This window comes from Bufo gargarizans, chromosome 1 (genome assembly GCF_014858855.1).
Source record: "Bufo gargarizans isolate SCDJY-AF-19 chromosome 1, ASM1485885v1, whole genome shotgun sequence".
Classification (NCBI taxonomy): domain Eukaryota; kingdom Metazoa; phylum Chordata; class Amphibia; order Anura; family Bufonidae; genus Bufo; species Bufo gargarizans.
The window spans coordinates 539,206,497-539,350,675 of record NC_058080.1 but is presented as its reverse complement, the minus strand read 5'-3'; the positions used below and the strand labels follow the sequence as shown (position 1 = coordinate 539,350,675).

Sequence of the window (144,179 nt, the reverse complement as noted above, 5' to 3'; positions counted from 1 at the left end):
ACAGTTGATGATAGATGCAAAGTCTTTGCAATTTTTCGCTGGGCAACACCTTTCTGATATTGCTCCACTATCTTTCTGCGCAACATTGTGGGAATTGGTGATTCTCTAGCCACTCTGAGAAGCTCTTTTTATACCCAATCATGTTGCTAATTGACCTAATTAGTGTTAATTGGTCTTCCAGCTCTTCGTTAGGCTCAAATTTACTTTTTCCAGCCTCTTATTGCTTCTTGTCCCAACTTTTTTGGGATTTGTTGACACCGTGAAAATTTGAATCAACGTATTTTTCCTTTAAAATGATACATTTGCTCGGATTAAACGTTTGATCTGTCATCTACGTTCTATTACAAATAAAATATTGACATTTGCCATCTCCACATCATTGCATTCAGTTTTAATTCACAATTTGTTTAGTGTCCCAACTTTTTGGGAATCCGGTTTGTACTTAAAAAATTGGTTTCGGCATTCTTGATGCAAGTGTTTCCATGAGGTAAGTGGGAACATTTCTCCAAGTGGTGAAGATGGCCGCACGAAGGCCATCTACTGTTTGGAACTGTTGTCCATTTTTGTAAACTTCCCTTGCCATCCATCCCCAAAGGTTCTCAATTGGATTTAGATCAGAGGAACACGCAGGATGTGCCAAAAGAGTGATGTTATTCTCCTGGAAGAAGTCCCTTGTCCTATGGGCATTGTGTACTGTAGCGTTGTCCTGTTGAAAAACCCAGTCGTTACAACACAGACGAGGGCCCTCAGTCATGAGGAATGCTCTCTGCAACATCTGGACATAGCCAGCGGCTGTTTGACGCCCCTGCACTTCCTGAAGCTCCATTGTTCCACTGAAGGAAAAAGCACCCTAAACCATTATGGCGCCCCCTCCACTGTGGCGCGTAGAAAACATCTCAGGTAGGATCATTCATCTAGATCTGGGTACGTCCCGACACATCCCACTCGGGAACAACTCAGACTCAATAACTGTAAGAGTCCTTTAATAATAAAAAAGAAAAGTGGAGGAGATACTACTAAAACAGACACAGTCATCCTTCACAAAGTTACTGGGGGGAACCATATTGTACAGCAGATGACACTTGAACAGATAGGGACAAAGGATGGTAAAGAAAAGCTATTGGCTAAGGCCCCATGCACACGGCCGTTGTTCACGACCGTGTGCGGGCCGTGGAACCGCGGCCTGGATCCCTCCTGAGAGCAGGAGCGCGCGGCGTCACTGGTTGCTATGACGCCGTGCGCTCCCTGCTGCCGGCACAGTACAGTAATACACTGGTATAGATCATACCAGTGTATTACTGTATTGCGGCGGCAGCAGGGAGCGCACGGCGTCATAGCAACCAGCTATCAGAATTTTCCCCATCAAAGTATGCGGGGGGTACAGAGGGACCCCCCCAGGAAAGGACAACCCTAGAGACAACAAGAACGCCCCAAAAAAGAGGCTACATCGAGGACATAGAGGTGGGGGATGGAAACCCAACCCCGGGGGGGAAGAAAAGCAAGGGGAGTTAATAGGAATCTTCAACCTAAGCAGACACTCGCTATCCAAAGAAGAAAAATTGGTTCTTCAGAAGGGATTAAAATTCGCACCCAGTAGTGGTATAAATAAATTTAGCTTATTTCTTGATATTCACAGATATATCAGAAAATTAAATATAGCCAAGTACTATTCGAACACGCAACCATCCTTGCCGGCTAATACTGTAACCACCACGGGGTCTTACATACTGATCTCCGAAATAGATCTAAATTCTGTCCAAAAAACAAAAATAATGAATGTATTGATGCTTTTAAAAGGAGCCTCCTAAATGAATTAGAGAAGATGGCTCATAACCCCAAAAAACTGAATCTTTCTAAAGGGGAAAAGGAGGCACTTAAACAATTGGAAAAAAATGACAGGATAGTGATAAAACCAGCCGACAAGAGGGGAGGAGTTGTTATAATGGATGTCGAACAATACACTATGGAAATGGATAGGCTGCTTTCGGACAAAGATACCTACTTAGTTCTAAAGAACAATCCACTTGTTGCCTACAAGGGACAATTGGAGACTATTCTGAAGAAGGGCTTGGAGAAGGAGGTGTTAAACAGAAAAGAATTTGATTACATTTTTTTTAAATGCCCGGTTACCCCTGTCATATACTTTCTGCCAAAGATTCATAAGGATCCGATCAATCCACCAGGGAGACCTATTGTATCAGGGATTAATTCCCTGAACAGTAGAGTCTCTGAATACATCGATTTCTTCCAGTGGCCCCCTCCTATCTCAAGAATTCCACCAGTGTCATTGATTTAGTCAATGACATAGGAGAAATCCATGGATCCCTGTGGTTAGCCACTGTTGACGTTTCCTCCCTCTACACCTGCATTCCCCAGAATTTAGGTATCAGGGGGGTTCAGGAAGCGTTAGACACCGATCCAAACATGGGGTCAGATCAAAAAACCTTTATTCTGGAATGTGTTGCTTTCTGCCTTACTCATAATTATTTTCTTTATAAAGATAATTTTTATCTTCAGCATTCTGGCGTGGCGATGGGGGCGAAATTCGCCCCAAGCCTCGACAATCTTTTTATGACAATGTGGGAGAGGGAGAATATTGACCAGATCCTTAAAAAAGATTTGGGAGGGGGACAGCTATTAGTGTGGAGAAGGTATCACGATCGGCGTGACTATCACATACGTGACACAGAGGGAGGGAAAGAGGAAGGCCCTGCCCAAGTGAGAGGGAAGGTGGTGACCCCTGACTCACCTTGCGGCTGGCACCTGGCTGCCCTGACGTCCCTAGATGGGTTCCTCACCCGTACGCCGATCACGTGCCTAAAACCCTGGCTTTCCCTAAGATGAGCCCTAGATAGTGAACAGGGCGGTGGGAACACTAGTCCGCACCACTAGCTCTAAAGGAAAACACCAAGGGGAGGACAGACGATACAGACTAAACATATAATCCCAGGTGGGCGACAACAGGAGACAACAAAAAGCCCAACAGGGATCCGGAGGGTAGCACTCTGGAACAACAACCAGGATTCACAGCTCCAGTGGGTCAGTATAGAAGTCCAGGCAGGAAGCTCTATAACTGGCAACTAGAGAAGTGTGAGAGGAGAATATAAGGAGGTTGGGAGTGGCAGACAAGAAACAGCTGAGGAGGAGAAGCTACGGATCCCTGAGTGAGACAAAAAGGATTGCAAGGCAAACACAGAAAACAATCACTAAGAAATAACGTGATCTTTAGACATAGAGCGCGCAGCCATCCGCTGCGACTTCCTGACCCCGGGTATAACGGAGTCAGACGTGGCTCTTGACACCCTCGTGACAGTACCCCCCCCTTTCACGAGGGGCCTCCGGACACTCAGGACCAGGTCTCTCAGGATGAGAGGCATGGAAAGCCTGAATTAACCTGTTGGCGTTTACCTCTGACGCTGGAACCCACATTCTTTCCTCGGGACCGTAACCCCTCCAATGCACCAGATACTGAAGAGAGCGGCGGACCCGACGAGAATCAACAATTCTGGATATTTGAAACTCCAGATTACCATCCACAATAACAGGAGGAGGTGGCAGCGGTGATGGTTCTAGAGGTGGAACATACTTCTTGAGTAACGACTTATGGAAGACGTTATGGATCTTAAAAGTCTGAGGTAGCTCCAGGGGAAAAGCCACAGGGTTAATGACGGCTACTATTTTATAAGGACCAATGAACCTAGGGCCCAGTTTCCAAGAGGGAACCTTCAACTTAATATTCCTAGTAGACAACCACACATAGTCATTCACTCCTAGGTCCGGACCTGGCGACCGTTTCTTATCGGCCATGCATTTATATTTACCACTATTTTTCAAGTTAGCTTGCACCTTCTGCCATACCGATGAAAGAGATGAAGAAAACCGTTCCTCTTCGGGAACCCCAGAAGACCCCCCCTCTTTGAAAGTACAAAATTGGGGATGAAAACCGTATGCACCAAGAAATGGTGACTTGCCAGTGGATTCCTGACAGCGATTATTTATGGCAAACTCGGCTAACGGTAAATATGATGACCACACCTCTTGGTTTTCAGACACAAAACACCTTAAATATGTTTCTAGGTTTTGGTTGGTACGCTCAGTCTGTCCATTCGACTGAGGATGGAAAGCTGAGGAAAAGGACAAGTGTACCCCCAAACGGGAACAAAAAGCTTTCCAAAACTTAGAAATAAACTGGGTTCCCCGATCCGAAACCACATCGGAAGGGACCCCGTGAAGCTTCACGATTTCACTGATAAACACCTGAGCAAGAGTCTTAGCATTAGGAAGTGCGGGTAGCGCAATAAAGTGTACCATTTTGCTAAACCTGTCTACTACTACCAAGATAACTGTTTTACCCGCAGACAACGGTAAGTCAGTGATGAAATCCATTGACAGATGTGTCCATGGCCTATTGGGGATGAAAAGTGGCAATAAAGACCCTGCTGGACGTGTATGAGAGACTTTCGCGCGTGCACAAGTAGAACAAGTAGACACGAAATCCATTACATCCTGACGCAACCTTGGCCACCAAAAACGACGAGACAATAGCTCCAAGGTTGCTTTACTACCCGGGTGCCCAGCAAGTGCCGAATTATGATGTTCCTTTAATAATTCAAGACGCAGGTTTAACGGTACAAACAATTTCTCTGAGGGGCAAGAGGCCGGGGCGTCCCCCTGGGCCTCTAACACCTTTCCCTCTAGAACAGAGTGTACAGCAGAGACAACCACTCCTCTTTGTAAAATAGGTACCGGATCACTAACATTACCCCCTCCAGGGAAACTACGAGATAATGCGTCTGCCTTGGTATTTTTTGCCCCAGGACGATAGGTGATTACAAAGTTAAATCTGGTAAAGAATAGCGGCCACCTAGCTTGTCTAGGGGTGAGACGCTTAGCCGATTCTAGGTACAGAAGGTTTTTATGATCCGTAATCACCGTGACGGGGTGGATTGCTCCCTCTAAGAAGTGACGCCACTCTTCAAACGCCAGTTTAATCGCCAACAGTTCCCTATTTCCAATATCATAGTTCTTTTCTGCTGTAGATAACTTTTTGGAAAAGAAAGCGCAAGGACGCCATTTGCCAGGAGACGGACCCTGAGATAATACCGCCCCCACTTCCACCTCTGACGCATCTACTTCAACAATAAAAGGCTGGGAGACATCAGGTTGAATTAGGACAGGTGCCGAGGTAAATCTCTCTTTTAGAGAGGAAAATGCAATTTTAGCGGCGTCAGACCATTTAGAAAAATCAGTCCCCTTCCTAGTCATGTCAGTAAGGGGTTTAACGATCACTGAATAATTTTTAATTAACTTTCTATAGAAATTTGCGAAACCCAAAAACCGTTGTAGAGCTTTAAGGTTCTCAGGAAGATCCCAATCTAAAATTGCCTGGACCTTCCAAGGATCCATACAGAAACCTGAAGCAGATAATAGATATCCCAGGAACTGTATTTCCTGAACGGCGAAGACACATTTTTCAATTTTCGCATATAATTTATTCGTCCGTAGGACCTGCAGTACTTGCCTGACATGTACTTCATGTGTTTTCAGATCAGCCGAATAAATTAAGATATCCTCTAGGTATATGACTACAAACCTGCCGATGAGATGACTAAAAATATCATTAACGAAATGTTGGAAGACAGCAGGGGCATTGGTCAGACCGAAAGGCATGACTAAATTTTCATAATGCCCCTCGGGGGTGTTAAAAGCTGTCTTCCACTCATCCCCTTCCTTGATACGAATCAGATTGTAGGCCCCCCTAAGATCAAGTTTGGAGAACCACCTAGCACCCGCAATCTGATTAAAAAGGTCAGGAATGAGAGGAAGAGGGTATGGGTCTCGGATGGTTATCCGGTTTAGCTCACGGAAATCTAGGCAAGGACGCAGGCCCCCATCTTTCTTTTTAACAAAGAAAAACCCTGCAGCCACGGGTGAAGAAGAGGGTCTGATGTGTCCCTTAGCCAGACTCTCGGAGATATAATCTTTCATGGCTTGTCTCTCGGGACCCGAAAGATTATACAACCTGGACTTGGGTAATTTTGCACCGGGAATCAGGTTAACCGGGCAATCATAAGGACGATGAGGTGGTAGCTTCTGACAACCCTTTTCAGAAAAAACGTCCTCAAAGTCCGAAATAAATGTAGGTAGGGAAGCTATGGAGGCGATTAAGCAATTGTTATTTAAGCAATTCTCTTTGCAATGCTCACTCCACTCCAATATCTCCCTGGCCTGCCAATCCACCACTGGATTGTGCGCTACCAACCAGGGAAGACCCAATACCACAGGAGAGGGAAGGCCCTCCAGAACGTAACATGAAAGACACTCATTATGGTGGTCCCCTACCCGAAGGTGTAAGTTATGGACAATGTGAGTGAGGTTTCTCTGAGACAGAGGAGCAGAATCAATAGCGAATATGGGAATAGGTCTCTGCAGCGTACAGAGAGACAAACCCATAGTGCGGGCAAAATGGGCATCTATCAAATTTACCCCTGCTCCACTGTCTAGAAAAAAAGAAATAGACTCCGTCTTAACACCAAAAACAATAACCGCTGGCAACACAAATTGAGATGTTCGTATGGAGGAAACGTATACCCCCCGGCTGACATCCTCCGCACAGCCTGGGGTTAGTAGTTTTCCGACGGTCTTTTGTTTTTGAGAAAGGAGGGACAGACATTAATGAAATGACCCCTCCCCCCACAGAAAAAACAAGCCCCCCACCTACGGCGAACCTCAGGAGGACGGACCTGACGAGAAGTTCCTCCTAGCTGCATGGGCTCATCTAAGTCCGTACAGACTAACTGCTGCTTGGGAGGGGTTACCAATTGCTCAGGAATTTTCGATCTCTCCCTAAGACGTCTATCTATTCTGATAGAGAGGGACATAACAGCATCAAGGGAAAGGGGGGTCTCATACAGCGCCAGCGCATCCTTAACCCTTTCAGATAACCCAGAGCAGAACTGACTCCTGAGAGCCGGGTCGTTCCACTGAGTATCCGTAGCCCACCTACGGAACTCTGAGCAATATTCCTCTGCTGGCCGATCTCCCTGTAGGAGTCTCCGTAACTTCGACTCAGCCAGGGCGACTCGGTCAGGGTCATCATATATGAGACCCAAAGCCCCAAAAAATCCCTCCACTGACCGGAGAGCCTGGGAACCAGGGGGTAACGAGAACGCCCAGGATTGCGGGTCCCCCTGAAGCAGGGAAATAACAATCCCCACCCGCTGTTCTTCATTACCTGAGGAGTAAGGGCGCAGCTTAAAATATAATTTGCAGGCCTCACGGAACGTCACAAATTTGTCCATTCCCCCAGAAAATCTGTCAGGAAGAACAACCTTGGGTTCTGTAACAACCTGGTTACCCATAGCAACCGCTGGGCTTGCGGTCTGCTGCATTTGCTGCTGTTGTTGGAGGACAGACGCCTTCAATCCTGCCACCTCCAAAGATAGGCCTTGAAGCTGTTTTGCCAAAGCAGCAATAGGATCCATATTGGATTCTAAGTAGAGAGAAAAAATTTTTTTATTTTTTTTCTCCCCAAAAATAAGGGCCAGTTATAATATCACGATCGGCGTGACTATCACATACGTGACACAGAGGGAGGGAAAGAGGAAGGCCCTGCCCAAGTGAGAGGGAAGGTGGTGACCCCTGACTCACCTTGCGACTGGCACCTGGCTGCCCTGACGTCCCTAGACGGGTTCCTCACCCGTACGCCGATCACGTGCCTAAAACCCTGGCTTTCCCTAAGATGAGCCCTAGATAGTGAACAGGGCGGTGGGAACACTAGTCCGCACCACTAGCTCTAAAGGAAAACACCAAGGGGAGGACAGACAATACAGACTAAACATATAATCCCAGGTGGGCGACAACAGGAGACAACAAAAAGCCCAACAGGGATCCGGAGGGTAGCACTCTGGAACAACAACCAGGATTCACAGCTCCAGTGGGTCAGTATAGAAGTCCAGGCAGGAAGCTCTATAACTGGCAACTAGAGAAGTGTGAGGAGAATATAAGGAGGTTGGGAGTGGCAGACAAGAAACAGCTGAGGAGGAGAAGCTACGGATCCCTGAGTGAGACAAAAAGGATTGCAAGGCAAACACAGAAAACAATCACTAAGAAACAACGTGATCTTTAGACATAGAGCGCGCAGCCACCCGCTGCGACTTCCTGAACCCGGGTATAACGGAGTCAGACGTGGCTCTTGACACCCTCGTGACAGAAGGTATATAGACGACTGCCTTCTCATCTGGTTAGGTGAGAGGGAGGGTCTAGATACCTTCATAGCGGGCATTAACATAAATAATTTTAATCTAAAATTCACTAGTCATATCAGTGCGGTTTCTGTAGATTTCCTTGATTTGGTTGTATTTGTGGAAGATGGGAGACTAAGAACCAAGACCTTCTTCAAAACGGTTGATGTGAATACGTATATTGAGCTAAATAGTTGTCATCATCCATCATGGCTCAAAAACATCCCTAAAAACCAATTCCAACGTATCTCAAAAAATTGTAGTAAGCTAGAAGACTATAGAGAACAAGGACAAATGGTCAAAAATAGATTCTTGGAAAAGGGATATGAGAATGAATTTTTAGATCATTGTAAGGAGGAAATAGAACAAAAACGCACTGATATTACATCTCAGACAACTAATAATAATAAAGAACATAAGAAGGATTTCAGATACACATTCTTGACTCGATATAATAGCAAGATGGGTTGTATCAAAAATATGATCAGTAAAAATTGGCATATCCTTCAGAACGATCCTGTACTTAGCAAAGATTTACCAGCTAGGCCTCCTGTAGTCTTCACAAGAGCCGACAATCTTACCAATAAATTGGTCCGGAGTGCAAGTCTCGCTATTAGTAAAAAACGCATTAGCACACATAAAGGCAGTTTTACATGGTGCGGCTTTTGCCTAACTTGCAAAAACCGTATCCAAAAAGACCGAGAAAGGTTTGTGGATACTATCACAACCAATAAAACTAAGGATATCACCTTGAAAATTAGGGGCCAATTTTCCTGCAATAATGTTGGCGTAATTTATCTTTTGGAGTGCCCCTGTGGCCTCCAATATGTCGGCAGGACTACACGTAGTCTGAAAACTCGGGTGCAGGAACACATACGTAATATTAAAAAAGGTCTCGAGACCCATAGTGTCTCGTTACATTTTAAAATCTGTCACAATAAAAATCCTAGAGGTCTGCGCTTTTTCGGATTGGAACTTGTGCACACACCTACCCATGGAGGGGACTTTATCTCCTTATTAAACAAAAAAGAGGTTGAATGGATGTTCCTTTTGGGAACCATTCAGCCCCAAGGATTAAATATTGAGTGTGACGTTAATGCCTGTCTATTTTAATATATTTGCCACTAGTGTATTGCCCTTATATATTCTTTTGTCTATTTCTATCTGCTTGTATACATTTGTTCTTACCTTGTATTCTTGTGGATGTGTTCATGACGTGGTACAGGGGAGGTTCTCCTGCCAATTTAAACTCTGTGGAATCCAATCACTAATCAACGCCCCAGACGAAGCATCACGGCGAAACCCGGGTCGGGCATATCAGAGACTTTTAATATATGTTTTTAGCTGTAATTTCTGTTTTTATTAAACAACATTTATCTGACCCTTTGGTGCGCATCCATCCTACTTGCCAGTCTTTTTGGGAAGCTGTGGTTCACTGCCATCCAGGTGTAGAAGTGTTTCATCTGTCGGATCGATATTTGGGATTTCTCCTGCCGAAGTGTCTTGATCCTTGCCCGTTCCACCTGCCCAGCCGTCTGTGAAGACTCCGCAGGGAAATTTTCCCATGTACCTTACGAGGGATATTCTAGTTCTATTGAAGATACCATGCAGTTTTTTACACGCATCCACTAACAAGAAATCCTGTGAGTACAATCCATTCACATTGTGCGTCAAGTACTTGGAATTTGCTACACCATAGTGCGCTTTTTCATTTCACAACAGGTTTCCATACCGGTGTTAGATTGTGAGGTTGGCATATGACCACATTGGTTGAGGATCTACAAAAGGAACCTTTATTCATGTAAAAGATTTCTCTCCTGCAGCGCAATCCTTCCATATAACTTTATTCAGTGGACTTTTCCCACATTGTCTTTGGATTTGCAGCGCTAGAGAGGACAAGTATTTTCAACAGAGACTTCATTTTATTTTATTTCACCAGTAAGGGCCTTAACTTGGGTCGATGATCCAGTGTCTTGACGGAGAGCCAATTGGATCCTCCGGCTCAGTGCTGGTGACATTTTTTTCTGTCTTCCACTTGACTTTTTTGTTCCATAACCCTCAGGATCATTTAAGAAATTCCAAATGACTGTCTTACTGCGTCCCACCTCAGCAGCGATGGCGCGCTGTGAGAGACCCTGCTTATGCAGTTCAACAACCCGACCACGTTAAAAAAGGGAGAGTTTTTTTGCCTTTGCCATCACAACGTGTGACTACCTGACAGAAAATGACAATGAATCCACATCTTTGCACAGATTTGGCCTTTTAAAGGCATGTGGTCCTAAAATTTGGATCAGCTGAAAAACAGCCTGTTTCAGTTTAATCGTTATTTTCAATTAATTGAATGCTCAAAAAATATTTTGTCTCACTCTCATTTCTTCTTGTTGCATGTTGAAGCTCTACTTGGAACCTTGTTAAGATCCAACAATGTAAAATATGATTTTTTGCCATTTTTCTAAGTGGTCTTAAACTTTTGATCAGGACTGTATAATGGCGACTGACGAGCTGCTCTGAACTAGATATGTAAACAGGGGCAGACATACCGCCTATGCAGCACAGAGGCCCAGTGCGGGAGGGAGGCCCTTTCCAGTTGGTGATACAGATAGATGTGCAGCAAGTCTGGGTTGAGGCGTCTTCCTTCCCAGTTGCTCGGATAGGCTGCAGGCCTAGTGCACTATGGGGGGCTTTATATACTGGGACACAATGGGGGCACTCTGGAGAAGGGGTGGAGAGGAGCACTATGGTGGCATCTATATATACTGGCACTTATGGGGGACTATGGAAAAGTGTGTGGGGGGGTACTATTGGGGCATTATACTGGCACACATTATGGGGGCACTATGGAGAATGGGGGGGGGGAGCATTATAGGGGCATTATACTGGCACATTATGTCAGGCACCATGGGGATGAGGGGAGGAGCACTATAGGAGTATTTTATACTGGCGCAAATTATAGGACACTATAGGGGCCTTAACTCAACTGGTTGCACTAAGAGGGGTTATTATTATACTGCCACACAACAGGGCATTTTTATGTACTGGCGCACATTATAAGAGGCATTTTTCTGCTGTCACACATTATAAAGAGAATTATTACTACCAGGGGCATTATGGTGGGCTTTGTTACAATTGGGGGACTATGAGGATCATGAATACTAGTATGAGCACTTAGGGAGCATTATTACTTCTGGTTCACAGTGGAGACATGTTGGGGGAACTGTAGGGGCAGTTTTACTACTACGTGCCTCTGGCAGATAATTATTTTCATTGGTGGGACTACTGTTATTGTGGGGGGCATCCTGGCACAGTACCAGCTTAGCACAATTATTTTTGGGGGACATTATGTTTACACTATTAGTGTCAGGGACACTGTTTCCTGGGTGCAGTTATTTTTTAGAGCACTGTGTGCCAATAATTACTGAACAAGGTACTTTCTGTGTTTTACTAGTATTTTCAGGTGGACTGTTTCTGCAGTATACAGGGTGGGCCATTTATATGGATACACCTTAATAAAATGGGAATGGTTGGTGATATTAACTTCCTGTTTGTGGCGCATTAGTATATGTGAGGGGGGAAACTTTTCAAGATGGGTGGTGACCATGGCAGCCATTTTGAATCCAACTTTTGTTTTTTAAATAGGAAGAGGGTCATGTGACACATCAAACTTATTGGGAATTTCACAAGAAAAACAATGGTGTGCTTGGTTTTAACGTAACTTTATTCTTTCATGAGTTATTTACAAGTTTCTGACCACTTATAAAATGTGTTCAATGTGCTGCCCATTGTGTTGGATTGTCAATGCAACCCTCTTCTCCCACTCTTCACACACTGATAGCAACACCGCAGGAGAAATGCTAGCACAGGCTTCCAGTATCCATAGTTTCAGGTGCTGCACATCTCGTATCTTCACAGCATATGCAAAATTCCCAATAAGTTTGATGTGTCACATGACCCTCTTCCTATTGAAAAAACAAAAGTTGGATTCAAAATGTCCGACTTCAAAATGGCCACCATGGTCACCACCCATCTTGAAAAGTTTCCCCCCTCACATATACTAATGTGCCACAAACAGGAAGTTAATATCACCAACCATTCCCATTTTATTAAGGTGTATCCATATAAATGGCCCACCCTTTAGTATTGGGGAGCATAGCAGACACAATATTGGAGGTGGCAGGATAAGTTGTTCAATAGGTTGGAGGATAATGGAAAACTAGGAAACTAAGATGTCTGTCAAACTCTGCAGAGAGAAGAGATGGCTGAAAGAAATTACCATGGCGGTCTGATCTCAATGGAGAAGATGAGAACAGAGAACATCTAATTTAAAGGAGACGTCACTGGATGTAAGAGTTGTATGGTGCTGTATTAGGCTACTTTCACATCTGAGTTAGTGATTCTGGCAGGCTGTTCCACCTGAGAATTCACCGGCTCCGGCACTGCTGGATGCAGATGGAATGCCCGCCGGCCCCATTAACTTCAATGGGGTCCAGCAGATATCCGGCCACAATCCGGCAAAAATGCAGAGAATCGTCGGGAAACAAACTGCTGCATGCTGCAGTTTGTGTATGGCCAATTTGTTGCATTCTCATTTGGATCAGGTGGCCGGGTCCTAGTGCCGCAGGTGTAAAAGTAGCCTTACCCTGTATGTTTTGCAAGTTGTGTATTGCTGTATGTAATGTTAGGACGGAATACGTTAGGTTGAGAATTTGGCTTTGTGGGAGGGCCCAGGCACATTCTTTGCACAGGGGCCCGCTGCTGTCTGTGTCTGCCCCTGTATGTAACTTTTATCTCTAATTCTCTCACAGCTCATAAGTTCTTATCAGTTACATAAGAATTTAGCTTAAAGGGAATCTGTGCCCTAATAAGCTGAATTTCTCTCATGTCATCTGGTTTTATTGAGAGGTACTTAAAGAGATTCTCTTTAACCCCTTCAGGACCCTGCCATTTTTCACCTTAAGGACCAGGTCATTTTTTGCAAATCTGACATGTGTCACTTTATGTGGTGATAACTTTAAAATGCTTTTACTTATTATGGCCATTCTGAGTTTTTCTCGTCACATATTGTTCTTCGTGACAGTGGTAAAATTGAGTCAAAAATGTATTTTTATTTATAAAAAAAAATCCAAATTTACCCAAAATTTTGAAAAATTCGCTAATTAGCAAATTTCCATTTCTCTACTTTTATAATAGATAGTAATACCTCCAAAAATAGTTATTACTTTACATTCCCCATATGTCTACTTCATGTTTGGATCATTTTGTGAATGCCATTTTATTTTTGAGGGACGTTAGAAGGCTTAGAAGTTTAGAAGCAAATTTCGAAATTGTATAGAAAATTTCTAAAACCCACTTTTTCAGGACCAGTTCAGGTCTGAAGTCACTTTGTGAGGCTTACATAATAGAAACCACCCAAAAATGACCCAATTTTACAAACTACACCCCTCAAGGTATACAAAACTGATTTTACAAACTTTGTTAACCCTTAAGGTGTTCCACAAGAATTAATGGAAAATAGAGATGAAATTTCAGAATTTCACTTTTTTGGAGTAAATAATTTTTATTGGTGTTTCATAAAACAGCAAATAATAGCTATATTAGCAGTATCGTATCACAGTAGGTGTTACATCACAAGCCTATGCAATAGGCCTGTATACAAAGCGATGATATACAGAAGTAGTTTTGCATAGTTGACAGGGTCTATAACAAAAAGACCATAACTTTGAAGGATAGAGGGGGTGGGAAAAAAGGGGGGGGGGAGGGTGGGAGGTAAGAACTGTCAGCTTCTACTCTAGAATGAGAGAACCATTCCCGCTGGATGTCTGTCACCCGACTCACAACCCGAGTGCGTGGAACAATCAGCGATTCAGGGGGAATAATTGGGGTTACGGAACCAAGGATCCCACGTGAGTAGCTTAGATTTAAGGGAAATAATCGTGGGTGGCAATGAACTCTCGTATCTACAGGACGTGTTGACCTCTTGTATGACCTCAGCTAAGGTTGGTGAAGCTAATTGCTTCCATTGACGTGTAATTATCAATTTAGCGCTAAGTAAAATATGTCCCACAATATTCCTGCCCTCAGGGGGAACATCTTGAATACCCAAGAATAAGAGAGCCAGTTCTGGGAGAGGCTTCACAGTCTGGGCTAATACCTCAGAAATCAAGCCAAAAACACTGTGCCAGTAAGGGATGATTATAGGGCATGCCCACAAAATGTGAAGTAGAGAACCCATGGCGCCACATCCTCTCCAGCAATGAGGGGAGGCTGAGGGGTAAATTGTGTGTAGTCTCTGCGGGGTAAAGTACCAGTGCAGGAGGGTTTTCAATCCCGCTTCGTAGTGGGTAGTACATTTGAAGTTAGAGACCAGGAATTTAATAGCAAGAACCCAGCTTTCCTTCGTAAAGGACTTCCCCAATGCCAGCTCCCATTTCACAATGGGTAGGGTCTTGGTGAAGGTAGCTTTGTCCCCCAACGCATCATACACATATCGCGTAGTGTGTTTTTTGAAGAGGAACGGAAATTGGAACAGTCTCAATACGTCAGAATTTATTGAGGGTGGATCCTGCGTAACTTTTGCAACAAAGTGTCTAATTCTTAGATAATTATAAAATTCTGCATGTGGTAATGCGAATAGGCTGCGGAGAGAGTCAAAGGAGAGGAGAGCGCCGTCTGGCATGAGTTGGGATATGGAAGTGATCCCTTTTCCTCGCCAGTGTGTCAAGTTAATGTCAGGGATAGTTAGCTCCAGCGTTCTAGTCGTAGCGTGCTGTAGGAGAGTGGATTTCGCATCTCCCTGTACCTTGTGAATCGTGGACCATAGGTTACTAACATGTTTCACTGTCAACAGGTCGGTGTGTGGGTGGGATGAGTTCCAAAGCAAGTGGATCAGATAGTCTTTTAAAGAAGCGTGTTGTACTGCGTGTGATTCAATCTGAATCCAGGCTTTTGTATCATCTGGGGTCCACCACTCACGGGCAAAGGAAAGTGCTATTGCTCGGTAATAGTCTCTGATATCAGGAAGACCAAGTCCACCAGCATGTTTTTTCTTAGATAATAGAGTCCGTGCCACCCTAGGAGTGGTCGGTCCCCAGATGTATTTACCCAGAAACATCTGTGCCTTCTTGAAAAATGCGGCAGGGATTGGAATTGGGAGGGCCCTAAATATATAGATAAGCTTGGGAAGGGTCATCATTTGAAAAGATGCCACTCTACCCACCCAGGATATTGTTTTCATAGAAAAACTGCTAAAATCTTTCAACATAGTGTCCAGAAGGGGGTGGTAGTTTCTACTGTAAAGTAAGGAGCAGGGCGAAGTAATCTTAACTCCTAGGTATGGGAGTTCCGATGATTGCCAATCCAGGTCATGGGAGGATTTCAGAGAGGTTACTACTGCCTGTGGGATATTAATGGGGAGAGCTTGGGATTTGGTATTATTGATTTTATAGTAGGAGAGGGAACCGTAATGCGAAATAATTGTAAAGGCGGCGTCTAGAGAGTTGCAGGGGTCAGTTAGTGTGAGAATGATGTCATCCGCGTAGAGTGCGATCTTGTGGGATCTTCCTCCTATTTCCACTCCCTTTAGCAAAGGTGAATTCCTTATGGTTTGTGCCAAGGGTTCCAGAGCCAAAACAAATACACTACGTGCAGAATTATTAGGCAAATGAGTATTTTGACCACATCATCCTCTTTATGCATGTTGTCTTACTCCAAGCTGTATAGGCTCGAAAGCCTACTACCAATTAAGCATATTAGGTGATGTGCATCTCTGTAATGAGAAGGGGTGTGGTCTAATGACATCAACACCCTATATCAGGTGTGCATAATTATTAGGCAACTTCCTTTCCTTTGGCAAAATGGGTCAAAAGAAGGACTTGACAGGCTCAGAAAAGTAAAAAATAGTGAGATATCTTGCAGAGGGATGCAGCACTCTTAAAATCGCAAAGCTTCTGAAGCGTGATCATCGAACAATCAAGCGTTTTATTCAAAATAGTCAACGGGGTCGCAAGAAGCGTGTGGAAAAACCAAGGCGCAAAATAACTGCCCATGAACTGAGAAAAGTCAAGCGTGCAGCTGCCAAGATGCCACTTGCCACCAGTTTGGCCATATTTCAGAGCTGCAACATCACTGGAGTGCCCAAAAGCACAAGGTGTGCAATACTCAGAGACATGGCCAAGGTAAGAAAGGCTGAAAGACAACCACCACTGAACAAGACACACAAGCTGAAACGTCAAGACTGGGCCAAGAAATATCTCAAGACTGATTTTTCTAAGGTTTTATGGACTGATGAAATGAGAGTGAGTCTTGATGGGCCAGATGGCTGGATTGGTAAAGGGCAGAGAGCTCCAGTCCGACTCAGACGCCAGCAAGGTGGAGGTGGAGTACTGGTTTGGGCTGGTATCATCAAAGATGAGCTTGTGGGGCCTTTTTGGGTTGAGGATGGAGTCAAGCTCAACTCCCAGTCCTACTGCCAGTTTCTGGAAGACACCTTCTTCAAGCAGTGGTACAGGAAGAAGTCTGCAAGGTAAGAAAAACATGATTTTCATGCAGGACAATGCTCCATCACACGCGTCCAAGTACTCCACAACGTGGCTGGCAAGAAAGGGTATAAAAGAAGAAAATCTAATGACATGGCCTCCTTGTTCACCTGATCTGAACCCCATTGAGAACCTGTGGTCCATCATCAAATGTGAGATTTACAAGGATGGAAAACAGTACACCTCTCTGAACAGTGTCTGGGAGGCTGTGGTTGCTGCTGCACGCAATGTTGATGGTGAACAGATGAAAACACTGACAGAATCCATGGATGGCAGGCTTTTGAGTGTCCTTGCAAAGAAAGGTGGCTATATTGGTCACTGGTTTGTTTTTGTTTTGTTTTTGAATGTCAGAAATGTATATTTGTGAATGTTGAGATGTTATATTGGTTTCACTGGTAAAAATAAATAATTGAAATGGGTATATATTTGTTTTTTGTTAAGTTGCCTAATAATTATGCACAGTAATAGTCACCTGCACACACAGATATCCCCCTAAAATAGCTAAAACTAAAAACAAACTAAAAACTACTTCCAAAAATATTCAGCTTTGATATTAATGAGTTTTTTGGGTTCATTGAGAACATGGTTGTTGTTCAATAATAAAATTAATCCTCAAAAATACAACTTGCCTAATAATTCTGCACTCCCTGTAATAACGGTGATAAGGGGCAACCTTGCCTGGAACCGTTGGTAATTTCAAAGGAATCCGACACTACGCCATTAACCCAGACCTTCGCCGAAGGAGAGGAGTATAAACTATTGATAGCCTGCAGTATTTGACCCGAGAAGCCCATGTGGCGGAGAGCAGAGAATGCATAATCCCAATGCAAGCGATCAAACGCTTTTTCGGCATCCAGTGTAATCGCCAGCATTGGGAATTCATGCACTTCAGCGTAGTTAAATAAGTCTACAATCCGCCTAGCGTTATCAGAAGCTTGTCGGCCAGTTACAAAACCAGTCTGGTCAGGATGGATCAGTGAGGGGAGAAGTGGAGTTAATCTGTTGGCAACAATCTTGGCAAAAAAATTTATGTCAGAATTAAGCAATGAAATAGGGCGGAAATTCTGGGGAGTATCTGGCGCCTTACCTGGTTTCGGAATGGTGACTATCAATGCTTCCAACATGTCCGGGGGGAAAGAGTGCCCCTCCTGCACTGCATTAAACAGCTCGAGCATGTAGGGAGCAAGAACGGGATGAAATTGGCGGAAATATTCATTAGAAAGCCCATCAGGGCCTGGGGATTTGCCCAGAGGTAGAGACGCAATTACCTTTTTAATTTCTGTGAGTGAAATCGGCGTATTAAGAGACTGTAATTGTGGCTGAGTGAGAGTGGGGAGAGACGCCTGTGAAAGGAAGTCTGCCACTAAGGCAGAGTAATTATCTGGTAGAGGAGTGTCATCTTTCAAGTTATAAAGCGATTGGTAATATAGTTTAAATTGGTTGGCTATATCCCGGGGGTCTGTCAGTTCCGCCTTAGTCGAGGAGTGAATCAAATGGGGTATTTTAGATTTTGATTGCTGAGCTTTCAGTTGTTGTGCTAGGAGTCTGCCTGCCTTGTTACCCTGAGAGTAGTACTTAGAGCGCAGCCTTAGGAGGGATCTGTGGTAGTTTTGGAGAAGTAAGCCACTTAGCTTATTCCGTGCCACTCTAAGTTCATTGGAACACTGAGGGGTCGGGGCGGGTTTGTTTATGGCCTCTAGCTCAGCAATGTGCTCCAGTGTTTGTGTAATATCTCTCTCCCTGAGTTTCTTAACCGTGGAGTTCAGTTTAATCAAAGAGCCCCTCATAAACGCTTTGTGGGCTTGCCACAGGATAAATTTGTTCGAAACTGAGCCGTTATTAAATAGAAAGTATTCATTCAATTGTGCAGTCAGTTCCAACACATGCTTTGAATTATTATAGAGAAATGTATTATTCCTCCATATAGGGGGTCTTGATGATTGAAACTGCTCTTCAAGGGTGATGGTAATCGGAGCGTGGTCTGACCATTTAATAAGGCCTATGTCCGTAGAAAGTGTATGAAGCAGAGTGAAGTGATCCACCATAAACATGTCTATTCAGAATTTCACTTTTTTGACAGATTTTCCATTTGAATCCATTTTTTCCAGTTACAAACCAAATGTTAACAGCCAAACAAAACTCAATTTTTATGGCCCTGATTCTGTAGTTTACAGAAACACCCCATATGTGGTCGTAAACTGTTGTACCGGTACACGGCATTGCGCAGAAGGAAAGGAACGCCATATGGATTTTGGAAGGCAGATATTGCTGGACTGGTTTTTTGACACCATGTCCCATTTGAAGTCCCCATGATGCACCCCTAGAGTTGAAACTCCAAAAAAGTTACCCTATTTTGGAAACTACGAGATAAGGTGGCAGTTTTGTTGGTACTATTTTAGGGTACATATGATTTTTGGTTGCTCTATATTACACTTTTAGTGAGGCAAGGTAACAAGAAATAGCTATTTTGGCACCGTTTTTATTTTTTGTTATTTACAACATTCATCTGACAGGTTAGATCATGTGGTATTTTTATAGAGCAGGTTGTCACGGACACTACAATACCAAATATGCCAGCTTTTTTTGGTTGTTTGTTTCAGTTTTACATAACAAAACAGTAGTTTTATTTATTTTTAGGGCCACTGTCTTGTGTAGGGGCTAATTTGTTTCGGGATGAGATGACTGTTTGATTGGTACTATTATAGGGTGCATATGACTTTTTGATCGCTTGCTATTAAACTTTTTGTGATGTAAGGTGACAAAAAATAGATTTTTTTCTCATTTTTTTTTTTTACGGTATTCACCTGAGGGGTTAGATCATGTGATATTTTTATAGAGTAGGTTTTTACGGATGCGGAGATACCTAATATATCTACTTTTTTTTATTTATGTAAGTTTTACACAATGATTTCATAAAAAAAAACAACAACAACATGTTTTAGTGTCTCATAGAATCATAGAAACATAAAATGTGTCGGCAGATAAGAACCGTTTGGCCCATCTAGTCTGCCCAATATACTGAATACTATGGATAGCCCCTGGCCCTATCTTATATGAAGGATGGCCTTATGCCTATCCCATGCATGCTTAAACTCATTCACTGTATTTGCAGCTGCCACTTCTGCAGGAAGGCTATTCCATGCATCCACTACTCTCTCAGTAAAGTAATACTTCCTGATATTACTTTTAAACCTTTGCCCCTCTAATTTAAAACTATGTCCTCTTGTAGCAGTTTTTCTTCTTTTAAATATTCTCTCCTCTTTTACCTTGTTGATTCCCTTTATGTAGTTAAGAGTTTCTATCATATCCCCTCTGTCTCGTCTTTCTTCCAAGCTATACATGTTAAGTTCCTTTAATCTTTCCTGGTAAGTTTTATCCTGCAATCCATGTACCAGTTTAGTAGCTCTTCTCTGAACTCTCTCCAAAGTATCAATATCCTTCTGGAGATATGGTCTCCAGTACCGAGCACAATACTCCAAATGAGGTCTCACTAGTGCTCTGTAGAGCGGCATGAGCACCTCCCTCTTTCTACTGGTAATTCCTCTTGCTATACACCCAAGCATTCTGTTAGCATTTCCTGCTGCTCTATGACATTGTCTGCCTACCTTTAAGTCTTCTGAAATAATGACCCCTAAATCCCTTTCCTCAGAAACTGAGGTTAGGACTGTATCATTGATTTTATATTCTGCTCTTGGGTTTTTACGCCCCAGATGCATTATCTTGCACTTATCAACATTAAATTTTAGTTGCCAGATTTTTGACCATTCCTCTAGTTTTCCAAAGTATTTTTCCATTTGGTGTATCCCTCCAGGAACATCAACCCTGTTACAAATCTTTGTGTCATCAGCAAAAAGACACACCTTACCATCGAGACCTTCTGCAATTTCTCTGATAAAGATATTAAACAATATGGGTCCCAGAACAGATCCCTGAGGTACCCCACTGGTAACAAGACCATGGTCTGAATATACTCCATTGACTACAACCCTCTGTTGTCTGTCCCTCAGCCACTGCCTAATCCATTCAACAATATGGGAGTCCAAGCACAAAGACTGCAATTTATTGATAAGCTTTATTTGTGGGACAGTATCAAAAGCCATACTAAAGTCTAGATAAGCAATGTCTACTGCACCTCCGCCATCTATTATTTTAGTCACCCAATCCAAAAAATCAATAAGATTAGTTTGACATGATCTCCCTGAAGTAAACCTATGCTGTTTTTCATCTTTCAATCCATGGGATTTTAGATGTTCCACAATCCTCTCCTTAAGTATGGTTTCAATTAATTTCCCCACTATTGATGTCAGGCTTACTGGCCTATAGTTGCCCGATTCCTCCCTACTACCTTTCTTGTGAATGGGAACAACATATGCTAACTTCCAATCTTTTGGAACGACTCCTGTTACCAGTGATTGGTTAAATAAATCTGTTAATGGTTTTGCTAGTTCACCGCTAAGCTCTTTTAATAGCTTTGGTGTATCTCATCATGTCTCCATAGTCTAAGAGCAATAATTTTTTCAGTGACGCGGCAATACCTAATATGTATACTTTTTTTATTTACTTATCCTTTACATAATAACATCATTTTTAAAACAATGTTTATAGAGCCGGGCGATACGGACGTGGCAATACCCAATATGTATACTTTTCTTTTTTTCCCTATTTTTTACAAAAAATTTTTAATTTATTTGGGGAAAATGATGTTTTGTTTTTTTTACTTGAAACTTTAAATTTTTGGGGGGAAAACTTTATTTTTTCAACTTTTTTTCACTTAATTTTTTTGTCCCACTTTGGGAATTCAACTTTTGTGGGGGTCTGATCCCCTTTACAATGCATTCCAATACTTCTGTATTGGAATGCATTGGCTCTATGTGTAATACAGTGTGTATTACACATACAGCTTGCTGCCTAAGAGATCCAGGGGGCTGGATCTCACAGGCTCTCCACCGGAAGGCAGCCCTGATGCCTAAGGAAGGCATTGCGCTGCCTTCCATGCCATCGGGTCCCCGTCACAGCAGCATGGGGACCCAATGGCAGCTCTGATCCCTGATCGACATCGCATGTGCCGCGTTCATTGCTGAACGAAGCACATGAAGAGTTAATGCTCTGGCATCGGTGATTTCACCGATGCTGGCGCATGCAGCAGGGGTCCGGCTATCAGTGACTGCCGGACCCCTGCCGCTGATGGGGCGGGCGCAGCTCCTGCACCCGCCCGATCACCATGAAGTACATGTACATCACTGGTATTTATGTTCCGGACAGAAATGACGTACATGTACGTCATGGGTCCTTAAGGGGTTAAATGAGTGTTGCAGTGTGTTGTAGCCACAAAAACTGTGTGCAAAAGCTTCTTTATGGTTTTTTTTCATGGCAAAAAAGTCAGACTTAGGGCTTATGCACACGACCGTTTTTGTTTTGCGGTTCGTTTTTCACTGATCCTTTGTTTTTCTTATCTGAGTTTTTTTTTGTGTCAGATTTAAGTCTGCCTCAGTTGCGATATTCCACAAAGCATATCCATATAGTTTCCGTATGCGATCAATTTTTTGCGGATCGGAAACGGAAACAGTAACTTATTAATCACCAAACACATGAGCAATATGGGCTTCCCCTTATATGGCTTGTGGCATTTCTACAGTATAGATCCGCAAAATACGGATGACATACGGATGTGTTCCATGTGAGTTCCGTATTTTTTGCGGACCCATTGACTTGAATGGGGCCTCGAACTATGATTTGCGGACAATAATAGGACATGCACTACTTTTTTGCGGAACAGAAATACGGAAAGCACACGGAGTACCTTCTTTTTTTTTGCGGACCCTTTGAAGTGAATGGTTTTGCATACGGTCCGCAAAAAAAACGTAATGGAAGCGGAAAGAAAATACGTTTGTGTGCATGAGCCCTTACAGTGCTTTGAAAAAGTATTCATACCCCTTAAACTTTTACACATTTTTTCAAGTTACACAAATTTAAATGTATTTTATTAGGATTTTATGTGATAGACCAACACAAAGTAGCAAGTATGTGTAAAGTGAAAAGAACCTTTTACATGGAAGAAATCTGGAAAGTGTGGCATGCCTTTATATTATTAAAGGGATTCTGTTACCTCTTTTTACTCTATAGAGATGCGGACATGCAGGGATAGATCTCCGCTAGCATGTCCGCAATATACCTGTCCCATATCTCTGAGTATTTTTATTGAGTGTAAAAAATGATGTTATATATATGTAAATCAGCCTAGTAAGGAGCCCAAGGGGCTGTACTAACCTTTCTGGAGCCCAGCCACGCCCCCCTGTGAAGGAGCCCAGCACCGCCTGTATCCAGGAATCTCCTCCTTGCTCACGAAGTCAGATCGCGGTAATCTCGCGATGCACGAGCTCGCGCATGCGCAGTGCCGGCATAGTATTTCTTCCCTGTGCTGGCATCAGCCTCAGGGAAGAAACTGCGCATTTGCGAGCTCACACACCACGATATTACGGCGATCTGACTTCATGAGCAAGGAGGAGATTCCTGGATACAGGCGGTGCTGGGCTCCTTCACATGGGGCATGGCTGGGCTCCAGAATGGTTAGTGCAGGCCCTTGGGCTCCTTACCAGGCTGATTTACATATATATATATAAAATAATTTTTTACACTCAATAAAACCATTTAGAGATATGGGACAGGCATATTGCGGACATGCTAGCGGCGATCTAGCCGTGCATGTCTGCATCTGTATAGGGTAAAAAGAGGTGACAGAATCCCTTTAAGCTCTCCTGAGTAAATACTTTGTAGGACCAACTTTTGCTACAAATACAGTTGCATGTCTTTTGAGGTATGTCTCTACCAGCTTTGCACATCTAGAGACTGAAATTTTTGCCCATTCTTCTTAGGCCAAAAAGTTCAAGTTTGGTCTCATCTGACCAGAGCAGCTTCTTCCACATGTTTGCTGTGTCCCTTATATGGCTTGTGGCAAACTGCAAGTGGGACTTCTTAAGGCTTCCTTTCAAAAATGTCTTTCTTCTTGCCACTCTTCCATAAAGACCAGGTTTGTGGAGTGTATAAATAACATTTGTCCTGTGGACCGATTCTCTCACCTGAGCTATGGATCTCTTCAGAGTGACCATGGGCCTCTTGGTTGCTTCTCTAATTAGTGTTCTTCTTGCCTGTGCTGACAAATTAGGTGGACTACCAAGTCCTGGTAGGTTTGAAGTTGTGCCATACTCCTTCCATTTTCGGATGATGGATTGAACAGTGTTCCATGAGATGTTAAGTTCTTGGAATATTTTTTTTATAACCTAACCCTGCTTTACACTTCTCCACACCTTTATCCCTGACCTGTCTGGTGTGTTTCTTGGTTTTCATGATGCTGTTTGATCACTAATGTTCTCTAACAAACCTCTGAGGCCTTCACACAACAGCTGTGGTTATACTGAGAATACATTATACACAGGTGGACTCTATTTACTAAGGCCTAGTTCACATGAACGTATGGCTTTTATAGTTTTTTGCGGTCCGTTTTTCACAGATCCATTGTTCCATTTTTGAGTTCCGTTGTGTTTCCGTTTCTGTTCTGTTTTTCTGTTCTGTTTTTCCATATGGCATATACAGTATACAGTAATTACATAGAAAAAATTGGGCTGGGCATAACATTTTCAATAGATGGTTCAGCAAAAACGGAACAGATACGGAAGTCATACGGATGCATTTCCGTATGTGTTCCGTTTTTTTGGCGGACCTATTGATTTTAATGGAGCCACGAAACGTGATATGCCGCCAAATATAGGACATGTTCTATCTTTTAACGGAATGGAAAAACTGAAATACGGAAACGGAATGCATACGGAACACATTCCGTTTTTTGCGGAACCATTGAAATGAATGGTTCCGTATACGGACCATATACGGGACACAAAAAAACGGCCCCTACACTCGCAAAAAAAATCTTTGTGTGAACTAGGCCTAAGTAGGTGACTTCTGAAGGTAGTTTGGTCACACTAGATCTTATTTAGGGGTATTAGAGTACCGGGGGCTGAATACAAATGCACAAAACACTTTTCCAATTTTTATTTATTAAACATTTTGAAAACCATGTATCACATAACATCCCAAGAAAATACATTTAAGTTTTGGATGTAACGTAAAAATATGTGGAAAAGTTCAAGGGGTATGAGTACTTTTTAAGACACTGTATCTATGTAGGTGTGTAGATGACAAAAATCAACTAAAAGTTATTACTGTGTCTTGCATCTAGTGCAAGCAACCAAGCATCTGGTTCTGCTTTCTGATTCTCTGGTGTTAAGTGAAATAGATCATTCTCTCGGGCCAAACTTTGTGTGTAGTGGGGGGTGCTAGAGCAGTTGTTAAAGGGGGGAGGGATTTGGAGGTTTTTCATCCTGTTTATTCCAGGGTCAGTGAGTAAAGTGAAAGGATATAGAAAAGCAAGAGAGGATTTATAAGGAAAGCGTGTAGCAACGAGTGAGGAATTCCGAGGAATTTTTATTTTTTTTGCAAAGAGTGTTTAGAGCTCCGTGACAAATAAGAAAATCCTGGTACAATGGCTTTATCTAAGAGGTTATGTTATTCTCTCATCATTTTGTTCTTTGTGGCTATTGTGATCATTATCCCCACAGTAATTTTACTTAGAAATTCCGGCTGTGAAGAAGGATTTGTTAATGGTGCGGTAGCTGCAGACTCTGAGATCTGCTCAAATATTGGCAGGTAGGTGGCATTTATACAGAATGACTCCTATTGAGAAGTATAATCTGTTTTCCGAGATAGAATGAATGAAAAAGGTTTCCTTGAATAAAATTATCTGTCTGTAACTTTATTCTGCAAAAGTGTAATATGTTTTTAAAGGAAATTTCAAGGCAGATATTTATTTATTCATATAAAGCTTACCGACTCCACTGCCATTTCCGTTTCGATGTTGCTTCAGTCCCGGCTTTTCTCTACTTCTCGACACGCAGGGGGAGATTTATCAAAACTGGTGCAAAGGAAAACTGGCTTAGTTGCCCAAAGCAGCCAATCAGATTCCACCTTTCATTTTTCAATGCTCCTTTGGAAAAATGAAATGGGAAACTAAGACAGTTTTCTTTTACACCAGTTTTGATAAATCCCCCCTATAGTGTGTCAATATCGGACCAGAAAGTGGAGAGTAGCGAGGAATGAAGCAGAGGCAGGGATCAATGAGTAATGCTTATTTTTTAAAGGGAACCTATCACCGGGATTTTGTGTATAGAGCTGAGGACATGGGTTGCTAGATGGTCGCTAGCACATCTGCAATACCCAGTCCCCATAGCTCTGTGTGCTTTTATTGTGTAAAAACAACGATTTGATACATATGCAAATTAACCTGAGATGAGTCCTGTCCCTGACTCATCTCACGTACAGGACTCATCTCAGGTTAATTTGCATATGTATCAAATCGTTATCCCCCCCCCCCCCCCAATAAAAGCACACAGAGCTATGGGGACTGGGTATTGTGGATGTGCTAGCAGCCATCTAGCAACCCGTATCCTCAGCTCTATACACAAAATCCCAATAACAGGTTCCCTTTAATAAAAAAAAACAAAAAACTGGTTTTCCAGTCTGTAGACATTGATTGCCTATCCTCAGGATTAGTTATTAATATTATGTCTGTGGGGGTTCAACCCTGACCTCCATCCTCACCGATCAGCTGTTGTCAAAATAGTGGACAGAGCCAGTTGCAGAGGTCTGTATCCATTCTGTAGTGGCAATGTGAATAGGAGCTGAGCGGCAGTATACTGGCACAGCCGCTACTTCCCACTAAGACACACCCCCTTGTTGAGATATGTGCAAAATGTATCTAAGGGTGCATTTACCCATCCGTATGTTTTTTGCAGTCCGCAAAATGCGGATCCGCAAAAAATACAGATGACGTCCGTGTTGCATCCATTTTTTTTTTTTTAACATTGCCTATCCGTGTCTGCAAAATAGACAATAATAGGACAGATTCTATCTTTTTTGCGGGACTGCCGAATGGACATACGGATACGGACATCACACAGTGTGCTGTCCGCATTTTTTGGGGACCCATTGAAATGAATTGGTCCGCATCCTAAAGTTTATGCTCTGGCCACTAAGCCTAAATAATAGGTGTCATTTATTGGTCTGTACAGATCACTTTACTGCAGTTACCTGCCTATCTGTCAGCTTTATCCCCATTCACTTCTAATGGACGGCTCTGTAGCAATCACTTGAACAGACGGAGCTGTCCTATAGAAGTGAATGAGGACACCATACTTATAATCTGCTCACTGCTGCGTATGAGCGCTGCCTTCTCTTCAAACATCTGATCGATGGGAGTGTCAGGAATCGGACCCCTGCCGATCTGATATTGATGACATATCCTCAACGATAGGTCATCCATAGTAAAAAGCAGACAACCCCTTTAAGAGCAACTTAGCCAAGATGGCCGCCCCCATAATCATGCTCAGAAAATCCTCAATCAGAAAAAAACTGATTAGAAAAAAAGATATGTTTTGCTATCTGGTATTAGCAGGCAGAAAACATTTTTGGCAATGCCTTTCCTTTAGGCCAGAATTCTAGTGTTCTTAGCTATCTTGTCCGGGGGAGTGAAGCATGACTAAGGTTACACATGTTGCTGCATAGCATTGAGCTGTGTGTTTTTGTGTTACATGCTAATATAATAAGGATAGGCTTAAACACAGACCAATCAGACTGATCTTAGTGCTTTTACATGGGTTGATGGTCAGGAACATATGTTTGTATGAATGTTTATTTGACCACTTATTGCCCTGTGCAAACATGCCACCAAAAACTTGTCATCATATGCTGCTGACAACTGAACACTGTAGGAATGAATGATCGTAATATTATTATTATTTATTATTTAAGCGCCATTCATTCCATAGCGCTGTACATATGATAAGCGGTGCACATACATAACAGACAATTGTACTAATCATAAACAAGATGAGTTACAAACTGGTACAGAAGGAGAGAGGGCCCTGCCCGTGAGAGCTTACAATCTACATGGTATGGGAGAAGGACACAGTAGGTGCGGGTTAAGTTGGTCATGGCGGTATAGAGGCAGCAGGGTCATTGGTTGTAGGCTTGTCTGAAGAGGTGGGTTTTCAGGTTTCTTTTGAAGGATTCCACTGTAGGTGAGAGTCTGATATGTTGGGGTAGCGAGTTCCAGAGTATGGGGGGATGCACAGGAGAAATCTTGGAGTCGATTGTGGGAAGAGGCGATAAGAGGAGAGGAGAGAAGGAGGTCTTGTGAGGATCGGAGAGTGCGTGTGGGGATGTATCGGGAAAGTAGCTCAGAGATGTAGGGAGGGGACAGGTTATGGACGGCCTTGTATGTGTTTGTCAGTACTTTGAAGTGGATTCGTTGGGCAATGGGGAGCCAGTGAAGGGATTGGCAGAGGGGAGAGGCAGAGGAGTAATAAGGTGAGAGGTGGATTAGTCGGGCAGCGGAGTTGAGGATAGATTGGAGGGGTGCGAGGGTGCTAGATGGAAGGCCACAGAGGAGAATGTTGCAGTAGTCTAGGCGGGAGATAATGAGGGCATGTACGAGCATTTTCGCAGATTCGAAGTTAAGGAAAGCACGGATGCGGGAGATGTTTTTGAGTTGGAGGCGGCAGGTGGTGGAAAGGGCTTGGATGTGCGGTCGGAAGGAAAGAGCAGAATCTAAGGTCACTCCAAGGCAGCGGGCTTTTTTGACTGGGGATAATGTGCAGCCATTGATCGTGATAGATAGGTCTGTTGGGGGGGGGGGTTGAACAAGATGGGGGAAAGATTATGAATTCTGTCTTATCCATATTAAGTTTAAGAAAGAGAGAGGCGAAGAAGGATGATATAGAAGATAGACATTGTGGGATTCTTGATAGTAAGGTGGTGATGTCTGGACCAGAGAGGTAGATTTGTGTGTCATCAGCATAGGAGTGATACTGAAAGCCATGGGACTCTATGAGCTGTCCCAGGCCAAAAGTGTAGATTGAGAAGAGCAGGGGTCCTAGGACAGAGCCTTGCGGGACACCAACAGAGAGGGCATGAGATGAGGAGGTGGTGCGGGAGTGGGAGACGCTAAACGTCCGGTCTGTGAGGTATGATGTGATCCAGGAGAGAGCCAGGTCAGTGATGCCAAGAGATGAGAGAGTTTGCAACAGAAGGGTGTGGTCAACAGTGTCGAAGGCAGAGGACAGGTCAAGGAGAAGGAGGACAGAGTATTGTTTCTTGGTTTTGGCTGTCAGTAGGTCATTGGTGACTTTGGTAAGGGCAGTCTCGGTCGAGTGGTGGGTTCGGAAGTCGGATTGTAGGCGGTCAAAGAGGGAGCAGGAGGAGAGGTGGGAGGACAGTTCAGAATGGACATGTTGTTCAAGTAGCTTTGAGGCATACGGAAGAAGTGATATGGGGCGATAACTGGACAAGGAAGATGGGTCAAGTGAAGGCTTTTTGAGGATGGGTGTAATGGTAGCATGTTTAAAAGCAGAAGGGAAGACACCAGAGTTTAGTGATAGATTGAACAGATGAGTTAGGGCTGGGATAAACACTGGGGTGAGGTTAGGGATGAGGTGGGATGGGATCGGGTTAAGTGCACAGGTGGTGAGATGTGATCTGGAGAGTAGAGTGGAGAGTTTTTCTTCTGTAATGGTGGAGAAGCGGGTTTTAGGGGGAGAGGACGGAGCAGTTGTGTAGAGGGTCTGTGGGGACTGTGTAGTAAAGCTTTCTCTGATGTGGACTATCTTTTGTTTGAAATATTTGGCAAAGTCCTCAGCTGAGAAGAGAGGAGAGGGTGGGGGCGCTGGGGGGCGTAGAAGGGAGTTAAAAGTGCTAAAAAGTTGTTTAGGGCTGTGTGACAGGGAAGATATGAGAGATGAGAAGTAGGCCTGTTTTGCATCAGCGAGTGAGGATTTGAATATGAGAAGGGATTGCTTGTATGCAGTGAGATGATCTATCTTCTTTTCCTAGAACCTTTACATTGTGCTGTTCCTCTGTTATTCCTCCTAAAAAAACTGACACATGGGCGTTACCAGTTGGGGTGTGCGCTAGAATTTTCATATTTTATTGGGAATAGAATTATTTACTGAAACAGACAAATTTAATCAGAGGTGCAATGTCCTCTTTAAATGTGATCATAGGGTATCAGCACAACACTAGTGTGGACATAATAACGGGTTACAGCACTCACTCCAGGATAAAATTTAAAGGGAATCTGTCACCTGTACTCACAGGGCAGCATAGTAGTGCCAGATCTGCTGATATTAGCGGGTTGTCTTCTGGACTAGAATCCAGTACTTTTACTGTACTGAGAGGGGGAACCCCACAGCGCTGTGAGACAGATGAGTTTGATGGGACTCATGGCCCCTGCCTCCTGCCCATAACTGTCAGGTTTCTTTAATGTTGCTGTCAGTAATGCAAAAGTACTGAGCACTAGCCCAGAAGTGACAGCGCACTGAATTCTGCAGGTCTGTCACTACACAGTGCTGCCATCAGCAGAGCGACTGATGTACAGATTCCCATAGGGCTCACTTGGAGACATATCACTATGACATGTCAGAAGTTTGTGAAAATGGTCAGTTCAGCATTGGAATTGCCATTCTTGTGAGGTATAATAATGAGAATTTGTGTTGCGACACTCCCGTTGGAAGAGTATCGCTCCTGTACACCCTTCTCCGGTAATTGCGGCTGCATTTTTATTCTTACTGTAGACCAGTGAACTGTTTGTTACCAGCAGGACATAGTTTGCTGCTCTGACCAACCCAACACATTGTATCAGGTTAAGGTGGAATGTCCTCTACAAATGACACTCAGGGCAGTTGTAGCTCCTCTGCTTCCTGGAATCCATTGTGCAAGAAACACGCCTGATTTATTTAAAAGACACTTAGAATGTTGTAGGAAGTTGAAGAAAAAACAGGAAAGTCCACACTTCCTCCATGGCAATTATAGTAATTAAGAGTTACAGAGAAACTACTAATTAAGAGGATAGACTGATAGACCCATGGTGTCTGCTGTTTTATACAGCAGACACTGGTGGTAGAGTCCATGATCAGTGATAATGCAGATCATTGACTTTTAACCCCTCAGATGTTATGGTCAATTGCAACCATGGCATCTGAGCAGTTTTTCCTGGGAGCGTTGCTCTCCTGGAGACTAAACAGTGTCCTATAGTGTGCAAGCATGGCCACCGCTGCTGGATTACAGGGTGGTCATAACCATGGAAACGAGCAGTGTATAGTGCGACTGAAAAATGAATTAGGCCAACAATTATAGTTTTGGACGGACTAGAGGCAGGACGGGTCCGACAGGCTGTTCACCCGATGAAACAGCTTGCCAGAGGTCCGTGCCTCTAGTGTGGCAACTAGAATTTAATGTTGATAAGTGCAAGATAATGCACCTGGGACGTAAAAACCCAAGAGCAGAATATAAAATCAGTGATACAGTCCTAACCTCAGTATCTGAGGAAAGGGATTTAGGGGTCATTATTTCAGAAGACTTAAAGGTAGGCAGACAATGTCATAGAGCAGCAGGAAATGCTAGCAGAATGCTTGGGTGTATAGGGAGAGGCATTACTAGTAGAAAGAGGGAGGTGCTCATGCCGCTCTACAGAGCACTAGTAAGACCTCATTTGGAGTATTGTGCTCAGTACTGGAGACCATATCTCCAGAAGGATATTGATACTTTGGAGAGAGTTCAGAGAAGAGCTACTAAACTGGTACAGGGATTGCAGGATAAAACTTACCAGGAAAGATTAAAGGACCTTAACATGTACAGCTTGGAAGAAAGACGAGACAGAGGGGATATGATAGAAACTTTTAAATACATAAAGGGAATCAACAAGGTAAAAGAGGAGAGAATATTTAAAAGAAGAAAAACTGCTACAAGAGGACATAGTTTTAAATTAGAGGGGCAAAGGTTTAAAAGTAATATCAGGAAGTATTACTTTACTGAGAGAGTAGTGGATGCATGGAATAGCCTTCCTGCAGAAGTGGTAGCTGCAAATACAGTGAAGGAGTTTAAGCATGCATGGGATAGGCATAAGGCCATCCTTTATATAAGATAGGGCCAGGGGCTATCCATAGTATTTAGTATATTGGGCAGACTAGATGGGCCAAATGGTTCTTATCTGCCGACACATTCTATGTTTCTATGTTTCTAGTGTGAAATGAGCCTTACCTAGCAAAGTATTTAATAAAAAGCGATCAAAAAGTCCCCACAAAAAGTATCCCTAATACAGCTCCATAGATATACATATTACAAAATTTAATATGGTGATGCAAAGTTTTCAATTTTTTTTGACTTTTTTATTAGTATTAAAACACAGGAAAAACTATAATTGTGGTATTGCTGTAATTATACTGACCTGCAGAATGAACATAACATGTCAGTTTTACCACATCGGAAACGCTGTAAAAATGAAGCTGTTACAGGAAAATATGGCATTTAGCCAGAACCTCAGCCTGATGACCACACAAATATGCCTAATAATTGGATATAGTGTATATTGATATCCAGTGGTATTCATCCATTGAGTGATATCAGTATGGCCAGTAGCCATTTGGTCATTGTGTCCCTTGTTAGCATATCAAATGCAGGAAAGGCACATTGTAAAAGCAGTTGGACAACATTCTTGTGGCCAACAGCAATCTGGAAGATATTTGGGTGGTCACAGGGTGGAGTCAGGAGGCCACAGAGTGGGACAATGATAGAGTATGGAGGTGGCAGCAGCAGCATCGGGAGGCCACAGAGTGGCACAATGACAGTGTGGAGGTGGCAGCAGCATCAGCAGGCCACAGAGTGAAAAGGTGTCATAGTGTGAAGGTGACAGCAGAATCAGGAGACCACAGAGTGGCAAGGTGACATAGTGTGGAGGTGGAGGCAGCATCAGGAGACCATAGAGTGGCAAGGTAACATGGTGTGGAGGTGGCAGCAGCATCAGGAGACCACAGAGTGACCCGGTGACAGAATGGGGAGGTGGGTGGCAATACCAGTACCAGCTGAAGATAGCAGGTGAAAGAAGGAGCACTTGGCATCAGATGTGTGGCATCAGGCGGGTGGCAGCATCAGCTGAGGCAGGTAGCCAGAAGAAACCGGTCTCTTTTGTCAATGTGTTGGTGTGGCACCATGGATGATCTTGTCTGATGCATCAGGCATTGGTGGGTGGAAATCCTGGCTAATCCATGCCTGATTCATCTTGACAAAGGTCAGTCTCTCCACATTTTGGGTAGATAGACAAGTTCTTCTTGGGGTAACTATGGCCCCCGCCGCACTAAACACCCGCTCTGATGCCACACTACTGGCCGGGCAGGACAGATTTTCCAGGGCAAACTCTGCCAGTTTCGGCCACAAATCCAGTTTGGCTGCGGATCTTCAATGTGGGGTGGCAGGGTGCTGTTCAAGTATGCCACCACCTGCTGGTTCAGGTCCTGCTTCAGGTCTAGCTGCTGCTGGTGAGTAGTTTCACTAGGCTGGTGAAGAAAGCTGCTCATCAGCGACTCTAGACTCAAGATGGTGCTGCTGATGGAGCTGGAACTGCTCCTATCACCCCACCCACCACAGCAGCCATGGCAGAGGAACGTGAGGGCAGAGGGCCCCCTGGTCAGACCTGCAAGAGGATGGACCATGGTGCAGATAGGCAGCGGTCAGTTGACTACATAGGATGTCTCTATAGTAGTTCAGTTTTTCCTCCCTCTCAGCGGGTGTAAAAAAAAGGCCCCCATTTTGGACCGGTAGTGAGGGTCCAACAAGGTGGAGAGCCAGAAGTCATCCCTCTGCCGAATGGTGAAAATTCAGCTGTCACTACGCAAGTAAGTGAGCATGCATCGGTCCATTTGTGCAAGTGACTCGGAGGCACTCCCTGCCTCCACCTCCACTGCATACTGCCACAGTGTGTCTGGATCCTCTGCCTCGTCTTCCTCATTACCCTGTAGCTCCTCTGGCTTCTCCTGCTCCTCCTCTCCTGTCACCTGTGTTAAACCACACATTTTGCCACACATTGCTTGTGCTCCAATGTCCTCCTCCTCCAGTTCAGCCCCCACAGGGCTCATGCGGCCATGAGATCTAGGCGCCACGTCTCCAGTCCCCTGACCAGACAAATTTGCTAGCATCTGTTCCAGGACATCAAGCAGTGGAATGACGTAGTTCATCCTGTAGTCCTGGCGACTGACAAATAACGTGGCCTTCTCAAAGAGCCTGATAAAACGGCAGGTGTCACATATGAGCTGCCACTGGCTGACAACGAAGTTACACAGGGCAGTACTCCTGTCCGCTTGGATCATCAAGAAATCATTAATGGTCTTTCTCTGTTCGCATAGTCGGTTCAACATATGGAGGGTGGAATTCCAACGGGTGGAAACGTCGCATATCAGCCTATGTTGGGGGATGCTGTTCTGCCGCTGCAGCTCAAGGAGGGTGTGCTTTGCGGTGTACGAGTGGCTGAAGTGCATGCAAAGTTTCCTGCCCATTTTTAGGATGTCTTCCAGATGGGTGGAAGACTTCAGGACCCGCTTGACAACCAAATTGAAAACGTGTGCCATGGTTCAGCCCTCCTTGACGCAGCACCGACACCGTGTTTTTCCCGTCGTCGGTCACCATGGTTCCAATTTTCAGTTGTCGCGGAGAAAGCCAGGATTCAATTTCTTGATAAAGGACATGGAGCAGTTCCTCCCCTGTGTGACTCAGTTCGCCCAGGCAAACAAGGTGCAAAACAGCGTGACACATGTGGTATGCTGGAGGGGCACTGTGAATTGTCCCTGCAGGCTGAAGACACGGTGGAGGAAGAGGAGGCAGAGGTGGACATTGTTGCAGGACCAACGGCATGAGAACATGGAGGCAGAAGCGGTGTCACCTGGCCAAGTTGCTGGTGTGGCTGTGCAGGAACCACATTCACCCAGCGGGCCGTAAAGGACATGTACTGTCACTGACCGTAGTTACAGCTCCACACTTTGGCGCTGCCGTGCACTTTTGCAGACACCGACAGGCTCAAGGACTGTCCCACATTCTGTTCTACATACGTGCGCAGGGCTGGTACTTCCTTTTTGGCAAAGAAATGACGACGTGGGACTCTCCACCTCGGCTCGCTACAAGCCATCAATTCTCTGAAAGGTGCAGGGTCTACCACTTGGAAAGGGAGGGACTGCAGCACCAGCAACTTGGCCAGGAGCACATTCAGCTTCTGCGCCGTTGGATGAGTGCACGCAAACTGTTGTCTCCTGGCAATCGCTTTGGTGATCGATTGCTGACGGAATGACTGACGAAGAGGAGGGAAGGACACACAGCTCCCTTCGGCTGAGGTGGTGGAGCCTTGACTGCCTGAAATCAGGTGCGTGCCACTGCGTGATGCAGCTGTTGCTGTGAACCAACATAAGCACCCTGGCCACACTTTACCTTCTGCCCACAGATTCTACAAATGGCCATGTTCACCTCCTCTGCCAGCTTAACAAAAAACTGCCACACCGTGGGAGTACAGAGCCTTCACTGCTTCCCGGTCCTCCGGTACTAATGAGCGCTTCAATAACAGGAGCGCTCATTAGTATTCGCCCCGTAAGATGCAGGGGCATTTTCCCCCAATTTTTTTGGGGGGAAAAATGAGTCTTATGGGGTGAAAAATAAGGTATATATTTTTTTGCAGCTAATACACACCAAAAAAGGCTGTAATTTTCTCACTTCACCACACAACGGCAAATACTTTTTTTTGTGCCACTAATACACGCCAAAAAGGGCTTTAGAACATATAACTGCACCGCTGAACGGCAAATAATATATGTTTTTTTGCCAGTAGTACACAAATATATATATATTTTTGCCACTAATATACGCCAAAAAGGGCTGTCGTTTTCTCACTTCACCACACAACAGCAAATACTTTTTTTTGTGCCACTAATACACTCCAAAAAGGGCTTTAGAACATATAACTGCACCGTTGAAAGACAAATATATATTTTTTTGCCACTAATACATGCCAAAAAGGGCAGTCATTTTCTCACTTCACCACACAATGGCTAATAAGCCCTTTTTTCCCCCCACTAATACAAGCCAAAAAATGCTTTAGAACATATACAGTCATGTGAAAAAATTAGGACACCCTTTGAAAGCATGTGGTTTTTTGTAACATTTTTAATAAAAGGTTATTTCATCTCCGTTTCAACAATACAGAGAGATTAAAGTAATCCAACTAAACAAAGAAAACTGAAGAAAAGTCTTTTCAAGATCTTCTGTAAATGTCATTCTACAAAAATTCCTATTCTAACTGAGGAAAAAGATAGGACACCCTTGCCCCTAATAGCGAGTGTTACCTCCTTTGGCTGAAATAACTGCAGTGAGACGGTTCTTGTAGCCATCTACCAGTCTTCGACATCGGTCTGAGGAAATTTTACCCCACTCCTCAATGCAGAACTTTTTCAGCTGTGAGATGTTTGAGGGGTTTCTTGCACTACAGCCCTTTTCAAGTCACCCCACAGCATCTCAATGGGATTCAAATCTGGACTTTGACTTGGCCATTCCAGGACTCTCCATTTCTTCTTTTTCAGCCAATCTTTGGTTGATTTACTAGTATGTTTTGGGTCATTGTCATGTTGCATGGTCCAGTTCCGCTTCAGCTTTAATTTTCTAACTGATAGTCTCACATGTTCTTCAAGCACCTTCTGATACACAGTAGAATTCATCGTGGATTCTATGATGGTGAGCTGACCAGGTCCTGCTGCAGCAAAGCAGCCCCAAACCATGACACTTCCACCTCCATGCTTCACAGTTGGTATGAGGTTCTTTTCTTGGAATGCTGTGTTTGGTTTACGCCAAACATGTCCTCTGCTGTTGTGTCCAAATAATTCAATTTTGGACTCATCTGTCCAAAGAACATTATTCCAGAAGTCCTGGTCTTTGTCAACTTTATCTCTGGCAAATGTCAGTCTGGCCTCGATGTTTCTCTTGGAAAGCAAAGGTTTCCTCCTTGCACACCTCCCATGCAAGTTAAACTTGTACAGTCTCTTTCTGATTGTAGAGGCATGTACTTCTACATCAACAGTAGCCAGAGCCTGCTGTAGTTCTCGAGATGACACTTTAGGGTTTTTGGAGACCTCTTTTAGCATCTTGCGGTCTGCTCTTGGGGTGAACTTGCTGGGGCGACCAGTCCTGGGCATGTTGGCAGTTGTTTTGAAAGCCCTCCACTTGTAGACTATCTTCCGGACAGTGGAATGGCTGATTTCAAAATCTTTTGAGATCTTTTTAAATCCCTTCCCAGACTCATAGGCTGCTACAATCTTTTTTCTGAAGTCCTCTGACAGCTCTTTTGCTCTCACCATGGTGCTCACTCTCACTTCAACAGTCAGGAGCACACCAAACTAAATGTCTGAGGTTTAAATAGGGCAAGCCTCATTCAACATGCAGAGTAACGATCTACTAATTATGTGCACCTGGTGTGATATACCTGTGTGAGATCTGAGCCAATTTAAGAGGGAATACATGTGAGGGTGTCCTATCTTTTTCCTCAGTTAGAATAGGCATTTTTGTAGAATGACATTTACAGAAGATCTTGAAAAGACTTTTCTTCAGTTTTCTTTGTTTAGTTGGATTACTTTAATCTCTCTGTATTGTTGAAACGGAGATGAAATAACCTTTTATTAAAAATGTTACAAAAAAACACATGCTTTCAAAGGGTGTCCTAATTTTTTCACATGACTGTAACTGCACTGCACAAGGGCAAATAAGACGTAGAAATATTTCCTTGTATTAAACCCTGTTAATGGCTGTATCAAACAACACTTGCACCCCAATAACAAGAAAAATTTGCTGGAATTACAGAGCTGTATAATGGCAATTTGGATCTCTAGTCAGTGCAGAAAGGTGTAATAGGATTGTTCCTATTACCCAGACTGTAAACTCCCCTACTGAACCCTGTTCTGCTTCAATATTGTGGAATGATTCCTCCCTATCCTTTCCCTGAACTTCTATACAGCAAAATAAAAGTTTTAAAGTCTTTTCTACCACTGTCGCCTACTGACATCTCTCCCTGCACTAAGTACACTGGAAAATGGCTGATTCCAAGATGGCTGAGGCTGTTTATAGGGCTGTGACATCACAGGGGCTGGCTGGCTGCTGATTGGCTTTATGCATGACATTATGGGTGATACCTTGTTCCCAAAGTTCCTTGCTCCATGTCCTAACATGTGCAGCAGCCATTTTAGGAAAAAATTCGATTCGTTACCATGAAGCATGAGGAAATTAGAATTTCTCACAAATCAAATTTTTCCTGAAATTCCTCTCAAATTCCACTTCGTCAACTTCGATTCACTGATTTTTATTTATGACCTTAAATGTGTTCTCCTTGCTTTTAAAGGAGTTGTCCCACAAGAAATATTCAGCAGTTTTCAAACCAGCACATGGATAGGAATTATTTTGTAATTGCATGCAATTAAAAATTTAGCATTGCTGCTGAGTTATTCAATAAAATGCATCTATATAGCGCCACCTGTTTGTTTTTTTCTTATTTCTTAGTCCTGCTTAGGCCTCTTTCACACTTGCGTTGTCCGGATCCGGCGTGTACTCCACTTGCCGGAATTACACGCCGGATCCGGAAAAACGCAAGTGTACTGAAAGCATTTGAAGACGGATACGTCTTCAAAATGCTTTCAGTGTTACTATGGCACCCAGGACGCTATTAAAGTCCTGGTTGCCATAGTAGGAGTGGGGAGCGGGGGAGCGGTATACTTATAGTCCGCGTGGCTCCCGGGGCGCTCCAGAATGACGTCAGAGCACCCCATGCGCATGGATGACATGCCATGCGATCACGTGATCCATGCGCTTGGGGGCGCCCTGACGTCACTCTGGAGCGCACCGGGAGCCGCACGGACGGTAAGTATACTGCTCCACCGCTCCCCACTACACTTTACCATGGCTGCCACGACTTTAGCGTCCCGGCTAAAGCCATGGTAACCATTGAGAAAAAGCTAAACGTCGCATCCGGCAATGCGCCGAAACGACGTTTAGCTTAAGGCCGGATCAATGCCTTTCAATGGACATTCATTCCGGATCCGGCCTTGCGGCAAGTCTTCAGGATTTTTGGCCGGAGCAAAAAGCGCAGCATGCTGCGGTATTTTCTCCGGCCAAAAAACGTTCCGTTACGGAACTGAAGACATCCTGATGCATCCTGAACGGATTTCTCTCCATTCAGAATGCATTGGGATAAAAGTGATCAGGATTCTTCCGGCATAGAGCCCTGACGACGAAACTCTATGCCGGAAGAAAAGAACGCAAGTGTGAAAGAGCCCTAACTGAGATGGCCGCACATGCTCAGTTTCATCCTTCATCTGCCTATTGAGTTGGGAGAGCTGAGACACGCCCCCTGAGCTGTGATAGGGAGAGCATGGGCACGCCCCCTGAGCTGCAGCACAGAAGACACTCCCCCTGAACTGTCAGCTTGATATAAATCTAGCAGAGCAATGAATGGGGAGATCTCTGGATCCATGTGAGGTACAGGGCTGCTTCTAGCTATGTTAGAAAGAGATTGTCATGTCCTATATAATATCTGATTTTTCATTTTTCACATTAGTCATGGGATAAACCCTTTAATAAAAACGGTTCTATCTTCTAACCTGTGGAAGAAAGATCATTAGGTTAATACTCACCCCTTACTTGCTCCGGTGATGCAGATGTCCTCTGGCTCTTCTGCTCGGGTACCAGCTGGATTGTGAATATAGTAGTGAATGCAGCTAAACAAGAAAAGAAGCATGCGTATCCGGTCAGGGCGGTGGCACCCGCACAGCAAGGAATGGGTAAGTATTAACCTAACAATATTTCTTCCACAAAGCCCAGAGAACCCCTTTAAACCAATAGATATGTTGTGGAAGGATGTGAATTGAGCAGTTCATGGGAGGAAACCCACCAACAAAACAGAGTTGAAGCTGTTTTGTATGGAGGAATGGGGTAAAATTTCTCCAAGCCAATGTGCAGGACTAATCCACAATTACTGGACATGTTTAGCTGTAGGTATTTGCCACTCACGGACATGTGATATTGGATCATTTTCCTCAATAAATAAATGACCAAGTGTAATATTTATGACTTATTTGTTTGATTATCTACCTACTTTTAGTGTGAAAATCTGATTAGTAGTTTTAGGCCAAATGTAGCCAGAAATATAGAAAATTCTCGAGTATTCACAAACTTTCAAGCACTACTATTGATAGATAGATAGATAGTTAGCCCAGTTTTGATTTGTCTGTTTTGCTACTGGATGGCAAGAAACTATGCAGGACTCTATTAAGAGCAGGAGTCGGCAACCAGTCATTCTTGATAAATCAATTGTCAACAGTCGCAAAGTAGATTGGGGGTGGTATTTCAATCACTGCTGCAGAATATGGTTTATTCCATAGTATTTTTTTTTTTTTTTAGCACTTATATAGCGCTACTCTGTACTCTATAGTATTTTTTTATTTTATGCACTTATATAACGCTACTCTGTAAAGCGCTACTCCACATCGCTTTACAGACATTAGCATCAAGCTGTCCCCAATGGGGCTTGCAATCTAGGGTGGTTAAATTGTATCCATCTTGCCTGGTCTTCATGGAACCAGGTACTGCCCGTAACACGCTGAGACATGGACACTAGTTTGGGAAGGGGGTGGGCTCCACTATCTAGTGTATTATTGTGTTAGTGTGCATCCTGCAGCTCCATAGGCTCTCTTTAACCAATGATATAATGCTGAATAGAATCTGTTAGACAGATTCTAAGGGGCCGAGTGATGCACACTGACGCGCAGCCACATAACATGTATAAAGGCAGAGGGGTAATCGACTTGAGATGAAGGTGCAACGGCCGGGTTATCTAAACTCTGCTTTGGTGCCTAAACACTGTTAGCGTGCAGGGCTGTCTATGGGAAGGAGTCACAATTCAAGTGTGGTAGAGTTTAGTCAAGTGTAGGATAAATCCTCAATATCAGATTGGTGGGGACATACACCGTTTACCACCACGGCTTTGCCACCTGTTTTGGTTACCCGCTGGCTGTGTCCACAGTGTAGTTTGAGTTGCTGGCGACTGGATTGCATGGGAGCTGAGCTGCAGTGCCCCAGCAAGTCCACCAACCAGTGGATGGAAGCTTGTGCTGATCAAAGGGGTTGCGGGTGTTGGATACCCACTGATTCTATATTACAGTATAAAATGTTTTTAAGTCATGTTAAAAAAAAGAAAAAAATGTGTTGCAATAACTAAGCAGGCTTTTTATGACCCCTTGAAGTTCCAGCAGTAGATTTTCACCCTTGCTCTAGTCTAGAATAACTGAATTCTGCCGACAAGTAGTAAAGGAATTGGCCCAAGAGTCATAGGAATGGCATAGCTGGATAACCAACACCAGGCCCTTCAGTGCGGAGTTGCATAAACAACACAATAATCAAGGGTTCAGTTGAATTTTTGCTATGGGGACTGCCAAGCGAATGGAAAGTGTAGTCACATGTCCATAATAGAGACATTAGGACCCCAGCTTATGAAATGTCTCATTATGAATGGTAAAAAATGCATCAATTGACCAAAATAAGTTTCTTAGTATTGATGCCAGAAAATGTTCAGCAGACCATAGTTGTTTGTCAATCCATCAAAGTAAAGATAGAAAACAATATTTTAATTCATTGACTCAATAAAGCTCCCAGAAAACCTACAGATAAATACTATTCCTATTTATCTGTGGTCCTAAGTACCCAATGCTTGGCCACCTTGTGGCCTATCATCCAGTACTTTGCCCAGTATCCGGCTCTTAACAATCCAGCTACAGAGCATCAAGAACCTATTGATCAAGTATGACATGGTTTAGTTCCTATTGATATAGTTGGAAATCGATCAGTAGTATCTTGCAACCAAATGGCATCTTGACGCCAAATGTTAGTCTATGACATTATCACATTTGAAGAGGTATGCCAGTAACAAGTCATCCCCTACATAAGGGATAACAGCTGGATTATTGGGGGTCCTGTTTCCCATATATGGAGTGGCAGTCGTTAATGTGTGCAGCCATATCCAATCCTCTCTATGGGATGACCAGACATAGATGAGTACTTTGTGGTCCAGCATTTTGCCTGCTTGACTATTCCATTAGGGGACACATAGCCCCCATTCTCATGATCAATAGGATTCCCAGCAGTCAAAGCAATTGTTAGGGGGCAACATGTTTAACCAGGAATCCCGCTTTAACTTCTAGAGCCTGCACCTTTATTAGATTGCAGTGCTTCTTTCCCTAAAATTTTAAGAATCCCCAGTAAATGTTAATTTTAAGGGTTGTTTAAATGTTTTTTCTCTTTAGGCACAGAAAGGTAGGGGAAAAATTCCATGATGTTCACCATTTCAACAGCTTTTTTCTTAAATTTGTTATCCACTCTAGTGGGAGCCCTCAGTCGTTTCTAGATCACACTTATCAAGGGCTCCCATCCTCACTAGCCAGTGCTGACTGCACGACCTTCCCCACATCTGCCTGCAGCTAGTTAGTTAAGCCTCATGCAGACGTCCGTGGAACACGATCCGTGAGATACCGGACAGGCATTGCAGGAGCGCACGGTGTCATTGGTTGCTATGACGCCGTGCGCTTCTGCAATGCCAGTCCCAGGGCCGTCTTTAATATTGATTGGACCCTGGGCATAAATTTACTTGGGCCCCCTGGATCCCACCTTCCCACACCTTCCACCACAACACACACACAAAAAATCCACACATCTGGTAGAGTACAGTGAATGACTGTAAATACTTCCAGTTCTGAAGACTCCAGCGGCTCAAGATCAGTGCTCTGGGCTGGATGTGGGCACCGCTCTGCAGGAAGGAGACCAGGGCTCGGCTCACCCTAGTGTTACAGTGCACCCCAGCACCCCACAGTATGCAGTATAGCACCCTATAGTATACAGCACCACACAGTATGCAGTTTAGCACCCCACACTATACAGTACCCCACAGTATATAGTAGAGCAGTATAGCAGCCCACAGTATACAGCACCCCAAACTATACACGATACAGCCCCCCACACTATACAGTATAGCACTCCACACTATACAGTATAGCACTCCACACTATACCACACCCACAGTATACAGTATACAGACCCCCACAGTATACAGTACAGCAGTATAGCCCCCCCTACTATACAGGCCCTCCCACACCGTATACAGGCCCTCCCACACAGTATACAGGCCCTCCCACACAGTATACAGGGCCTCCCACACAGTATACAGGCCCCCCCACACAGTATACAGGCCCTCCCACACAGTATACAGGCCCTCCTCACAGTATACAGCCCCCTCCCACAGTATACATCCCACCACACAGTATACAGCCCACCACACAGTATACAGTCCCACACAGTATACAGTCCCACACAGTATACATGCCCCCACACAGTATACAGCACCCCACTATACAGTAGTTTACAGTATATTAACATAACAGCCCCTGTCACCTTTTTCTGATGTAATCTTCACACAAAAAAGCTCCACAGTTAAGGGCTCTTTCACACTTGCGTTCTTTTCTTCCGGCATAGAGTTCCGTCGTTGGGGCTCTATGCCGGAAGAATCCTGATCAGTTTTATCCTAGGCATTCTGAATGGAGAGAAATCCGTTCAGGATGCATCAGGATGTCTTCAGTTCCGGACCGGAATGTTTTTTGGCCGGAGAAAATACCGCAGCGTGCTGCGCTTTTTGCTCCGGCCAAAAATCCTGAAGACTTGCCGCAAGGCCGGATCCGGAATTAATGCCCATTGAAAGGCATTGATCCGGATCCGGCCTTAAGCTAAACATCGTTTCGGCGCATTGCCGGATCCGACGTTTAGCTTTTTCTGAATGGTTACCATGGCTGTCGGGACGCTAAAGTCCTGGCAGCCATGGTAAAGTGTAGTGGGGAGCGGGGGAGCAGCATACTTACCGTCCGTGCGGCTCCCGGGGCGCTCCAGAGTGACGTCAGGGCGCCCCAAGCGCATGGATCACGTGATCGCATGGCACGTCATCCATGCGCATGGGGTGCTCTGACGTCATTCTGGAGCGCCCCGGGAGTCGCATGGACTGTAAGTATACCGCTCCCCCGCTCCCCACTACTCCTATGGCAACCAGGACTTTAATAGCGTCCTGGCTGCCATAGTAACACTGAAAGCATTTTGAAGACGGATCCGTCTTCAAATGCTTTCAGTTTACTTGCGTTTTTCCGGATCCGGCGTGTAATTCCGGCAAGTGGAGTACACGCCGGATCCGGACAACGCAAGTGTGAAAGAGGCCTTACTTCTGCAACACTCCTGGTAGGACCTGTGATGACCTCATAGCCATGTGACCAGCAATTGCTAGGTTACTGGTCACATGGTGATGATGTCATTAAGGTCCTAGATCACAAGTTTAACACAGTACGATCATGATGCCTGGACTCACCCGGGACTCACCCCTGTGTAGCTGACAGCTTGACACCCGGGGCAGTAGCTTGCAGGGCTCAAGAGGCAGCTGCCTTGGGCCCCCAGGAGCAACTGGGCCCGGGGCAGCTGCCCCTTTTGCCCCTTGGTAAAGACGGCCCTGGCCAGTCCGGTATCTCATGGACCGTGTTCCACAGACGTCTGCATGAGGCTTTACTCTGTGTCGGGGATACAGAACAATTATTCAAAGTCAGCACTGGCCACGCCGATCACAGTCAATATAACACCCCAATTGAAAAGCAGATTACAACACAATCACAGTCAATATAGCATGAGGAGGGGAGAGAAAATATATATATGCGTAGTACAGATGTTAATTTCTAAAAATATAGAGGAGCAAGCAGGGAGGGAAAAAGAATTAACCCCAGCCATCTACACAGTGAGCACTGCTGAAGGACATTTTGGTTTTCTCATATTAATGTTCTCTAAATAGTGTATTAGAAAAATGTTCACTATCACTGTCCCTAAGCTTTAGAAGAAAATAAATAAATAAATGGCAGTTACACTTTAAGAAAATTTTGGGTCAGTTCCTGTCAGGCATGTCAGGTTAGGGCCACACAGGACCAGTGCTAGGTCAGTGCAACTAAGGCTACTTTCACACTGGCGTTTTGAATTCCGTTTGTGAGATCCGTTTCAGGAATCTCACAAACTGTTCAAAATGGATCAGTTCAGCCCCAATGCATTCTGAATGGATAAGGATCCGTTCAGAATGCATCAGCTTGGCTCTGTTCTGCCTCCATTCCGCTCTGGATGCGGACACCAAAACGCTGCCTGGCGATGCAGAGCCAAACGGATCCGTCCTGACTTACAATGTAAGTCAATGGGGACGGATCCGTTTTCACTGACACAATATGGTGCAATTGAAAACGGATCTGTCCCCCATTGACTTTCAATGTAAGTCAGGATGGATCCGTTTTGACTTAGACTTTTTTTTTAACAGAATAATGCAAACGGATCAGTTCTGAACGGATACAAGCGTTTGCATTATAGGTGCGGATCCGTCTGTGCAGATACCAAACGGATCCGCACCTAACGCAGGTGTGAAAGTAGCCTAAGATTATTATAGAATGTGTCTGATGCAATAAATGAATTACACGCTATGTACTCAAATGGAAACAGTGTTATAGATAACCTCTTATTGCTTTATTACAGACATCAGCCAGCCACATGTTCCCATTGTGTTAAACAATTCTGTCTTTTTTCACATTTGAAGTTTCTAAGAATTATGATTCTCCCAAATTTCACAATGACGTCAATAAAGCTCTTAGAAGCATGATTCAGCTTGGCCAGACTCTAAACTCTGAAGCGAAAAATTACAAATATAAGCAAATCATTGGGCAGGCTGCCATGAGGTTTCTGGAAGGTATTGGTCTTACTTTACCAGTTTTTATAAATCTCCCCTATGTTTTTAGCCTGATTGAGCTGACTGACCATGGATTAAGAAGGATCTTGCACAGAAAAAAATAACCATGGTGGAATTCATGAAGAATGGGGGATGATTATTTGAACCCATTTAGAAATAAACAGGAGGATCCACTAACAAAAGAACAAAACCCCATGAATATTCAGCAGAAAATAATCTGCACAAATTTAAGGGCATGATGGGGGATATGGCATATGGCCTAAGGCCTCTTTCACATTTGCGTTGTCCGGATCCGGCGTGTACTCCACTTGCCGGAATTACACGCCGGATCCAGAAAAACGCAAGTGAACTGAAAGCATTTGAAGACGGATCCGTCTTCAAAATGCTTTCAGTGTTACTATGGCAGCCAGGACGCTATTAAAGTCCTGGTTGCCATAGTAGGAGCGGGGAGCGGGGGAGCGGTATACTTACAGTCCGCACGGCTCCCGGGGCGCTCCAGAGTGACGTCAGAGCGCCCCATGCGCATGGATGACGTGCCATGCGATCACGTCATCCATGCACGTGGGGCGCCCTGACGTCACTCTGGAGCGCCCCGGGAGCCGCACGGACGGTAAGTATACTGCTCCCCCGCTCCCCACTACACTTTACCATGGCTGCCAGGACTTTAGCGTCCCGGCAGCCATGGTAACCATTGAGAAAAAGCTAAACGTCGTATCCGGCAATGCGCCGAAACGACGTTTAGCTTAAAGCCGGATCCGGATCAATGCCTTTCAATGGGCATTAATTCCGGATCCGGCCTTGCGGCAAGTCTTCAGGATTTTTGGCCGGAGCAAAAAGCGCAGCATGCTGCAGTATTTTCTCCGGCCAAAAAACGTTCCGTTCCGGAACTGAAGACATCCTGATGCATCCTGAACGGATTTCACTCCATTCAGAATGCATTAGGATAAAACTGATCAGGATTCTTCCGGCATAGAGCCCCGACGACGGAACTCTATGCCGGAAGACAAGAACGCAGGTGTGAAAGAGCCCTAAGAGACAGTAAATCTTCTTTTATTTTTCAAAACTCTTAGCAGAAAAAGTTCCTGATAAATTGTTGCAGCTAATTGTGGTGAAGCATACATTCTGTAACCAAATCAAGATTTCAAAAACACAGTTAAAAGGGTTATCTTGGAAAAGATAATGATGACTTATCCTCAGGTCACATTATCACATTAATGGAGGTCCGAGTCCCGACACCCCTGCCCATCAGCTATTTCAGGAAGCTGTAGTGCTCACTGAGCTCTGGTGAGTGGTGTGACCTCCTGGCGGCTTAACAAACACAGCTCTGTACATTGTTTAGTGGCTGTCCTTGGTATTACAGCTCAGCCCCATTGCCTTGAAAAGGTCTGAACTGCAACTAGGCCACGTGACAGATATACACTCACCTAAAGAATTATTAGGAACACCATACTAATACGGTGTTGGACCCCCTTTTGCCTTCAGAACTGCCTTAATTCTACGTGGCATTGATTCAACAAGGTGCTGATAGCATTCTTTAGAAATGTTGGCCCATATTGATAGGATAGCATCTTGCAGTTGATGGAGATTGCACATCCAGGGCAAGAAGCTCCCGTTCCACCACATCCCAAAGATGCTCTATTGGGTTGAGATCTGGTGACTGTGGGGGCTATTTTAGTACAGTGAACTCATTGTCATGTTCAAGAAACCAATTTGAAATGATTCGAGCTTTGTGACATGGTGCATTATCCTGCTGGAAGTAGCCATCAGAGGATGGGTACATGGTGGTCATGAAGGGATGGACATGGTCAGAAACAATGCTCAGGTAGCCTGTGGCATTTAAACGATGGCCAATTGGCACTAAGGGGCCTAAAGTGTGCCCAGAAAACATCCCCCACACCATTACACCACCACCAGCCTGCCCAGTGGTAACAAGGCATGATGGATACATGTTCTCATTCTGTTTACACCAAATTCGGACTCTACCATTTGAATGTCTCAACAGAAATCGAGACTCATCAGACCAGGCAACATTTTTCCAGTCTTCAACAGTCCAATTTTGGTGAGCTCGTGCAAATTGTAGCCTCTTTTTCCTATTTGTAGTGGAGATGAGTGGTACCCAGTGGGGTCTTCTGCTGTTGTAGCCCACCTTTCTTTTCCATTCTGACATTCAGTTTGGAGTTCAGGAGATTGTCTTGACCAGGACCACAACCCTACATGCATTGAAGCAACTGCCATGTGATTGGATGACTAGATAATCGCATTAATGAGAAATTGAACAGGTGTTCCTAATAATTCTTTAGGTGAGTGTATAGGGATGTCACTGGCTTAGGAAGAGGATGTAGCATTTATGGACCACCTGGCCTCTTCTAATAGCTGATCAGCGGAGGTCCCCAGGGTCAGACCCCCGCTGATCTGATATTGATGACCTAATCTGAGGATAAGTCATCAATATCTTTTCCTAGATAAAACCTTTAATAGACTTTATACAATGCAGATTGGTTTTAAAAATATCCCATCTCCAATAACCTTTCTAATCTCTAATTGTGAGAGTTACATACCTTTTGGGAATAAGGTAGGCAAGTTCTAGACTTGATCGGGGTGAGTTAATGGATGTCCTATATCTTGACTTCCCCAAAGCATTTGATACTGTGCCACATAAAAGGTTAGTATATAAAACGAGAATGCTTGGACTGGGGGAAAATGTCTGTATGTGGGTAAGTAACTCACTCAGTGATAGAAAACAGAGGGTGGTTATTAACGGTACATACTCAGATTGGGTCACCGTCACTGGTGGAGTACCTCATGGGTCAGTAATGGGCCCTATTCTCTTACAATATTTTATTAATGATCTTGTAGAAGGCTTGCACAGTATATTTTTTACAGATGACACTAAAGTGTGTAAATGAATTAACACAGAAGAGGACAGTATACTACTACAGAGGGATCTGGATAGATTGGAGGCTTGGGAAGAGAAGTGACAGATGAGGTTTAACACTGACAAATATAAGGTTATGCACATGGGGAGTAATAATGCAAGTCACCCGTACATACTAAATAGTAAAACACTGGGTAACACTGACATAGAAAGGGAATTTTAATGAATAGCAAACTAAACTGTGGAAACCAGTGTCAGGCAGCTACTGCCAAGGCAAATATGATAATGGTTTGCATCAAAAAGGGCATAAATGCACATGATGAGAACATAGTCCTGCCAATTTACGAATCACTAGTCAGACCACACATGGAATACTGTATACAGTTCTGGGCTCCTGTGAACAAGACAGAAATAGCAGAGCTGGAGAGGGTTCAGAGGAGGGCAACTAAAGTGATAACTGGAATGGGGCAACTACAGTACCCTGAAAGATTATCAAAGTTAGGGTTAATCAGTTTAGAAAAAAGACGACTAGAGGAGATCTAATAGCTACGTATAAATATATCAGGTGGTCAGTACAGAGATCTCTCCCATCATCTACTTATTCCCAGGACTGTGACAAGGGGACATCATCTGCCTGTCTAGAGGAAAGAAGGTTTGTACAGAAACATAGAAGAGGATTCTTTACAGTAAGAGCAGTGAGACTATGGAACTCTCTGCCTAAGGAGGTGGTGATGGTGAGTACAATAAAGGAATTCAAGAGGGGCCTGGATGTATTTCTGGAGTATAATAATATTACAGGTTATAGTTACTAGAGATGGATCGTTGATCCAGGGAGTTATTTTGATTTCCTGATTGGAGTCGCGAAGGAATTTTCTTCCCCTAAAATGAGGAAAATTGGCTTCTACCTCACAGTTTTTTTTTTTTGCCTTCCTCTGGATCAACTTGCAGGATAACAGGATGACCTGGATGGATAGATGTATTTTTTTGTATTTTTGTCAGCCTTACAAACTATGTTACTATGTTTCAGACAGTTAAGTCTACTATAATAAAATATTTGATAAACTGGGTAGCACATTCCAGAAATCATCTGTCAATCTTACTATTACAGTAGAGTCGGGGAAGGACATGGGCACCAACTCTAAGGGTAGGACCATATGATGCAGTTAAACATTTATGGCCAAGATCTTCCCTTTTGCAGCAGTCAGTGGTTGCACAATCTTGCAACTAAAGACAGAGGTTGCCCTAAGCGGGTGTAATTCGGGTGACAGCTATAGCATCCAGCCAGAAAAGCACTGCAGCTGTCAGAGGAGAGGTGGAGAGTAGAGGGGCTGTTATGTAGCTTAATGCAGCCAGCACTTCCCAAGGAAGCTCTGCCTTCTGAACACTTGAAGAACAGAATCTGGCAGAATAAAACTTCATATTCACACTACTCAGAAACAAAAGCCTTGATATTCGATGTCAACAAAGCCTAGCAGAGACCGTTCCATTTGATCAGTTTGATTGTTTTTTTATATTACTCTGCTATTTATGAAGAAGAGTTAGTATTATAAATGGGAATGGCTATCACAGCTATTCTGTTTGCACATATCAGTGAAGTATCTACTGAAGAAATGCAGACAGCATATGCCTTGCCTCCAACATACTTCAGGTCAGATGTCAGACAAACACAATAAGCCTAGTTTAAACAAATCAGAGGCAATACATCATTTCCATATCGTTTTTAGGCAGCGCATTAAAAGGGGTTAATAACCTCTTTCCCCCAGCAAGAAAGAAGAAATAAAGACAGCATTAGGCCTCTTTCACATGAGCGTGATGGATTGGCTCTGGATGTGTTCAGTGAAACTCGCACCATTTTGCAAGCAAGTTCAGTCAGTTTTATCTGTGATTGCGTTCAGTTATTTTCACACGGGTGCAATGCTTTTTGATGCATTTTTCACGCACGTGATAAAAAACTGAAGGTTTACAAACATCTAGCAACCATCAGTTAAAAACGCATCGGCACTTGCTTCTGGATTCAATGCGTTTTTCACTGAAGCCCCATTTACTTCTATGAGGCCAGGACTGCGTGAAAAACGCAGAATATGGCCTCATGCACACGACTGTAGTTATGGTCCGCATCCGAGCCGCAGTTTTTGCGGCCCGTGTGTGGACCCATTCACTTCAATGAGGCCGCAAAAGTTGTGGACAACACTCTGTGTGCTGTCCGCATCCGTTGCTCCGTTCTGTGGCCCCGCAAAAAAAATATAGCATGTCCTATTCCTGTCCGTTTTGCGGACAAGATTAGGCATATCTATAAAGGCACGCAGACGGCTTCCTTTTTTTGTGGATCCGCGTTTTGTGGACCGCAAAAAACTGCACAGTCGTGTGCATGAGGCCTATAGAACATGCTGCGATTTTCACGCAACGCAGAACTGATGCGTGAAAAACAACGCTCATGTACACAGCCCCATTGAAATGAATGGGTAAGGATTCAGTGCGGGTGCTATGCGTTCACATCACGCATTGCACCCGCGTGGAAAACTCACTCGTGTGAAAGGGACCTAAAGCCCTATTCACTTTATTGGGGCCAGGGCTGCGTAATAAACAAAGAATATAGAACATGCTCCGTTTTTCACGCAATGCAGAACTGATGTACACAGACCCATTGAAATAACTGGGTCAGGATTCAGAGCGGGTGCTATGCGTTCTCGTCACGCATTGCACCTGCGCGGAAAACTCGCTCGTGTGAGAGGGGCCTTAATCTTTAATTAAATAGCAGAGTAATTTGCCAATCATGCATCAGCATCCATACTATAAAAAGTCCCTGAGACAATACCCAGGTTTTCTTATGTTATGCTGTCCGGTCATCTAAGTGTAAACCTGGGAGAATTCCTGGTGTGTCCACTTTCTCTTCCTCTGCTTCTTTGTCTAGGCAAGCTATCAGAATTAGTGGAGAGCCGTTTGCAACCTTGTGCTGAGACTATGTCTATGCATCCTACTGAAGCGCCTGGCTTTAATGAAGCACCTTCTTCCAAGGGAGTGAGTTTTCTGAATGGTGGTGGACATCATGGGGGTTCTCATAACAAGGCTTGGATTTTAAATAAAGCACCTTTCATTTGTTGAGTTCCAGTACACTCCCAGGCTGCATCTCCTCTCAGAGTGTATGTTGCATTGCTTTTCCTTATGTTAAGGAAATTATCTAGAGAATGGCGCAACATCAGTTCAGAATCCTGGGACTGTACAACACTATCAGGGGCTACTATACAGAATTAAAGTTCCTTCCAATTCTTTGCTCTTAAATTCAAGAAAAAGTCCAGTAGTCCTTTTACAGGAATTTGTGAAAAAAAAATGCATTAGAAGATCTGTTTCATCAAAGAGGCTCAGGAGTTTATTCAAGAGTCTTCTCAGTCCCCAAACAAGACTAAGGCAGGAGATTTGTCATAAATATTACTTTTTTTAAATCATAAAAAAGACTGGATTCAAAGTGGAATCCATAAGATCAGCCATCCCTATTCTACAGGAGGGGGACAGGATAGTGACAATGGACATCAGAGATGCTTATTTTCATGTTGCAGTATCACAGAAGATTCCCAGGGTGACAGTCTGCAGAGGGAACTCAACCAGACATCTCCAGTTTACCTGCCTGCAAGATTGTAGTGGTGATTGCTGTATTTTGGAAGGGGTGTATATAATTCCATAACTGAATAACTGAGAGCACCCTCTAAGAGCATCTTGCTGGATCACCTGATCCTTAATGTTCAGACTCTGGCCTAACTGGGGTTCATCCTGAATTACAATAAATCTCATATTTTGCCAAAGAGGAAGTATGTCTCCTGGAGGTTAATTCTAGATTCCATCAGCATGTCCATCAGTCACTCTCTTCAGAGAATCTGTAACTTGAAAAACAATGTGCGTTGATTGAGTATGGCATGCAAAATGATGATTCTCCTAGGTCTGCTAACTTCTACAATAGATATGGTTCCTTGGTTACAATTAAGACCAGCTGCAAAAAACACAGCGTAGCATCATTTAAGAGTCTCAACACAGCAATCCAAAGTGCAAAGCTCCCTTAGAAAAAGTAATATGCATAATAACCATGAAGTCCCAGTTATGGGTCTTCAACACAGTAAAAGCCAGATATCCCTCCAGGGAAGGAAAACCAAGCAAACATGTGCCCCCATTTAAGAGATCACCAGATTTTCTCAGGGAGCTAGTTTCCAAGGTATTGCTCCCGGTTAGCCAGAATTCTACTCCACACTGATGACGGGTAACACCCCGAAACAGCTGTCAGTGGATGGTATAACTATTTTAGGTTTTCCCCTGTGACATCCTTAAGGCTTGTAACACAGCTGGATTTTGACATAGTGGCCACTTAATAAGGTTGGATCTGGTGATCTGTTAAATGTGGACTCCCCTTTGCTTGTTTTTTTTTTCCCCAGGGAGCTTTGCACTTTGGATTGCTGTGTTGAGACTCTTAAGGGAGGCTCCACTGTGTTTTTTTTTTGTTTTTTTTGTAGCTGGTCTCCCTAACATCAGCTATTGTTTTGTTTGAGTAGTCTCCAAGGCATTGCTCCCGGTTAGCCAGAATCCTACTCCACACTGTTGAGGGGCAAAACCCCAAAACAGCTGTCTGTGGATGGATAACTGGCTTAGGTTTTCCCCTGTCACATCCTTAAGGTTTTAACAAAGCTGGATTTTGACATAGGGGCCACTTAATATGGTAGATCTGGTGATCTCTGAAATGGGGACACCCCTTTGCTTGGTTTTCCTTTCCATGGAGGGATATCTGGCTTTCACTGTATTGAAGACCCATAACTGGGGCTCCACGATTATTTTGCATATTTCAGATCCATGAAGTAGTGACTTAATGCAGGTTGTCTTTGGTGGGAGATCCCTGAAGCTATCTCCACAAGTTATTTCAACAGTAGATATCTGTAAAGAATAAATCAAGGCAACTGGACGTACTGTAGATCTCTTGAAAACGTTTCACTCGTTCTTCCAACAAGCTTTCTCAATTCTGAGTGATTGTACAAAAATTCTGGGAATAAATATGTAACTGAATCCACATCTGGTATTTATACCCAGCATGGGGTCAGAGGTCATTATACCCAGCATTGGGTCAAAGGTGTTGATTCCATTATCCTAATTGGAGTCAGTAGGTGATAAAGACTTCCCAGAAAAAGGTGTCAAGACAGCATTATACAGTCCAGTTGCCTTGAATTATTCTTTACAGGTATATACCATGACCTGGATAAATGAGAACCTTCACAGACACACTTCAACAGTAGATGTCATATGAAAGTAGAATTGGGTCAAGTGCAAGTGGCCTAAAGAGAAGATAAAGATGCCCTCCAACTGGAAAGAGTTAAAAGCTTGTCTATCTGGCCCTTGTTCATTTTGCTTTGGATCTCCAGGGTCACAAGGTGCTCATACGGTCAGACAATCCAGTCACGGCTCATTACCTGAACAAACAGTATACTAGCAGTCTCCTTCTTATGTCTCTTTCCCACTCTATAAAATCCTGGTCCGAGAGCTATGCTCCAGCCCTGTCAGCCATACACATGAAAGTTCGGCAAAATGTCCAGGCAGATTGGCTCAGCTGCAAATCTCAAGCTAGAGAAGTGCAGCCTCTTCAGCCGAATAACAACCAGGTTTACAGCACAAAACGTCAATTCCCAGAGATCTGCTCTCTGTCCCCACAAGGGCACATGGAAACTCTAGATGACGTTCCATCAGTTGGAATTCTCTTCTGATCTACTACATGTATTTCCCCTCTACCTCTTATTCCTAGAGTTCTGCAAAAAAAATAAAAAATCTGCTGGAGACGGAGTCGGCTATAGTGATTATTTTGTTTTGGCCTTGCAGAAGCGGGTTTCCTCTTGTGCTACAACTCTCAAGAGGTCAATATAGGAAGCTGTCAGTGAGTCAAGCCTTATCGCAACAAGGGGGGTGTTGCTATCCAGACCCACAGAAACTTCATCTGCCTGCCTGCTTGTTTCCTGATGAGGAATCATTGTGTTCAATGTTCATTGTGTGTTCGCAGCATCATTACACAGGGCAGTTATACCTGATAATTGCCCTGATCATTGACCTGTGTAAAAGTGCCTTCAGGTTTTTGGAAGGGTTTGGAGAAAGTTTTCTACATGATCTAATCATGAAGGTCTTTCTTCATTGGAGTTGACATTCCTTCTTCAGTTTCTGGAAGACAGTTTTGACAAAAGCTTGAATGATAACACTTCAGAGCTATTAGGAACTTAAGACCTCGATTCAGATGTCAAGTATCTTCCTGGGACTTTTTAGGGAGTTCCAGAGATGCCTTAATGGAATTGTCTCACTTCAGCAAATAATACTTATTTATGTACATGCAGAGACAGTTAATACAAACCACTTACTAAATGTGTTGTGACTGTCCAGACTGCCTCCTTTGCTGAGTTGATTCATTTTTCCATCGTATTATACACTGCTGCGCATTTCCAGGGGTTACAGCCACCACTGCATGCAGATATGAGGTGGCTGGGACGTGAGCTGCTGCGCATGCATGCCTACGTCCACTCCCACGGTCCCGGCCAGTGGATAGTCTAGTGCTTTTTCCTATAGTATGCAAGCACGGCCACCATTGCTAATTTGCAGAGTGGTCGTAACACTGGAAACACAAGCAGTGTTCAAAAATGAATCAAGCCAACGAAGGAGGCAATATGGATAATCACAATATATTAGTAAGTGCCTTGCATTAACTTTGTCTACATGATAATTGCCATTTACTGAAGTGAGACAACCCCTTTAAGAATCCTCCATTTGAACTGATCCAAGAGGCTAGTCTATGGTTTATTTAATGGAAAACCCTGCTCCTAGTAGCCATCTCTATAACAAAGAGAGTGAGTTGCAGGTGCTGTCTACTAAAGACCATACCTAAAGCTGGACTGTCTTATCCTCAGGATGATATAATTTTTTTTTGCATTTTTAAAGGTCTGCAGGAACACTTAATGCCGGATCCGGCACTAATACACTTCAATGTAAATTAATGCCAGATCCGGCATTCTGGCAAGTGATCAGTATTTTTGGCCAAATTGAAAATTTTCTCAGTCCAAAAAACGTAAGAGGGACTGAACTGATGCATCCTGAACGGAATGCTCTCCATTCAGAATGCATTAGGATAAATCCTTTTTGTCCTGCTTGACGGTCTGCCCAACGGTGACAAAGCTTCTTAAAGTCTTCCTTAACTAATTAGGGTAGAGATACTATTTCCTTTTGTTATGACCCAGTCCCTGCCAATCTAAAAGCACACTCTACAAGGGCAGTTTCCACATCTTGAGCAGAAAGGAGATGTGTTACGTTGGACCACATCAGTCAAGCACTGACTTGGTATTCATCTAGTGCGTTTGTGAAACATTATTGCCAAGATAAGTTGTCTGAGATGGAGGAGTCCTTTGACAGAAAAGTACTGGAACCTGGTGATGTTTAAGTTTTTACTTTATTTCCCTCGCTTATCATTCTGTAATGTTTGCTGTGCCTTCATGTGCCACACAGTTTCCCTTCCTTATTAAACTTGGTTATTGCTGCATATATACAGATCTGGTTATTGTCTCAGGGGCGTTTTATAACATGGATGTTGGTACATGGTTGGCTAATAACTCTGCCTCATGCACACGACCGTATGTGTTTTGCGGTCCGCAAATTGTGGATCCGCAAAAAAAACGTTCCGTATGACATCCGTTATTTTTGCGGATCCGTTATTTTGGCAGATCCATTGTAATAATGCCTATCCTTGTTCGCAAACTAGAAAAAAATAGGACATGCACAATTTTTTTGGCGGGGCTACGGAACGGACATACTGATGCGGACAGCACAAGGTGTGCTGTCCGCATTTTTTGCGGACCCATTGAAATGAATGGGTCCGCATCCTATCCGCAAAAAAAACAGAACGAACACAGAAACGAACAATGTTAATTATTAACCCCTTTGTGTGCTGCCTTCGGACTCAAGCAAAGACATTTCGGTGAATGCATTTAAACTATATGTTCTATTTACTGGATCATTGGAACATTTTTTTTCTCTTAGAGACATCTTGAAGCAAGGAGGTTCTGCTGTGGATGGTGCAATCGCTGCTCTGCTTTGTACATCTGTGATACATCCGCAGAGTATGGGCCTTGGAGGAGGAGTCATTTTTACTATTTATGATGCCTCTACAAGTAAGTCGTTTTATTCTAAGTCTTTTAGTGTGTTGGATATAAATAAAAGTGAAAGCATTATAAAGATATCAATCATTTAAACATGCAACCAATATATAACATCCATATGATATTTTATTTTGCAATAATAAATAAATACCTGTGCATTTTACTTGCAGTAGCATCATCTTTGTACAAACCGGATTCCAAAAAAGTTGGGACACTAAACAAATTGTGAATAAAAACTGAATGCAATGATGTGGAGATGGCAAATGTCAATATTTTATTTGTAATAGAACGTAGATGACAGATCAAACGTTTAATCAGAGTAAATGTATAATTTTAAAGGAAAAAAACCTTGATTCAAATTTTCATGGTGTCAACAAATCCCCAAAAAGTTGGGACAAGTAGCAAAAAGAGGCTGGAAAAAGTAAATTTGAGCATAACGAAGAGCTGGAAGACCAATTAATACTAATTAGGTCAATTGGCAACATGATTGGGTATAAAAAGAGCTTCTCAGAGTGGCAGTGTCTCTCAGAAGCCAAGATGGGTAGAGGATCACCAATTCCCACAATGTTGCACAGAAAGATAGTGGAGCAATATCAGAAAGATGTTACCCAGTGAAAAATTGCAAAGACTTTGCATCTATCATCATCAACTGTGCATAACATCATCCGAAGATTCAGAGAATCTGGAACAATCTCTGTGCGTAAGGGTCAAGGCCGTAAAACCATACTGGATGCCCGTGATCTCCGGGCCCATAAACGACACTGCACCACAAACAGGAATGCTACTGTAAAGGAAATCACAGAATGGGCTCAGGAATACTTCCAGAAACCATTGTCAGTGAACACAATCCACCGTGCCATCCGCCGTTGCCAGCTGAAACTCTACAGTGCAAAGAAGAAGCCATTTCTAAGCAAGATCCACAAGCTCAGGCGTTTTCACTGGGCCAGGGATCATTTAAAATGGAGTGTGGCAAAATGGAAGACTGTTCTGTGGTCAGACGAGTCACGATTCAAAGTTCTTTTTGGAAATCTGGGACTCCCTTGTCATCCGGACCAAAGAGGACAAGGACAACCCAAGTTGTTATCAACGCTCAGTTCAGAAGCCTGCATCTCTGATGGTATGGGGTTGCATGAGTGCGTGTGGCATGGGTAGCTTGCATGTCTGGAAAGGCACCATCAATGCAGAAAAATATATTCAGGTTCTAGAACAACATATGCTCCCATCCAGACGTCATCTCTTTCAGGGAAGACCCTGCATTTTTCAACAAGATAATGCCAGACCACATTCTGCATCAATCACAACATCATTGTCACGGAAGGTGTACAGGAAACAAGACAATACAAAATGAATATATGACTCACTGGATCCAAAACTAAGGAACAAAAAGGGAGACCCCTGCATAAGACCTGGCACTCTCCCTGACTGCTCAGCCTATGCAAACATCCCAATGGTAGATGATCGCATATCCTCGTACCTCAACTGTATAACACCTGAACACCCTACAATAGTGAGGGGACACGACCACCGGCTCCCTACACTAGACACAGAGGGAGTCAGGGTCACCTGGGATCCAGTAAACAGATAATCACAAATGAATGTACAACACTTATCTTGTAGAAGACTGGGAAATAGGATCAGCATGCACACACACTCCAGGAAGTTGTATAAACCGCACACTAATGCATTATGGGGAGGAATTTAAAGGGATGCAATCAGTCCAACTACAAGACAGCTGAGAGAGGCTAACGAGATGAGGAACTGAAAACCAAAACAAAGGAAGCTCAAGGAGGAGGTTCTGAAAGGCATCTGTCAGAGCTTCTCAGATGTCTGGTGGTGACAATCATGGCTGCGTATGAGAAGGATCCGGGTACTGAAATGGCCAGTCTGCAGTCCAGATCTTTCACCTATAGAGAACATTTGGCGCATCATAAAGAGGAAGGTGCAACAAAGAAGGCCCAAGACGATTGAACAGTTAGAGGCCTGTATTAGACAAGAATGGGAGAGCATTCCTATTTCTAAACTTGAGAAACTGGTCTCCTCGGTCCCCAGACGTCTGTTGAGTGTTGTAAGAAGAAGGGGAGATGCCACACAGTGGTGAAAATGGCCTTGTCCCAACTTTTTGGGGATTTGTTGACACCATGAAATTCTGATTCAACATATTTTTCCCTTAAAATGGTACATTTTCTCAGTTTAAACTTTTGTTCCGTGATTTATGTTCTATTCTGAATAAAATATTAGAAGTTGGCACCTCCACATCATTGCATTCAGTTTTTATTCACGATTTGTATAGTGTCCCAACTTTTTTGGAATCCGGTTTGTACATCGGGACTGTACAATTATATCCTACTCTTTGTAGAATAATATTAAAGTTCCATCAAACTGAGGCAGAAACTCCTGTGTGTGGCGCTTGGTTTGCTATGGGACATCTAGGCTTCTTCATTGAAGACTTTGATCTTGTTATTTCTGGAACTATTATATATATATATATATATATATATATATATACACACCACCTTTAGCTTTGATTACGGCACGCATTCGCTGTGGCATTGTTTCGATAAGCTTCTGCAATGTCACAAGATTTATTTCCATTCAGTGTTACATTCATTTTTCACCAAGATCTTGCATTGATGATGGTAGAGTCTGCCTTCTCCAGCACATCCCAAAGATTCTCAATAGGGTTAAGGTCTGGACACTGTGGTGGCCAATCCATGTGTGAAAATGATGTCTCATGCTCCCTGAACCACTCTTGCACAATTTGAGCTCGATGAATCCTGGCATTGTCATCTTGGAATATGCCCGTGCCATCAGGGAAGAAAAATTTCATTGATGGAGAAACCTGGACATTCAGTATGTTCAGGTAGTCAGCTGACCTCATTCTTGGAGCACATACTGTTGCTGAACCTAGACCTGACCAACTGCAGCATCCTCAGATCATAGCACTGCCCCCACAGGCTTGTACAGTAGGCACTAGGCATGATGGGTGCATCACTTAATCTGCCTCTTTTCTTACCCTGATGCGCCCATCACTCTGGAACTGGGGTAAATCTGGACTCATCAGACCACATGACCTTCTTACATTGCTCCAGAGTCCAATCTTTATGATCCCTAGCAAATTGAAGCCTTTTTTTCTGGTTTGCCTCACTGATTAGTGGTTTTCTTACGGCTACACAGCTGTCCCTTCGCATTGTGCGTATAGAAATGCTCTTACTTTCACTATTAAACATTAGGGATGAGCGTGAATATTCAAATAGAAAAATATTCGTACCAATATTTCAACTTTATAAATTCGCGAATATTTAGAATATATTAAGATATATTCGTTATAACGAATATTAGTTTTTTTCTCCATCTGAACCCATTAGTCATATTAGAAATTTACTTTAATATCACTAAATTAGTAAAAATTACTACTATCACTAATGGGTTGGCTTGGAAGAATTGTCGAATATAGCGCCCAATAGCATACAGCCCTTATGCGACCCGATTCACTCGCATATTTAATTGCCGATTTATCGCATGACATAAACTATGCTACATAAAGAGGAAAATTATAAATCAGTAACGATTCTCATTACTGATTTATAATTTTCCTCTTTATGTAAGATAGTTTATGTCATGCGATAAATCGGCAATTACACAACTTTCCTATTGGTTGGCTATGGCTAATATGTGTATTTTACGAATATTCGCTATATTGCTATAACTTCGTTTTTTAGAATATTCGTAATATTCTAAAAAACGAAGTTATAGCAATATAGAGAATATTCGTAAAATACACATATTAGCCTAGCCATAGCCATAGGAAAGTTGCCTTATACAGTTAAAAGAAAATTCACAATACGCGAATAATTAAATCGCATATTATTCGCGATAAATAGAATAATGACGAATATTCGATTTCGACGAATATAAGACAAATATTCAATCAAATATTCGCAAAATATCGCGAAATCGAATATGGCAGCTCCTGCTCATCACTATTAAACATAGACCTGAGTTCTACTGTTGTTTTTCTTCGATTTCTCCAAATGTTTAAGTGATCGCCTATCACGATCATTCAGGATTTTTTCCCGCCACATTTCTTCCTCGAATACGATGGGTCCCCACTGTCCTTCCAATTTTTAATAATGCGTTGGACAGTTCTTAATCCAATTTTACTAGTTCCTGCAATCTCCTTAGATGTTTTCTCTGCTTGATGCATGCCAATGATTTGACCCTTCTCAAACAGACTAACATATTTTCCACAACCACGAGATGTGTCTTTCGTCATGGTTGTTTAAGAAATGAGAAGCAACTCATTGCACCAACAGGGGTTAAATAACTTGTTGCCAGCTAAAAAATAATCGCATATGCAGTAATTATCCAATAGGAGGCTCATAACTATTTGCTTAGTTAAATCCAGGTGGCAACTTTTTTTTGGGACAGGCAGTGTGTGTATATATATATATATATTTATGGGCAGGGCTGAACACGTATTGGTCGTGGGTAAGGCATGCCAAACCTGAACTATATGGCTGAGTTGTGCCTGGAGCCACGGGCGTGGGTAGGCCTGGAGAGGGCGTACCCTATTGGAGTGTATGAAAAAAGGGATGGGAGGGAGGGGTAAGTGAGACACACCACCGGTGGATAGGAGTGGCGGGCATATATAGGAAACTTACGCCCTGCCCACAAATACAGGGAGTGCAGAATTATTAGGCAAGTTGTATTTTTGAGGATTCATTTTATTATTGAACAACAACCATGTTCTCAATGAACCCAAAAAACTCATTAATATCAAAGCTGAATATTTTTGGAAGTAGTTTTTAGTTTGTTTTTAGTTTTAGCTATTTTAGGGGGATATCTGTGTGTGCAGGTGACTATTACTGTGCATAATTATTAGGCAACTTAACAAAAACCAAATATATACCCATTTCAATTATTTATTTTTACCAGTGAAACCAATATAACATCTCAACATTCACAAATATACATTTCTGACATTCAAAAACAAAACAAAAACAAATCAGTGACCAATATAGCCACCTTTCTTTGCAAGGACACTCAAAAGCCTGCCATCCATGGATTCTGTCAGTGTTTTGATCTGTTCACCATCAACATTGCGTGCAGCAGCAACCACAGCCTCCCAGACACTGTTCAGAGAGGTGTACTGTTTTCCCTCCTTGTAAATCTCACATTTGATGATGGACCACAGGTTCTCAATGGGGTTCAGATCAGGTGAACAAGGAGGCCATGTCATTAGATTTTCTTCTTTTATACCCTTTCTTGCCAGCCACGCTGTGGAGTACTTGGACGCGTGTGATGGAGCATTGTCCTGCATGAAAATCATGTTTTTCTTGAAGGATGCAGACTTCTTCCTGTACCACTGCTTGAAGAAGGTGTCTTCCAGAAACTGGCAGTAGGGCTGGGAGTTGAGCTTGACTCCATCCTCAACCCGAAAAGGCCCCACAAGCTCATCTTTGATGATACCAGCCCAAACCAGTACTCCACCTCCACCTTGCTGGCGTCTGAGTCGGACTGGAGCTCTCTGCCCTTTATCAATCTAACCACGGGCCCATCCATCTGGCCCATCAAGACTCACTCTCATTTCATCAGTCCATAAAACCTTAGAAAAATCAGTCTTGAGATATTTCTTGGCCCAGTCTTGACGTTTCAGCTTGTGTGTCTTGTTCAGTGGTGGTCGTCTTTCAGCCTTTCTTACCTTGGCCATGTCTCTGAGTATTGCACACCTTGTGCTTTTGGGCACTCCAGTGATGTTGCAGCTCTGAAATATGGCCAAACTGGTGGCAAGTGGCATCTTGGCAGCTGCACGCTTGACTTTTCTCAGTTCATGGGCAGTTATTTTGCGCCTTGGTTTTTCCACACGCTTCTTGCGACCCTGTTGACTATTTTGAATGAAACGCTTGATTGTACGATGATCACGCTTCAGAAGCTTTGCAATTTTAAGAGTGCTGCATCCCTCTGCAAGATATCTCACTATTTTTAACTTTTCTGAGCCTGTCAAGTCCTTCTTTTGACCCATTTTGCCAAAGGAAAGATGCCTAATAATTATGCACACCTGATATAGGGTGTTGATGTCATTAGACCACACCCCTTCTCATTACAGAGATGCACATCACCTAATATGCTTAATTGGTAGTAGGCTTTCGAGCCTATACAGCTTGGAGTAAGACAACATGCATAAAGAGGATGATGTGGTCAAAATACTCATTTGCCTAATAATTCTGCACTCCCTGTACAGGCTGACATCAGCCTTAATACTTATGGGCAGGGCTGAACACGTATTGGTCGTGGGTAAGGCATGCCAAACCTGAACTATATGGCTGAGTTGTGCCTGGAGCCACGGGCGTGGGTAGGCCTGGAGAGGGCAAAAAGTCAAGGACACTATGTTGACTAGACAAATTTATTCGTATTTTTCCAACACGCATGACCTATAGCGCCAATAACTGAAAAGCCTGGGAGATCTCCCTGTGTGGACTGGGAACGTACTTGCCGAATCGAGACTATCTCCAGCGCCCCATTGATCGGATAACATGAGCAGGGACCTGGTGTTTTGAAGCTGACGATGCTGCCCCGATGTGGAATGAATGGCCCGAAATGACTCTTGGGTCGTACCCAAGACCTGCTGCCAGGGAGCAGATATGGGACGTGAATTGGTTTAAAGAGAATGGCTTGTTCTTGAAGGGCAGGAGAGGACCGTCAGGAGGTGCTGTTTGCAACAGGGACATACATTTATTGAGGATCTGGACTGGGCACCAGTTATTCTGGGTGGGGAAATATTCTATTTCCGTGGGCAGCCCCGTCTGGCTTGTCTTGGTCAACGGGATACTGAGTATGTAGTAGTTATTATGCCAAGACAGCTGTTCTATGCGGAGACAGCCATGTCCCAGAGAGCTGCTAGTGAACTCTCCTAGCCGGAGGAAGCCATAGGAACATGGCCGCTTGAATTTACCGCTGGTAAAGGGCCCAAAAGGGTTGCCGTCCAGTGCAGAAGACAATTCCCTGAACGACTTTTTTTGATTCCCCTGAGAGCCGCCTTGATGGCCTAGTTGGACAAAATGGAAGAGCGACCTGGGTTACTAAGTATGAAGTGGTGTTGGAGGCCTGCTAGGCACAATCCGATGGCATTGTACGAAAGCTTCTGTTGGGAGAGACAGAAAGCTATGAATGCCAATATGTAAGATATTTCGTCCCAGCCGCCCTGAGTATAGAGAAGTCTGAACTATTGAATGCTTTCAACCCAGCACTGTAATTCCTGGTCGTATTTGGAGCTAACGACTGTCTTATGAGGTGTTTCGCTGCTGAAACTGCCTCTACCCTTGTTGCGCATTTCTTAGCTTGTGGAGGCTTTGTCTGATTTGAGAACGATAGTGGCCGGAAGACACTTCTAGGAATCTGAGGGGAACATTAAGGAGACTGAATAACGTAACCGTGGAAATCGGATGAGGACCACGAGACCCCTTGACCGTCCAGGAGCCCCCTAACTAAAGGCAGAGCCTGGATAGACTGAAGTGGGGTGTGGCAGCTTTAACATGACATATAGCGTGGTAACAGCAGCGGCTGGGCCTGACGGTCCAGTTGTCACCCAAACATTTAGCTTGTCCTGGGTGATCCAGGAGACAAGACAAATGGCATGGCATGATATCAGCAGTAGCTGAACCTGGGCGGTCCTGGTGACATACCACATTTAGCACGGCCTGGACGATCCAGGTAACAGACAAAGACATAGCTGGTAACGGCAGCGGCTGAACCTGGGCGATCCAGGTGACATGCAACATTTTAGGCTCCTTTCACACTAGCGTTCGTTGGTCCGCTCGTGAGCTCCGTTTGAAGGAGCTCACGAGCGGACCCGAACGCCTCCGTCCAGCCCTGATGCAGTCTGAATGGAGCGGATCCGCTCAGACTGCATCAGTCTGGCGGCGTTCAGCCTCCGCTCCGCTCGCCTCCGCACGGACCGGCGGACAGCTGAACGCTGCTTGCAGCGTTCAGCTGTCCGCCTGGCCGTGCGGAGGCGAGTGGATCCGTTCAGACTTACAATGTAAGTCAATGGGAACGGATCCGCTTGAAGATGTCACCCTGTGGCTCAATCTTCAAGCGGATCCGTCCCCCATTGACTTTACATTGAAAGTCTGAACGGATCCGCTCAGGCTGCTTTCACACTTAGAATTTTTTCTAAGTTATTAATGCAGACGGATCCGTACTGAACGGAGCCTCCGTCTGCATTAATATGATCGGATCCGTTCAGAACGGATCCGATCGAACGCTAGTGTGAAAGTAGCCTAACATGGCCTGGACGATCCAGATGACATGCAACATTAAACTCGGCCTGGACGATCCAGGTGACGTACAACATTAAACTCGGCCTGGACGATCCAGGTGACATATGACATTTAATCAGGCCTGGGCGATCCAGGCAACAGACAAAGACATAGCTGGTAACGGCAGCGGCTGAACCTGGGCGATCCAGGTGACATGCAACATTTAACATGGCCTGGACGATCCAGGTGACGTACAACATTGAACTCGGCCTGGATGATCCAGGTGACATATGACATTGAACTCGGCCTGGACGATCCAGGTGACGTACAACATTAAACTCGGCCTGGACGATCCAGGTGACATGCAACATTGAACTCGGCCTGGACGATCCAGGTGACGTACAACATTAAACTCGGCCTGGACGATCCAGGTGACGTACAACATTAAACTCGGCCTGGACGATCCAGGTGACATATGACATTTAATCCGGCCTGGGCGATCCAGGCAACAGACAAAGACATAGCTGGTAACGGCAGCGGCTGAACCTGGGCGATCCAGGTGACATGCAACATTTAACATGGCCTGGACGATCCAGGTGACGTACAACATTGAACTCGGCCTGGATGATCCAGGTGACATATGACATTGAACTCGGCCTGGACGATCCAGGTGACGTACAACATTAAACTCGGCCTGGACGATCCAGGTGACATACAACATTGAACTCGGCCTGGACGATCCAGGTGACATATGACATTTAATCCGGCCTGGGCGATCCAGGCAACAGACAAAGACATAGCTGGTAACGGCAGCGGCTGAACCTGGGCGATCCAGGTGACATGCAACATTTAACATGGCCTGGACAATCCAGGTGACGTACAACATTGAACTCGGCCTGGATGATCCAGGTGACATATGACATTTAATCCGGCCTGGGCGATCCAGGCAACAGACAAAGACATAGCTGGTAACGGCAGCAGCTGAACCTGGGCGATCCAGGTGACATGCAACATTTAATATGGCCTGGACGATCCAGGTGACGTACAACATTAAACTCGGCCTGGACGATCCAGGTGACATACAACATTGAACTCGGCCTGGACGATCCAGGTGACATATGACATTTAATCCGGTCTGGGCGATCCAGGCAACAGACAAAGACATAGCTGGTAACGGCAGCGGCTGAACCTGGGCGATCCAGGTGACATGCAACATTCACCATGGCCTGGACGATCCAGGTGACGTACAACATTGAACTCGGCCTGGATGATCCAGGTGACATATGACATTTAATCCGGCCTGGGCGATTCAGGCAACAGACAAAGACATAGCTGGTAACGGCAGCAGCTGAACCTGGGCGATCCAGGTGACATGCAACATTTAACATGGCCTGGACGATCCAGGTGACGTACAACATTAAACTCGGCCTGGACGATCCAGGTGACGTACAACATTAAACTCGGCCTGGACGATCCAGGTGACATACAACATTGAACTCGGCCTGGACGATCCAGGTGACGTGCAACATTAAACTCGGCCTGGACGATCCAGGTGACATACAACATTGAACTCGGCCTGGACGATCCAGGTGACATATGACATTTAATCCGGCCTGGGCGATCCAGGCAACAGACAAAGACATAGCTGGTAACGGCAGCGGCTGAACCTGGGCGATCCAGGTGACATGCAACATTTAACATGGCCTGGACGATCCAGGTGACGTACAACATTGAACTCGGCCTGGATGATCCAGGTGACATATGACATTGAACTCGGCCTGGACGATCCAGGTGACGTACAACATTAAACTCGGCCTGGACGATCCAGGTGACATACAACATTGAACTCGGCCTGGGCGATCCAGGTGACATGCAACATTCACCATGGCCTGGACGATCCAGGTGACGTACAACATTGAACTCGGCCTGGATGATCCAGGTGACATATGACATTTAATCCGGCCTGGGCGATTCAGGCAACAGACAAAGACATAGCTGGTAACGGCAGCAGCTGAACCTGGGCGATCCAGGTGACATGCAACATTTAACATGGCCTGGACGATCCAGGTGACGTACAACATTAAACTCGGCCTGGACGATCCAGGTGACATACAACATTGAACTCGGCCTGGACGATCCAGGTGACGTACAACATTAAACTCGGCCTGGACGATCCAGGTGACATACAACATTGAACTCGGCCTGGACGATCCAGGTGACATATGACATTTATTCCGGCCTGGGCGATCCAGGCAACAGACAAAGACATAGCTGGTAACGGCAGCGGCTGAACCTGGGCGATCCAGGTGACATGCAACATTTAACATGGCCTGGACGATCCAGGTGACGTACAACATTGAACTCGGCCTGGATGATCCAGGTGACATATGACATTGAACTCGGCCTGGACGATCCAGGTGACGTACAACATTAAACTCGGCCTGGACGATCCAGGTGACATACAACATTGAACTCGGCCTGGACGATCCAGGTGACATATGACATTTAATCCGGCCTGGGCGATCCAGGCAACAGACAAAGACATAGCTGGTAACGGCAGCGGCTGAACCTGGGCGATCCAGGTGACATACAACATTTTAACATGGCCTGGACGATCCAGGTAACATACAACATTGAACTCGGCCTGGACGATCCAGGTGACATACAACATTAAACTCTGCCTGGACGATCCAGGTGACATACAACATTGAACTCGGCCTGGACGATCCAGGTGACATATGACATTTAATCCGGCCTGGGCGATCCAGGCAACAGACAAAGACATAGCTGGTAACGGCAGCGGCTGAACCTGGGCGATCCAGGTGACATGCAACATTTAACATGGCCTGGACGATCCAGGTGACGTACAACATTGAACTCGGCCTGGATGATCCAGGTGACATATGACATTGAACTCGGCCTGGACGATCCAGGTGACGTACAACATTAAACTCGGCCTGGACGATCCAGGTGACATACAACATTGAACTCGGCCTGGACGATCCAGGTGACATATGACATTTAATCCGGCCTGGGCGATCCAGGCAACAGACAAAGACATAGCTGGTAACGGCAGCGGCTGAACCTGGGCGATCCAGGTGACATACAACATTTTAACATGGCCTGGACGATCCAGGTAACATACAACATTGAACTCGGCCTGGACGATCCAGGTGACATACAACATTAAACTCTGCCTGGACGATCCAGGTGACATACAACATTAAACTCGGCCTGGACGATCCAGGCGACAGACAAATGACAGAGCCGGTATTTGCAGCTGCTGAACTTGGACGGACCGGATAACATACGGGCCTGTTTGAGACTGTTCGCTCGTCACTGTCAAATCCTCCCGGCTAGGACATGTGTTGGAAAGCGATGAGCTTATTACGCACAATTGTGGACCCCTGGTACCTGCTGGCATTGTGAGGCCCCGCCTCCATATTATGAAGCAACCCCGGCCTGCATGGTCCAAATAAACCTTAACTGACCCGTTGTGTTTGTCAAGTTAATATGTATATATTTAGCAATATTGCCCCCGACACAGACTGGGTGCCGTCTGCCAGTGCCCGACTTGCTGCTGGCACCCGATGTGCCCACTGCTTCTTACCTGTGCCGCCTCTGCTGCATTGCGCATCTCTGCTGTTTTTTTTTTTTTTTTTTTTAAGTAGACTCAATATTGTAACCGTGGAGATAGGATGAGGACCGCGAGATCTCCTGACGATCCAGGAGACTCCTAACTAAAGACTGAGCCTGAATAAACTGAAGGGACGTGTGAAAAGACTTAGCCTAGATAAACCTGATAACAAACCATGACATATAGCGTAGAATGAGCAGCGGCTGAACCTGGGCGATCCAGGTGACACATAACATTTGACTCGTCCTGGGCGATCCAGGTAACATACAACATTCAATTCGACCTGGGCGATCCAGGTAACGAGACAAATGACATATTGCATGGTGACTGAAATGGCTGAACCTGGGCGATCCAGGTGATGTACAACATTTAACTCGTCCTGGGCGATCCAGGTAACACACAAACATGTAACTTGGCCTGGACGATCCAGGTAACACACAACATTTAATTCGGCCTGGGCGATCCAGGTGACATACGATACTTTACTCGGCCTGGGCGATCCAGGTCACAATACAAATGGCATATAGCAATTTAACTGCCTTCACTCTTCACTGTTGACTCATGTTTAGGCAAGCCACACGCCGCAAAAAACGCTGGAGCAAGTCACGTGTAAGTGGAGCCCTGAACCTGTTGACACTGCGACCCCCCTAACAACCACCAGATCCAGCGTGGCACAGCCTCCATGTCACAGCGCAGCCCCAGCCCAAAAACAACCCGAATGAGCCCTTAATTCTTGCCACCAACACAGGCTGAGCTCCAGGCTGCAACCGCACGACTCGCTGCTGGCACCCGGCGCACACCCTGCTTCCCCTGTGACGCCTTTGTTAAAAAAAATATATATATATTTTTTTTTGGGGTGAGTGTGGAGTGGCATGTGGGGCGTTCTGGCCACCTGCAGGGAGGGGGGGGGGGGGACCCAGTGCTTGGGATCTTGCTGGTGACAGAAACTCCTCCGAGGCCTCATCTATTTGAACCAAAAAGCAAGCGACGCAGCCTGTGAGGTTCCATATAAATGAGTGTCCACAGGCTTGCAACGACACAGCACAAGTAAAACAGTCACCACATATGATATTTATAACCCATCCTCTGGATGTCTGCCAGATCCGCATGATGCGAGCAACAGATAAAACGCATCATGGTGTGGCAGAGCAGTCATACAGCCACCCACTTCAGTCGAACCACGATACCACATTCGACTGAAGTGCGGTCTCCAGATGCGGCTCTGGAGGGAACGGCGGACATGTGTGGGAGAGAAACACGATCGGTGCTCTACTGGAAGTGCCTGAGGGAGACGGGCGGAAGTGGGTGCGTTCCACCTTGGACCGCAGGACATTCGTGAGGGGAGCGCTGCTGCCGGCCGTGAATATGCGGGAGCACCGTGCTCCAGGAACTTATTTGAGAACGAAGACTTCTCTCAGAAATGAAGCGCTGTGCAGCGAATCGCACTGAAGAGAAAACAGACGTGAAGCTTGCTGGGCAGCTAGATGTGGCTCCTCCTACAAACGTAAGTGAGACACACCACCAGTGGATAGGAGTGGCAGGTATATATAGGGAACTTACGCCCTGCCCACAAATACAGGCTGACATCAGCCTTAATACATATATATAGACAAACAAAAAACAAAGTGGCAGCACAGTCACTGGTGTAGACAAAAGGGTGCAGCTGGCCCAATATGGATATAAGCCAATCCAAATAGATAAAAATTTTAAAAAAGGGCAGCACTCCAGAGAGTAAAAATGCAAAAAATTACTTTATTTACCCAAATGGGACATGCGACGTTTCGGCTCTATGCAGGAGCCTTCCTCAAGCAGTGTGTACAGACAAAATGCTGAGTATATAGAGCATTGTGCTAAATCATATCAATTTACAAAACATATGTGTTCAATTCATAACAATTAAAAATCTATTTGATAAAAAATACAATACATATACAGTACATGATAATAAAGTGTGACACAAACAATCACTAATTCATGATCATATTATAAATATCCAAATGACAAAGTGTACTTATAATTCTGCCGTGTATAGAAACTCATACATAAATCCATAATTACTATTCATATCATTAACGGTGCCAGCTGTGATCAATAATAAAGTGCTGAGTGCTTACTAAATGGTATTGCAGACGGAGGGTGAAGGAGGAGACAAAGCATGGATGGCTACCATTCATGGTAACTCGTGCGATCCGGCGTGCCTAAAGCGCAACTGCGCATGTCTGAATGACGTATACTTCATGCTTCCGCGGCATGAAGTACTGCAGCCCCGATGTCCAATCTGCCATTCTTAATGTGGGAATAGTGCCTTTGCTGACAAGTGCATGAGTAGATGGCAGCATAGTCCGATGCACACAGGATCAAGGTGGTAATTGCACATATTCGTGCCATATAACTGTATGAGTGGCCAAGCGGGGTCTGATGAGGGCCACCACAAGCCAAGAAGTGGAGCCGCCATCCGGGACCTCAGACCAACTGTGCATCCGCACGTTAGTGCAGAGTCGCACTGTGTCCGTGATCAAAACCCACCTATCACCACCTTTTTAAGAGGGTTCTCCTCACAACCACCTGCCATGTGAATAACGGACTGTAACTGCAAAAATCCCAAATATGAACAAAAATAAATCAAACATCCTCTGCACATTACAGCAGCACGCCGTTCACAAATGCAGCCTCAGGTTTCCTCACTCCATACTCTGTGGCATACCATCTGTAATGGAAGTAGTGAAAAATAGAAAATGATTAAAAACATGAAAATTCATAGAGAACATGTATTTTGTCCAGTACAAATAATCACAAAAAATACACAGGTGCGGTCGACATCACAATATGCAGCAAAAGGGCAAGCCACAGCCCTAGCCAACCCCAACTTTGTAGTCTACATTCAGACCATGCGGTTAAAGGGAATTCAGTGTATGGATCCACTTCAACTCCCTTTTTTTTTTAACAAATTAGTTCTGTTGCCACCTCTCCTAGGCATTGGTATAAAATCGATGATACAGCACCTCAAATCCCTTTCTGTGTGTTTAAAGTCAACAAAATGTTTTGACACTGGCAGATGAAGCCGTTTTTTCCTTGTACTTAGCCGGTGATTATTAAGACGTGACTTGAAGTCAGTGGTTGTCTCACCGACATAAATCAGATTGCACGGACACATAAGTGCATAGATAATATAGCTCGAATCGCAGGTCAGATAATGTCGCATCATATATGCGATCCCAGTTTGAGGATGCACAAAATTTCTACCTTTTAGAATATATTTACAATTAACGCATGATAGACATGGGAAACATCCAACACTGCTTGTTGTCAGTGTTGTCTGCCTGGCCGTTTTTAGTGTACCTACATCGGCCTTGACCAACTGGTCTTTAATGCTCTTGGATCTGCGATAGGGCATTAAAGGCGGAGAATGAAATTCCTCAATTGTACTATGGCAACCCCCCAGTATATTCCAATGACGTCGAATGATGTTCCATATCTCTGTACTTTGTTCAGAGTGCGTCGAGATGAAAGGGATCCTAACCAACTTAGTTTGTTGTATTTTCCTTTTAAGAGTATCCTCCCTATTTAGTCTCCTAGCCATTTCTTTTTTCTCATAAAGAAATTTGGATGGATAACCCTGCTTCTTGAACTTATTTATCAGTATATCCAAAGTGTGATCAAACACCTCTGGATCTGAGACTATACGTCTAGCCCTTAAAAACTGAGAATAAGGTAGGGACCTGACCATAGACCTAGGGTGATTGCTACTATACGTCAATAGTGTGCTCCTGTCAGTCGGCTTGGTAAACAGTTGAGTCTGCAACCTGCCATCCGCCAGGATCACACGTGTGTCTAGAAACTGCATTTCAGTGTGGGAGTGCACTAAAGTGAATTGAAGGGCACTGTCGATTCCATTAAGGAATCTGTGAAACTCACAAAGCTGTTCCACAGTGCCAGTCCAGATGAGGAAGATGTCGTCTATGTACCGCCACCACGCCCTAACATGTTGGAAGTGGAGGCTTCCATAGACGACATCCTCCTCAAATCGACGCATGAATATGTTGGAGTAGGTTGGGGCATTTTTCTGCTGAAAACGTTTACTTGCCTATTTCAGTCCAAAAACAATATAATAAATAGTACAAATAATATATTCTCAGTTCAAGTCGGCGGTTATACAGTCAGGTCCATAAATATTGGGACATCGACACAATTCTAACATTTTTGGCTCTATACACCACCACAATGGATTTGAAATGAAACAAACAAAATGTGCTTTAACTGCAGACCCGTCAGCTTTAATTTGAGGGTATTTACATCCTAATCAGGTGAACGGTGCAGGAATTACAACAGATTGCATATGTGCCTCCCACTTGTTAAGGGACCAAAAGTAATGGGACAATTGGCTTCTCAGCTGTTCCATGGCCAGATGTGTGTTATTCCCTCATTATCCCAATTACAATGAGCAGATAAAAGGTCCAGCGTTCATTTCAGGTGTGCTATTTGCATTTGGAATCTGTTGCTGTCAACTCTCAAGAGGAGATCCAAAGAGCTGTCACTATCAGTGAAGCAAGCCATCAGTAGGCTGAAAAAACAAAACAAACACATCAGGGGCGTAGCTAGAAATGACTGGGGCTAATAGCAAAAAATAATTATGGGCCCCCCCCTCCCGTCTCTCCCACCCCCACATACCTCTCGACCTCGCCGCCACATCCGCAGCTCCTCATGTTGGTCACTGGCAACGCATTTGTGCCTGTGTAGGAAATGTATGACTCTAAATGTCTGTGTATTAAAGAAGATTGTTAAATTGTACAGGGGTCTGTAACACAAGAAGGTGAAAGTACATATCGTGGGCTGTGTATGTGTATTAGACAGAAGGTAAGGATATGTATCTTGTGTAGTTTGGGTATTAGGGAGAGTAAGGGGTATATATCTAGTGCTGATACACATGTATATATATTTCGCAGTAAATTAAGTGCAACATAAAACGTAAACAAAAACTGGAATTTGCTTGGCGTCAGGGGTGCTGGCAGGCTTGGCCTCAGGGGTGCTGGCAGGCTTAACCTCAGGGGTGCTGGCAGGCTTGGCCTCAGGGGTGCTGGCTCGCTTGGCCGGGCAGAAGGAGTGTAGGAGACCGTGAGGCATTTTCTCTCCAAGCTGCTCGAAAAAAAAAAAATTCATTACACCTCAGGTCAGACCACCAATCAGACCCCCAATGTTAATCAGACCTCAGCTAACAGCCCCAATAAGATCCCCAATGTTAATAAGACCTAAGATAACACCTTAGCTCAGACCCCAATATTAATGACCCCCAATCAGACCTCAGCTAAGAGCCCCATGCCTCATAGCAGCCCCCAGTAGCCTCATAGCAGCCCCCAGTAGTTTTATAGCAGCCCCCAGTAGCCTTATAGCAGCCCCCAGTAGCCTCTCCATCAGCCCCCAGTAGCCTCTCCACAGTAACTCACAGGTCTGTGCGGCGCATTGCTATAAGCACAATTTATTCTTAGTTGCCGCTGAAAAAACTTAATAACAAGCAATCAAAAAGCGCCATTTACTCCAAAATGATACCAATGAAAAATACAAGTTGTCCCCCAAAAATTAAGCCCTCACACAACTCCATATAAAGAAAAATAAAAAAGTTATGGTTCTTGGGAGGTGGCAATGCAAAAACATTTTATTCTACGAAAAAGCAGTAAAACAACTATATGTATTTGGTATCACTGTAATCGTACTGACACAGAGAATAAGCATATTTATACCGAAAAATGTACATTGTTAAATTTATAACGTAAAAACGCATTGGCAGTATTGCTGTTTTTCCCCATTTCCCTCTCAGAAAGAGTTAATAAAAGTTAATCAGAAAGGTATGTGCATCGTCCCACTCAGGACACGTGGGAACTGCAAAATTACTGTGAAACGGCATTATCACATTACATGTCATTTTGTATTACAACACCTGTTGTATCCCTGTTCATAGGCTGGTCTGGTGTAATTTATACATGCCACCACTAGAGGGGGATAGTACTTAGGTCCTATAAATACTTAGGTCAGGCCTAGTGTAAATGAGAGAGAGTGAGGAGATGAGAAGAGCAGAGTGAGTTGTTAAGCTGAGGCTACACACCACAGATCAGTGGATGAAGCCAGCTGCAGAAATTAGGTAGAGCCAAGGTATGAGGCGCAGGAGAGCGTTTTCCTCCTGTGGTCCTCTTAGTTCCTGCATCATACAACCAGAGGATAGTGTTTTCGTCCCTGGAAGAAACCAAATCTAAAGAGAGACATTGATGATAACAGCCATTACCTAAGGCTTAATGGGCACCTTTTCACATGGTGGAGGACAATATAACTACAGGCGGCCTCACCATATATTGAAGAATACAGATTAGCTACCTGTTCAAGGGCTTGGAAGAAACAGAAAGAATAGGACTAAGCATACCAATAAGAATTACAGGCAACGTCACCAAATAACCAAGGGACCTGAAGCAAAGTCACCTACCAGAAATACTTATACAGAACCACAAGCTAAGTCTAAACCTAGCCAAACCTATTAACAGTGGATCAACAGAATTCCTCTAAATTGCAAGAGACTGTATTCTGTCCGGATGTATATGCTGCAACTGGAACCAACATCAGTAAAAGTTGTGAGTTGTATCCTACCACTGTCTACTTCATTCTTACAATTGGTTGTACCACTATTAATGGTACTGGCGTCACGACAAATAACACCAAGGGACCCAGCCGCCACAAGCACCCTAAACACCACTGCCATCAAGTGCACCTCGACCTCCATCTAGGCTGGTGCTTCCCTACCACAGAGTGTGCCCCGGAGGATTTTGTACTGTCTTCCTCAACACTGTGCTGCCAGCCCAGGGAGGCTTTCTGCTAACCGTGAGTAAACCGATGAACTGTGTTATTATTTGGCCCCTCATCGGCCCACCGTAAACCTCACGTGTTGCCCCTGCGGTTCTGGCTGGCTGCATATGTGTACCCCAAAATGGCGCCATTAAAAACTACAACTTCTCCTGCAATAAACAAGCCCTCATAAAGCTATATAGATGGAAAAATAAAAAAGTTATAGCTCTTGGAACGCGACGATGAAAAAAGGAAGAAAAAGGAAGTAAGGCCCAAAACAGGCTGGTCACTAAAGGGTTAAGGCTAAATGCACACGATCAGGATTGCATGCAGATTTTCCGGACGGATTTGTTTGCGTAAAATCTGCACCGTAGGTCATGTATAGGGATGAGCGAACTCGAACTGTATAGTTCGGGTTCGTACCGAATTTTGGGGTGTCCGTGACACGGACCCGAACCCGGACATTTTCGTAAAAGTCCGGGTTCGGGTTCGGTGTTCGTCGCTTTCTTGGCGCTTTTGTGACGCTTTCTTGGCGCTTTTTGAAAGGCTGCAAAGCAGCCAATCAACAAGCGTCATACTACTTGCCCCAAGAGGCCATCACAGCCATGCCTACTATTGGCATGGCTGTGATTGGCCAGAGCACCATGTGACCCAGCCTCTATTTAAGCTGGAGTCACATAGCGCCGCCCGTCACTCTGCTCTGATTAGCGTAGGGAGAGGTTGCGGCTGCGACAGTAGGGCGAGATTAGGCAGATTAACTCCTCCAAAGGACTTGATTAACTGATCGATCTGCAGCTGTGGATCATTGAGCTGCTGATCCTCAATTGCTCACTGTTTTTAGGCTGCACAGACCGTTTGTCAGTCTCATTTTTCTGGGGTGATCGGCGGCCATTTTGTGTCTTGTGGTGCGCCAGCACAAGCTGCGACCAAGTGCATTTAACCCTCAATGGTGTGGTTGTTTTTTGGCTAAAGCCTACATCAGGGTGAAGCTGTCACACCAAGTGCATTTAACCAGCAATAGTCTGTTCATTTTTTGGCCATATACAAAATCAGGGGCAAGCTGCGCCTGTCACCAAGTGCATTTAACCCTCAATGGTGTGGTTGTTTTTTGGCTAAAGCCTACATCAGGGTGAAGCTGTCACACCAAGTGCATTTAACCAGCAATAGTCTGTTCATTTTTTGGCCATATACAAAATCAGGGGCAAGCTGCGCCTGTCACCAAGTGCATTTAACCCTCAATGGTGTGGTTGTTTTTTGGCTAAAGCCTACATCAGGGTGAAGCTGTCACACCAAGTGCATTTAACCAGCAATAGTCTGTTCATTTTTTGGCCATATACAAAATCAGGGGCAAGCTGCGCCTGTCACCAAGTGCATTTAACCCTCAATGGTGTGGTTGTTTTTTGGCTAAAGCCTACATCAGGGTGAAGCTGTCACACCAAGTGCATTTAACCAGCAATAGTCTGTTCATTTTTTGGCCATATCCCAGTCTAATTCTGTCACTAAATCCATACCGGTCACCCAGCGCCTAAATACTAGGCCTCAAATTTATATCCAGCTAAATCTGTCCCTAGTGCTGTAGCTGGGCGAGTTATTTAGTGTCCGTTCAAGCACATTTCTTGTTCTGGGTTGAAATACAATTCTCAATTTAGCAATTTCATAATTTAGTGGTTCCTGCTATATCAGAGCTCTTTGAAATCTATCCCAAAAAGGGTATATAATATTGAAGGTGCACATAGGGTCATTCAGAGTAACTTCACACACACCCGCTACTGTGTATTTCCAAGTCTAATTCTGTCACTAAATCCATACCGGTGACCCAGCGCCTAAATACTAGGCCTCAAATTTAATTCCCTCTAAATCTCTCGTTACCCACCGGTGTACTGTTGTTGCTGGGCAAGATATTTAGTGTCCGTCAAAGCACATTTTTTGTTCTGGGTTGAAGTACAATTCCCAATTTAGCAATTTCATAATTTAGTGGTTTCTGCTATATCAGAGCTATTTGAAATCTATCCCTAAAAGGGTATATAATATTGAAGGTGCACATAGGGTCATTCAGAATAACTTCACACACACGCTTCTGTGCATTTCCAAGTCTAATTCTGTCACTAAATCCATACCGGTGACCCAGCGCCTAAATACTAGGCCTCAAATTTAAATCCCTCTAAATCTCTCGTTACCCACCACTGTACTGTTGTTGCTGGGCAAGATATTTAGTGTCCGTCAAAGCACATTTTTTGTTCTGGGTTGAAGTACAATTCCCAATTTAGCAATTTCATAATTTAGTGGTTTCTGCTATATCAGAGCTATTTGAAATCTATCCCTAAAAGGGTATATAATATTGAAGGTGCACATAGGGTCATTCAGAATAACTTCACACACACGCTTCTGTGCATTTCCAAGTCTAATTCTGTCACTAAATCCATACCGGTCACCCAGCGCCTAAATACTAGGCCTCAAATTTAAATCCCTCTAAATCTCTCGTTACCCACCACTGTACTGTTGTTGCTGGGCAAGATATTTAGTGTCCGTCAAAGCACATTTTTTGTTCTGGGTTGAAGTACAATTCCCAATTTAGCAATTTCATAATTTAGTGGTTTCTGCTATATCAGAGCTATTTGAAATCTATCCCTAAAAGGGTATATAATATTGAAGGTGCACATAGGGTCATTCAGAATAACTTCACACACACGCTTCTGTGCATTTCCAAGTCTAATTCTGTCACTAAATCCATACCGGTGACCCAGCGCCTAAATACTAGGCCTCAAATTTAAATCCCTCTAAATCTCTCGTTACCCACCGCTGTACTGTTGTTGCTGGGCAAGATATTTAGTGTCCGTCAAAGCACATTTTTTGTTCTGGGTTGAAGTACAATTCCCAATTTAGCAATTTCATAATTTAGTGGTTTCTGCTATATCAGAGCTATTTGAAATCTATCCCTAAAAGGGTATATAATATTGAAGGTGCACATAGGGTCATTCAGAATAACTTCACACACACCCGCTACTGTGTATTTCCAAGTCTAATTCTGTCACTAAATCCATACCGGTGACCCAGCGCCTAAATACTAGGCCTCAAATTTAATTCCCTCTAAATCTCTCGTTACCCACCGGTGTACTGTTGTTGCTGGGCAAGATATTTAGTGTCCGTCAAAGCACATTTTTTGTTCTGGGTTGAAGTACAATTCCCAATTTAGCAATTTCATAATTTAGTGGTTTCTGCTATATCAGAGCTATTTGAAATCTATCCCTAAAAGGGTATATAATATTGAAGGTGCACATAGGGTCATTCAGAATAACTTCACACACACGCTTCTGTGCATTTCCAAGTCTAATTCTGTCACTAAATCCATACCGGTGACCCAGCGCCTAAATACTAGGCCTCAAATTTAAATCCCTCTAAATCTCTCGTTACCCACCACTGTACTGTTGTTGCTGGGCAAGATATTTAGTGTCCGTCAAAGCACATTTTTTGTTCTGGGTTGAAGTACAATTCCCAATTTAGCAATTTCATAATTTAGTGGTTTCTGCTATATCAGAGCTATTTGAAATCTATCCCTAAAAGGGTATATAATATTGAAGGTGCACATAGGGTCATTCAGAATAACTTCACACACACGCTTCTGTGCATTTCCAAGTCTAATTCTGTCACTAAATCCATACCGGTGACCCAGCGCCTAAATACTAGGCCTCAAATTTAAATCCCTCTAAATCTCTCGTTACCCACCGCTGTACTGTTGTTGCTGGGCAAGATATTTAGTGTCCGTCAAAGCACATTTTTTGTTCTGGGTTGAAGTACAATTCCCAATTTAGCAATTTCATAATTTAGTGGTTTCTGCTATATCAGAGCTATTTGAAATCTATCCCTAAAAGGGTATATAATATTGAAGGTGCACATAGGGTCATTCAGAATAACTTCACACACACCCGCTACTGTGTATTTCCAAGTCTAATTCTGTCACTAAATCCATACCGGTGACCCAGCGCCTAAATACTAGGCCTCAAATTTAATTCCCTCTAAATCTCTCGTTACCCACCGGTGTACTGTTGTTGCTGGGCAAGATATTTAGTGTCCGTCAAAGCACATTTTTTGTTCTGGGTTGAAGTACAATTCCCAATTTAGCAATTTCATAATTTAGTGGTTTCTGCTATATCAGAGCTATTTGAAATCTATCCCTAAAAGGGTATATAATATTGAAGGTGCACATAGGGTCATTCAGAATAACTTCACACACACGCTTCTGTGCATTTCCAAGTCTAATTCTGTCACTAAATCCATACCGGTGACCCAGCGCCTAAATACTAGGCCTCAAATTTAAATCCCTCTAAATCTCTCGTTACCCACCACTGTACTGTTGTTGCTGGGCAAGATATTTAGTGTCCGTCAAAGCACATTTTTTGTTCTGGGTTGAAGTACAATTCCCAATTTAGCAATTTCATAATTTAGTGGTTTCTGCTATATCAGAGCTATTTGAAATCTATCCCTAAAAGGGTATATAATATTGAAGGTGCACATAGGGTCATTCAGAATAACTTCACACACACGCTTCTGTGCATTTCCAAGTCTAATTCTGTCACTAAATCCATACCGGTGACCCAGCGCCTAAATACTAGGCCTCAAATTTAAATCCCTCTAAATCTCTCGTTACCCACCACTGTACTGTTGTTGCTGGGCAAGATATTTAGTGTCCGTCAAAGCACATTTTTTGTTCTGGGTTGAAGTACAATTCCCAATTTAGCAATTTCATAATTTAGTGGTTTCTGCTATATCAGAGCTATTTGAAATCTATCCCTAAAAGGGTATATAATATTGAAGGTGCACATAGGGTCATTCAGAATAACTTCACACACACGCTTCTGTGCATTTCCAAGTCTAATTCTGTCACTAAATCCATACCGGTGACCCAGCGCCTAAATACTAGGCCTCAAATTTAAATCCCTCTAAATCTCTCGTTACCCACCGCTGTACTGTTGTTGCTGGGCAAGATATTTAGTGTCCGTCAAAGCACATTTTTTGTTCTGGGTTGAAGTACAATTCCCAATTTAGCAATTTCATAATTTAGTGGTTTCTGCTATATCAGAGCTATTTGAAATCTATCCCTAAAAGGGTATATAATATTGAAGGTGCACATAGGGTCATTCAGAATAACTTCACACACACGCTTCTGTGCATTTCCAAGTCTAATTCTGTCACTAAATCCATACCGGTCACCCAGCGCCTAAATACTAGGCCTCAAATTTATATCCCGCTGAATTTGAATACAATACATTGGGCCAAATAATATATTTGTTGTTGTGGTGAACCATAACAATGAGAAAAACATCTAGTAAGGGACGCGGACGTGGACATGGTCGTGGTGGTGTTAGTGGACCCTCTGGTGCTGGGAGAGGACGTGGCCGTTCTGCCACATCCACACGTCCTAGTGTACCAACTACCTCAGGTCCCAGTAGCCGCCAGAATTTACAGCGATATATGGTGGGGCCCAATGCCGTTCTAAGGATGGTAAGGCCTGAGCAGGTACAGGCATTAGTCAATTGGGTGGCCGACAGTGGATCCAGCACGTTCACATTATCTCCCACCCAGTCTTCTGCAGAAAGCGCACAGATGGCGCCTGAAAACCAACCCCATCAGTCTGTCACATCACCCCCATGCATACCAGGGAAACTGTCTCAGCCTCAAGTTATGCAGCAGTCTCTTATGCTGTTTGAAGACTCCGCTGGCAGGGTTTCCCAAGGGCATCCACCTAGCCCTTCCCCAGCGGTGAAAGACATAGAATGCACTGACGCACAACCACTTATGTTTCCTGATGATGAGGACATGGGAATACCACCTCAGCATGTCTCTGATGATGACGAAACACAGGTGCCAACTGCTGCGTCTTTCTGCAGTGTGCAGACTGAACAGGAGGTCAGGGATCAAGACTGGGTGGAAGACGATGCAGGGGACGATGAGGTCCTAGACCCCACATGGAATGAAGGTCGTGCCACTGACTTTCACAGTTCGGAGGAAGAGGCAGTGGTGAGACCGAGCCAACAGCGTAGCAAAAGAGGGAGCAGTGGGCAAAAGCAGAACACCCGCCGCCAAGAGACTCCGCCTGCTACTGACCGCCGCCATCTGGGACCGAGCACCCCAAAGGCAGCTTCAAGGAGTTCCCTGGCATGGCACTTCTTCAAACAATGTGCTGACGACAAGACCCGAGTGGTTTGCACGCTGTGCCATCAGAGCCTGAAGCGAGGCATTAACGTTCTGAACCTGAGCACAACCTGCATGACCAGGCACCTGCATGCAAAGCATGAACTGCAGTGGAGTAAACACCTTAAAACCAAGGAAGTCACTCAGGCTCCCCCTGCTACCTCTTCTGCTGCTGCCGCCTCGGCCTATTCTGCTGCTGCCGCCTCGGCCTCTTCCTCCGCCTCTGGAGGAACGTTGGCACCTGCCGCCCAGCAAACAGGGGATGTACCACCAACACCACCACCACCACCTCCGTCACCAAGCGTCTCAACCATGTCACACGCCAGCGTTCAGCTCTCCATCTCACAAACATTTGATAGAAAGCGTAAATTCCCACCTAGCCACCCTCGATCCCTGGCCCTGAATGCCAGCATTTCTAAACTACTGGCCTATGAAATGCTGTCATTTAGGCTGGTGGACACAGACAGCTTCAAACAGCTCATGTCGCTTGCTGTCCCACAGTATGTTGTTCCCAGCCGGCACTACTTCTCCAAGAGAGCCGTGCCTTCCCTGCACAACCAAGTATCCGATAAAATCAAGTGTGCACTGCGCAACGCCATCTGTAGCAAGGTCCACCTAACCACAGATACGTGGACCAGTAAGCACGGCCAGGGACGCTATATCTCCCTAACTGCACACTGGGTAAATGTAGTGGCAGCTGGGCCCCAGGCGGAGAGCTGTTTGGCGCACGTCCTGCCGCCGCCAAGGATCGCAGGGCAACATTCTTTGCCTCCTGTTGCCACCTCCTCCTTCTCGGCTTCCTCCTCCTCTTCTTCCACCTGCTCATCCAGTCAGCCACACACCTTCACCACCAACTTCAGCACAGCCCGGGGTAAACGTCAGCAGGCCATTCTGAAACTCATATGTTTGGGGGACAGGCCCCACACCGCACAGGAGTTGTGGCGGGGTATTGAACAACAGACCGACGAGTGGTTGCTGCCGGTGAGCCTCAAGCCCGGCCTGGTGGTGTGTGATAATGGGCGAAATCTCGTTGCAGCTCTGGGACTAGCCAATTTGACGCACATCCCTTGCTTGGCGCATGTGCTGAATTTGGTGGTGCAGAAGTTCATTCACAACTACCCCGACATGTCAGAGCTGCTGCATAAAGTGCGGGCCGTCTGTTCGCGCTTCCGGCGTTCACATCCTGCCGCTGCTCGCCTGTCTGCGCTACAGCGTAACTTCGGCCTTCCCGCTCACCGCCTCATATGCGACGTGCCCACCAGGTGGAACTCCACCTTGCACATGCTGGACAGACTGTGCGAGCAGCAGCAGGCCATAGTGGAGTTTCAGCTGCAGCACGCACGGGTCAGTCGCACTACAGAACAGCACCACTTCACCACCAATGACTGGGCCTCCATGCGAGACCTGTGTGCCCTGTTGCGCTGTTTCGAGTACTCCACCAACATGGCCAGTGGCGATGACACCGTTATCAGCGTTACAATACCACTTCTATGTCTCCTTGAGAAAACACTTAGGGCGATGATGGAACAGGAGGTGGCCCAGGAGGAGGAGGAGGAGGATGAGGAAGAGGGGTCATTTTTAGCACTTTCAGGCCAGTCTCTTCGAAGTGACTCAGAGGGAGGTTTTTTGCAACAGCAGAGGCCAGGTACAAATGTGGCCAGCCAGGGCCCACTACTGGAGGACGAGGAGGACGAGGATGAGGAGGAGGTGGAGGAGGATGAGGATGAAGCATGGTCACAGCGGGGTGGCACCCAACGCAGCTCGGGTCCATCACTGGTGCGTGGCTGGGGGGAAAGGCAGGACGATGACGATACGCCTCCCACAGAGGACAGCTTGTCCTTACCCCTGGGCAGCCTGGCACACATGAGCGACTACATGCTGCAGTGCCTGCGCAACGACAGCAGAGTTGCCCACATTTTAACCTGTGCGGACTACTGGGTTGCCACCCTGCTGGATCCACGCTACAAAGACAATGTGCCCACCTTACTTCCTGCACTGGAGCGTGATAGGAAGATGCGCGAGTACAAGCGCACGTTGGTAGACGCGCTACTGAGAGCATTCCCAAATGTCACAGGGGAACAAGTGGAAGCCCAAGGCCAAGGCAGAGGAGGAGCAAGAGGTCGCCAAGGCAGCTGTGTCACGGCCAGCTCCTCTGAGGGCAGGGTTAGCATGGCAGAGATGTGGAAAACTTTTGTCAACACGCCACAGCTAACTGCACCACCACCTGATACGCAACGTGTTAGCAGGAGGCAACATTTCACTAACATGGTGGAACAGTACGTGTGCACACCCCTCCACGTACTGACTGATGGTTCGGCCCCATTCAACTTCTGGGTCTCTAAATTGTCCACGTGGCCAGAGCTAGCCTTTTATGCCTTGGAGGTGCTGGCCTGCCCGGCAGCCAGCGTTTTGTCTGAACGTGTATTCAGCACGGCAGGGGGCGTCATTACAGACAAACGCAGCCGCCTGTCTACAGCCAATGTTGACAAGCTGACGTTCATAAAAATGAACCAGGCATGGATCCCACAGGACCTGTCCGTCCCTTGTCCAGATTAGACATTAACTACCTCCCCATAACCATATATTATTGGACTCCAGGGCACTTCCTCATTCAATCCTATTTTTATTTTCATTTTACCATTATATTGCGATGCTACCCAAAGTTGAATGAACCTCTCCTCTGCCTGTGTGCTAGGCCTAAATATATGCCAATGGACTGTTGCAGTGGTGGCTGACATGAAGCCTGATTCTCTGCTATGACATGCAGACTAATTCTCTGCTGACATGAAGCCAGATTGTCTGTTACGGGACCTCTCTCCTCTGCCTGGGTGCTGGGCCTAAATTTATGACCATGGACTGTTGCAGTGGTGGCTGACGTGAAGCCTGATTCTCTGCTATGACATGCAGACTGATTCTCTGCTGACATGAAGCCAGATCGTCTGTTACGGGACCTCTCTGCTCTGCCTGTGTGCTAGGCCTAAATATATGCCAATGGACTGTTGCAGTGGTGGGTGACGTGAAGCCTCATTCTCTGCTATGACATGCAGACTGATTCTCTGCTGACATGAAGCCAGATTGTCTGTTACGGGACCTCTCTGCTCTGCCTGTGTGCTAGGCCTAAATATATGCCAATGGACTGTTGCAGTGGTGGGTGACGTGAAGCCTCATTCTCTGCTATGACATGCAGACTGATTCTCTGCTGACATGAAGCCAGATCCTCTGTTACGGGAGCTCTCTCCTCTGCCTGGGTGCTGGGCCTAAATTTATGACAATTGACTGTTGCAGTGGTGGGTGACGTGAAGCCTGATTCTCTGCTATGATATGAAGACTGATTCTCTGCTGACATGAAGCCAGATTGTCTGTTACGGGACCTTTCTCCTCTGCCTGGGTTCTGGGCCTAAATTTATGAAAATTGACTCTTACAGTGGTGGGTGACGTGAAGCCTGATTCTAGGCTATGATATGAAGACTGATTCTCTGCTGACATGAAGCCAGATTGTCTGTTACGGGACCTTTCTCCTCTGCCTGGGTTCTGGGCCTAAATTTATGAAAATTGACTCTTACAGTGGTGGGTGACGTGAAGCCTGATTCTCTGCTATGATATGAAGACTGATTCTCTGCTGACATGAAGCCAGATTGTCTGTTACGGGACCTCTCTCCTCTGCCTGGGTGCTGGGCCTAAATTTATGACAATGGACTGTTGCAGTGGTGGCTGACGTGAAGCCTGATTCTCTGCTATGACATGCAGACTGATTCTCTGCTGTCATGAAGCCAGATTGTCTGTTACGGGACCTCTCTGCTCTGCCTGTGTGCTAGGCCTAAATATATGCCAATGGACTGTTGCAGTGGTGGCTGACGTGAAGCCTCATTCTCTGCTATGACATGCAGACTAATTCTCTGCTGACATGAAGACAGATTCTCTGTTACGGGACCTCTCTCCTCTGCCTGGGTGCTGGGCCTAAATTTATGACAATGGACTGTTGCAGTGGTGGCTGACGTGAAGCCTGATTCTCTGCTATGACATGCAGACTAATTCTCTGCTGACATGAAGCCAGATTGTCTGTTACGGGACCTCTCTCCTCTGCCTGGGTGCTGGGCCTAAATATATGCCAATGGACTGTTGCAGTGGTGGCTGACGTGAAGCCTCATTCTCTGCTATGACATGCAGACTAATTCTCTGCTGTCATGAAGCCAGATTGTCTGTTACGGGACCTCTCTGCTCTGCCTGTGTGCTAGGCCTAAATATATGCCAATGGACTGTTGCAGTGGTGGGTGACGTGAAGCCTCATTCTCTGCTATGACATGCAGACTGATTCTCTGCTGACATGAAGCCAGATTGTCTGTTACGGGACCTCTCTGCTCTGCCTGTGTGCTAGGCCTAAATATATGCCAATGGACTGTTGCAGTGGTGGGTGACGTGAAGCCTCATTCTCTGCTATGACATGCAGACTGATTCTCTGCTGACATGAAGCCAGATTCTCTGTTACGGGACCTCTCTCCTCTGCCTGTGTGTGTGCTGGGCCTAAATATATGCCAATGGACTGTTGCAGTGGTGGCTGACGTGAAGCCTCATTCTCTGCTATGACATGCAGACTAATTCTCTGCTGACATGAAGACAGATTCTCTGTTACGGGACCTCCCTCCTCTGCCTGGGTGCTGGGCCTAAATATATGCCAATGGACTGTTGCAGTGGTGGCTGACGTGAAGCCTCATTCTCTGCTATGACATGCAGACTGATTCTCTGCTGACATGAAGCCAGATTCTCTGTTACGGGACCTCTCTCCTCTGCCTGTGTGTGTGCTGGGCCTAAATATATGCCAATGGACTGTTGCAGTGGTGGCTGACGTGAAGCCTCATTCTCTGCTATGACATGCAGACTGATTCTCTGCTGACATGAAGCCAGATTCTCTGTTACGGGACCTCTCTCCTCTGCCTGTGTGTGTGCTGGGCCTAAATATATGCCAATGGACTGTTGCAGTGGTGGCTGACGTGAAGCCTCATTCTCTGCTATGACATGCAGACTAATTCTCTGCTGACATGAAGACAGATTCTCTGTTACGGGACCTCCCTCCTCTGCCTGGGTGCTGGGCCTAAATATATGCCAATGGACTGTTGCAGTGGTGGCTGACGTGAAGCCTCATTCTCTGCTATGACATGCAGACTAATTCTCTGCTGACATGAAGACAGATTCTCTGTTACGGGACCTCTCTCCTCTGCCTGGGTGCCGGGGCCTAAATATCTGAGAATGGACTGTTCCAGTGGTGGGTGACGGGAAGCCAGATTCTCTGCTATGGAACCTCTCTCCAATTGATTTTGGTTAATTTTTATTTATTTAATTTTTATTTTAATTAATTTCCCTATCCACATTTGTTTGCAGGGGATTTACCTACATGTTGCTGCCTTTTGCAGCCCTCTAGCTCTTTCCTGGGCTGTTTTACAGCCTTTTTAGTGCCGAAAAGTTCGGGTCCCCATTGACTTCAATGGGGTTCGGGTTCGGGACGAAGTTCGGATCGGGTTCGGATCCCGAACCCGAACATTTCCGGGATGTTCGGCCGAACTTCTCGAACCCGAACATCCAGGTGTTCGCTCAACTCTAGTCATGTACATTGTATTCTATGAGAATTTGAAATTCTCAATGCACACGATGTGGATTTTTTCTGCACGGATTTTGACCTGCGGTGCGGATTTTAGAATCCGCTGCATGTCAATTTATTTTGTTTTCTCCATTCACTTAGTAAAAACGGCATGCGGAAAATCTGCATGCAAATCCGCACCAATTGATGCGAATTGACTGCACGGATTTGCCTTCGAACACCTGCGAATTTCAGTGTGGATTCTCTGCACATAAATCCTGAACGTTTGCATGTACCCTTAAGCTTAATTCAATAAAAATGCAGGTACATACCCTCATAGTCTCCCACATAGAATAGCTCAATTGTTGCATTTATATCTAGCACTCTTGCACCGATCCAATTCACCCTCAAACTCCTGCTCAGTTAATGTACTCCCCTTTTTCCACCTCTGCCTCTCCCCTTGACGGCCAATTCCTTCACTGGTTACTAGTGATGAGCGAGCACCAAAGTGTTCAGGTGTTCGGGTACTTGGTCCGAACACATAGCGATATTCGTGCGCTCGGCCGAGCCGAGCACTAAGTGAAAGGGCTGCCAAATATTACAAGGAACTGGCACTCCAATACACTCTTTCTTACACATAAAAGAGGGCATCAAATACACCCTTGAAAAATTATCCTTGATGGCCTGCTGGTGACCCTCTAAAACATTCAGAGCGAGGGCATGCTGGTGACCTTATAAAAAATTAGGGGTGAGTGCCTGCTGCTGAGCTGACCTTCTAAAACATTATATATGAGGGCCTGCTGTTCAGCTGACACTCTAAAACATTATATGTGAGGGCCTTCAGATGAGCAGACCGCATAAAACATTACAGGTGAGGGCCTACAGGTGAGCAGACCGTATAAAACATTGGAGGTGAGGGCCTGCAAGTGAGCAGACCGTATAAAAAAATTGTAGTGAGGGCCTACAGGTGAGCAGACAATATAAAACATTAGAGGTGAGGGCCTGAAGGTGAGCGGACCCTATAAAACATTGTAGTGAGGGCCTACAGGTGAGCAGACCGTATAAAACATTAGAGGTGAGGGCCTGAAGGTGAGCGGACCCTATAAAACATTGTAGTGAGGGCCTACAGGTGAGCAGACCGTATAAAACATTGGAGGTGAGGGCCTGAAGGTGAGCAGACCCTATAAAACATTGTAGTGAGGGCCTACAGGTGAGCAGACCCTATAAAACATTGTAGTGAGGGCATATATAGAAACATAGAAACATAGAATGTGTCGGCAGATAAGAACCATTTGGCCCATCTAGTCTGCCCAATATACTGAATACTATGAATAGTCCCTGGCCCTATCTTATATGAAGGATAGCCTTATGCCTATCCCATGCATGCTTAAACTCCTTCACTGTATTTGCAGCTATCACTTCTGCAGGAAGGCTATTCCATGCATCCACTACTCTCTCAGTAAAGTAATACTTCCTGATATTACTTTTAAACCTTTGCCCCTCTAATTTAAAACTGTGTCCTCTTGTGGTAGTTTTTCTTCTTTTAAATATGCTCTCCTCCGTTACCGAGTTGATTCCCTTTATGTATTTAAAAGTTTCTATCATATCCCCTCTGTCTCGTCTTTCTTCCAAGCTATACATATTAAGGTCTTTTAACCTTTCCTGGTAAGTTTTATCCTGCAATCCATGTACTAGTTTAGTAGCTCTTCTCTGAACTCTCTCTAGAGTATCTATATCCTTCTGGAGATATGGCCTCCAGTACTGCGCACAATACTCCAAGTGAGGTCTCACCAGTGTTCTGTACAGCGGCATAAGCACTTCACTCTTTCTACTGCTTATACCTCTCCCTATACATCCAAGCATTCTGCTGGCATTTCGTGCTGCTCTATTACATTGTCTTCCCACCTTTAAGTCTTCTGAAATAATTACTCCTAAATCCCTTTCCTCAGATACTGAGGTCAGGACTGTGTCAAATATTCTATATTCTGCCCTTGGGTTTTTACGCCCCAGGTGCATTATCTTGCACTTATCCACATTAAATTTCAGTTGCCAGAGTTCTGACCATTCTTTTAGTTTTCCTAAATCCTTTTCCATTTGGCGTTTCCCTCCAGGAACATCAACCCTGTTACATATCTTTGTGTCATCAGCAAAAAGACAAACCTTACCAATATACTGTATGGAAGAGGAGGATAAGAAAACAAGATTCAAAAATATACCCTTTTTTTGCGGTGAAAAGGGTGCATCTGAATCTTGTGGACTGAGTACATTATAAAGCATACATTTAAATTGCGTTTTTGTTCCACATTAGCTCAGCTCTCCTCTGGTGGAGTGGAGAAGTCAGGGGCAATCCAGGCCTTGTTAATTTTTATCTGAGTCAACCTGTCAGCATTGTCAGTGGACAAGTGGATACGCTTATCTGTTATAATGCCACCAGCAGCACTAAATACACGCTCAGACAATACACTGGCAGCAGGGCTGGCCAGCACCTCCAAGGCATAGAGCGCAAGTTCATGCCATGTTTCCAGCTTAGACACCCAGTAGTTGTAAGGCACCGAGAGATCATTGAGGACGCTGACACGGTCTGCTATGTATTCCTTCACCATCTTCCAAAACTTTTCCCTCCTTGGGACAGTAGGCCACGCTTCAGGGTGCGGTTGCTGGCGGGGTGTCATGAAAGTGTCCCATGCCTTGGAGAGTGTTGCCCTTCCTTTATTGGAACTGGAGTGTGTTCCCGTTGTCTGCCTTCCTCATTTGCCTATGGAAGTACGGACTCTGCCGCCAGCTTTGTCAGATGGAAATGTTTGGAGCAATTTTTCAACAAGGATCTTCTGGTATTGCATCGTTTTGCCTGTACTCTCCACGAGAGGAATGAGAGATGAGAAGTTCTCTTTGTAGCGGGGGTCGAGAAGGGTGAACACCCAGTAATCCGTGTTATCTAAAATGTGTATAACGCGAGGGTCGCGGGAAAGGAAGCCTAATATGAAGTCAGCCATGTGTGCCAGAGTAGCAACAGGCAAGACGTCTATGTCGACGTCAGGATGACTCTCCAGCTCCTCCTCCTCCTCCTCATCCCCTTGTGCCCATCTACGTCGAACCGATGGAATTAAAGTTCCGTCGGTAGTAGCCTCTGTAGCAGAGGCAACTGTCTCCAGCTCCTCCTCATGGTCCAATTCGCGCTGAGAAGACGAAATGTGGGTGGTCTGGCTATCACCCACACTAAAGTCCTCTCCCATTTCCACGTCTGCCACATTCAGAGCGTCGTCCTTAATTATGATCAGCGATCGTTTGAGTAGACACAGAAGTGGGATGCTTATGCTGATTATAACGTTATTACCACTAACCATCTGTGTGGATTCACAGAGGTCTGCCAACAATGCCCACTCCTCGCTTGTGAATAGTGGAAGTTGAGTTGAAAGGCGACGACCATGTTGCAGCTGGTATTCCACAACTGCCCTCTGCTGTTCACAAAGCCTGGACAACATGTAGAACGTAGAGTTCCAGCGCATGCTCACGTTGCACAACAGTTTATGAGCTGGAAGCCCCAAGCTCTGCTGCAGCGTTGACAGACCGGCTGAAGCTGTGGACGACTTGCGGAAATGGGCACCCACGCGGCGCGCCTTTACTAGTAGCTCTGTCAAATTTGGGTATGTTTTAATAAACCGCTGAACCACTAAGTTTAATATATGCGCTAGGCATGGCACGTGCATCAGGTTGCCGAGCTCCAAAGCTGCGACCAAGTTATGGCCATTGTCCGACACAACTATGCATGGTTGTAGGTTGAGTGGCGACAGCCACAGCTCGGTCTGGTCCCTTATACCCTGCCACAGCTCTGCAGCGGTGTGCTGTTTGTCCCCTAGGCAGATCAGCTTCAGCACGGCCTGTTGATGTTTCCCCACAGGAGAGCTACACTGCTTCAAGCTACCGACTGATGGCTGACTGCTGGAGGTAGAAGTGGTGGAGGTAGCGGCGGAAGAGGAGGAGGAGGAGAAGTGGGGGTTGGAGCCAGTAACATAGCTGCTGGCGGAGACCCTGATGGACGTAGGGCCTGCAATCCTGGGCGTGGGTAGCACCTGTGCCATCCCAGGGTACGACTCACTTCCGACCTCCGCAACATTCACCCAGTGTGCGGTCAGGGAAATGTAGCGTCCCTGGCCACCAGCACTTGTCCATGGTCAAGTGAACTTTCCCAGTAACTGCGTTGGTCAGGGCACGGGTGATGTTCTGGGACACATATTGGTGTAAGGCGGGCATGGCACACCATGAAAAATAGTGGCGGGTGGGGACTGTGTACCGAGGAGCGGCTGCCGACATCAGGCTGCGGAAGGCCTCAGTCTCCACAAGCCTATATGGCAACATTTCAAGGGCCAGTAATTTTGAAAGTTGCGCATTTAGTGCTATGAACAGTGGGTGGGTGGCTGGGTATTTCCGCTTGCATTCAAATGCCTGGGGTAAGGACAATTGGACACAGCGCTGGGACAGGGAATTGGATGTAGTTGCTGATGGTGCATGCGAAGGCCCAGGTGCAGGGCAAGGGGCATTCGGCCCTGCACCTTCGACAGAGGATTGGCCAGCAGTGCATAACACAGGGGAAGAGAAGGCAGTGGGGTGGCCCGCAGACCCAGATTGTGGACCCAGGCGTTCAAACCACTTATTAGGGTGCTTGGATGCCATGTGGCGGATCATGTCGGTGGTGGTGAGGTTGCTGGTGTTCGCGCCCCGGTTCTTTTTGGTACAGCACAGGTTGCAAACTACCACTCTTTTGTCGGCTGCATTTTCCGCAAAAAAGCCCCATACTGCGGAACACCTACCCCTTGGAAAGGGAGATTTACACATGTGGATGCTCTGTGTAACGGTTGCGGGTCTGTTTGGTGTGGGACGACTTCTCCCTTTTGCCACACCGCTGCCTCTTAAAGCTTGTTGTGGTGCTGCAGATCCCTCCTCATTTGTGCTGCTTTCCTTGCTCAGATTTTTACCTTCCCAAGGTGGGTCAGTGACCTCATCGTCCACCACCTCCTCTTCCACTTTCTCATCCCCGTCCTCCTGACTTGACCTAACCACAACCTCAGTGATTGACAACTGTGTCTTATCCTCATCCACCTCGTGAACAAATAATTGACGTTCACCACCCTCATCTTCTTGACCCTGTGATAGGTCAAGAGGTTGTGAATCAGGGCACAAGATCTGTGCCTCTTCGAGCATGCTTGGCTAGAGGGCCAAATCTGAATGTCCGATTGTGGTATCAACGGTTTGTCCGACTCCTGACTCTACATGGTGGGAGGAAGTAGGATCAGGGTGAGGATTCCGTGGACCAGACTCTTTGCTAATGAGACTGGTCTTGGTGGAAGAGAGGGTGGAAGAATTATCTTCTGCCATCCAACCGACCACCCGGTCGCGCAGGGCCAACTTGGACAGTGTTGTCCTGCGACGCCCAGTTAACTGTCAAATGAAACTGGGTATGGTGGATTTTTCCAGTTTCACCGGCAGCTGGTACAGTTTAATTGCACCCAGGGCCATGGCCTCTGCCTGAACCGTCAGCAACACTCCCACTTCCCCGTCCCTTAGTGCTCGCCTTCATCATATTAAAAGGTTTATTCAATAGATGTTGGACAACTTATTTAAATTTGCCCCCAGGAAAATAATTCTCTGCTGGAATACTGTATATAACGTTTGTGGATTGAACGCACACACACAGATGTGCCCCAAACTAGTTAAATTTGTCCCAAATACAAATAATTCTCTGCTGTAATACTGTATATACGGTTGCGGCCTAAACACACACACAGATGTGCCTAAAACTACTTAAGTTTGTCCCAAATAAAATGTATTCTCTGCTGGAATACTGTATATAACGTTTGTTGATTGAACGCACACACAGATGTGCCCAAAAGTAGTTAAATGTGTCCCAAATGCAAATAATTCTCTGCTGTAATACTGTATATAACGTTTGTGGATTGAACGCACAGACAGATGTGCCCCAAACTAGTTAAATTTGTCCCAAATACAAATAATTCTCTGCTGGAATACTGTATATATGGTTGCGACCTAAACGCACACACAGATGTGCCAAAAAGTAGTTAAATTTGCCCAAAATATAAATAATTCTCTGCTGGAGTACTGAATATAACGTTTCCCAAATAAAATTTATTATCTGCTGGAATACTGTATATAACGTTTGTGGATTGAACGCACACACAGATGTGCCCAAAAGTAGTTAAATGTGTCCCAAATACAAATAATTCTCTGCTGGAATACTGTAAATACAGTTGCGGCCGAAATGCACACACAGATGTGCCCAAAACTAGTTAAATTTGCCCAAAATATAAATAATTCTCTGCTGGAGTACTGAATATATATCCAAAAAATAAAAAAATGGAGACAGCACATCAAAAAGGTGGAACTTTTATTACAGATGCAACATTTCGGCTTAGTGATAGCCTTTGTCAAGCTTGACAAAGGCTATCACTAAGCTGAAACGTTGCATCTGGAATAAAAGTTCCACCTTTTGGATGTGCTGTCTCCATTTTTTTATTTTTTGGCTATCTATCAGTTATTTTTGGGGGGGCTTTTTACCACCTCCCCTGGAGACGAGCACCCGCAACATTATTACTTAGGAGTGCCGTTCATCCGTGTTTTTGCTATTGGGGAGTAGTGAATATAACGGTTGCGGATTGAACACACACACAGATGTGGCACAAATTAGGTCAATGCGTTGCACAGACCTGTGAGTTACAAGAAGGAGCGCCGGGTGGCCACAGCGCATGTAGAGAAAACTTCAGGGAAGTCACGGCACTCTCAATCTTGAATCAAATCTTAGTGTTTATTCCCACTGAAAAATACAGCAACGTTTCGACACACAGGTCTTTCTTAAGCTACATATCTGTATTAAGAATGCTATTATTTTCCCTTATAACCATGTTATAAGGGAAAATAATACCGTGAATTTACTTTAATGGGGTCTGGGGTTTCTCATCCCTATCATCTACTAGCAACCGTGCGTAAAAATCGCACCACATCCGCACTTGCCTGCGGATGCTTGCAATTTTCACGCAACCCCATTCATTTCTATGGGGCCTGCGTTGCATGAAAATCACCGCTCATCTGCACAGCCCCATTGAAGTGAATGGGTCCGGATTTAATGTGGGTGCAATGCGTTCACCTAACGCATTGCACCCACCCGCGCGGAAAACTCGCCCGTGTGAAAGGGGCCTAAGGGTTAATGTCACTTTAAATAAACAATAATAGTATTATGAGAATACCCTTTTACATTTTTTTTTCTTTTCGGTGCATTAATATTGCAATATGCCTTATGGTAGATTTCCAGATGTTCAGCCATCAGATTTTAAAGACACAACTTTTTCTTGCTGACATGCCTCTGGTGCCATGTTTTCTCTGTTCATTTCTGATGGTTTGCCTAGTGTACTATGATGATCTGTTCATTTCTGATGGTTTGCCTAGTGTACTATGATGATCTGTTCATTTCTCATGGTTTGCCTAGTGTACTATGATGATCTGTTCATTTCTCATGGTTTGCCTAGTGTACTATGATGATCTGTTCATTTCTCATGGTTTGCCTAGTGTACTATGATGATCTGTTCATTTCTCATGGTTTGCCTAGTGTACTATGATGATCTGTTCATTTCTCATGGTTTGCCTAGTGTACTATGATGATCTGTTTATTTCCAGCAATAAGATTCCGACTTATTGTGTAAGTCGACAGGGTACAAACAGAAGGAATTGACTTTATTAAAATGCATGTTCCATAAGGATAACTTCAGTCATATGCTCTACTAGGCACATGGATGTCATAGATAGGGGTCAGACATTCAGTAGCTTTAGCTATGGCGGAATTAGTCAATCGGTGCATTTTTCCATTCATTGGAATGGCGTGTAATATTACATTTTCACAAGATGTATGTCTGGCCACAACTTCCTCTAATGAGAACATACGATTTCCTGGGGTTTCAGAAACCAGACTAAAAACTGTCAGACTGAAGGAATCCCAAGGGCCGAAAATAAAAGTTAAAGGGGTATTACCAACTGAAATACTGTATTTATGGCATATTATATACACTCACCTAAAGAATTATTAGGAACACCTGTTCTATTTCTCATTAATGCGAATATCTAGTCAACCAATCACATGGCAGTTGCTTCAATGCATGTAGGGTTGTGGTCCTGGTCAAGACAATCTCCTGAACTCCAAACTGAATGTCAGAATGGGAAAGTAAGGTGATTTAAGCAATTTTGAGCATGGCATGGTTGTTGGTGCCAGACGGGCCGGTCTGAGTATTTCACAATCTGCTCAGTTACTGGGATTTTCACGCACAACCATTTCTAGGGTTTACAAAGAATGGTGTGAAAAGGGAAAAACATCCAGTATGCGGCAGTCCTATGGGCGAAAATGCCTTGTTGATGCTAGAGGTCAGAGGAGAATGGGCTGACTGATTCAAGCTGATAGAAGAGCAACGTTGACTGAAAAAACCACTCGTTACAACTGAGGTATGCAGCAAAGCATTTGTGAAGCCACAACATGCACAACCTTGAGGCGGATGGGCTACAACAGCAGAAGACCCCACCGGGTACCACTCCTCTCCACTGCAAATAGGAAAAAGAGGCTACAATTGGCAAGAGCTCACCAAAATTGGACTGTTGTTGCCTGGTCTGATGAGTCTCGATTTCTGTTGAGGCATTCAAATGGTAGAGTCCGAATTTGGCGTAAACAGAATGAGAACATGTATCCATCATGCCTTGTTACCACTGTGCAGGCTGGTGGTGGTGGTGTAATGGTGTGGGGGATGTTTTCTGGGCACACTTTAGGCCCCTTAGTGCCAATTGGCCATCTTTAAATGCCACGGGCTACCTGAGCATTGTTTCTGACCATGTCCATCCCTTCATGACCACCATGTACCAATCCTCTGATGGCTACTTCCAGCAGGATAATGCACCATGTCACAAAGATCAAATCATTTCAAATTGGTTTCTTGAACATGACAATGAGTTCACTGTACTAAAATGGCCCCCACAGTCACCAGATCTCAACCCAATAGAGCATCTAGATGTGCATCCCTCAAAATCTCCATCAACTACAAGATCCTATCCTATCAATATGGGCCAACATTTCTAAAGAATGCTATCAGCACCTTGTTGAATCAATGCCACATAGAATTAAGGCAGTTCTGAAGGCAAAAGGGGGTCCAACACCGTATTAGTATGGTGTTCCTAATAATTCTTAAGGTGAGTGTATATACTATATACCCTAAATGTCTGGTTACACCTCCAGGATTCCCATCTAATGGGAGAATACATGAAAGATACATGTTCGCATCCACAAAACATAGGCATACATGTCTGTCACCAGATGGTTGGGGGCCGCACAGAATGATAGAGGGCTTCAGGTTGTGCACCCCTGGGCTAGATTCACCATCAGAGGCAATTGTTCTTTTGAGGGAACCACTTTCTTATGAAAATAATTGCACTCACTTTCATTAGTATTGTATGCCAATTGCCCTTGCACATGAACAATTATAAAGATTTGTATTTTACTATCTAAGCAGTTTATTGTAAGCTATTGCCTATGATGCAGTTCATTGCACATTGATGTATCACACCGAGTAAAGTCTACATTCATCTGTTATCTTCAGGAACAGTGGAGGTCATCAATGCTAGAGAGACTGTTCCCAGAGAGTTTCCTCCAAATTTATTACAACAGTGTGCGACTAAAAAATTTTTTGAACCAGGTAGGTGCACTTTAAAATATTATTTTACAATTATAATCTACAGGTTGTATGTGTCAGCATACTATGTTGTGTACGCTGCTTCATTGCTTTTACAGTCTGAATTGGGGTGGCCATTTGCTTCACCCTCAAAAGCCGGACATTGTGGACACGCCACCCGAGACCACTAAGTCAATATCCCCCCCAAGTCCACACGTCAGAAATCCACATTCCCAGTTGCCAGGGAAGGGAGGAAAAAAATAGACAGGGAGAATGGTGAGGTGATCTGCAGTGGGGCCAGGGGTGCTTCTCCCCCCCCCCCCCCCCCCCCCTCAGTCAGCCAAAGAGAGCCATGTCCGCCGGCTCTAGGGACTGACTGGGGGGTCAGAGAAGCCTCAGTTAGTCAATATGTTGCTGCAGCTCACGCTCAGACAGAGCAATACTGTCCGGCCTAAAACCGGACATCTTGCCACGGTTTTTTAAATAATGAGTTCAATTAGGGCTCTTGATTGTATGTATAATAGTTCCTCCCATTCTTTATTGAAATCGTCTCCTATTAAGTCCTGTGCGGGAATCTTTGATAATAAAATCCCAAAGGGTTTACAGCTATGATTTAAATACAGCTGAAGAGAACGTATTTCCCAAATAAAAGTTTTTTATGGAATAGGTCTTCCAAGTTTCTGAATGTCTCTGCCAGAGATCTTTCTTCTATTCTAATATCATCTCCTCCTTCAAAATATTAAAAATTATAATTCTCAGCCTTAAGCTGTTTATTTTCCATGTAATTCCATATATCCATGATGGGGGCAACGGGAGCTAGATCCCAAAACAGGTGAATAGTATAGTCCAAAATTTAATCAAAAAAGGGACCCGCTCACCACTGTCCCCTCAAGGTAGGTGTTCTAGTCCAAGGATTGAGACACCCCTCAAAGAAAAGTCAATTGATAGAATATATTGGACTGGCACTCATATGGAATAGGAACACGGTTTAATAGTTAAAAATAGGAATATTATCACCTGTCACACATATACTTTCAATAAAATACAATGTACATACAATTGAAATACAATGTATGAAATGAAATACATTAAAAACCTAAAAATCAAAATTATCCAATAATGCAGGAACCGGTGGCACTTAATGTCTCTGGACCTATAGGGTCCTGACTGTAAAATGAATGGACAATAGTGCCGTCGGTTTCGGCAACCCCGAATAGTGTTCCCTTTAAACAATTTCTATGTATCGCTCCAACAATCGCTAATTGGGGTCCCGTATATTAAAAATGTCCCGGATCCACAGATTCCTCGAATATCCCAATATTCAGTGTTTTGGATATGCCGATATTTTCAATAAGGCAATATATCCCTGTCCGCAATACCTTATCACTGTTGCAAACAGTCAGCGCTTTGAATAAATCAATGTCTCCTCTAAAACAACTTTCCCATAGGACTGTATTTAGACAATGTTGCAGAATGGTTGTCTGCTATTTGTAATTGCCTACAAAGTAAAACTTTAATAGAGGAGTAACAGGTGAGTCACTGTATAATGTTGCGCACGAGTATGCTACCATATAGTAGCTCAGTTCATTTCTCATGTAACCACAGCGATAGTTGCTATGATCGGTTTCACTGCTGAAGGTAGGTTAATATCTCTCCTATGTATTTCCCCACAGGTGTGGGCTTACCTCCGCCTGCGCTCTATTTGATGGGGCTAATAAATAATCTTTTATTCCGCTCAATGTGCCGGCGTCCTGGCTGCGGTATTAGCGTCCCTCGTGTTACTTCACCGCTGCTTCTCACGTGATGTTCCTGTGTGAGGTATGCGGCCGCTTACTTCCGAGCGCTGGCGGGATGACGTATCCGATCCTTTCAATAGGTATCAAGGAAGTCCTTCTCTTTATAAAAAAGTGCACTTTTTCTCCAAATAGGGTTCGGGGTATCTAGTCCAGGATTGTTACCAGGATCCTCACCAAACGCGTTTCGGGGAGACGCTGTCCCCTTCCTCAGTGGCATTACCCCGATTCCATTATCTATGCATTTTATAGTTATCATCAGTACCTTTGAAAATCCGTTCTGGATCCCAGTTATATACAAAATCTGGTCTGGATCTCCAAAATTGCATATTCTTCACTTTCATTGCGGTTTCATTTGCGATTGTAATGCGATTTTTTTTTTTACTGCGTTTTTTTTATTTTATATATGTAGGACAGCAAAATATCACACATTGTCTAAATCTTTACATCAATACATTTTATAAAAGGATACTATTCAGGTTTCACTTTTGCATTTTATCCTTAATACTAAAATACATGATCTCCACATGATCATGTGAGATCACAATTATATATATGATAATATTCTAAAAATTCTTAAAAATATAAATATGAATGTTGTGCAGGTTTCCACGGGTCCTTCTAATAATTGGTCCCATCCACCACTATGTTTCCATATGGCTACATCAGGGGATATCGATTTTAATCTGATCTCCCTTTCTCATATTGTAGAGCTTTTGCCTTTTTTGGAAGCCTCTTATTCAAATGCTTTTTGCAGGCATTCCATGGATCAATATGGTATGGAGTCAGGGGGGGGGGGGGGGGGGGGGGGACGCCAATTTATTTTTGGCGCAATTGGAATCTAACAACATCGACCCGGAACTGGGGGTAGACCTGGTCCTATGGCGGCGTTATATTGATGATATCATTTTTATTTGGAATGGATCACAAACAAACTTGGATAAATTTATTGTCAAGATTAATGACAATACAAACAATTTGAAGTTCACCTCCAGTATTGGAGAAGAGAAGGTGGAATTCCTAGATATCCAAATTACACGGAAAAATAATAAATACGTTTGCAATACATTCCAAAAACCCACAGCTAGAAATGGGTATATTCCCTTCTCAAGCTGCCACCTACCTACCTAGGTGGCTGATAAATGTACCCTTCGGACAGTTTCGCAGATTGAAGCGAAACTGTACCGAAGATGATAAATTTGAGGAGGAGGCCAACTCAATGATTAGTCAATTTAGGGAAAAAAAAATTATCCTGAATCAATTGTCAATGAAGCCCTAACTAAAGTAAGGAATCTAGATAGGAAGGAGTTTTTTGAACAGATACCGAAAACTAAACAAGGAGATAATCCAGAATTTAGAATTATTCTCCCATACAACACTCAGGCAAAACAGATAGAATCTATCATTAAATCTCATTGGAATCACCTACATAATGATAAGATAATAGGGATGCTTTTGCCCCCAATCCCCAAAGTTACCTATTCGAGGGCCCCAAATTTGGGGATCCAAATAGCCCCATCGGTAAAAAAGCAACATAAGGGAGGCTCGGCATCTAACTGGCTTCAACTAAAAGGCTTTTTTAGATGCAGTAAATGTTTGGGTTGTAGAAAAACCTAATTTCCTAGAAAAACAACAACGGCTATATCAATTCAAAACTCTCACTCTATGATTATAAAAAATGTTCTCACTTGTAATTCCACCAATGTTATCTACCTAATCCAGTGTCCATGTTCGAGGCAGTATATAGGAAGAACTAAATGTACCTTGAAAGTCAGGATAGCAGAACATCTGAACAACATAGCCAAAGGCTATGAAAAACATTCACTATCCAGACATTTCAAAGAGGTACATAACCAAGACCCCAGGGGTCTCTCGTTCATGGCGCTGGAGAGGATAGAGAAACATTGGCGAGGAGGAAATCAGATTGAGAGATTATCAAGAGCCGAATCTAGGAAAATATACGAATTTGGCAGTCTTCTACCAAGGGGCCTAAATGCCGAACTAGAAATATTCGGTTTCATATAGGGTGGCACGTTTGGGTGTCGATGCGAAGTTGCATGTCAGGCTGTTTGTCAGCACTGCAACTCTGCCTCTACCCGACACGTGCCCCCCCTGACTCCATACCATATTGATCCATGGAATGCCTGCAAAAAGCATTTGAATAAGAGGCTTCCAAAAAAGGCAAAAGCTCTACAATATGAGAAAGGGAGATCAGATTAAAATCGATATCCCCTGATGTATCCTGATTTATATTTACACTCTACTTATTTTTCCAGTGCAAACAATGTCATAATTAAAAATGAAGCCATATGGAAACATAGTGGTGGATGGGACCAATTATTAGAAGGACCCGTGGAAACCTGCACAACATTCATATTTATATTTTTAAGAATTTTTAGAATATTATCATATATATAATTGTGATCTCACATGATCATGTGGAGATCATGTATTTTAGTATTAAGGATAAAATACAAAAGTGAAACCTGAATAGTATCCTTTTATAAAATGTATTGATGTAAAGATTTAGACAATGTGTGATATTTTGCTGTCCTACATATATAAAATAAAAAAACGCAGTAAAAAAATAAATAAAAAAATCGCATTACAATCGCAAATGAAACCGCAATGAAAGTGAAGAATATGCAATTTTGGAGATCCAGACCAGATTTTGTATATAACTGGGATCCAGAACGGATTTTCAAAGGTACTGATGATAACTATAAAATGCATAGATAATGGAATCGGGGTAATGCCACTGAGGAAGGGGACAGCGTCTCCCCGAAACGCGTTTGGTGAGGATCCTGGTAACAATCCTGGACTAGATACCCCAAACCCTATTTGGAGAAAAAGTGCACTTTTTTTTTATAAAGAGAAGGACTTCCTTGATACCTATTGAAAGGATCGGATACGTCATCCCGCCAGCGCTCGGAAGTAAGCGGCCGCATACCTCACACAGGAACATCACGTGAGAAGCAGCGGTGAAGTAACACGAGGGACGCTAATACCGCAGCCGGGACGCCGGCACATTGAGCGGAATAAAAGATTATTTATTAGCCCCATCAAATAGAGCGCAGGCGGAGGTAAGCCCACACCTGTGGGGAAATACATAGGAGAGATATTAACCTACCTTCAGCAGTGAAACCGATCATAGCAACTATCGCTGTGGTTACATGAGAAATGAACTGAGCTACTATATGGTAGCATACTCGTGCGCAACATTATACAGTGACTCACCTGTTACTCCTCTATTAAAGTTTTACTTTGTAGGCAATTACAAATAGCAGACAACCATTCTGCAACATTGTCTAAATACAGTCCTATGGGAAAGTTGTTTTAGAGGAGACATTGATTTATTCAAAGCGCTGACTGTTTGCAACAGTGATAAGGTATTGCGGACAGGGATATATTGCCTTATTGAAAATATCGGCATATCCAAAACACTGAATATTGGGATATTCGAGGAATCTGTGGATCCGGGACATTTTTAATATACGGGACCCCAATTAGCGATTGTTGGAGCGATACATAGAAATTGTTTAAAGGGAACACTATTCGGGGTTGCCGAAACCGACGGCACTATTGTCCATTCATTTTATAGTCAGGACCCTATAGGTCCAGAGACATTAAGTGCCACCGGTTCCTGCATTATTGGATAATTTTGATTTTTAGGTTTTTAATGTATGATCCATTGTATTTCAATTGTATGTACATTGTATTTTATTGAAAGTATATGTGTGACAGGTGATAATATTCCTATTTTTAACTATTAAACCGTGTTCCTATTCCATATATGAGTGCCAGTCCAATATATTCTATCAATTGACTTTTCTTTGAGGGGTGTCTCAATCCTTGGACTAGAACACCTACCTTGAGGGGACAGTGGTGAGCGGGTCCCTTTTTTGATTAAATTTTGGACTTTATTTATAAAAAGTCCCTCAGAACTTTATAAATTAGACTAGAAGAATTGGCATTAGTCTGACCTCTAGTGGTTCTTTTTCAGTACAACATGTTCATATTCACTAAGACTGGTCTAATTAGTATGCACATGAAAATGTTGCGCAAGTATTATGAAAATAGGTGTACGTCTACACAAAAGTGCGACTTTTTAGGCAAAATGAGGAGCAACCCACCACTAAAAACAGACGAAGAAAAGTATGCCAGCCCTGGAGTGGAGTAGAAATTAGACTGTTTTTCGGCTACATCAGGTGCAAAAAAAGGCGCACCTAAATAAATAGCTGCAAAAGTTAGAAAACTTTTGAAGTAGTCCAAAAAATCTAAATAGGTGAACAAGGAGCAAATGCCTAAAAAACACACAGATTTTCAGTAGTAAATGCGACTAAAAATTAGACAGTCTAAAAACAGCATTTTTCGGCCTGGTCACTATAGTAAATGTGCCCAACTGTGTCTCATGAGTAGTCTTAAGTGAACTTCTATTTTCAAGTTCGGTGTACAAGGTTCGGGATATCTAAGAATTCTGTTATGGATTCCGCTACCACGGAGCATAACGGAATTCTTAGATATCCCGAACCCTGTAAGTTCCCGAACTTGAAAACAGAAGTTCGCTCATCCCTACTCATGAGTGTTCAGCAAAGGTTTAAAAATAATGAAAACAATGTCCTCAAAAATAAGGGTGTCTTTTGCAGCAGCACAGTGGATCGGAGTGCCTGGAGAGCTAAGGGGATATGAGGCTGCTCACAAGAAGTATGGACGGTTGCCTTGGAAAGCCCTCTTTCAGCCTACAATCAGATTGGTGACAAATGGCGTTAACGTCTCAAATGTTCTTGTCAAATACCTAAACGTAGCAGCAAAACAAATAAATGACAGCTCATTGCGGTAAGTACCAGACACGTGGAAAACATTTCCTTGTGGATAGGAGTTAGGACATGAAAAACTAAAATATCACCATATAGATTTTTGGGGATGATTCTAAAGATGCTTCTGTATGTGTGATTGGCACAATTAGGCATTAAACAATGACTACTACTAACATCTAGAAAATAGTACTGAGGTAATTATCATTTTTTTCTAACTTCTCATTTCACATTTCTCCAATAAGTAGTGGAGACTAACAAAATATTGGCTATGCCCTTTTAAAATAGATTATCCTCCAACTTGCTGCAGACATTTGTATAACAGCTAACCTTGCAGAGACCAAGGTTCTCCTCTTCTAACATGCTCATTATTGATCTCCACAAAATCCCTCCTTGGTGTGCCAGTTTCCCAAGCTAGGAACTCAGAGTCAAACCCAGTTACTAAGGCCTCTTTCAGACGGGCGTTGCGGGAAAAGGTGCGGGTGCGTTGCGGAAACATGCACGATTTTTCCGCGTGAGTGCAAAACATTGTAATGCGTTTTGCACGCGCATGAGAAAAATCAGCATGTTTGGTACCCAAACCCGACACAGAAGTTCGGGCTTGGGATCTGTGTTCTGTAGATTGTATTATTTTCCCTTATAACATGGTTATAAGGGAAAATAATAGCATTCTGAATACAGAATGCATAGTACAATAGCGCTGGAGGGGTTAAAAAAATATTACAAAAAAATTAAACTCACCTTAATCCACTTGCTCGCGCAGCCCGGCTTCTCTTATGTCTTCTTTTTTGCTGTGTGCAGGAACAGGACCTGTGGTGACGTCACTCCAGTCATCACATGGGCCATCACATGATTCATCACCATGGTAAAAGATCATGTGACGGACCATGTGATAACCATGTTATAAGGGAAAATAATAATGATCGGGTCTCCATCCCGATCGTCTCCTAGCAACCGTGCGTGAAAATCGCACCGCATCCGCACTTGCTTGCAGATGCTTGCGATTTTCACGCAACCCCATTAATTTCAATGGGGCCTGCGTTACATGAAAAACGCACTAAGAGGAACATGCTGCGATTTTGACGTAACGCACAAGTGATGCGTGAAAATCACTGCTCGTGTGCACAGCCCCATAGAAGTGAATGGGTCAGGATTCAGTACGGGTGCAATGCGTTTACCTCACGCATCGCATCCGCACGGAATACTCGCCCGTGTGAAAGGGGCCTAAGGGTGCATTTGCACAGTGCTGTCGTATCACAGTTTTTTTATTTTTATATTTTTTTTTACCATGAATACAGCAAATAGGAGAAAAATGGTGGAGACTTGTGGCAATTTTATGGTATATAGATATGGATTTAAAGGGCTTTCTGGATTCAGCATATTGATAGCCTATGCCGAGGATAGGCAATCAATCAGTAGGGATCTAACTTCAGGCATCCCCACTAAACAGCTGTTGCTGTGGCCTCTTCATTGTGTACATTAGGTCCATCTACCTGCATGCCAATAAAGTGGCCTCAGTGTTTGCACTGTATAGTTCTGGTGTGGGAGTTACTGCAGAACAGCTGATCAGAGGGGGTGCAAGTTGTTGGACCCCACTGATCAGATAGGGTTCGAGGATAGACCATCACTTGTAAAGGGTATGACAAGCCTTTTAAACTAGAAAACTCCTTTATTCTGGCTACCTGTAGCTACCACTAGAGGGAGCTTATGAGCTTACTACTTACTGTCATACATTTTCTTAACAATAACACATTGGCCCACATTTACTAATGTGAGTTCACCTAGATTTTGGTGTAAGTGGATTTGAAGAGAAAACCACATCAGAATCGAAAACATTTACACAGATGTTTTTAACGTGGTTTTCCGGTTCATCTTCTTTTTCATACACACAACAGATTTCCTATGGCTGTCATGCAGATTTGATGCAGAATATGTGCCAAAATCTGTGCCAAATAATCATTGTGTGAACATACCCTAATACTCTCAAATTTGAATACTGATGATGACTTTGGTATGAGTTATATTTGTTTTATACTGAACTTTTTATGTTTATTGATTAAGCTATCTATCTTGTTAATGGCAAATGTTAATGTGTGTATGTATCTGCTAGTGTGCTTTTTTGTAACGATGGAAAAGTATTAAAAGCAGGAAATCCTGTAAACTTCACCCAGCTGGCACATACCCTCCAGACTGTGGCAGATGAAGGCATTGACAGCTTTTATAGTGGTTCCATAGCCAAGAAAATGATAGAAGATCTCAGACGTCAAGGTGAGCTAAAGCTGACAACTTACTTTTAGAGCCATTAAAGGGGTTGACAAGTAAAAATAAAAAAAAAGGTCAGAAGAAGAAACAAAAGAAATTAAAAATAAAAGAAATAATACTAACTGGTTTATATCTCCTCCTCTCCAGCACTACTGATATTCTTGACTTATGTCCCATAGATAGCAGCACATAAACACTGCAGCCAATCACAGGCCTCAATGGTATATTACGTGACAGCTGAGGCCAGTGGGTGGCTGCAGTTGAGATGAGCCTGTTTGCTGCATGTAACCAATGCTTCAATTTCTCAGTAAATTCAGCATACTTTCTCCATTCTCTATTTTTATTACCTTCTCCATTCTCTATTTTTTTTAGTTCTTAATAACTAATAATCATAATTTTCTTTACCCGATTTTGCCATTAGATAGCACTCTCACATTGGAGGACTTAAAAAATTACAAAGCACAAATCGTAAGACCATTAAACGTGTCTCTGGGAAACTACATGTTGTATACACCTCCACCGCCAGCAGGGGGAGCTCTTCTCAGCTTCATTCTTAATATCCTTGAAGGTAAGATTACATTAGCATCAGTTTTATTTTTGGAATCTAAAATTAAAACTAAAACAGGTCAAAAGCATGTATGGATTAATGATAATATTTGCATATCCAGTTTGCTTCGAGTCAGACAAAACCAGTGAGACATAAATTCAAAAGATTAAGGCCGACCCTTCACTATTTTTAAAACCTTGTAAAAACCAATTCTGTCAAAATGAAAAAAATAAACGAAATCACACAGAGCCTCTAAAAAGAAGCCTCCGTCAGAGTTGTAGCAAGTATTCACATTGCTGTTCTATGTTTAAGTATTCTAAACAAGTAGCTGGTTGATGCCTTTAAATGTGCACTAATCAACTTGCATATAGTCGGCCAGTGCTGGTTATTGGCTCGGCATCAGACCATGTAATAAGACCTTTCCACAAACTTTGTATAAATCAATAGTCCAGGTACATAGATGAGACTTTGTAACATATTTTATCAGTGGAAAATACCTTTTTCTCCCTGTAGCAGCTCACTTGTCCCCCTTCATAGACTTCAATGGACAGCATGTAATCGTATCCTTTTGTGAGCTTGCAATTCCTCTTGTATCTCAAGACAGACTTTGCAGACAATTTTAGTTTGCCAGGGGTGGGGGTCATTTTTCTCTGATAAAGTATATTACAAAGTGTCTTATATTCACCTGTAAAGTTGCAAAGTTTATTGAAAAGTTAGTCACCATTCGCACCATTGGCAGAAAGCAAAAAATGGTGCTTGTCGCCACTACTGAGAAGAATTTGTCTGCTTTTGCTTTAGTTACCTAGTTTAGACATGCAAATTATTCAATTGAAATTGTGGCTTTGTAAGTAGACCAAAAACATATACATATTATATGGAGAGTCAGAGGGAAGTATGTCCACCTTTCCACCTTGCTGATTGGCAACCTTAACAATCAGCTACTCGGCAATAGTTTCTGTACTGGAAACAGATAGCTCTGTCAGACTGTCTACTTTGTAGTGGACTGACCTTGTCACCGCAAGTGGACATCTGTTTGCTTCTAACACTGAAGCTATTACCAAACATCTGATCAAAGAGGGTGCAGGGTGCTGAACCCCTTTTGATTTGCTAGTGATGGCCTAAGCCATCACTTAAAAAATGGTAGACAATCCCTTTAGGCCTCTTTCACACGGGCGTTGCAGGAAAAGGTGCGGGTGTGTTGCGGGAACATGCTCGCTTTTTCTGCGCGAGAGTGCAAAACATTGTAATGTGTTTTGCACGCGCGTGAGAAAAACGGCATGTTTGTTACCCAAACCCGAACTTCTTCACAGAAGTTCGGGCTTGGGATCAGGGTTCTGTAGATTGTATTATTTTCCCTTATAGCATGGTTATAAGGGAAAATAATAGCATTCTGAATACAGAATGCATAGTACAATAGCACTGGAGGGGTTAAAAAAATAATAATAATAATTTAACTCACCTTAATCCACTTGCTCGCACATCTCTTCTGTCTCTTTCTTTGCTGATTGCAGTCAAAGGACCTGTGGTGATGTCACTCCGGTCATCACATGGTCCGTCACATGATCTTTTACCATGGTGATGGATCATGTGATGACCGGAGTGATGTCACCACAGGTCCTTTGACTGCAATCAGCAAAGAAAGAGACAGAAGAGATGCCGGGCTGTGCGAGCAAGTGGATTAAGGTGAGTTAAATTATTATTATTTTCTTTAACCCCTCCAGTGCTATTGTACTATGCATTCTGTATTCAGAATGCTATTATTTTCCCTTATAACCATGTTATAAGGGAACATAATATAATGATCAGTTCTCCATCCCGATCGTCTCCTAGCAACCGTGCGTGAAAATCGTACTTTATCCGCACTTGCTTGCGGATGCTTGCGATTTTCACGCAGCCCCATTCACTTCTGTGGGGCCTGCGTTACGTGAAAAACTCACAATATAGAACATGCTGCGATTTTCACGCAACGCACAAGTGATGCGTGAAAATCACCGCTCGTGTGCACAGCCCCATAGAAGTGAATTGAAATAAATGGGTCAGGATTCAGTGCGAGTGCAATGCGTTCACCTCACGCATCACACCCGTGCGGAATACTCGCCCGTGTGAAAGGGGCCTTAAGGTTCATTCATTTGTAATTCAAAACAATTGACTATTAGATGATTTATAGTAAAAGAAGCAGGTGTGTGTAAAGATTGCTTTATACAATAACCAGCTTAACTGTGAAGCAGGGGACGTCTTTCATTTGTGATGGAGTAGAAACTGGCAATATGTCAGACTACATGAATTAAAATGTAGATGTCTCAACTGAAACCTAAACATGGACATCTGGTTTTAGGATATAATTTTGATAAGCGATCCATGCAGAATGTGCCTGACCAGATAGAAACCTACCATCACATTGTAGAGGCCTTGAAATTTGCAAACGGACACAGATCTAAACTTACAGCCAGTGTGACATCGGCCAACATTGAGAAGGTATGAAAAGAGTGGAATGACAGCAAAACAGATAAATATAACTTTAAGTAAAACATCAAGAACAAAAAACACACATGCATGTGCTCTACTTTGGGACTAGTTAAAGGGGCTGCTCCGTTACAAACACTGATTCCTAATGCCACGTGTTCCCACATGGAGTGACAGTCACGTATGCACGTTACCACTTTATTCAAATTTGTAGCACGCACCTGCCTATCTCCAGCAGTCCGATGGAGTTGTACGGAGCAGCTGTGCGCATGCAGAGCCGCCGATTCATGCAAATTGGGGAACACAGGGCCCCCATTCTTGTGATTGACGGTGGCCCAGCAATTGGACCCCCTTCATCAGACCCGTGGATAGTGGAATCGTGCTTGTAATGGTGCAGTGTCCCAGGGGGTCAGTAGTGTATGCTGGGCTTTGTAGTGCAGATTGACCACTAACCTGGGATCCACTGTCGTCTTCAATTGGGGCAAATACTGGAACAGGCAGGTATTAAAAGTTTGTGACGCCAGTGTCAATTAAACGGTGACACGCCGTGTAGGGTATGGTAAAAGAATGAAGCAAGCACAGGATAGCCAACAAAAACTGGAACTTTTACTGAATATCAGTCAGGATAATACATGGACACAGGTAGAGCACAGTTCCAGGAAAGACGGTTGGTTTTCCATAAAGATACAGGTGGTTCTTGGGAATTACAGAATGGCCGGTCTTAGCAATGTATAATACAGAGTGTTGATTGCAGGAGATGCAGTACAGGCGGCTTACACACTATTCCTGACTGGTCCTGACACATGTGACTTTCCTTCCAAGGTCTAATGCCCTTTATCTGGCGTACCCTTGAAGCTGTCCTTATCTAGTACCTCCTCTGTTATCTTGAGTACCTCTTGCTTTATCTGATCGGCCTCTGTGGTAATCTGTGTCTTGGCTGGTGGCTTGCTTATGCTGCTTCAGCTAAACGGATGATGACTCAGGAGGGGAACCTTTTCCTTGGATCCGGAACCCGGTTACAGGGCCTTTACTACCCTCTCCTAGTCGGCAGGCTTCAGGCCTGCTATGCTCTCACAGGCCCATAGCCTGGCCTTCACTCAGACACAGGATCATTTCTGACCTCTGCTCCCACTGTCTGTCTCCTGCTACTACTTCCTGACTGGGCCTTATATAACCTAGGGTTCCCTAGCTCCCTCTAGTGACTCAGAGCTGGAATGACACCCTAGCCGGCCTGCATATGCACGTTTCACAGTAACAGGAAAATACATAGCATGACATTACAAGATGTTTTATACCAACCTCCCCATAAATACAGGGGGAACGACAATACCCAAGTGACCCTTCCGTAGTGACGGGGTATTACTCTCCCGTACACTACATACCCCGCTGCTTTAAGCTGAGTACGACCTCGTACTCCATCAGGGCCCGCCCAACTGGAATCATTACCTGAAATAGAGAAAGACACATGCATACATCCATACATGTCAATTACACTCATATCAGACCCAATTGGCAAAGGTGAAGTCTGGTGACAAGGGGCGTCGTCCTCTTTTTCACAGGATAGTGAGTGGAACGGGGGCTCTGACCTGGCACAGCGAATGTTAAAAACCAGGATAGTCCATGACAATAAATTAGTCCATAATAAAATTAACCTCTCAGAGGCTTGCACATAGGAAGTCCATCTCTGGGCACATATACTTGAATAAAAAAAAAACGGTTATTAAATACTGTCAGCAGCACATATATAAAATGACAATACAGGACTCTGACAATACCAGGGCCATGTTATCCTGGCAAGTCCTGCTTACCCTTTAAAATAGTGCTGACATAAAAATGTCTTTTCAACCTGAAATGGGGGTAAAAAGGGGTAAAATGGTGCAACACTTTAAGGCACAACTGGGATAATAGCAGCAGACCGGATGTCCCAAACATAATAAGGGCAGCTGGAAGCAGTGGTATACAGTGGCACATTACTCAGCTAGGATGCCACCGGCCGTGTGTAACTGGCAGCGAGCTTCACCAGCTCTGCCAACTGGAGGGACAAAACGGCCATTAAGGAGATGGACATGGGGCAAGGATTACTCACAGGCGAGTGTCATATTCCTCCTCGGATGATGAGTCGACGTAGGGAACCTGCAGCAATTGTTCTGGCAAGGCCGGCCACATTTGGAAACCGTCACCCCTGACAATCTTTAGAGGGGGAGGCTTGTCTTTCACGGCCTCCATTTCGGCCTCCGTCCTCGGAAACGGGAACCACCGCACGCCTCCTGCGCAGCCGAGGTCCGCCACCCAATACACCCTCTTGCGTAGGGCCTCTAGTTCAACTTTCGTGCAGGTGAGCGGGGCTACCGGAGGTTCAGGGGCTGTGACCGCTGGGGTAACGATGGCAGCTGCTGCTTGACGCCGGGCCTCAACACATTCCTCTGCCCGCCGGCAGCTGTCCTGCCGCTCCTTCTCTTCCTCACGTCTCACCGCATCCGGAGGGGGATATCGCTCCTCCAGCCCCTGCAGCACGATGGGCTCCCAGAAAACGTTGGGACTGAGGTACGCCTGGCTATGCAGATGGGTGGTTCGGGCCGGTTCCACTTGCACTCCCTCCGTCTCAACCGGATCTGTCCTCTCTTTCTCAGAGTCCCAGGTCTCAGCCGGCGCCTTCGGGCGAGTGACTGCGGTAGCGTAGGGGCCCCGTAGACTTTCGGCGGGGGTGTACTCCACGATCTCTCCCACAGTCAAATTATGGAGATGCTCCGGGAGGTAGTGCCGCTTCACCGATCGCCGGTTTACATAGAAGTCCCGGCCAGTCCCCAACTCCTGGATAAACCCGTAGCCTTTCTCTTTATCAAAGGACACCACGATCCCGCGGCGCCTTTCTAGCTGGGGCTTACCCGGAAAGGAGTCTCCTTGTATGGACTTAGCCATTTCTTCAAACCGCTTTTTCCGGCTGGTGTTCTTTTTCGCCACCGCGGCTCTCAACTCTTCCATAATAGCCGGCCATTCTGCGTGCCGGCGACGGATCGGTGGGGACTCGGGTCGGGTGATACTTAAGTCCATGGCCTGGGCCCAGGGGGTGGCCGTCCAGGCTAGAGGGTCCCACGGCCCCAACTCAGGGAAATCCGGTGGAGTGGCGCCCCACTCGCACGTGGTCTCGACTTCTCTCTCTGCAGCACACGCCATCTCCCCTCTTCCTGGTTGCCGCGTCGACACTGACTCCTCCCACGCACTGGGCCAGTCTATCTCCATCTGAGCCCCGCCTCCCAGGCGTAACTCTTCAAAGTAGTCAGCCGCGTCGTCACTCCTCAAGGTGGGTGGCGCTCCAGGGCAATCGTCTCCTCCTTCTTCTTGGAAGGTTTCGGCGCCAAATATTCGCGCCTCTGCACATCCTGATGGCGCAGTAAAAAGCCTCATGGCGTCGGCGGCCATTTTAGATGTCCTGATGCTGCAATTCACTGACAGCAAGCAGGATGATGAAAAGTCCAGTAAAACACAGTCCACAAATGCGATTTTCTCTCTGGGGTAGCGCAACACAGTACAGCGTCTCTGATTCCTCCCAGGCACAATTGTAATCCACAGATTTTAGAAATAAAGGTTACAGTCTTTGTAATACGGTGGTGGAATAGTTAAAGCACACAGTTCACACTTCTCTGCACTTCAGAAGTATGCGGATCCTGTTCGTGACGCCAAAAAGAGCGATGCAGTGTCCCAGGGGGTCAGTAGTGTATGCTGGGCTTTGTAGTGCAGATTGACCACTAACCTGGGATCCACTGTCGTCTTCAATTGGGGCAAATACTGGAACAGGCAGGTATTAAAAGTTCGTGACGCCAGTGTCAATTAAACGGTGACACGCCGTGTAGGGTATGGTAAAAGAATGAAGCAAGCACAGGATAGCCAACAAAAACTGGAACTTTTACTGAATATCAGTCAGGATAATACATGGACACAGGTAGAGCACAGTTCCAGGAAAGACGGTTGGTTTTCCATAAAGATACAGGTGGTTCTTGGGAATTACAGAATGGCCGGTCTTAGCAATGTATAATACAGAGTGTTGATTGCAGGAGATGCAGTACAGGCGGCTTACACACTATTCCTGACTGGTCCTGACACATGTGACTTTCCTTCCAAGGTCTAATGCCCTTTATCTGGCGTACCCTTGAAGCTGTCCTTATCTAGTACCTCCTCTGTTATCTTGAGTACCTCTTGCTTTATCTGATCGGCCTCTGTGGTAATCTGTGTCTTGGCTGGTGGCTTGCTTATGCTGCTTCAGCTAAACGGATGATGACTCAGGAGGGGAACCTTTTCCTTGGATCCGGAACCCGGTTACAGGGCCTTTACTACCCTCTCCTAGTCGGCAGGCTTTAGGCCTGCTATGCTCTCACAGGCCCATAGCCTGGCCTTCACTCAGACACAGGATCATTTCTGACCTCTGCTCCCACTGTCTGTCTCCTGCTACTACTTCCTGACTGGGCCTTATATAACCTAGGGTTCCCTAGCTCCCTCTAGTGACTCAGAGCTGGAATGACACCCTAGCCGGCCTGCATATGCACGTTTCACAGTAACAGGAAAATACATAGCATGACATTACAAGATGTTTTATACCAACCTCCCCATAAATACAGGGGGAACGACAATACCCAAGTGACCCTTCCGTAGTGACGGGGTATTACTCTCCCGTACACTACAATGGGACACTCTTTAAGGCCTTTCTTTTATATAATAATTCGGATGTTTGAGGCTTTGCATTGTCATTACGTTTTTTTTTTTTTTTTTTTTTTTTTTTTAACAAACAGCTTACAATGCAATGAAATGATAAAAGGAATTATACAGTCTTATGAACGAAAACGAACAGATCATTGACCAGTGTAAACATGTCACCAGAAGAAGCGAGAAAACACTTACCAGGCAGAAAATCCACCCTTGTAAAAAGATGCTTATACTCCCTTTACTGCTTCCCTGCCTCTGCTTGGTCCCCTGCCAGTTTCTGTTTAAGGGAGCCTAGAAATCATCTTGCAGAATCTAGCCACAATTGTTCAATTCACTTGCAAAGCCACCATAGGACCAACAAACCATGAAACAGTTCCCACTTAAAAGGGAACCTGTCACGTCAAACAAGGTTTCTGAGCTGCAGGCAGCCTGTTATAGAGCAGGAGGAGCGGAGCAGATTGCTATATAGTTTTGTGGGGAAATATTCAGCATAACTTCTATTTCATTCAATTACATTCCTTATCATGCTGGGCTTTGAAGTCAAGAAGGTGGTCTGTGATCAGTGATTGCCAGCTGTTCCTCTGAAGATTCACATATTTATACACCAAAGTACATAGGAATAATAAAGTAGATGAGACAAGTGATGTAAAGCAGATCCATATGTGAGTGGAGGAGGAAACAAACTGTTGTAGCTGTGAATTGTTGTAGCAATTATAGATAAGGATTATAGATAAGGAATCTGGGAATACAAACTTGTGGAAACCTTTCACACACTGAAATCAGGAATGAATCTCATTGATTTATGTCCAGGGGCATTTCTAGGGTTTTAAAAGATAGGGGGTCCAAGCCCCAATGCATATGGCCCAATTCTCTAAGTCGACCCCCCCTCCCGCACACTCTAGCATTAAATATATTTTACAGAGCTTGCTATACAGCAGCACGTACCTCTCACATCCTGTGCCTCCCAGGTGACGTCTTCTCTGATGTAGATCTTCTCATCAGCTTCTCCATTTAGTCCTGACTAGGGATGAGCGAACCCGAACTGTATAGTTCGGGTTCGTACCGAATTTTGGGGTGTCCGTGACACGGACCCGAACATTTTCGTAAAAGTCCGGGTTCGGTGTTCGTCGCTTTCTTGGCGCTTTTTGAAAGGCTGCAGCGTCATACTACTTGCCCCAAGAGGCCGTCACAGCCATGCCTACTATTGGCATAGCTGTGATTGGCCAGTGCAGCATGTGACCCAGCCTCTATTTAAGCTGGAGTCACGTAGCGCCGCACGTCACTCTGCTCTGATCAGTGTAGGGAGAGGATGCAGCTGCGACTGTTAGGGCGAGATTAGGCAGGGATTAACTCCTCAAAAACACTTAATTCAGTGATCGATCTACAGCTGTGGATCATTGAACTGCTGCTATTTAATTGCTCACTTTTTTTAGGCTGCCCAGAGCGTTTTTTCAGTCACTTTTTTCTGGGGTGATCGGCGGCCATATTGTGTCTTGTGGTGCGCCAGCACAAGCTGCCACCAAATCCATTTAACCATCAATAGTGTGGTTATTTTTTTGCTATATCCTACATCAGGGGCTTGGCTGTGCTTGCTATTTTATTGAGGGGTGAAATACAATTGACAAAATAGTAGTACCCTAAATCTGGTGTTTCAGCTGTGGCCAGCCAATTGTAATACTGTCTGCTGTCTGGCAAAGGCTATATTTTTGTTCTGGGTTGAAATACAATTCCCAACTTAGCAATTCCCTAAATCAGTGGTTTCTGCTGTATCAGGCCTACTTTAAATCTATCCATAAAAGGGTATATTAGATTGAAGGTGCGGATAGTGTCATCCTCAATAACTTCACACGCTACCGTGCATTTCCAAGTCTAATTCTGTCCGTAAACCTATACCTGTCACCCAGCGCCTAAATAATAGGCCTCAAATTTATAGTCAGCTAAATCTGTGGTTATTTCTGTAACTGGTCAAATTATTCAGTGTCCGTCAAAGCACAGTTTTTGTTCTGGGTTGAAATACAATTCCCAACTTAGCAATTCCCTAAATCAGTGGTTTCTGCTGTATCAGACCTACTTTAAATCTATCCATAAAAGGGTATATTAGATTGAAGGTGCGGATAGGGTCATCCTCAATAACTTCACACGCTACCGTGCATTTCCAAGTCTAATTCTGTCCGTAAACGTATACCTGTCATCCAGCGCCTAAATACTAGGCCTACAATTTATATTCAGCTAAATCTGTCGTTACTGCTGTCCCTGTATTAGTGTAATATGGTACCTAAATAGATAGCCAGATAGTGTTAGGTGTCTGTAAAAAAAGGCCTGAATTTGAATTCAATACATTGGGCCAAATCATTTTTTTCTTATCGTGGTGAACGGTAACAATGAGGAAAACATCTAGTAAGGGACGCGGACGCGGACATGGTCGTGGTGGTGTTAGTGGACCCTCTGGTGCTGGGAGAGGACGTGGCCGTTCTGCCACAGCCACACGTCCTAGTGTACCAACTACCTCAGGTCCCAGTAGCCGCCAGAATTTACAGCGATATTTGGTGGGGCCCAATGCCGTTCTAAGGATGGTAAGGCCTGAGCAGGTACAGGCATTAGTCAATCGGGTGGCCGACAGTGGATCCAGCACATTCACATTATCTCCCACCCAGTCTTCTGCAGAAAGCGCACAGATGGCGCCTGAAAACCAAGCCCATCAGTCTGTCACATCACCCCCATGCATATCAGGGAAACTGTCTGAGCCTCAAGTTATGCAGCAGTCTCTTATGCTGTTTGAAGACTCTGCTGGCAGGGTTTCCCAAGGGCATCCACCTAGCCCTTCCCCAGCAGTGGAAGACATAGAATGCTGATGATGAGGACATGGGAATACCACCTCAGCACGTCTCTGATTATGACGAAACACAGGTGCCAACTGATGCTTCTTTCTGCAGTCTGCAGACTGAACAGGAGGTCAGGGACGAAGACTCGGTGGAAGACGATGCAGGGGACGATGAGGTCCTAGATCCCACATGGAATGAAGTCATGCCACTGACTTTCACAGTTCGGAGGAAGAGGCAGTGGTGAGACCGAGCCAACAGCGTAGCAAAAGAGGGAGAAGTGGGCAAAAGCAGAACACCCGCCGCCAAGAGACTCCGCCTGCTACTGACCGCCGCCATCTGGGACCGAGCACCCCAAAGGCAGCTTCAAGGAGTTCCCTGGCATGGCACTTCTTCAAACAATGTGCTGACGACAAGACCCGAGTGGTTTGCACGCTGTGCCATCAGAGCCTGAAGCGAGGCATTAACGTTCTGAACCTTAGCACAACCTGCATGACCAGGCACCTGCATGCCAAGCATGAACTGCAGTGGAGTAAACACCTTAAAAACAAGGAAGTCACTCAGGCTCCCCCTGCTACCTCTTCTGCTGCTGCCGCCTCGGCCTCTTCCTCCGCCTCTGGAGGAACGTTGGCACCTGCCACCCAGCAAACAGGGGATGTACCACCAACACCACCACCTCCGTCACCAAGCATCTCAACCATGTCACACGCCAGCGTTCAGCTCTCCATCTCACAAACATTTGAGAGAAAGTGTAAATTCCCACCTAGCCACCCTCGATCCCTGGCCCTGAATGCCAGCATTTCTAAACTACTGGCCTATGAAATGCTGTAATTTAGGCTGGTGGACACAGACAGCTTTAAACAGCTCATGTCGCTTGCTGTCCCACAGTATGTTGTTCCCAGCCGCCACTACTTCTCCAAGAGAGCCGTGCCTTCCCTGCACAACCAAGTGTCCGATAAAATCAAGTGTGCACTGCGCAACGCCATCTGTGGCAAGGTCCGCCCAACCACAGATACGTGGACCAGTAAGCACGGCCAGGGACGCTATATCTCCCTAACTGCACACTGGGTAAATGTAGTGGCTGCTGGGCCGCATGAGGGAGAGCTGTTTGCCGCACGTCCTTCCGCCGCCAAGGATCGCAGGGCAACATTCTTTGCCTCCTGTTGCCTCCTCCTCCTACTCGGGTTCCTCCTCCTCTTCTTCCACCTGCTCATCCAGTCAGCCACACACCTTCACCACCAACTTCAGCACAGCCCGGGGTAAACGTCAGCAGGCCATTATGAAACTCATATGTTTGGGGGACAGGCCCCACACCGCACAGGAGTTGTGGCGGGGTATAGAACAACAGACCGACGAGTGGTTGCTGCCGGTGAGCCTCAAACCCGGCCTGGTGGTGTGCGATAATGGGAGGAATCTCGTTGCAGCTCTGGGACTAGCCGGTTTGACGCACATCCCTTGCCAGGCGCATGTGCTGAATTTGGTGGTGCAGAAGTTCATTCACAACTACCCCGACATGTCAGAGCTGCTGCATAAAGTGCGGGCCGTCTGTTCGCGCTTCCGGCGTTCACATCCTGCCGCTGCTCGCCAGTCCTCGCTACAGCGTAACTTCGGCCTTCCCGATCACCGCCTCATATGCGACGTGCCCACCAGGTGGAACTCCACCGTGCACATGCTGGACAGACTGGGCAAGCAGCAGCAGGCCATAGTGGAGTTTCAGCTGCAGCACGCACGGGTCAGTCGCACTGCGGAACAGCACCACTTCACCACCAATGACTGGGCCTCCATGCGAGACCTGTGTGCCCTGTTGCGCTGTTTCGAGTACTCCACCAACATGGCCAGTGGCGATGACGCCGTTATCAGCGTTACAATACCACTTCTATGTCTCCTTGAGAAAACACTTAGGGCGATGATGGAAGAGGAGGTGGCCCAGGAGGAGGAGGAGGAAGAGGGGTCATTTTTAGCACTTTCAGGCTAGTCTTTTAGAAGTGATTCAGAGGGAGTTTTTTTGCAACAGCAGAGGCCAGGTACAAATGTGGCCAGCCAGGGCCCACTACTGGAGGACGAGGAGGAGGTGGAGGAGGATAAGGATGAAGCATGTTCACAGCGGGGTGGCACCAACGCAGCTCGGGCCCATTACTGGTGCGTGGCTGGTGGGAAACGCAGGACGATGACGATACGCCTCCCACAGAGGACAGCTTGTCCTTACCTCTGGGCAGCCTGGCACACATGAGCGACTACATGCTGCAGTGCCTGCGCAACGACAGCAGAGTTGCCCACATTTTAACGTGTGGACTACTGGGTTGCCACCCTGCTGGATCCCCGGTACAAAGACAATGTGCCCACCTTACTTCCTGCACTGGAGCGTGATAGGAAGATGCGCGAGTACAAGCGCACATTGGTAGACGCGCTACTGAGAGCATTCCCAAATGTCACAAGGGAACAAGTGGAAGCCCAAGGCGAAGGCAGAGGAGGAGCAAGAGGTCTCCAACGCAGCTGTGTCACGGCCAGCTCCTCTGAGGGCCGGGTTAGCATGGCAGAGATGTGGAAAAGTTTTGTCAACACGCCACAGCTAACTGCACCACCACCTGATACGGAACATGTTAGCAGGAGGCAACATTTCACTAACATGGTGGAACAGTACGTGTGCACACCCCTCCACGTACTGACTGATGGTTCAGCCCCATTCAACTTCTGGGTCTCCAAATTGTCCACGTGGCCAGAGCTAGCCTTTTATGCCTTGGAGGTGCTGGCCTGCCTGGCGGCCAGCGTTTTGTCTGAACGTGTATTCAGCACGGCAGGGGGCGTCATTAGAGACAAACGCAGCCGCCTGTCTACAACCAATGTGGACAAGCTGACGTTCATAAAAATGAACCAGGCATGGATCCCACAGGACCTGTCCATCCCTTGTGCAGATTAGACATTAACTACCTCTCCTTAACCAAATATTATTGTACTCCAGGGCACTTCCTCATTCAATCCTATTTTTATTTTCATTTTACCATTATATTGCGGGGCAACCCAAAGTTGAATGAACCTCTCCTCTGTCTGGGTGCCGGGGCCTAAATATCTGACAATGGACTGTTCCAGTGTTGGGTGACGTGAAGCCTGATTCTCTGCTATGACATGAAGCCAGATTCTCTGCTGACATGAAGCCAGATTCTCTGCTATGGGACCTCTCTCCAATTGATATTGGTTAATTTTAATTTTATTTTTATTCATTTCCCTATCCACCAGGGGATTTAACTACATTTTGCTGCCTTTTGCAGCCCTCTAGCCCTTTCCTGGGCTGTTTTACAGCCTTTTTAGTGCCGAAAAGTTTGGGTCCCCATTGACTTCAATGGGGTTCGGGACGAAGTTCGGGTCGGGTTCGGATCCCGAACCCGAACATTTCCGGGAAGTTCGGCCGAACTTCTCGAACCCGAACATCCAGGTGTTCGCTCAACTCTAGTCCTGACAACTTCTCTGCGCCTCGTCTTTCCAGAGTTTGACTCGTAGACATCTTAGCTTCCTCACTTTTCATCATCATTCCCCAACCTCAAGTCCCAAAAAGTTTGATCCTGCTGCTTGCTGTGCTCCCCAGGACCTCCAAATACTTTCCTGAAGAAAAATTGGTGCCATACAGATACACAATACATACAATAGTAATAGTGCTCCTCAAAGTCCCACCAATAGTAATTGCCTTCTAGAATGCCCTCAATTGCCCAACAGTGATAATGCTCCACAATAGTGCCTCCATTAGTAGGAGAGCCCTCCAGTATTAATAATGTCCTCACAGAACCCCCAGTAGAAATAAGGCCCCCTATTGTTCCCCCAGTGGTAATAAAGCTCTCTACAGACCCCTCAGTAGTAAAAAGGCTCCCCACAGTGCTCTTAGTGGAACTAAGGTGGATCTATAAGTCCCTCCTTTAGAGCCCCCCAGTAGTAATAAGAACTTATATAATGTCCCCTGGGTTTAAAATTCCCCTACAGTGCCCCCTGTAGTTATATTCCTCCCTTTAGTGCTCACAGAAATGATAATTCCTCAGCCCCTCCACCATACAGTTCTCTAGTGATATCTATTACAGTCTGAAGAATCATCATTGTAGAAATGTAACCAGGGGCATAGCTAAAGGCTCATGGGCCCTGGTGCAAAGGTTCAGCTTGGGCCCATGCTGCCTGAGGCAAAAATTGAAACAGCAACCCCTCCCCCGATGGGCCCGGTAGCGACTACTACCTCTGTACCTCCTATAGCTACACCCCTGAATGTATTATTGATATGGTATCTTTATTCACAGTATACAATTCCTAAGTGTAATAAATTAGTAACTTATCTGGTCCTGAGGCTTAGGTTGTGTCTTCTTGCTCTTTGTCATCCACTGCTGCATTCACAATGCTGCAGGCTGATGAGCTCAATCGTCACAGTATCCCCTGCTTGTTCAGTGTCAGCTTGAGGATGTAGTTTTTATAGCAGACATGTTACAGTGATTCCTGGATGAAGTGCAGTGGGATGCATTAGAAGTATTTGCTTTCCATTATATTGTCTCACTCCCCTTCCTATTGTCGCTTTTTATTTTCTTGTACAGTTTACAGACACCTTTTTCTCTAAGACTTATGCAAAGGAAATCAGAAACAAAATTGATGAATTTGGCAATCATGACTTACAGTTTTATAATTTGTCGGCACCCATAAATTCAGAGACCTTTGGCACAAGTCACCTGTCCGTCATCAGCAAAGATGGAAGTTCGGTGTCTGCCACTAGCTCCATCAATCACATGTAAGAGGCTGGCATCTGATGGGTGGGGCTTTTTGGTGTTACTTTCTGTAACAGAATAGTAATTGAAATTCCGCTGTGGATTTTACCGAGTTCCGGAAATTCTCCTGTGGATATTTTGAAGATCTTGCAGATGCAGATTTTCCATGAATTCTCCCCATACATTGCAATGGGTGAAATCCACTGAATGAACAAATTAAAGGGTTTCTACCACCAGAAATACTGTTATGTAGCTGACTGACATTGGCGATGCCGCTCTCCTGATGCCGGCTTCCTCACTGTGATGTAGTCGGCGCAGGCGCAGTGAGGAATCCGGCACCAGGAGCGCTTCATTCACTTACTGCGCCTGCGCCGAATACAATAGTGAATGGCGCAGGCGCGGGATTTCGTCTGCGATGCAGGGAACAGTGACATCAATGAAGAGGAGCGGGGCGGGCAGAACGGAGGACCTGGGCGGGATAAAGGGTGAGTAAACGGCGCCTCTAGGTGCTGATTTTACGCCCACATAGCACCTAGAGGCTCATTAGCATATTATAAAAGTGCTGCAGGGAGAAAGGTAAAAAAAAACAACATACTGTTATGTAGTGCTGACATTAGCGCATCGCTAATGTCAGTCAGCTACATAACTGTATTTCTGGTGGTAGAAACCCTTTAACATGCTGCAGATAGTAAAAACTAGAGACATACAGTATGAACGGTTTAGATCAGCAGGGATCTAAGCACTGAGACCCACACTGTTCCTTAGAATTAGGGGAGAGAAGCATGCGTATATTGCGCTCTTTCTCCCCACTGCACGAGATGGGCTCTATAGAAGTCTATGGGCCCATCTTGATTCCATTTACGTACATGCTTCTCTCCCCTCGTTCTAGTGATCGTGGTGGTCTCAGCACTCAGACCCCCACCAATCTAAGTTTTTGAAAGGTTAGTGACAGTTTAAGGTCACTTCCAGCACTACCTTCTACTAATTTCACTTGTCTAGTCTCCCACCTGAACACACAAAGTGAATCGTGTATGGGCAAGGCTCACTCTGTTTGGATTATTTAAGTGTACTATATTTTTTACAGTTTATTCATGTGGCATCTTGCCAGCACACCTACACCCATTCTGTATTGTGCACACGTGGTAACTCCCAGCTAACCTCAACCTTCTCACAGTCCTATAGCTCTATAGGCATGTGACCGCTCTAATTGTACAAAATGTGACCGCTCTATTGATCTAGAATCAATTCTAAATAACCCTTTTTCCTGTTATGAATACTAGATTTGGCTCCATGATTTATTCACCAAGCACGGGGATAATCTTTAACAATCAGCTGGCTGATTTCTGCAGTATTCCAATGGTTTCCTTGAAGGAAGGTGAGGTCTCATTATTTTGTACCCTATCTTTTCTATACATGAGTTTGGTGTTGATCAAAATGGGAAAAGTAGATGTACATCCAGACTACTGAACGAACACCCAACATTGGAGAAAGCGGTTTAACTCCTGTCAATAGCAACTATGGCACTTAAGAGGTTTGACAGAGGTAGAAAGCTCCCTCTATCAGCCCAACAGCGCGGCTGCAATGCAGTTGTGATATGCCGATGGATTACCATATTGCAGAAAAAAGGCGCTATAATAATATAATACTAAGTATTTCAAAACTTTATATTAACAATAAAATATAGCAGCATGGCAGATTAAGGCCTCATACACACGACCGTTGTTTCATTCCGTGTCCGTTGTTCAGTTTTTCGTGATTTTCTGCGGACCCATTGACTTTCAATGGGTCCATTAAAACCTCGGCTAATGCACCGTTTGTCATCCGCGTCCGTGCTTTCAGTCCGTCAAAAAAATATAACCTGTCCTATTTTTTTCACGGTTCGCGGACCCATTCAAGTCAATGGGACCGTGAAAAAAAGCGGAGGCACACAAGATTGTCATCCGCGTCCACGCATCGGTGTCCGTTTTTTTCCAATCATTTGCATGGCAAACTTGACTTATATTTTTTTTTTACTTTCCTTCATGTCTGGAGATCATCCTCCAAAAATAAAAAGACACACGGAAACAAAAAAAACGAAACGGATCACGGAACAACAGAACCCCATTCTGCGGAACAGAACACAACAACAGTTGTGTGCATGAGGCCTAACTTATTATTTCACTGAAGAACTCCCCCCCCCCCACACAAAAAAAAGACACAAATTAGTTAGTGAATTTTATGTATTTCAATTTTGTGCCAATAACAAAAGCAACTCACTGTAATAAAATCACTAGAATAAAACATCTAAACTAACTATACAGACATGGAGAGCGGCGCCCAGGGATACCCCTGAACTTACTGTTATACCTGGGCGCTGCTCCGTTCTCCCGGTATAGCCTCCGGTATCTTCATAGTTAGGCTCCACCCAGGGGAACCTGCCGGCGTCTCATTCTCCCATGCTGTAGCGCTGGCCAATCGCAGTGCTCAGCTCATAGCCTGAGAGAGAAAAAAGCCTCTCAGGCTATGAGCTGAGCGCTGCGATTGGCCAGCACTCCAGCCTGGGAGAAGGAGACGCCGGTAAGTGCAAGGGGCTCCCTGGGCGCCGCTCTCCATGTCTGTATAGTTATTTTAGATGTTTTATTCTAGTGAAAGGTCCTCTTTAAACAGCTGTGTCAATGGAGAAAAAAAATAATAAAGTTACTCCTCAGAATGTTGCAACACATAAAACGTGGTTTCATTGAGCAAAAATTATAAAATAAAAACCCATGTGTGTGGCTTTGCCTGATCCTGGGGTGCTGGACAGTGAGGTTCTGTTTACAATATAGCGTTTAGTGGGTAGTCATAACTTCAAGGCCTAACATGAACATTTGCTGGTCCTCTCATTGAGGTTCACTGGTATGCTGTGATCTACTATTTAACCACCTCGTAGATTGTGTGTCTCTAGAAACCAGATTGTCACACATGGATCAGTCATTGACCTGAAAGCTCAACTGGCACTGTGCTGACGCAGAGAAGGGGTAAAGTAGCATGATAGCCATAGCACAGTACCATTCTCCAGCCAGCCAGATGCTTCTGAAAATACATTTTTTTTTTTTTATTATTATTATTATTATTATATTGTGCAGATTTTTTTTTTTTCTTAGAGATTCACCAGGATTATTATTCTTTTTTTGGCACTGTAGGGATGCAGCCACCATCTTCCATGACTCCAACCATTCTTCTGTCCAAAGACAAAACGTCTCAACTGGTAATAGGTGGTTCTGGTGGCTTTAGGATAATAAGTGCCACTGTTCAGGTGAGTAAGTAAAGATACACTTATAGACAAAAGGAAATTTCAATTAGATTACTGCATAGGATTGGCAAAATGGAGGTCATTGACGAGATTCTATATACTCAGAGATATATGGTCCAGCTAAAAAAAAAGTCTGGGACGTTATTGAGTAGCCTTGACAAATTCATAATTAGTTAACTGTAATCTCATCACACTTGGCTAATTTGCTATTCTTAACCTGTCTTCTTCCAATTCCAGCTTTGATTAGCTTTAGGGTTTATGCACACAACCGTTGAGTGTCTAGCGGTCTGCAAATTGCAGATTCGCAAAACACGGGTACTGGCCGTGTTCATACAACATTTTGCGGAATGTAACATCCAGCCCCTAATAGAACATTCCTATCCTTGTCCATAATGCGGACAATAATAGGACATGTTCTATTTTTTTTGTGGACATATGAACGCGGAATGCACATGGAGTAATTTCAGTTTTTTTTTGCGGCCTCTTTGAAGTGTATAGTTCCGCATACAGGGCAAAAGAAAAAAACAAAACCACGGAACAGACACAGGAAAAAGTAAGTTTGTGCACGTGAGCCCTTGGGCCCCATTCACATGACCGTATTTTTTGGTCCACGTCCGATCTGCGTTTTTTTGCGGATAGGCTGAGGACCTATTCCTTTCAATGGGTCTGCAAAAAATGAAGACAGTGCTATCCGCATCCATATGTCCGTACCATAGCCCCACAAAAAAGATAGAACATGTCCTATTCTTGTCTGTTTTGCAGACAAGAATAGACATTGTTACAATGGATCCACAAGAAAAACATTTGCAACATAGACATTACACGAATGCCGTATTTATTTTTGCGGATCTGCTTTTTTGCAGACCACAAAATACATATAGTCATGTAAATGCACCCTTAGGGCTTGTTCAAACAACCGTGCCATGTTTTGCGGTCCGCAAACTGCAGATCCGCAAAACACAGATGCCGCCTGTGTGCCTTCCGCAATTTTTTTTAACAGAACAGGAGGCCCATTATAGAAATGCCTATCCTTGTCCGCAAAACAGAGTGCTGTCCACATCTTTTGCAGCCCCATTGAAATGAAGGCGGACGCGGACCAAAACCCCGGTCGTGTGAACAAGCTGTCGGGATTTGCTCTGGTAGGCAGGGTAAGCGGACACAATAGAGAGGCAAAACCACAGTTGAAAAGCAAAAAAGTCAGTGTTTATTCACACAAAAAGGCAGAAAAGAAACACAATACTTGGCAGGGTCCTGGTGTTAATTTACACCGCAAGAATCCTGGTGTTAATTCACACAGCAAAAGTCCACAAAACTTAAAGACACATCACCTGGCAGTCTACAGCAGGCTTTAGGGCGCCTGGCAGCTCTCATGCGGCTCCTCAGCTCCCAAAACACAGAGCTCCACTATCAACTGGAGGTTCATTCCACACCCAGCTGCGCTGCTGGCTGGCTTTTTTAAACCCCAGCCCAAAACCTGGCCTGGACGTGGGGAACAGCCACCCACCCTGCTCTTTTACTGCTCCCAATAAGAACCGGCCCGGATTGGCTTTACAGCCACACTAAATAAAACAGTGTCAGCGAGCACTAGCTGCCGCTGACACACAAAATTACCGGTTCTTATCTCACCGAGGCCAGGAACCTTGGTGACACGTACCTTCCGTCAATGAGGGCCCCTTGCGCCTTCATACAAAGCCTTAAGGGTACTTTCACACTAGTGGCAGGGGACTCCGGCAGGCTGTTCGGGTGGGTGAACAGCCTGTCAGATCTGTCCAGCCGCTAGTTCACGTGAGCCCCAGGACTGAAGCTCCGTCCCCATTGACTATAATGGGGGCGGGGGCGGAGTTCCGGCGGCAGCACGGCAGAGCACGCCGAGAGGCAGCCAGACTAAAAGTACTGCATGCAGTGTGAAACTAGCCTTAGGCCGAATGCACACGGCCGTGAGGGGTCCGTGGAACCGCGGCCTGAATTCCTGCTGAGAGCAGGAGCGCACGGTGTCATTGGTTGCTATGATGCCGTGCGCTCCCTGCTGCCGCCACAGTACATTAATACACTGGTATAGATCATACCAGTGTACTACTGTACTGCGACGGCTGCAGGAAGCGCACGGCGTCATAGCAACCAATGACGCCGTGCGCTCCTGCTCTCAGCAGGAATCCAGCCCGTGGTTCCATGGATTGCTCACGGCCGTGAAACATGGCCGTGTGCATTCGGCCTTAAATGTATTGTATTCAGATTTTATGTGACAGACCAACACAAAGTAGCAAGTATATGAAAATGATACATGGTTTACAAAATTTGTAATAAATAAAAATCTGGAAAGTGTGACTGCATTTGTATTCAGCCCCCCTGAGTCAATACTTTGTAGGACCACCTTTCACTGCAATTACTGCTGAAAGTCTTTTGGGGTATGTCTCTACCTATCTAGAGGCTGACATTTTTGCTCCTATTTGCAAAATAGCTCAAGTTCAGTCAGATTAGATGAAGAACATCTGTGAACAGCAATTTTCAAGTCTTGCCACAGATTCTGAATGGTATTTAGGTCTGAACTTTGACTGGACCATTCTAACACATGAATATGCTTTGATTTAAACCATTCCATTGTAGCTTTGGCTGTATGTTTAGGGTTGTTGTCCTGCTGGAAGGTGAATCTGTCACGTTTGGGTGTGGGAAGGAAACAACACATTGAACATAGGAGGGAAAGGGGTGAGGGAATAAGACCTGGAAACCAGGGAAAGGAGATAAACACCTCCTAGTAAAACCCTAATCAATGTCCTAACTACCAGTATGAACAGACCCCAGAGGTAGGTGAGTTCATACACCGTAATACCTAGTGTCCTAACTCACCCTATAGAACCCTGGTACTAATGTCAGGACTCAGACAACCTGTTCCTCCAAAAGGAAGGACGAACAGGAGTCTCCCTTAGGCCTTTATACAAATGACAGGGAAATGCAACACACAAAATAACCCAAACAAAATACAAAAGGGAAAGAAAATACTTAACTTCAAGTGGCTATGGCAGCACCAGGAACTCAGCTGAGATCCACACACCAGCTATCCATAACTCAAACAGAAGCTCTAAACCGCATAGCATAGTGGGAGAAACAACAATAAATAGAGAAGGTTAAATGACCATAATAGCCTCACCTGGGGAGAGAAGGTGTGGCAAGCACCAGAAACCACACAGACGTCATTTGATCCAAACGGAAAACATGTCAGATCAAACCACGTGTTTCCACTCTCACCGATCTCCTGCCACCTGTCATGGGAACGTCCGTGACAGTACCCCCCTTCTAACCTTATCTGGATGAGACCTGTCAAAGGCTTTCACCAAACGACTGGCATTCACATCAGATGCCGGTACCCACATCCTCTCCTCTGGTCCATAATCCTTCCAGTGAACTAGATACTGAAGAGATCTACGGCGAACTCGAGAGTCAATAATCTTGGCCATCTGGAATTCCAAACTGTCATCCACCATATCAGGAGCAGGTGGCAAGGGGGGCGACTCCAAAGGTTCAACATATCTCTTCAACAAAGATTTGTGAAGCACATTATGAATTTTCAGAGTCTGAGGAAGTTCAAGACGAAAAGCTACAGAATTAATAATGGCAATGATATTATATGGACCAATAAACCTTGGACCCAACTTCTAAGAAGGAACCTTCAACTTAATATTTCTTGTGGACAGCCACACAAAATCACCCACACTTGGGTCTGGATCATTCATACGTTTCCTGTCAGCCACACATTTATACTTGTTGCCAATATTCATCAAGTTATTTAGAATTTTCCACCATATAGGAGACAATGATGATGAAAAATGTTCCTCCTCAGGCATACTGGAAGTATCCGAACCAGAGAATGTGCCAAATTGCGGGTGAAACCCATATGCCCCAAAAAATGGAGACTTACCAGTGGACTCCTGTCTACGATTGTCTTTGGCAGAGTTTGCGATAAACAAAAACGAGGACCATTCCTCCTGGTTCTCAGAGACAAAACATCTTAAGTAAGTCTACAGACTTTGATTAGTGCGCTCAGTCTGTCCATTCGTCTGAGGATGAAAAGCAGAAGAAAAAGACAGTTGTACCCCCAGCCGAGTACAGAATGCCTTCCAGAATCTGGACACAAACTGAGTCTCACGATCCGAGACCACATCAGAGGGAATGCCAATTAAGTTTCACAATGTTGTCAACAAACACTTGTGCAAAAGTGTTTTAGCATTAAGTAGGCCAGGCAATGCTATAAAGGCACCAATTTACTAAAACGATCAACTACGAAACGAGCGTCGGGGTTGGCGCCATCCCAGAGAAGGCACAGTATGGGTAAATTATCATTTTATATTTGAATTTTGCTGTTTGCACTTGCACTTTAAATTATTGATTACATTTGTCATGAATTGCTCTTTCTGTGCCCCCTTTCGGTTGATGTTGCCTCTTTTCCCTGCACTAGTTTTATATTAACTTTTATGAATTGATACTTGTTAGTAAAGTGTATTATTAATTTTATACGGTCTGATAGTTTTTCTTGGGAATATTAATGTAGTTCTACCATAGGTATGTGCGTAATTCGCAAAACATGGTATTGGGTCATATGAGCTTTGCTCTATTTAATAGTAATCGTTTTGGGCCAATTTTTCTTGCTTATATAACTGCTAAATAAAATATGAACAAACTTCAGCAAGGAGAAGAACTCATTGGCTGTGTCCAGATTGCAGGAACACATTTTATGGATATAGCAGATTCATGCAATGTGCAAACCCCCACCAGGGCCAAATAACACACAAATACCAACACAAATATCTATGCAGCTAAAGTGGGGTGCTCACTCTTATTCTTCTGTTCAAAGAAAAAATAGTCTCGAATGATGGTTTAGGCCTGGATGATCTGAATTAGGTGCTTGGTCACTTGTCCTGACACTGTGGTTCCTGCTGAACCAGATTCTTATACAAACACTCACATACAAATGCACATAATCCCTTAATTTTATGAACTCTCCCTTCTACCTGCATTCTCTGGGTGGTATTTGGCACATCTTCCTGCTGATACTATTTCTGAAAATGCTAGTGTCTTTTAATTCCCGGTGTCCTCTTCTCATATAAGCCTGCCATAAAAATCCTGTAAAATGATGGAAAAGCACATTTACATTAAAGGGATATTCCGGTTATAGAAAAGTTTTCCCCTATCCAGGATATGAGATAACTATTACATCAGTGGAGGTGCTACAGCTGGGACCTTCACCGATCTCGAGAACAAGGGCCCCGTACTCCTTGAAATGGACGCAATGGCTGGTAGGAAAAGAAAGCTGCTGCTCCATTAATTTCTAAGGGAGTTGCTTTAAAAATACCACCCCTATCAGGAATCCGAGTGGCATAGTGACTCCCCACCAAGGTCCGAGAGATGCAGTGTAAAGGCTGCAAGTAGAGATCCTGAGCTGGACACCTGGTGGCTAGAGGCATTAACAATGCCCCTGTGGCTGAGGGTTCCCTTTGAGACGAGAATAAGGACTGTACATATGAACGGTATAAACTTAAAGGACTGTTCCTTTAAGTGACTGTAACTGCCATAAATTGTGTACCCTCTATGTTTGAGAGGATGTAAATATGTGCTACTGGAAGTATAGCTCTCTCTTGTGAAGTGTCAGCATGCAATATAATTGTTGACGGTTTTGTGTTTCTGCATAAGAATGTACAATATGTGTCCCCCTCTGCCTTTTCTCCACGCCATTCAAAAGCACCCATAATGGAACATCCTACCGCTGCCACCCATATGTGGATGTCCCCTTACAGACCAAAGGACTATAACCCCCTAGGAAGTCCACAACTCTTCAATTCTTCTTTCATGTAATTCCTAACATATATAATATCCTGGAGTCTGTCCTTTCTTCTCACCTTTCATTTCGCATCCCACCTCAGGATGAAAAAGCTAAAATGCCTTTGGGAGGGGGGGGGAGCAAATATTTTATAAATCCTAATTTATTCATTACGATTTAGGATGAGTGCTAACATACCTCTGCTTGTTATGTAATATATTTGTCAAAGTGGTTGTTTGACCCCCACAGCGCTCAGGCTAAAGTAATAAAACCACTCACCTGTTCACTGGTGCTCCACTCTAATGCCAAGAGCTCCGCCGCACTGCTTCTAGTCTCTTGTCCGTTCTCATGTACACCACTGCAGCCATTCACTGGTCTCAGTGGTCACATGGTGCTTGGGGACATATCACTACTAAGACTAGCAAATGTCTGTGGTGGTGAACATGACAACGGACAGTACGTCACATTTCTGGTCCACAGGGGACTGAAAGCAGGAAGGATGGGGTCCTTGGCACTGAAACAGAGTGCCGGTGAATTGGTGGGTAGCTTTGTTTTTCAGGCTTGGGCACTGTAGGGGGTCAAAACTAAAACTGCGGTGGGGGTCAGACAATCTCTTTAATTGTTTGTGGGGTCTAAATATGCTAAGCAATGGTTTCACTCTTTTTACATGTGATGTATCGCTTCTTTTAAGGCCATTGTGAACAAGTTATGGTTCGGCTTTAACATCAAAGAGGCAATCGCAGCACCTGTGTTCCATGTACAACCAGACAATTCACTGAATTTCGAGCCATCATTCAATCTGGTAAGGTATAATTATCATCCTGTATGAAGGTAGTTTTTTAGATATGTAGTACTAAAGTAACGTAGTCCTTTGTGAAGCAGGCATTAATGTCATTTCCTTTAGCTCTCCAGTCATTAGCTTAGCTTGTTATAGCCAAAGTTTTATGACAATGAGACAACCCAGGTCAACACATGACAGTTTCTGATTTATAACTGAGTTCATGCAGCACACTTGTGACCTACTGTATGTTGATGAGGGGACTGTGGATGTAGCATTCATGGACTATACTAAAAGCATATTATATTCTTCAGTTAAAGGGGTTATCCCAAATGGACCTTTATGGCATGTCCACAGGATGTGTCGTAAATGTCTGTTGAGGGACTCACTTCTGGGAACCGCTAATATCTCAAAAATGGGTCCCCAGCACATGCTGCTGGAAATGTAGAGGAGGCCACCCATGCAAGCTGTCTCCATTCCTTGTTTTAGGGCTTCCCAAAATAGCTAAATAACCACACTCAGTCCCATAGAAGTGAATGGAGAGTACTGCACATGTGTGGCCTCCTCCCAATTCTCCTCCAGCATTCTTGAGATAGGATCAGGTTTCAGAGATGGAACCCTCACCTATCAGACCTATCCTGTGGCTATGCCAAAAATGTCCAGATGGGACTAACCATTTAAAGTCTGTAATTTGTTACTGGTTCCATCTCTAGAGAGTGATGGTCAGTGATTTACTGTACACAGTAAGGTTACATTCACACAATCATATTTTTGGTCCGCATTCAATCTGCATTTTTTGCGGATAGGATGCAGATCCATTTATTTCAAGTACATAGTGTGCTGTCCGCATCCGTATGTCTGTTCCGTAGCTCCGCAAAAAAGATAGAACGTGTCCTATTCTTGTCCGTTTTGCGGACAAGTATAGGCATTATTACAATGGATCCGCAAAAAAACGGATTCAACATGGACATCATCCGTAGTTTTTGTGGATCTGCGTTTTGCGGACTGCAAAATACATATGGTCATGTGAATGTAATTTAAGGGCTCATGCACACGACCATATATATTTTGTGTTCCGCAAAACACAGATCCGCAAAAAAAAAAGGATTACATCCGTGTGACGTATTTTTTTTGTGGAACGGACATGTGGACACAGAATGCATACGGAGTCATTTCTGTATTTTTTTCAAGCCATATTGAAGTAAATGGTTCCGCATACACACCTGTAAAAAAAACTGAAACGGAAAAAAATACATTCATGTGCATGAGCCCTAAATGTGGTGTGGGTCCAACTCTCAGCACCGCTGCTGATCAGTTGTTTGAAGGCTCTGTGGCACTCGATTGAGCGATGTCCTCTTATTGTTTTACATTGGTCATCAATTTTACATCCTGGATTACCCCTTTAGTACAGTGCTGGGACCATCCAGTGTTACACAGTGAAGAATCAACACCTGTCTGTTGGTCTTTGCAGGTGACAACCAGCTATGTATTGTGACACAGTCCATTAAAGTAGCCGGGAGGGGGGGAGGGCGGTCACTGGTGGCTTGTCAGTGGAGCATGCTGTTTATTGAACAGCATGACCCATCTGGGGGAGACCAGGGAGTGGCAAGCTTAAGACCCCATTTCCACCAAGAGTATGGTTAGTTGCTGGATGTTGCCAGCAGTTTAGCGCAAGGGATGGGTGCCTGAAGAAATTGTCATGTAAACCAGCTGACTGCATACTGGTGCGGTGCTGGATGGACGGCCAATTGCACATTCCGTGGCCTGTAGACTGAGGAAAACAAGAGACTAATTTAGGAGAGATTAAACCTGCTCTCCGGTGACTGAGACTATATTTCTCTGCCATGTAGTGAACTCTGTAATTCGTTGTGTTTTCTTGCCACCTTACAAGCGTACAGCTGGGTATACTGAGCAAAGCCATGATACTGAGACCAAATCTGCTGAATGTTCTTCTGCTCTGGATGTGCCACAGAATACAGACAGAATAGAAGAGAAGCTAGAACTGAACCATCAGAAATCTAGACTGAGAGGAAGTAGAGAGAACATGGATCCTTCAACTGACACCCTGACCCTAAGTTCAGACCTGAGCGTTTTACAGCGCGTTCCTACGCGCTGTAAAACGCTCAACACGGAGAAACCAATGATTCCCTATGGGAATGGTTCTCACCTGGGTGTTTTACAGCGCGTACGATCGCGCTGTAAAACGCCCGACGCTCAAACAAGTACAGGAGCTTTTTTTGGCGCGTTTGACGCGCGTTTGGGCCATAGACTCTTTGGACAACACTGCTGTCAATCACCCAAACGCGCGTTCACTATTAAAAAAAACGCGCATAAAAACGCCTAGGTGTGAAACCAGGGTAAAGGATAAAATCAGGATTATATGCCATCATCTTAATCGATGTTCATTATTGAATTAGATTGCATTAATGCATTTCATCTACACCGGATGTGCCTCCAGGGAGGACAGGGTGTGCCCTCCAGTCACTGCATGGCTCCAGGGTGAGGATGCCACTGTGAACTGTGACTACTACCACTCCCATCCTTCTCTCCCCTCCTCAGCGGGTCAAAGCACTTCATCTTCACAATAATAACTCTTAGGCTGGCCACACAGTTTAGATAGGTGTTGTCCAACATTTTGGACAGTAGCTTTCCATTCATCTCTCCTCCACATACACTAGGGCAGGAATACTCAACCTGCGGCCCTCCAGCTGTTGTAAAAATACAACTCCCACAGTGCCCTGCTGTAGGCTGATAGCTGTAGGCTATTTGGTCATGCTGGGAGTTGTAGTTTTGCAACAGCTGGAGGGCCGCAGGATGAGCATGCCTGATCTAGGGGGAGACAGGGAAAAAACAAATCCAGACACCTCTGCAGCAGCTTATAAAGGACTGGGTATGTTGAAATCCAGCAGCCTGATCCTTCATTCTTATCTCTCTAAGGCCTCATGCACACGACAGTATTTTTTCACGGTCCGCAAAACGGGGTTCCGTTGTTCCGTGATCCGTGTCCGTTTTTTCTTCCATGTGTCTTCCTTGATTTTTGGAGGATCACCAGACCAGAAAAGTGAAAAGAAAAATCTAAGTCAAGTTTGCCTTGAAAATGATAGGAAAAAAACGGACACGGATCACGGACGCGGATGACAATCTTGTGTGCCTCCGTGTTTTTTCACGGACCCATTGACTTGAATGGGTCCGCGAACCGTTGTCCGTCAAAAAAATAGGACAGGTCCTATTTTTTTGACAGAAAGGAAACACGGATCACGGACGCTGATGACATTTTCCGAGTTTTCAACGGACCCATTGAAAGTCACGGAAAACGGAACAACGGACACGGATGCACACAACGGTCGTGTGCATGAGGCCTAAGGCTATTTTCACACTAGCGTTTTTTGCAGATCCGTCATGGATCTGCAAAAACACTTTCGTTACAATAATACAACCGCATGCATCCGTCATGAACGGATCCGGTTGTATTAGGTCTTTTATAGCCGTGACTGATCCGTCTTGAACACCATTGAAAGTCAATGGTAGACGGATCCGTTTTCTCTTGTGCCAGATTGTGTCAGAGAAAACGGATCCGTCCCCATTGACTTACATTGTGTGCCAGGATGGATCCATTTGGCTCCGCTTCGTCAGGCGGACAACAAATTGCTGCAGGCAGCGTTTTGGTGTCCGCCTCCAGAGCGGAATGGAGACTGATCAGAGGCGAACTGATGCATTCTGAGTGGATCCTTAGTCATTCAGAATGCATTAGGGCAAAACTGATCCGTTTTGGACCGCTTGTCAGAGCCCTGAATGGATCTCCCAAATGGAAAGCCAAAACGCTAGTATGAAAGTAGAATATCCTGAAATCCGCAATCAAGGGAAAGTTGGGACACAAAATTGGCGTGTTTGGCCGTCATTCATTTAATGGGGTTGGACAACATTACAGTTGACCGGGTGATAGCTTGCCGCTCAGAAATGTCACAAACTCTTAAATTATGGCAAATGAACATCACTGTACGGTATACTAATGTTTATCTATGGAGACTGTATTGCTGTGTGCTTGATTTTATGCGCCTATTTCCAATTGGTGTGGCTGAAATATCTCAACTCATGGGCTCTTTTGTCCTTTACAGGCTATACAGACGGGTCTCCGGGAAAAAAGGCATAACATTTCTAAAGCTTTATTTTCCCTGAATGTGGTGCAAGGAATTTCCCAAGAGAAGGACTGCTTATTGCCTTACTCGGACACTAGAAAGGAAGGAAAGGCTGCAGGTTATTAACACAAGAACAAGCACATAAACAGGACTTTCATTTCTGCACATTCCAAGCAGTAGAAATGGGGAATGCACACAAACACTCATGCACACAAACGTATTCTTGGTCCACATCCGATCCACATGTTTTGCAGGTTGGATACTGACCCATTCACTTCAGTGGTGCTGTAAAAGATGCAGTGTGCTGTCCGCATCCGTATGTCCACGGAATGGATATAGGACAGTTCTATAAAGGGCAGGATGTTCCATTCTGTAAAATGCGGAACACTCATGGCTGGTATCCGTGTTTTGCGGATCCGCAATTTTCAGAACGCAAAAAACGGAAATGGTCATGTACATGAGCCCATAAAAAGGTTCTCTGGATTTATTATTAACGTTTTTTCATTCGCATTAAAGTAACTGTATATTTATGCCGCACATACCTGTTTTTCATGTCAGCTGGATTACTTCAGCTATCAAAGGGGTTGTTGCTCTTCAGCAAATGACATTTATCATGTAGACAAAGTTAATACAAGCCACTTGCTAATGTATTGTGTGTCCATATTGCCAGCAAAGGAAACAATATGGGCAATCACAATACATTAGTGACTTGTAATAACTTTCTCTACATGATAAATGTCATTGGCTGAAGTGAGACAGCCCTTTGATAGCTGTTCAAATCTACTGCATATATTTTCTTATGCGAGGAATATATAAAACCTACATAACCATGTTTATAGTATTTGGCCTCCTGCACACAAACGTGTGCGCCGCGTGGTCGTGCGCTGCCGCAATGCACGAACACAGTCCGTGGGGCAGCTGCATCGGATCGCGGAACCCGTTCACTTTAATGGGTCCGCGATTCGGCCTTTCCGCAAAAAGATAGGACATGTTCTATCTTTTTGCGGAACGGAAGTACGGGACGAAACCCCACGGAAGCACTCCGTAGTGCTCCCGTAGGGTTCCGTTCCGTGCTTCCGTTCCGCACCATTCCACATCTCCGGATTTGCGGACCCAATTTCTGAAAAGTGGCATGGCAGGGGCCCCAGCAGATTTATCATCATTTATGCCAGTTTGATGGTAATTGAAATCTATGCCAGCTATGGGCTATGCCATTACCATATCACTTGCTTACTGGGTATTTGAACTAGTCACTTGCAATGTGTATGCAAGCTTGAAAAGATTTGATATACAGCCAAAACGTTGCTGGATTATTGATTAAAAGCTCTTCGATTCATAAATACGAGTGCGGCTTCTTCTACTATTTGAAGGCATGGACCTCGTCATAAACCAAGCGCATTCTCCAGCAGTGCAGGGGATATCAGAGACCAGCGTAAAACACGTGCCTTTGATGAATTCCCCCCCTTTGAGTTTATTTTTTTTTGCATATAGAATTGGCCTTGAATGTAACGATGGTATTCTCTGGCATAATACATCCATATTTCTGTATGACCATATTTCAACACTCCATTCCCTATGTATTTTATATCCTAATAAGAACTGATCAGTATTTCCTGCAATATTGGAAATGAGAAGACAACGTGGCGCAGACATAATTCAGGCATAATATTGGCACAAATATGGCGGTAACTGCAGATATCACCACTTATTCCAAAACGAAATTGTGAATGAGGTCTTAGAGGTGCCTGTCAAAAACAGTGTTAGGCTACTTTCACACTTGCGTTCAGAGCGGATCCGCTCATATAATGCAGACGGTGGATCCGCTCAGAACGGATCCGTCTGCATTATATTGTAAAAAAAATTCTAAGTGTGAAAGTAGCCTCAGACGGATCCGTCCAGACTTTACATTGAAAGTCAATGGGGGACGGATCCGTTTGAAGATTGAGCCATAGTGTGTCATATTCAAACGGATCCGTCCCCATTGACTTACATTGTAAGTCTGGACGGATCCGTTTGCCTCCACACGGCCAGACGGACACCCGAACGCTGCAAGCAGCGTTCAGGTGTCCGCCTGCTGAGCGGAACAGAGGCCAAACGCTGCCAGACTGATGCATTCTGAGCGGATCCGCATCCACTCAGAATGCATTAGGGCTGGACGGAAGCGTTCAGGGCCACTTGTGAGAGCCTTCAAACGGAACTCACAAGCGGAGCCCCGAACGCAAGTGTGAAAGTAGCCTTAGGCCTCCTGAACACGAACAATATTTTTTTCTGTTTACCTTCCGTTTTTTGGCGTTCCGTAAACGGGCCCATTCATTTCAATGGATCTGCAAAAAGAAAAAAAAGGAAGATACTCTGTATGCCTTCTGTTTCCGTTTTTCCGTATTTTCGTTCGAAGATAGAACATGTCCTATAATTGTCCGCATAATGGGCAAGGATAGTACTGTTCTATTAGGGGCTAGATGTTCCGTTCCGCAAAAAATGGAATGCACAGAGATGTCATCCGTATTTTTTGCAGATCCTTTTTTATTGCTGACCGTGAAATACTGAAAAAGCCATACGGTCGTGTGCAGGCATTTGGCAGTACAATGTTAACCACCTGCAGCGCTGAATTAGACCACATGGTGGAGCTAGCATAATAGAGATTACTGGCGCCCCAATGTTGTTTCACATTTTCCTGGAATATAATAAAAGTGTTCACAGCGGCATGCATGCCATGGCCGCGCAATGTTTGAAAAATAAAATAAGTACAACCTGCCCTCTAAAACTCCAACTTCTTGGCAGTATCAAGACTAAGGCTGGGTTCACACCTGAGCGTTTTACAGCGCGTTCCTACGCGCTGTAAAACGCTCAACAAGGAGAAACCAATGCTTCCCTATCGGCATGGTTCTCAGCTGGGCGTTTTACAGCGCGTACGATCGCGCTGTAAAACGCCCGACGCCCCAAGAAGTACATGAGCTTCTTTGGGGCGTCTTGTCGCACGTTCCCGTACATAGACTTTCGGGAACGCGCGACAATGGGCGTTCGCTTGTCTCTGTATGCGCGATTGCAAACGCCCGTACAATCGCGCATACAGAGCGCTCCATCGCGAACGCTCAGGTGTGAACCCAGCGTTAGAGATCTGTCTAAAATATACCCTCATCCACCCACCTGTGCGTTGCACGGCCCAGTACACTTGCTGCACTACATAAAAATAATCAGCATACAACATCTTGGCCAGCCTATGTATCCATATAAACTGGGTAGCCAGGTTGCCCAGTATCTTTCCTCATTTGGCCTCATCTTCTGGGATTTGTAGTTTGCCCCTCAGACTGAATTCCACAAGGAACCTTCTGAAGGGCGAGGTAAAATGTAGCACCCACAGCACAGCCACAATGTGTCTGAACACTGCACTGATATGCAGTTATAATGTTGGTCATCAGAGTTTAGAAAATGAATGCCAATCGCCATGTGGTTCTATGGGTAAAACTGCTGTTTATCTGCAAAACCGTGAAGCCATTTATAATCAGTTTGAAAACGAGTTCATCAGTTCCCATCCATCTCTTTCTCCATATACTTTGTTGGAGACATGGCCGCATGCAAAAACACAGCTACTTTTTCATTGTAGTGTCTGGAGCTGGAAATTTTCAAATGTTGGTTAGGTAATATTTGTATGTAGCTGTACAGAATTAACTTTACTGGTCGGCTCTATGCACACCAATCCAACACCGGCCAGAACCACCTCACTAACAACAATCAATGCAGGAGGCGCACACATCACTGTCTTTTTGGTATATCTAGCCCTGGAAAAGATACTAATAGTCCCTTCAGGTTGGTGTTACACAATGGGGACGATTTAACGGAACTGGTGTAAAGGAAAACTGACTTAGTTACCCATAGAAACCAATCAGATTTCACCTTTTATTTTCCAGAGCTCCTTTGGAGGAATTTGATTGGTTGCTATGGGCAACTAAGCCAAATTTTTAAGAATTTTACGATGGCAACATGTTACAATTACAACAATTGCCCTGTCCTCTACCCCTTACATAAACAGACGGTTTTCCAGAGCTCCTGTGGAGGAATTTGATTGGTTGCTATGGGTAACTAAGCCAAATTTTTAAGAATTTTACGATGGCAACATGTTGCAATTACACAATTGCCCTGTCCTCTACCGCTTACATAAACAGCGGGTTTCCTCAAATTGTCTGTACCAATGATGAATGCTCATTGGCATTGGCGCATCAATGCCAAAACGCTGTAAAAATGCATGCTGTACCAAAGTTGTGTAATCAGTGTTGCTGAGCTGCAGAATGCAAAAAAAAGCCTTGTGTTGCAAGGTCGTCATCTTGTGAATAATGGTTTGTGGTTGCAGAGATATAGCGATTTCATATCAGGTCCATCTTTTGGAGACACCCTGTCCTACAAGCAGTGAGGTTTTTCCTGGCATTTTTTGCCTCTTGTCCCATTTCTTTTTAATTGCAGTATGGCTGTGAATTATTTTTTTGTTTCTTGAACTCTCCAGTCTGGTCAACTCTCTAGACCTCCTGGAAAGCAGAATGATACATTGTAACCAACTATCATAGAGACTTGTGCAACGTCTACTGATATGTTTAAAAGATGACTGAGTTTTGGTAAAAGTTTTGATATGTCATAGACACATATCAAAAGTTTTGGTCAGCTGTGTGCTGAAACTCCTGTGGCAGGCGCAGCACTATGAAGTGCCTTTTGTGCTGTGGCATTAGATGAATTTGGATATCTCTGACTTTTAGTCTAACCAGACTGTCTATTAGGCCGAATGCACACGGTCCGTGGAACCGCGGCCTGGATTCCTACTGAGAGCAGGAGCGCACGGCGTCACTGGTTGCTATGACGCTGTGCGCTCCCTGCTGCCGGCACAGTACAGTAATACACTGGTATGATCTATACCAGTGTATTACTGTACTGCGGCGGCAGCAGGGAGCGCACGGCGTCATAGCAACCCATGACGCCGTGCGCTCCTGCTCTCAGCAGGAATCCAGGCCGCGGTTCCACGGACTGCTCACGGCCGTGAACAACGGCCGCGTGTATTCGGCCTTACTCTGTAATTCCTCTAGCGCCGTTCTATGGAAACAGTAGGTTTAAAGAGCACACCAACTGCTTGAAATAACTTCTTTATTAACTTCAACTTTTCTTCATATATAACACTGCCGCCTCCGCAGCAGATAGTCCATGTACATAACACGTGTTGAAAATATATCACAAAATGGCAGTATGCATAACATGGTGGTTCAACTGTTTAATCTTGTCATTCAACATAAAATGTTGAATATATTTCTCTCTTCCGTATCTGTACTCTCACTTGAAGTTATTTAAGCACTTTATGATCTCTCTGAGAGGTATATCTGAGGTCTAACTAATAGTTCACTTGCAGTATGCAGTTAGCAGTGCCTTTTTGCTGATTGGTTGAGTATCATCTGATATGGTTGTATGCAATTTGGATTGCAATATGGAATCTGAATGCTTGCAATTAAATTTGTATGATTGCAATTGGTGTAACTGTAAGTAAACACATATATATATATATCTAGTTCAGTATACAGTTCTAAACGCAATACTAACAATATGAACATTATATAACTTGTTATAAACACCTATATTGGTCTCTTGTTCCCATAAAACTCAGCTCTCAATGGAGTGAATGTCTCTTCAGCTCCTGTCTCTGGTGAATAATGATTCTAGCAGCAGGAGGTGGGGGAATTTTCAGACAGGCTGTGTGCGAGGCTGGCTGTGATTGGTTAAAACTCTTGCTGTATGAGAAGCTGGCTGTGATTGGTCTAGACTTCTGCCCAGCAGCAACAGATTAACACTATGCTATCTGTTGTTTTTGCTGTGTCAATGAGTTTACCTTACATTACAAAATGTAAAGACCAGTCACATACGTACTCTGCTCAGAAGTCCCAGGTAGATGGGCGTGTTCAGTCTAAAAGAGGCTCTACCCTCAATATATACTACAAGAGAATTCAGACTAGAACCTTCAGAATCACAGGTGCGTATCCATGAAGCAAACATAATTACAAAAACCAAGATGGCTGCACACCATTATACATACAAACAATGGAGCTAAGAAATGGGGGTCATTCTAAATAAAAGTGGTACAATACCGACTATAAATGAGTCAATGGAAGGTCTTAGTGCACATATTACTTAAGCCTACAATATTCAGGGCAGTGTAGAGACCAGCCACATATAGTGTTTTGTGCCATGATATGGCATTGCTGGCCCTGCTTACTTGTGTAGGTTCTGCCGAACAGCATGCACCTAATTTTGGCTTTTAACTGTGGGTTCTAATGTTATGCTATCTATTACAGCATTAAAAAATGTGTCCCATTATGACTAATGTTTTGAATTTATTTATTTTTATGACATTTCTCCATTGTCAACTGCATCTTCTAGGGTGGCATTGTTTTGTAATGTGACTTTTGTTTAAAATATATTATACTAATAAATGACTTTTTAGAATGATATGTATTGTATGAAAATTTCTTTCTGCATAAAACGAAAGTGTCCATATGCTGTACAAAATATTCTTCAAAACCCATAGTCTACAGTAGGTAGATGAATAGATATTACAGGAAATGTGAAATTAAATATAGGTAAACCTCCCCAGAAGACCAACCCTTTGAGAAGACCCTTCCTTTCAGACTGCCTTTTTTCTGATTTTCCTCCCTGTTATACTCTATGACAGCTGCCCCTCTATAAGCAGACCACACACCTATCTGACAAAAGACAACTTTTTTGAGAAAAGTTTTCACTGTAAACCTCTTTGAAAATTTAACACAGGTGTAGACCCACTGTACCATTGAACGAATTCGACTTGTGACTACTCTTGGGTGCTTTGCCAAGTTTGGCACGTCATATTCACCTTTATACATTTTATTCCCATATGAGGATCTGGACATTTCTTTAGGGGCCATCAGGCTGCTACCTCTAGGTGTAGTCTCCATTCAGAGGCTGCTGATCCAGAGGGGCCAAGAGATGCCCGTGTGTAGCACCAAGGGGACAGTCAGAAGCATGATCAGAGGGAAATTCAAGTTCAGGGCAATCAGAGTTCATGCAATACTGTAAACAGACCATAGGTCTACATGGTGATCAGACAGTGGTCAGAACAGGTGGCATTAGGTCAATACCATTAACAGTCAGAGGTGATGTTAGAATACACAATAAACACACCTTTTCAGGAACTGGAAAAACTAGAAACCTTTTGTTCAGGCACCTTCCCATAGGAGAAAGGCTACATTCACACGACCGTATGTGTTTTGCGGTCCGCAAATTGCAGATCCGCAAAACACCGATACCGGCCGTGTGAATGTAGCCAGCCCTATGATTGAAATCTTTTTTGCGGGGCCACGGAACGGATCTACGGATGCGGACAGCACATTGTGTGCTGTCCGCATCTTTTGCGGCCCCATTGAAATGAATGGGTCCGCACCCGTTCTGCAAAACGGATGCGGAGCCAAAATACGGTCGTGTGAATGTAGCCAAAGTGCCATATATACCTCAGGGAATTGCGTGATAGGCCATAAACAAATTATCCTATGCATATACTACCCCTTTAAGATTTGGGAAGAGCGCGTGCGTACCATTTACGGTTGCATACCATGTAGTAGGAAGTGGAAAAAAAAATGTACGTGGTTTAGAATTGGGAAAAAATGCAATTCTGAAAGTTTTTTTTTTTTTTTTACACTGTACACTATGCGGTAAAATTGACCTGTTATCTTCATTCTCCAGGTCAGTACAGTTACAACAATACCACACTTGTATAATTTTTCTTGCGTTTTAATACTGAAAAAAAAATTAAAACCTTTGAGGAAAACAAAAAAAAAGTATTCATAACCATATTCTGACCCCTATAACTTTTTTGTAGTTATGTGTATGGGGCTGTGTGAAGGCTCATTTTTTGCGGGACGATCTGTTCTTTTCAGAACAATTTGAGCCACTTTTTTAACACTTTTTATAAAAAAATTATTGGGTAGTTGAAATGACAACAAAGGGCAAATTATTTTTTATTTTTTTTCCCGTTACACTATTTGCCATTAATGTTGTTATATTTTAATTGTATGGGCATTTTCGCACGCAGTGATGCCCATGATGTTTAATTTTTTTATTGGTTAAGTATTTTTATTTTAAGGAAAGCGGGGTAATTTGAACTTTTTTTTAAAACTTTTTTTAAGTCACTCTGGGTGACAATAACTGGCAATCGATTGCCCATAATGTTCATTGATGGCTAAATAGCATCATTAAAGACTTCATTTGCACTATACCAATACAAGGCTGCCACCTATATTCATTTAATTGACTCTGAAGCCTGCTTGAGGCTTCGGTCAATTAGTGCAATGTAACAGGTTCCCCTCAGCAGGGGAACGCTGTTACCGGACTGGAAGCGCGCAACTTAACCATGGCATCTGAAGGGTAAGATGTATGCGATCAGCCTTATGGCTGATCCCATACATGTGCTGCGGGTCTCTGCAATTTAAAATAGCAGAAACCCCGTGGCTAAGGCGCCCGCTGCATGTGCGAGCAGGCGCCATGTTTGAGGTCCTTAAGGGGTTCATATAAAGACCTAGGCCAATTAGAGTGTTTTTATTAAGGCCTTTCACACAGGCGAGTTTTCCGCGCAGGTGCTATGCGTGAGGCACGGTATCCGACCCCATTCATTTCAATGGGGCTGTGTACATGAGCGTTGTTTTTCAAGCATCAGTTCTGTGTTTGTGTGAAAATCGCAGCATGCTCTATATTCTGCATTTTTCACGCAGCCCTGGCCCCATAGAAGTGAATAGGGCTGCGTGAAAAACGCATTGCATTCGCAAGAAAGTGCGGGTGCGATGCGTTTTTCACTGATGGTTGCTAAGAGATGTTGTTTATAAACCTTCAGTTTTTTGAAAAACACAACCGCGCGGAAAAAACGGAAAACTGAACGCAATCGCAGACAAAACTGACTGAACTTGCTTGCAAAATGGTGCGAGTACCCTGAACGCATCCTGAGCCAATCCGTCACGTCCTTGTGAACCCAGCCTTAAATGTGACTATAACCCCCTTGTTTTTGTGACTTTCCAGTTGTTGTACATTTCAGATGATAAACCCTGAGTATATCTGAGAACCAAGGGTTAGGCCTCCTTTCCCACGGGCGAGAATTCTGCGCTGGTGCAATGCGCAATTGCACCCGCACTGAATCCGGACCCATTCACGTCAATAGGGCTATGCATATGAGCGGTGATTTTCACGCATCACTTGTGCGTTGCGTGAAAATCGCAGCAAGCTATATATTGTGCGTTTTTTCACACAATGCAGGCCCCAT

At 44.5% G+C, this 144,179-nt stretch overlaps 1 protein-coding gene across 1 annotated transcript; it reads left to right on the top strand.

Annotated features, from left to right (window-relative positions):
- The first annotated feature begins 25,181 nt into the window (after positions 1 to 25,181).
- GGT5 (gamma-glutamyltransferase 5) lies at positions 25,182 to 135,462 on the top strand. Its single transcript, XM_044289586.1, has 12 exons — positions 25,182 to 25,474; positions 56,437 to 56,567; positions 96,678 to 96,773; positions 103,189 to 103,378; positions 105,467 to 105,624; positions 106,040 to 106,186; positions 108,501 to 108,640; positions 120,708 to 120,898; positions 122,156 to 122,250; positions 124,037 to 124,149; positions 130,647 to 130,757; positions 134,849 to 135,462. Exons 1-12 carry the CDS (start codon positions 25,311 to 25,313, stop codon positions 134,993 to 134,995), a joined length of 1,683 nt encoding a protein of 560 aa, XP_044145521.1. The 5' UTR covers positions 25,182 to 25,310; the 3' UTR covers positions 134,996 to 135,462.
- Positions 135,463 to 144,179: the final 8,717 nt, after the last annotated feature.

What these genes read in the sequence shown, in the direction of transcription:
- GGT5 (XM_044289586.1), top strand. Translation starts at nt 25,311, where the DNA reads ATGGCTTTATCTAAGAGGTTATGTTATTCTCTCATCATTTTGTTCTTT. An exon ending in TATTTATGATGCCTCTACAA is followed by an intron (nt 56,568 to 96,677) that starts GTAAGTCGTTTT and finishes TGTTATCTTCAG; the next exon opens with GAACAGTGGAGGTCATCAAT. An exon ending in TCGAGCCATCATTCAATCTG is followed by an intron (nt 130,758 to 134,848) that starts GTAAGGTATAAT and finishes TGTCCTTTACAG; the next exon opens with GCTATACAGACGGGTCTCCG.